The sequence below is a fragment of the Martes martes genome, assembly GCF_963455335.1.
Source record: "Martes martes genome assembly, chromosome: 14".
Lineage (NCBI taxonomy): Eukaryota > Metazoa > Chordata > Mammalia > Carnivora > Mustelidae > Martes > Martes martes.
Window position 1 is genome coordinate 38,425,685 of NC_137902.1, and position 144,179 is coordinate 38,569,863.

The following is a 144,179-nucleotide window of genomic DNA, read 5'->3' on the forward strand; positions in this document are numbered from 1 at the left end:
ATCCCAGAACCCTGGGATCATGACCTGAGCTGAAAGCAGGCACTTAACCAACTAAGCCACCCAGGTGCCCCAAGTGTGTTCTTTAAAAGAGAGACATTTTCCCCACAATAGGATTCATTTTTTAAATTAATTAATTCATTAACATCTATAATAAAAAATTTGATTACTTAAATAAAAACTTTAGAAAGTGAAATTCATGCCATCACAAAGGTGAGGAAAATATCTTATCAACAAACTTACATTAAAGAAAGGACAGAGATTTTACCAAAATTACATTTTCAACTTCAAGATAATTTGTCTTTTGATTAGTCACTAAATGTCATCAATATTTGAAAGGATATTTAGTTGGGTATAGTGATATATTTTGGAGAACAGATTTGGGGGATGACAAATACTCTCTTCCCCTAAACTTGAGTGAGGTTCTTATGAGTTCTCCCTCTCAGTAGGCCTTGACCTTGGGTCAAGCCCTTGATCAAGGGCTCTGTCCTTGGCCTGCTTATTCCAGTTTTAGCAAGAATCCTGCTGAATCAGTTTAGCAAAAATTCTCTACCCTTGATATCCTATCACCCTAGTCTGCCTAAAATCCCAGTAGGTCAGTTTAATAAGAATTACACTACCTCTTAGTAATTTTCCATTCACCGACCTCCCACCCTGCTACTTGGCTATAAATTCCCACTTTTCTTTTCCTTATTGTTTTCGGAATTGAGCCCAATCTCCTTCCCCTATTACAAAACCCCCTTGTAGACTTAAATAAAGTCTTCCTTTCCATCTTTAACAAATGTCATGAATAATTTTTTCTTTAACAGGAACAGTCTAAAAAATTATGTACATCAGGTGATAGCTGTCCATGACCGCTTTATAGCAGTCTCTGAAAGTGAAATTTGTTCTTTCTCCTGGCCACCTCTTATCCTGCCAATGCTTCATAAAATGTGGATGAAAAACATAAATATTCCCAGCCATGATGTGGTGATTCAGCAGTTAAACTGCACTTTGCATCTCTCCCTTGACTCCAACAATGGTTCATGTTTCAGGGACACATCTGCCTGGCATCACAAGCCATTTGCCCTTCCTAAATCCATCAGAGACAACTAACAGCAAGGAAAATGTGAAGTGCAAAAGGTATTTTTCAAGACAAATTGACTTCAAATTAGGCATTGGTGCCTGTAGGTAGTATGAAAATGAAATGATCTAGAAAGCAATTTATACCTTTAGTGAACTCCAGAATGTCCTGTGCATTGGCAAATTTAGTACAAGGTTTTTGGAAAGTGAATATTCAGGGACATCAAAACTAGTGGCAGATGCCTTAGAGCTCTTGAGGACTGCTTTGAATGACACTAGGTACCCCCTTTCCAACTTACTGCAGGCTGTTTGACATGCAACTCCAATTCTATGGCTGAAAACCCTTCTCTCTCCTCCTCCAGCCAAACTCACTTGAAGAAATATGGAAGTAGCCCAGACTATCTCCTCAGGGGCAAAAGGAAAGCATTTGTAAATATTTTTCCATCACCCAAGTCATCTGAGATTCCCACTGAGGCTGCTTGTGTGGAGAAAGAGAACAATTATTCTCTCCAAGGAGAAAAGGATCACGTCTACAAGGGTGCCTTCTCTCCAATTCGTTCCTAAAAAGATTAACTTTATGAAATTTGCTGCCAGACATCTATTTCATTAAGAAAATCTAGATGAGGCTGTATGGCTAGTAATCACCCACCAATCTTCTTCCTTAATACACACCTCCACACACGCGCACACACGTGCACACGCAGGTGCACACACACAAATTAAACATGACAAGCAGAGTGGTTAGTTTTTCCCAAAACTGTGATGTGATGTGGGGATTGGGAAACTGGGCTGAGTAGTTCTTACTAAATATTAAAGTATAAGAAAGAAGTTGTGGCATGTCCTTGGACAAGAAAATAAAGGATCCTTCTTTATTTATTAAACACGTATTGAGGCTCTACCATGTTTCTGGTAAACCGAAATTACAAAGGTGCGTGCCAGCCCTCTCAGGAGCTTGTTATTTTGGTGGGGATAGAAGAATATGGAAGGAAGATAGTTCTGTTAAACATCCAATTAACTGTAACACCAAGGCCAACAATTTCAGGGCCATAAGAAAAGTATATGGAATATAACATGAAGAGATTTGTTATGTTCTTTGTTCTTCCTCTTGCCATAATCCACGTTGAGCCTGGCACCTAGCAGCCTCATGCTGACTACCATCCCTGACGACAGAGCAGACTCCACTCCTTCCCAAGTGTGGCTCTACCAGTAGAGCAAGCCTTCTCATCCCCTTGCTTCATTTCTGGGTATCTGGCCAGAGAAGCAAGAATTTTCTATTTATAAATCTGATTGCATGAGGATCAGTCAATTTAGTGAGCCTTGATCAAGACAGTAAGACCCACCTTGGCAATTCTAAAACAGTGAGAAGGAGCTGTTGGGGTTCAACAACAGGGACAAGAATTGCTCTGAGTTTATTTATGGCCCCCCAAGACTGCATAAGAAATTTCCTCTGTCTACTTTGGATAAAGTCAACTCAAGGGCCATCTACTCCAGAGGCTCTCCTTACACTCACAAAGAGAATTAACAATCACTTCCTCTGAGACTCCTTTGCAAGCATGATGGGATTCTCTTATAACACTCTATTGCATGCATTGCTTTATGTAATTTGTGTCCACTAAGTTATAAGCTCCTCAGGAGTAGGAATGTATGTTTTATAAAGATCAGCATAATAATAAAAACAATAATAATAACTTTTATTGAGTTATATTATTATATATTATTGAGTTATATTATTTTATTGAGTTATATTATTATAATACTTTTATTGAGTTCTTACTATGTACCTGCAGTGTTAAGTGAATTATATGCATTTTCTGTGGCATATTGTTCTTTCCAAACACGGTCACAATATTGTCACCCATCCTACATGCACTTTTGCCATGTGGTATTTCCCTATCCCATTAAGAAGTGGGATCTAATTAACCTCCGTCTTCACTATGAACTGGTCTTAGCGACTTAATTGTAACAGACCAACTGTGGCAGAGTATATGTCTTCTGAGGCTGGCTCTGAAGATTTACAACTTCTGTCTTGCTCTCTTTGAGTACTCCCTAGGATCACCCCCTCTTGAAACCAGCTCCCATTAAGTGGGAAGCCCGAGCTACATAGAGAGGCCACAACCAGCACTTCAATAGACAGGTGTGTCCGAGCCCACCCTTCAGTGATCCAAGTGTGGGTGCCAGTCCCATGAGCAAAGACACCTTCTGACTTTTCTCAGTACCTAGCTGAGACCTTGCCTCCTGCGTTTTATCTGAATTCCAGACCTACATGTCCTGACAGCATAGTAAGTAGTATTCATGTTATGCTACTAAGTTTAGAGCGTGTTTGTTACACAGCAGTAGATGACATAGGTCTTATTAATCTCCCTAATTTAGAGGTAAGTACATTGGGTTGATGAAAAGAGTAAAGACCAGAACCATCTATTCAGCCCTTTTCTATGTCAGAAATGTTGTGTAGATCATCTCATTTAATCCACAAAAAGCTGAAGTAGGTTAGTTTTAAGAATCATATTTTAAATATGAGGATATTGATGCTGCAAGGAATTAAGTAACTGGCCCTAAAATAAACAATGAACCATGAGAAGATGTAGCTTTAACCCCAGGAGTCCTTTCTGGAGGCTGAGGTCTGTAATCTGTATACTGCAAATCCAGGCTGCCGCTCATTAGACAAAGAAAACAGTGGGAGAGCTGGAGCACTTGGGTGGCAACTAGGGTTTCTCTGCCTCTACCAGCCTATATGGCATGGTGATTAGAGCTGCAGAAAAAGGCATGAATAAATCTGGGCCAAGCATTGTAAGAAGACAGAGAAATGGATTTTTGGTTTTTGTTTGTTTTCTCTTTCCAATTCTATCGGGTTTTGCCTCATATATTTTGACATTGTGTTGATAGAGGCATACACAGTAAGGATTGTTAGGTCTCCCTAGAGAATTGGCCCCTCTGTTATTATGTAATGCCTCTCTTTATTTTTTATCATTTGCCTTGTTCTGCTTTATCAGAAATTAATATGGATATTCCATATTCCCTTGGCTTAGTGTTACCATGGTATAATTTTCTCCATCCCTTGGTTCTTAACCTGTCTTTTCATACTTAAAGTGGGTTTCTCGTAGACATATATATCTGGGTCTTCTTTTTCATCTATTTTGACAATCTCTGGGTTTTTTTGTTTGTTTGTTTGTTTTTTAATTTGTGCTTATGGACTCTATACGTTGTTAAAAAGAAAACCACTGGCCCAAAATGGCCTCAATTAGGCTGAGGTCCCAAACTAGGGCTTAATACCAAATCCAATTGTAGTTTCAACCTCCCCTAGAAATGTCCTCTTAACCAGTAGGACCTGAATTCTCTGACTTTACTGAAGTAATCTGCTACCCAGGCCTTCCCCATCCCCCGAAGGAAGATGAGGTAATCTGCATGATAAGACCCCCGCCCCCTGCTCTTCTCTGCTCCGCGGGGAGCCTGCTTCCCCCTCTCTCTCTGTCTGCCTCTCTGCCTACTTGTGATCTCTGTCCCTCAAATAAATAAATTAAAAAAAAAAAAAAAAGACCCCTGCTCTTCCCCTTAAGGGAAACACTTTGCCTGGAACAATCTTTTTCTTTTGTTAATAGCTTTCTTACCCCCCTCCCTTCTATAAAATCCTTCCATTTTACCCAAGTCCTCAGAGCTCCCCTCTACTTGCTAGAAAGGATGTTGCTGGACTCATAAATCATTTAATAAAGTCAATTACATCTTCAAATTTAATTGGCTGAATTTTGTTCTTTAATATTTAATGTACTATTAAAATATTTGGACTAACAGCAACAAATTGCATAATTGTTTTCTATTGATTGTATTTGTTTTTGGTTCTCCCCATTTGTCCTACCTTCTCTGGTTTTTAACTGAGCATTTTAAGATTCCATTTTATCTTTGTTCTTTTTTTTTTTAAGATTTTTATTTATTTATTTGACAGAGGGAGATCACAAGTAGGCAGAGAGGCAGGCAGAGAGAAGTGGGGGGAGAAGCAGGCTCCCCGCTGAGCAGAGAGCCCGATGCGGGACTTGATCCCAGGATCCTGAGATCATGACCTGAGCCGAAGGCAGCGGCTTAACCCACTGAGCCACGCAGGCGCCCATTTTATCTTTGCTCTTGATATATAAATTATACATCTATTCTTTACTTTCATAATTATAATAGAGTTTCTAAGATTGTTTCAACTAATCAAAGTTTACCTTCAAATCACACAATGCTGCCTAATGTGTAGTGCAGTTAACTTAGAACATTACAAATTTCTCTCTCCTACTTATGACATTGTTACAATTTATTAGTCATTCAGTAGGACTAGGGAAAGTGGGAGTGACACATGACTGCTAATGGATAGGGGGTATTTAAATATTTGTAGTTAGTGGTGATGGTTGCACAACCTGGTAAATATACTAAAAACCACTGAACTGTACATTCTAGAAGGTTAAATTTTGTGATTTGTAAATTATATTTCAGTTAAGCTGTTGTTAAATATCTAACATACTATGTGATTCCATTTATGTAATATTCTGAAATGGAGAATAAATTAATGGTTGCAAGGTGCTGTGGATGAGGGTAGAGAGAAGGGGAAGTCAGGTGGGGGTGGATATAAAGGTCAAAGAGGGGACTTCGAAACACATGCACAAATGAGTGCAAGGAAAGCTAAAGAAAATTGAATAAGGTCAGTGTATTGTATCAACGTCTATAACCTGGTCGTTACATTGTACTATAATTTTGCAAATAGTTGTCATTAGGGAAAATTCCTTAAAAGGTACATGGGATCTCCCTGTATTATTTCTAACGACTGCACGTGAATCTACCATTATCTTAAAATGAAGTCTTAAATAAGAAATGTACAAAGTGGGGCACTTCAGTTGTTTAAGGGGCCGGCTCTTGATTTGGCTCAGGCTATAATCTCAGGTTCATGAGATCAAGCTCCATCTCTCTATCGATCTTCTGTACCTCCCTCACCCTGCACCCACTCATTCTCTCTCTCTCTCAAAAAAAAAAAAAAAAAAGGTGTAAAGCAACCAAGATATCCTTTTAGATGACTAGACAAATAACCTGCAGTACATCCAGAATATAGAATATTACTCAACACTAAAAAGAATGGAGCTTTGAAGCCGCAAAAAGAGACAGGAGACTTAAAGGCATATTCCTAAGTGAGAGAAGCCAATCTGTCCGAAAAGGCTACATAGTGTCTGATCCCAACTATAGGACATCTGGAAAAGCTAAAACCATGGAGTTAGTGAAAAGGTCGGTGGTTGTACGGGGCTTGGTGGGGAGACAGAGATGAACATGCAAGGCACAGAGGATTTTAGGGTAGTATGACTCTTCTGTACGGTGTTGGAAGGGTGGAAACTTGTCTTTATACATTTGTCCAAACCCCCACAACAGCAGGGTGTGTTTTTAATGGGTTGATAGAAAACATCACATCGAATATATAACACCAAGAGTAAACCCCAATTTAAATGACGGACTTCGGTTGACAATGATGCTTCAAAACTGATTCATTGATTATAATAAATATACCACCCAGTGGTGCTGGGACGCTGACAGACAGGGAGGCTCTTTGGTGTGTGTGGAGGGGGGAGGGGCATCTGTGGTAGAACTCTTCTGTACTTCCGGCTTGATTTTGCTGTGAGCCTAAAACTGCTCTAAAATACAGTCTATTATTTTTTTAAGTGGATAAAGGGAAGACCAGCCTATCCATCATCTTTTTTTAACGAGAAATATCACAACATAGGCTACCTTATTCCTCCTTAACTTGCTGAGTTAACCAATTAAGCACACTGACAGAAATACGTGGCAGCGTAGAAAGCTTCGGACTAGCAAGCTATTCTTAAGCCTAAACACAAATTTTACACTTTCTAAAACAGTTTATATCATTTATATCTAGTACACTACAATCAAGTATTATGAAACTCATGTATCAGTATGAAAAGACAGCTGCTGAGTATGAAAAATTAAGCTGGGTGTTTTGGAAGACCCCCATAAAACATTAAAGTACTGCTCTCAAATTGGGAATGGAAGAAACGGTTGTAAAGTATTGGCATTTTTTTTCATTTTAGAAAAAATCTGGCAATATTCTGAGCTCACATTGCTTTGCGAAAGTTCTACTTTAAATAACTGCAAAGAACTACAGCTATGCCTTCTGTAAGAAAGGCGGTAAGATGCAACTTGGCCCCATTCACGTTTTTGAAATTGAAATCAAATAGTTACGACTAATGTCTGGAAAGTTTGTAATTCCTGCTTTACCAGTGTGTCCCGATTAACCAGCCCTAGACACGCTATGAGGGTTTGTCCTCTATACTCCACACGATCCAGATACACAGGAAGTGTAACTGTGCTGAAAGGGGGCTATGCCACACCCACAGAGGGTAGATTTCAAAATCGGTCAAACTTGTATAGAACTGCTGCTGATACAATCTGGAAAGTGTCATACGAACTCCAGGTAACTTGCAGTCTATAAATTACAGACCATATAGTGTAGTGTAGGGGCTCCTGGAAAAAAGGGGGCATCAGGCAGGCCTCAAAGTCCTCCGTGGGACAGGTCCTGTGGGGCTGAAGCCCACCCCCAGCACACAGCTTGCGGAAGAGATGGCGTGCACTGTGTGTGAGGGGAAAGAATGGTGTGTTTCATGGCTTTCGAAAACCATTTAAGTCTTTTTAACAAAATCCACAGGTCTCAGACCATGGAAAAATGATGCATTGTTCTTTTCACTGTGTTTTCCAAAACGATTGGCACTCTATCCATAACAGCAGGGTATGTTTTTAGTGGGCTGATAGAAAACATCACTCATATCCAAAGATAGGACCGATGGTATATTTGTCACGCAGCTTGGCTTTGCAGCTCGAGTAGAAAACTGTTGCTGTCCAAGGAAATGTTTAGATGACTCAGCCAAGGAGCTGGTTTATTGGTTTTGGCAGCAGACAACAGGTGACTATATTTCATGGAGGAGAGAGGTTTTAGTAGTTGTTTACACAATCTGCCCAGCCGTGGCCATGGTTATTTAGGTTGGTGGACTGGACAATATTTCATGTCTCGCGAGCCTGATGACTTCTGTGGATGGGCTGATGTTGCCGCTATTTGCTTAACATGATTGGAGTCAAGTTCTCATTTCAGCAATACACTCTCCAGCTACCCCGAGGAGCAGCATCTAGGCTTCGGGGCATCTGTGTTAGACAAGCTCCTCCAGCCCAACCCAGCAGGATCCTGCAGGAAGTTCTTGCTGCACCTTTTTGAATGAGCCTGGACGTCGAAACGGCTGTACCGACTCTGGCTATAGAGCACGTTTTATTACAAGAGCTTGCCTATGATTGGGGGGATATCCTGCACGGCAAATACCAGTCTCGCAAGGAAGCCCTTATCCACCCGGAAGGCGGAGACAGGTGGAGCCCTGCAATGGGTTTACACTTGCAGCGTGCAAAACACACTCTTACACACAAACACAGAAACAAATCAATGGGGCCGTCTGAGAAGCCACATGGCACATTAAAAAGACATTTCCATAAGATGTAGACCATCTGGATTCTGCTATCAATATTTACTAGCTTTGGGACTTGGAGTGTCTCCGCTTCTTGAGAAAACCCGCTCCCAGCCTGATATGTTTAGGGGTTTGAAGGGTCGGTCTCCAAGTTATTACCCAGGCCTGATGTTCTAGGATAAATTTTTTTTTTTTAAATTTGAAGCAAATTCTTTCATCATAGAACTAAGGAAAGCAATTTTCGGGGGAGGGATTTAGTGAAATATCAGAAGGCAGTATGTATTCATGGGTTGCCTAATGGACATAAGACAGAGACACAGAATCTCCCGTTTCTTTACTGGTCACAGGCCAAGGGCACATCATAGAAACCCTGCGAGGCTGTCTGCATCAGGGAAATTGGAGCTGTAACACCTGCCTCACACTGATATGAGAGACTACGGGAGATCCTGAGGGAGGACTCCCTCCAGCGAAGAAAAAATAGTGCACAGGTATTACTCGTAGCATCAGAACAGTTTGCTCCGTCCAGCCCATGGTGATTTCCTGCTACCCAGTTTCCATTTTTACCAGAGCCAACATACATAAAAATAGTAACTCTCACAATAAAAGCACTTGCCATAGCTCCTTTTATTATTTGCCAAGTGCTAAGTACCTTGCCAAGCATTTAAAAACGTTATCTCATTTCATTCTCACAACTCCGCAAAGACTGTGTCATCAGCCATGTTTCACGTCTGAGGAAATTAAGACGTAAGGAGGGAAAACACAAGTGTAAGGTCCACAGCTGACGAGGGTCAGAGCCTGGCTTCCTTTGAGCACAGCTCTTTATGAAGTGATAACACCAACCGTAATCTCTGTACTGAAAAGAATTACTCAAGGGTAAGCGAAGCTTCCAAACCCTTGAGTCAGACTCCTTTCGATGGCTCTCCCTATCACTGGAAGAGCACACGCTATTTTCTCAGTACTCTGTAATCCATCGAGTGCTCTTATAAGACCTGTCTGGTAATCGGGACCCTCAGCCCCGTTCCCACTCGGACACAGGGGGTGACCTGTGTCCGGGATGCGGCAGTTACTCAGGGCAAGGCAACATCGAAGCCTCTTGCTTGCTCATTTGTTCTCTGCCATCACCTGTGACGTAAGCAGGGTACACATTTTAATCCTTGTTCTACAGATGGGAACCCTCCGGCTCAGAGTTTTCTTTTCATATTCCCTCACCCCTTCCTGCGAAACAGAGGCAACTGCCAATTTCTTTCTCCATGAAGTAGTTTTATCCTGAGGGTTTGAAATAATACTAAGTCATCTAATGGTCCCCTGCGGAGTCTGGCCCCACCAATCTCACTCTTACCATTTTCAATGACCCTTTTGAACAAGAAAGTGAAGTTTTTCAATGAACCACATTAGCTCACTCATTTCCATTATTCATTTTCAGATTAGTTTAGCCATTTCCATTATTCATTTTCAAACCATTCTAACGCCTTTACTTTTCCTGAACTTTCTCTGTAAGTTTCAGCTACCAGGACAATGTCCTGGTTGGGCAAGATGTGCAGATGGAGCTGTTCCTCCTTCAAACACTGGTCAACCCTGGTCCCTCTTCCTGTCCACGGAGGGTCATGTCACCCTGATTCTGCGTGCCTGGGAGACCTCGCCTGGAGGTGAATCCCTCCATCGCTATGTACTCTGAACTAGGACGCCATATACTGTGTTCTATACATGAAACCACTGTATACTGTATGCATTCACATGTACATGTGGAAGAAAACTTGACCGTAAGCATGAACTGAACAAGACGTACACACATATATACATGTATGTAGGCATGTGCATCCTGGTCATGGCAATCGTGTGTGTATCCACATAGGCCACACACAAAGTAAGTCTCGAACCACTGACCTAAGTCTGCTGCAAGGCCATCCCCTCTAGCCTCCCTGCCTCCCCTGGGGAGGCTGTCAGATGGCTTTCTCCTCTCCTGCCAGGTTCCAATGCAGGAGGGAGCCTTCAGTATCCGCACACGGGTTACAGTCGCAGGCTGGAACTGGGTCTCCAGGCAGAGGGTGTCCCCCCTGCTCATGCTGCAGTCATCTGGCCACTTGGGTTTGGCTGTCTCCCTGGGTAAGAGCTACAGGGACCTGGCACTTTTGGCCACTCTTCCTTCTACTGCTTACATAAGCAATAAACTGTTTTTATCTAAAGAGGATTCATTGTTCCTTTGCCAGTTCAATCTGTCAGGCCTTAGCCCTTGCCTTTGCCTTGTGCTTGACTGTGTGTGTGTGTGTGTATTTTTTAAATAAAGAAGAGACCGTGTGACACCTCATCCCTCTCTATACCTAGTCCTTGTTCTTAAAGCTATTCTCCTTCAGCTTCTCTGGTTTTCGTTCTTCTCTTCCTAGAATTAAAAACATGAAAATATGTCCATTCCTTATTTTCAGTGCTAGGCTAGTGTTCACAATGAATGTGATGACTTCATACACCACTCCTGACTTCTACTCTCTGAGCCTTTCCCAAAATGTCATGGTTTATTTATCAAATACTTGCATAGTAAACCTGTTATGACCAGGCACTAAGTACCTTAGAAATAATCACTCATTCCATCTTTGTAACAACCTTGAGGCAGACCCTATTGCCAAGGATATTTTACAGATGAGGGGAAAAATGTACAAAGGTTTGAATTAACTTGTTCAAGGTAATGGAACAACTCAAGTCAGAGTTGGGATTGGAACCCAACCGTAGCTGGCACCAGAATGTGGTTTAAAATGACTCACCAGGGGTGCCTAAGTGGCTCAGTGGGTTTAAAGCCTCTGCCTTCAGCTCAGGTCATGATCTCAGGGTCCTGGGATTGAGCCCCGCATCGGGCTTTCTGCTTGGCGGGGAGCCTGCTTCCCTCTCTCTCTCTCTCTGCCTGCCTCTCTGCCTACATGTGATCTCTGTCTGTCAAATAAATAAATAAATAATCTTTAAAAAAATAAATAAAATGACTCACCCATATTGCCTCTTTTCATTGGTCTTTCATTGGTTTGTTAAATTAAATGATAGATGTGTATTTCCATTACTGGTTCTGGGTTTTGCTAATGAAAGATGAAAGTATTAGTCTCCCTCTCTCTGTCTATCTCTCACTTCCCTCCCTCCCCCCCATTCTCTCATGCCTACTTTCTACCTTACACCAGTTTTATTTTCAAATTGTCAAACTTTTAGCAGTCTCAGTGTGTTGTAACCATAACTATGTCTTCCATACTTTGTCTATGGTTGAATTCAAAAGTTTAAAAGTTAAGTAATGATATTAACATTGTTATTACTAAAAATATTGTCCATTTCATGGTGAAGTGGTCTGCAAGAATTATATCTCTGTGTGGTCTCATGGTATGATCCCTGGGCTGTGAATTTCTATAGCATTGAGATAAAATATATTCGGTTTCCTTACTCTGCATCAGTTGCTTAAAATACGGCACATTTGACTTGATCACATTGGGGCCCCAGGCTTCAGAGTTTTCTGTTTTCCTTGGAGTTTCTCATTTCTTTCTTGTTCCTTTTGTTAAGAATAATGATGTGTCTTCTCCATATCTTCAAGTTTATCCAAGTGCGCAATTCTACATCTAGAGCATGAAACACTGTATTTTCCTCCCCGGGCTCTCTTTTCCTGGAGTTTTCTGGTTTGCTGCTCTCATCCCTAGGGTTGCTCTCTTGGAAAGCTGCAGAGTCTCATCCCAAGACACTCTTTCATTTACTGCACCTCTGGGCCTCCAGCCCCCATTTTCAGGATCCCGTTTTTTCTTCGTGATTGTTTGTTTACCTAACAATTTATTTTGCTGGATTACATCCTCAAGTAACATCAGCCACCAAGCATTTTCTCAGCCCCCTCTGGATGTGACTATGGCTCAGACAGTTTCTCAGACTCATCCATCTCATGTTACCTTTTACTCTTTTGCTGTATGTCTTGAATTTTAGTTACCTTCTATAATTTTTTGCATTTTTAGAAACTTTCTATTTTGAGATAGTTGTAGATTCACACGCAGTTGTCAGAAACAATACAAAGAGATTCTGTGCCCACTTTCCCTTGCTTCTCCAAATGATAATTTACTGTATATTATAGTATAAGATCCTAATCAGGAAACCGACATTGATAGAATCTATCAAACTTATACAGACTTCACCAGTTTTTTTTTGTTTTTTTTTTTTTTAAAGATTATTTATTTTTTTATTTGACAGAGAGAAATCACAAGTAGGCAGAGAGGCAGGCAGATAGAAAGGGAGAAGCAGGCTCCCTGCTGAGCAGAGAGCCCGATGCGGGGCTCGATCCCAGGACCCTGGGATCATGACCTGAGCCGAAGGCAGAGGCTTAACCCACTGAGCCACCCAGGTGCCCCCAGACTTCACCAGTTTTATAGGTATTCGTGTGTGTGTGTGTGTGTGTGTGTGTGTGTGTGTGTGTATGCATGCGTGCGCATGTGTACTAGTTTCATGCAATTTTATTGCATGTGTTGATTATGTGACCACAACAAGAACAGCTCCGTCACAAAGATCTTTGGTACTTACTATCCTTAGACGCAGACACCTTCTTCCCCCTTCCCACTCAGCACCTGACAGCCACTAATCTGTTCTCCTCACTATAATTTTTTTAAAGATTTTATTTATTTATTTGAGAGAGAGGGCAGAGTGAGAGAGAGAGAACACAAGCAGGGGTGAGGGGCAAAGGGAAGGGTCAAGCAGACTCTCCACTGAGCAGGGAGCCTGATATGGGGTTCAACCCCTGGACCCCAAGATCATGACCCAAGCCAAAGGCAGACACTTACCCAAATGAGCCACCCAGGGACCCCATCACTATAATTTTTAATATGGTATTTCAAGAAACAATGCAGTATTTTAAAAATGCCATATAAATAAGAACACCTAGTATGTAACCTATGATAGCCTTTTTTCACTTTATACTCATCCAGGTCATGTGTATCAATAGTTCATTCTTTTTTACTTTTTATTTCATAGTATGGATGTACCATGGTTTGTTTAACTATTCATCCATTGAAGGATACTTGGATTATTTCCAGATTGGGCTATTACTAACAACGTTCTCAGAATACTCATGGACAAGTTTTTGTATGTTTCTATTTTTTTGGGATAAATGCCTAAAAGGAAATTGCTAGGTCATGCAGTAAGAGCATTTTTTACTTTTGTTATAAACTTCCATATTCTTCTCTAGGGTGACTAGATCATTTTATATTCCCACCAGCAGTGTATGAGTGATCCAGTTTCTCTACATTCTTGCCAGCATTTGGCGTTGTCACTTTCTATTTTAGCCATTCTGGTAGGTGTGTAGCGATATCTGATTGTGATTTCAATATACATTTCCCTAGTGGCTAATGATGTTAAACATCATTTCATGGGCTTATTTGCCATCTGTATATTCTTTGCAGTAAAATGTCAGTCTATGTCTTTTGCCCATTTTCTAATTTGATCTTTTTTTAATTGTTACCATGAGCTTCAGCGTTCTTTTTGTTTTGTTTCCTTTTCTTTCCAAGTTTTTTTTTTAAGTTCCAGCTAGTTTACATGCAGCACAATATTAGTTTCATGTATAGAATTTAGTGATTCATCACTTACGTACAACACCCAGTGCTCGTCACCACCGTGCACTCCTTAATCCCCGTTACTCATTTAACCCCTTCCCCCATCTACCTCCTCTCCAGTAACCTTTAGTTTGTTCTCTATGGTTAAGAGTCTCTTTCTTGGTCTGCTTCTCTTTTCTTCCCCCCATGTTCATTTGTTTAGTTTATTAAATTCCACGTATCAGTGAAATCATATGGTATTTGTCTTTCTCAGACTGACCTATTTTGCTTAGCATTATACCCTCTAACTCCACCCATGTCACTGCAAATGGCAAGATTTCATTCTTTGTTATGGCCAAATAATATTCTATTATATGGCATATATATGGCATATATATATATATACACATATATGTATATATATATATATATCTTTTCATGTGTCTGTTGGCCATTTGTATATCTTCTCTGGAGAAATATCTGTTCATGTCTTCTTTCCATTTTTTAACTGGATATTTGGGTTTTTGGGTGTTGAGTTCGGTAAGTTCCTTATATATTTTGGATACTAGCCCTTTATCAGATACATTATTTGCAAATATGTTCTCTCACTCCGTAGGCTGTCTTTTAGTTCTATTGATTGTTTCTTTCACTGTGATGAAGTTTTTATTTTGATGAAGTCCCAGTAGTTTATTTTGCTTTTGTTTCCTGTCTCAGGAGACCTATCTAGGAAGATGATGTTATGGCTGATGTCAAAAAGCTTACTGCCTGAGTTTTTCTCTAGGATTTTAATGGTTTCCTGTCTCACATTTAGGTCTCTCATTCATTTTGAATTTATTTTTAGGTATGGTGTAAGAAAGTGTTCCAGTTTCATTCTTTTGCATGTTACCGTCCGGTTTTTCCAACACCATTTGTTGAAGAGACTGTCTTTTTTCCCTTGGATATTCTTTCTTCTTTTGTTGAAGATTTGAGTTCTTTATAAATTCTAGATTAAGTCTCTATTGGATGTGGGGTTTGCAAATACTTTCTCCCAATTTGAAGCTCAGCTTTTCATCCTCTTAACAGAGTCAAAGAGCAAAAGATTTCGGTTGTGATGAGGTCTAGGTTATCAAATTTTCCTTTTATAGATCATGCTTTTGTTACCAAGTCTAGGAATTCTTCACCTATTCCTTTGTCCAGTCAACCAATGAGGGGCATTTGGATTGTTCCCAGTTTAGGACTATCAATAAAACTTTCTTAAATCACTTTACATATAAACCCGTGATGCATTTTGAGTTAATTTTGCATAACATATGAGGTGTCAGTCAAAGTAACTTTTATTTTATATTTTTGCCTATAGATTTTCAATTGCTTTGCACCATTTGTTCATTTATTGAGAGGCTGTTCTTCCTCCACTGAAATGCCTTTTCACCTCAATCAGAAATCAGTTGGGCATATGGGTGTGGGTCTATTTCTGCTTTCTCTATTCTGTTCCATTGATCTACTTCACTGAGTGTGTCCTCATTGATCATCTCCATTAGTCTCTCATATCAAAGTAAGGTGTCATGGTTCCAGTTTCACTGATATAGCTGCCGAGGCTCAAAGGGTTTCAGTGACATGCCACTGGCCGAATGACCAGTAAATAAGGGATATTCTGTTCTCATGCTTATCCCATGCTCATTCTGCAGCCTGTAAGTGCCTACTGTCCTCTGAAATCTCACTAAATCCTTCCTTTAATAACAAGACAATACTTGCAAACTCAATTTACAATTTGATACCAAAACCAGGCAAGGACACTACAAGGAGAGAAAATTATAGACCAATAGTCCAATATCCCTGATGTACATAGATGCCAAAATTTTCAGCAAATACTAGCAAACCGAAATCAACAGCACATTAAAGGATCATATACCACAATCAAGTGGAATCTACCCTAGGGGTGCAAGGATGGCTCCCCATAATGCAAATCAATAAATGGGATACACCACATTAATGAAATAAAGGATTAAAATCATATGATTATCTCAACAGCTGCAGAAAAAACATTTGATAAAATTCAACATCTTTTCAAGAGAAAAAAAAATCTCAAACTCACAGAACCAGAGAGTAGAGCGGTGGTGGCCAGGGATTCAGGGAGGTGGTGGGAATGAGAAGAGGTTCATTCAAAGGATACAAATTTCCAGTAATAAGATGAGCAAGTACTGGAGAGCTAATGTACAGCATGGTAACTACACTGCATTGTATACTTAGCATTAGTTAAGAGAGTAGTTCTCAAGTCTTCTTACCACAAAAGAGGTAACTATGTGAATGGATAGACATGTGAGTTAACTTGATAGTGATAATCACTTCACAATGTATATGAAGATTACCTCCTCCTGCTTTAAAAATCCCAGTGTGTAGCCTAAATATATACAATTTTCTTTGCCAATCATACCTCAATAAAGCTGGGGGGAAAAAAAAAACACTCAAATTTCAGAAAAGACAATATCCTGCCGTCAGCTGTGAACACCGAAGCGTGCACGATTCCATGTTGGCTAATGTCTGAGAAGAGTCACCAAACAATCCTCACTCTAGCTCTAGCTGTTTGCTCGTTGTTCCAAACACATTCAGGTATTTTTACAGAATCAGAGACCTTAGCATCCCCCATTTTAATGAGTCTGGTATACAGACGGCTGTGGTAAGCAGTCTCCAGTCAGTAAGCACAGTGCAGGGGACAAAGCATAGTATGTTCAGCATAAGCCCCTTTCCCAAGTTCCCATGGAAAAGCTCTGGGAATCCAGGGAGCTGCCCCTGTTCATGGGGTGTTACATGGATAAATCAGCATAAACCACAGCTATTTCAGCGGCGATCAATACTGACTATGCAGACAGCTGGAAGGAAGAGATCCACGGGCTGTGATTTATTTTCTGCTGCATCTCCCTTGGTAAAGTCTGAAAACAAAGCATGGGCTATTTTCACCCTAAGGAGGAACAGGGAACACATGAGAACATTTTCTTTTTCATCGCTCAATTCCAGTGGCAGTTGGTTTAAATAATACTTTGCCTTTGATTAATGCTATTTTCCATTTGGAAATATTGGCTTAACTTTGTTCTTTTGATTAAGTAAGAAGACACGAGATCTGAATAATTCCTAAAGTAGCTCTGAAATTATTCTATGCGTAGATAACACAATCCAAAACCAAGAAACTTACTGTGAAAAAAAAGAAACCCTGTGTTTTACCTGAATTATAAATGGAAAAACAATTAGTGACTTACAGATTGTCTTCGTCTAGACATTAGCCAGGCTTCTCTGGCTTATCTACACTTTTAAGTTTCCTGAAGCAGGACATGCAAAATAAATGCTGGTCATGTATTGTGCATTCTAACCTTGGAATGTTTGTAAACCTGTGCAAAATGAGGGCTTCACATGTTTACTTTTGCAATCTGAAAACAGTCAATGTATGAAGTGTTTAAAGCGAATTTGGTTGGAGTGATGTAGGTGTTACAATTCAGAAATTCCTGCAAGATTCCTTCTTGAATTACCTCGCAGTCCCTAATTTGTACCCTGAAGCCAGATGATTTCAAGCTGGCCAGGGTGGTGAAGCCATCTTACTGTAATGAACAGCCAACCACGAAGTGTGGCTCAGTATGAGCCCTGGACCTCCATTTCTCATGCCACTTTGAAATTTTCTGCGAGTCTGATTTTATGATCTGAGATATATTCCAGATTTTTGGTTTTGAAGTAAATGTCCTTGTAGCTTTACAGAGAACACTGCCAAGAAACTGGGCTCTAATGAAATGTCATCCTTAGGGGCCAGTCTTGCTTTGGGAAATGTCCACTGAAAGGATGCGCTCGGAGGAATTCAGACATCTTTCCATCTCTGGATCCTCTCCAACTTGCAGACAGGCCCTTTTGGCACTGGTCATACTCCAGCTTTCCCACAAGGCCCTGGAAGTGTTCCAGGAGCTCATTTAGGCTCTACCTCTGCATATGGATCTGAGCATCAGAAAGGAGTCATAGAGGAAACCAGCCTCAGGCACCAGTCACAGAAGAGACCTCGGGGAGGTATAAAGGGACGAGTGTGTTCACCATAGTGGTTTACCCAGTGACCCGGGAAGTCAGACCCAGGCCGAGACCTCTGCTCTGGAGCCCAGGGAGAGAGGATCCAGATGTTAAGCAGTGCCCTTTCAGGTGCTGGTATTCAGGGACCTCTAGCTGCCCGTGTTCTACACCAAATGAACGCGATTCCCAAAGAAAAAGGAGAAATACACTATGTGTGTCTGTGTGCATGTAACACAAAAGAAATTCATACAGAGAGAGAGGGTAGGATTGTTTTTCACGAGCCAAGGAGTCAACCGATGAAGGGAAACCTGAGTTCTAATTCTCTGACACCGATCTCTGTTTATGACCTTTAGCAAATCTTTGATGTGATCTGTGCTTCAGTTTCCCTGTCTTTACAATGATGACCCTGGATGAGGCAGTCCCCTAAGTCACTTCTACTTCTTTGATTTATACAGGCTTAAGAACAATGTAGAGGGTCACAATTCTAATTATCATTCCAGGTACAAATCATCTGCAATCAACAGATCACCACAAATAGAAATGATGTTAGTGATACAGATGTGAATCCAAAACATATGTGTACTTTCCTTTCAAGGAAGGTGAATTGTAGCTCTCGAGCCTTCTCTGTCTATGGGGCATGAGCCTTCTTTCACAGAACAAGAGCAGTTGCAAATATAGGTGAAAAGATGAGGACACAGGGCACCTGGGTGGCTCAGTGGGTTAAAGCCTCTGCCTTCAGCTCAGGTCATGATCCCAGGGTCCTGGAATCGAGCCCTGCATTGGGCTCTCTGCTCAGCAGGGAGCCTGCTTCCCTTCCTCTCTCTCTGCCTGCCTCTCTGCCTGCTTGTGATCTCTCTCTCTGTCAATAAATAAATAAAATCTTTAAAAAAAAAAAGATGAGGACACAATAAAGATGCGGTTCATAATTTGAAAATATGAAGGTACTACCAAATCAATGGAGAGACTTGAATACCCCCAAAAATGAGCAGAAGATGTGAACAGGGTAGTTACCAAAGATGCAAAGGGCCAATGAACACATAAACTTTTAATATTAATTGCTATCATGTAATGTTAATTGATAAAATAGTATACACTTATGTTGTCAATGGAATTAATCAGTCAAATGCTGGTAGAACTGTAAATGAGTTCTGTTTTCAATTCTCCGAAAAAAATTAAGCAGCAGAAAGCAAGAGCTTTAGTTCTTGTAGTAAGTCCTTTGATTCAGAAATTGTTTCTCAAAATATATTCAGGGACAAGAATCAGAAATGTGCATAAAATTCATGAAGTAATATTCATGGAAGCACTGTTTACAATAATAAAATACTTTTTAAATTTAAGTAATTAAATTTATTTTGACATATCCAGATGCTGTCATTAAAACTTTCGCTTTTGGAAAACATTTAATTATATTGAAAATGCTACAAATGTAAAATGAAAACATAAGGGTATATAGCGTGATCCCAATTCTGTAATTGCAAAAATAAAAACTAATACACAGTTTCATTTTGTTTTATTTTACTTTGTTTTCCAAATTCCCAGCAATAATATGTGCTACTTTTATTATCTTAAAAACAAATGTTATTTTTAAGTGAATCAATATTGAAAAACCTTGTAGTAAGATCTACACCATCTCAACACGCACCTATTGTATGAGCAATTCCTCTCTTAGGCGTAGGTTCAACAAAAATACATACATGTGTTCACCAAACTTCATATCCTACAACATTCATAGCAGCGCTATTTATAATATTCCAATGCTGGAAACTGTTCAGTGCCCACTTCTAATAGAATACATTTATAAATTGTGGTGTGTTCCCACAGCGGAGCACCATAAGCAATGAGAACGAATGGTGTACAACTAACGCATTGATACAGATGAATCTGACAAGTATCACGTTAAAGTACAAGAAGGAAGTGAAAAAGAAAAGGGCCATGTTCTACGAGTCCATTTATCTAAAGCACAGAATTGGGTCAAATTAATGATGTTAATTTGTTACATGGGGAGGCGTTAGAGCAGAGGACCCCAGGGTTTCTGGGGCGCGGTCTTGAGGGTATCTCCACCTGGCCATGTGCAGGCCACGAAAATCCATCCAGCTCTACAGCTCTGTGCTCTTTTCCATATGTTTATTATACTTCAATGAAATGTTTAAGAATATGTTAATTAAATATTTAGCTACTGTGATGGGGGTAGTGAGAAAGACGGGAGGAAGAAGAAAGCAGCAAGACGAGACCAGGCATGTCTTCTGGGTGCCTGAGGGAATAGTACCTTTTCCAAGGGAAGGAAGGAGAGGTTAGGCTAGGGGTGCAGGAGGGGGTGGAGCGATCCAATATTATCCTGCAGTTTGCACAAGAGCCTTGGCTAATGGCCCTACCGAGCCCTCTGCCACACTCCTCTCCCCTAGCTCACACCGCTTCACTGACACTCATTTTACCCTCACCAGTCCCTTCCTCTGGAAGACTTGTTTTTCCGAATCTGTACTTGGCTCACTCCATTTGAATCCTTGTCCACGCATCACTTTCTCCGAAGGACCATTCATGGACCGCTTATTTAAAATAAATAGCCTCACTTCAGCCGTACACTCATGCATGGGTCCTGCTTTATCTGACCTCAGAAGACACATTGCTATGCGTAGTTAGATTACACTCACGCGTGCAGTAGAAGATACAAAGATAGACAGAGATACACAGGTGTAGGTGTAAGCAGAGACAGAGATAGAGACATTTGGTTGCTCCACTAGAATGTAAGCTTCACAAAGCCAGAACTTTGTCTTGCTGCATCTCTCTTTCTCCAATGCCTTGAATAGCACTTGAACATCTAAGTGCTCAATAAATACACGTGGAAGGAATATGGTTCCCTTTGGTCCCATTTCTCATACATGTGGCCACACGTACGAAGGTGCCGATGGCCCACCAGCGAAAGGGCCCTTTCTTGGTGACCATTCTCTGCACATCTTTCTCTTCATGGCAGCCCAACACTGTCTTGAGCAAAGGGTGAGGCCATGGTCGCAGCTTCCCAGGATAATTGGAAACAGACTCAGCAACTGCACACATTGAAGTTCGGAAAGCCGTTGTTTGGAGAACGGTTGAATCCTAAGTGCCTTTGTTTTTTGTTGAGCAATCTGAGCTGCCGGGCACATTTCATGTGAAGGGTCAGCACCGTGCTTTTCGAGAACTCTGCTTGAGAAAGAGTAGATGGACAAAGGTCAAGACAATGTGAGTCCATATGGACCTCTTTAGCACAGGGAACTGATGTAAAATGTTGTGAAGTGTTCTCATGGGTTTGCGTGCCGTCAGGATTCAAAAATTCCCAGGGTGTTTGGTTCACATGTGATTTCCTCACTTTCATATTGAATTGCAGCAGGTCAAAGGCAGCAGCCGGAGGCCCTTGTTGCAGCTGACCCGGCTCCACTGGTCTGTCCCAGTCTGTCCCAACCTATAGGTTGACTTTGTGGCTCAAGGAAGATTTTATAAGCATTCTCTTTTGTAGAGGTGGGATCTGAAGATCACAAGTGGTGGACGTCACTTGCTGATGTCATCTCTATTTAGGACAGTTGTCCCATGTGGCCAGGTGCAATTTTTTTTGATTATTGCCTATTGAGAACAGATGGCTGGTAAATGGTACAGTTGAAACTCAAGCCTTTCCATTTTAGGATAATAGTAAAGTTCTGAATATTTTGTCTTTATAAATGTTTTTCCTTTTCTTAGTTACTCTCTCCTTCTACTTCACAGACAGTTCTTAGACTTTGTGTGTTTATATTTTGAGAGTAATCAATCAAAATGAGGTCATTTAGGATGGGCCCTATCAGTTATAACTGATGTCTTTATTAAAAAAGAAAATTTGGGGGAGCGCCTGGGTGGCTCAGTGGGTTAAGGCCACTGCCTTTGGCTCAGGTCATGATCCCAGGGTACTGGGATCGAGCCCCACATCGGGCTCTCTGCTCAGCAGGGAGCCTGCTTCCCCCTCTCTCTCTCTACCTGCCTCTCTGCCTACTTGTGATCTTTGTCAATTAAATAAATAAAATCTTTAAAAAAAAAAAAAAGAAAATTTGGGGGCGTCTGAGTGGCACAGTCGACTGAGCGTCCAGCTCTTGGTTTTGGCTCAGGTTGTGATCTCAGAGCTGTGAGAGGGAGCCCTGTGTCAGGCTCTGTGCTCGGTGTGGAGTCTGCTTGAGATTCTCTCTCCAGCTCCCTCTGCCCCTCCTGCTCATGCTCTCTCTCTCTCTCTGTCTCTTAGATAAATAAATAAATCTGAAATAAAGAGAAAGAAAGAAAGAAGGAAGGAAGGAAAGGAAGAAAGAAAGAAAGGAAGGAAGGAAGGAAGGAAGGAAGGAAGGAAAGAAGGAAGGAAGGAAATTTGAACAGAGACACTTAGGGAAAATGCCATGCGAACATGAAAATGGCCATCCTTTAGCCAAGGACAGCAGCCTGAAACAGAACTCTAGCTACAGCCTCCAGAAGAAGCCAAGCCTGCCGATGTTTTATTTTTAGAGTCCTGGCCTCTGAAACTGAAAGGCAGTACATTTCTGTTGTTTCAGCCACTCAGTTTGCAGGACCTACTAAACTAATGGATAGTGTGAGCAATTTGGGATGACTACCAGACGCCAGGCCCTTGATCCTAGAGCCCACCAGGTTGGCTGGATCCCATTTGCCTATCTCATGCAGGTCAGCTTGCTCCCTGGACAGGCCCTGCTGCTCACCAGCCCCATCTGGCTTGTCTGAGTCTCCTTCTCCCTGTGTTGCACTCCTGAAGCTGTGTGCCGTCTGTCTTGCTCCTGATGGCCTGTGCCTCACTCCCACCACCTGCCTGACCTGGCCTGATTTGGGCACATTCCCGCTTGGACTCTAGCTTGCCTCGAGCAACTCCCTGGCTTCTGCTGTTCATGGTCCCCAATTTTCCACTGTGGCCTCATCTCTCCCATATTTCTGAGCACAGTGCAGATAGTTGGGCAGACTGGGGACGCGGGGAGAAGTCGCTGAGCTGAGCTGAGGAACTGGTGGACATCATCACTTATCACACGAAGCACCCAGTCATTCCGGATGAGTTCTCTGCTCATTACCGTGTTTTGTTCTGTACTCACCTATAGAGCTGCGGTGCCGTGATAACTGCTTAGCACCTTGGGCAGAATATTCTGATGAAGAATATTCAGCTTCTAAGCTTATTCCCTGAGGCCAGATCCTATTCTTGAGAAAAATGATGAATTCAGGATGTTGTTATCTATGAGTTTTACCCCACTAAATCGGATCTTTTTATTATGTTGAGGAAGCTGGAAATGAATAAACAAGGACATGTCTGTTCCTACTTAGAACTGGATGGTTGGTCTCTATAAAACAGCCCATTGGCAATCCTTCTTTTACTCTGCAGTGCTTGGGAAGCAGTGAGGCATTTCTCCATCATTAAATCAAACTGCCTGATTCCCCGGCTAGGTCTGCAGACACCACAAGAGGGGCTCTGAAGGGGAACTTCTCTTCTGCTCCAATTCTATGCTTAATCCATCCGCATCGAGCACATCAACAAGCCGTTAACAGGGGACATGGTCTGTTGGTGAAAAGGATGAGCCAAATGGATGCTACTTGTTTAAATATGTACAATAGCGGGAATGTCCATTGTGACTCTGCGTGCCTCAACCGGCACACACCGACTCAAAGGGAGACATTCCTAGGCATCTGAGACAAGAGGATGCTATTGGTACAGCTACCCAGTGACTCCCACAGGCAAGCCCAGTTGTTTCAGGCTCCTGCACCCGTCTAACTCTTTTTGCTCTTCTGTTTCAATCTTATCTCCACTCTTCTGCTTGTCTGCTGATGTAGGTCTTTCCAGTTCAGCCTTGAGTTCCCGATGGCATTGCCCTTCCACTCTACCCACCCAGGTTGGGGCCCCAGCCCAGCCAGCAGAACACCAGCCTTCTTTGGCCATGCCTTTCTCAAGGTGAAGGTTGACCAGTTGGCCACTCCCACATGTTTTTAGGGACATCCTATTACCAAGAAAGTATGATTTGGCCAGTAACTACTCTTTTATTTTTTTTTTTGACAGATTTTGTACATCTTTGAGGAAGTTATTTCTTATATTTTCCTCTTTAAATGTTACTTGTCCAGTGACACAAGTCATACAGGAATATACTTATGTGGAACATCTCCACACCTGAATACAGTCCTCTGGGGATGATTTATCATGCATTTGTGAATCTTCAGCTACGTGGTCCATTAGGGAGCCACTAGCCAAGTGCAGCTTTTTAAACTTAGAGGGTTTTAAATTAAATAAAATTTGACATTCAGCTTCTGGGTCACAATTGCCACATTTTGCACACTCAAAGCCACATGTGGCTAACCATGTTATGCAACAAAGATTATAGGACATTTTCATCAGAGAAAGTCCTGCTGGGCAGCACTAATCTAGAGAAATTCATGGCTCTGTGCTCATGGGATTGATATGTGTGCCTGTTTCTGTTTTACATCAGTTTACCACATTACACATACTGTGTTGTAACCTTTTTGTCACTATATCATGTGTCTCACAGATCTAATGTCACTGCGTGTTTATCTCCGCTGTCTTTTGAGTGCCTGCTGTTTCTGCACTGGTAGAGTATAGGTTGTTTTCATTTTTATTTTATTTTTTTAAATGTTTACTTGTTTACTTGGGAGAGAGAGTGCATGCAAGTGGGGGAAAGACAGAGGGAGAGAGAGACAGAGAAGTAGACTCCTGGCTGAGCATGGAGCCCCATGTGGATCTCTATCCCGTGACCCTGAGGTCATGACCTGAGTCGACACCACAAGTTGGCCGCTCAACTGACTGAGCCACCCAGGTGCCCCTCATTTTGATTTTATTTTATATTTGTTCTTATAAATAATGTTCCAATTAACAACCCCATACGTCTCCACACCTGCCCCTTCATGAACTTGTGCAATTACTTTTCTAGGAGGATCAAGAAGTGGAATTTCCAAATCAAAGTGTATGGCCATTTTTAGTTATTACAGTTACTGTGGCACTGCCCTTCGGAGCAGCTGTATCAATGTACTAAACCTATCATCCTGTTATCACCAATTGTATCAACCTCTGAAAATTTCACCATGCCTATGGCTTAAACTAGTTTCATTACCATTTTTAAATGGACTTTTCCAGACATGAAAGTGGCTATCAATCAATACAAAGTAGTGTCGATTTGTATTTCCTTGACTGCAAGCAGCCTCTTTCAATATTTTGACTCTTTTCCTATTAGTGTTTGTCTTTTATTGAACAAAGGAGTTCTTCATATATTCAGGATTTGGGTCTTGCATCGATTATGTATGTTAGTAATACGGACTTGTTTCTATTTTTTAACTTTTTAAAATAGATCTGTTACTTTTTTTAAGCTTTTAAAATGTTTTTGATTTTACAGTTTTGGATGTTGATGTCATCATATTTGTCAATCTTTATACGTTTAGAACGTATTTCTTATTTTAGGCCTTACCTACTTCCCAGTCATAAACATTCTCCCTTCTAATTTTTTTTAGTTTTTTTTTTTTTAATTGTTTGATTCTGTTACCCATCTGGAACTTATTCTTACGAATGACATGTAAGGTAGAGATCTAACTTTTAGTTTTTTCCAAGTTTATAGCTTAAAGTTCCCACATGGTCATTTTAGATAGTTCATTTCTTTCCATTGAACTTAAATATCATTAGCATGTATTAACTGCCCTCATTTATGTGAAAATGCCTATACTTCCTATTCTCTGATATACTTGTCTTACTCTTGTACATTGTTTTACATTCCTTGCCTTGCCAACAAATAATGATAGGCAAGAAGGAAAGTAGTTACTTATTTCCCTTTTTCAGAGGAAGTCTCTCTGTGCTCATCTGTTGTATTCTGCACTTGGGGACATGGTACCATAATGTGGTCATTGATTTGCGGCCAGTATTACATTTTAGAGGAACACATCCCCCCTCATGACACGTTGTGTCCAGACGATGTTTCAGCTATGTTTGTAAGCAGTTCCTTCCCTGCCGGCCATACGGGGGGCTTCCAGGGTGTGTGGTAGGTGAAGGGCTCCATGCGCCATGAAGCGGCTTGCTTGTCTGAGGTAAGGTCGGGGAGGCTATGAGACTCTAAGTCCTCAGACAGTGATGATGACCCAGACCCTGCAGGCAGAAGAGGCAAACCAACACCCAGAACACATGTCAGTCATGGTCAGGATGATGCTTTGCCCCTCCCAGGGTAGAGGGATTGATGTCATTAACATGTGTCCTTGATTTCTCTTGACTGACAACTGTGGACCTTGGTGAGCATGGAGAGGGTTCCACAGGGGCTGCAGGGCTCTCAGGGTCCTCAGCAGTGCCTCCAGGCCCAGTGGCTGGGGACAAGGGCAGCCACTGGTGATGCTTGGGGCCAGTGCCATGCACACACTTAGCTGTTGGGGCTGGCGGCAGGTACCCATGTAGTGACAGGGGCCAGTGACAGACATACACACAGCGGGGTCGGCCAGGGCAGGTGACAAGGTCCAGAGCCAACTCCAGGCTCGCCGACCACTGTGGGACCCCAATGTCAGTGTATGCTCCTGGGGCTGCACCCTTCTCCTCTAGGGCATGCACTACAAGGCAGGTGGGTGCTCAGTGTCAGGCGGGCAGTAGGCAAGTGCACAGATGAGAAGGCTAGCTCCAAGTGCACACATGGTACGGGGGATGTGTCGGATGGCTTTTGCATTCATGGAGCCATGGAATTCTGAGCTTGCTGCCGTGTGGTCCCTTGGCTCGGTGTGTATGGGGAGATTTGAGTGCTCGGGCACCTGCTGTCAGCAAATACAAATACCAACGGGGTGACAGCTGGTTCGTGGATATTTTCCTGGTCATTGGTTTCATCGGTAATGAAATCTACCAACTTTGTCTACAAAGCAGGTTCCTGTGAACTGCAAATAGGCAGGAGATATTCAAATAAGAGTCCTGTCAGATAGCACAAATCACATCTAGCAACCAGAGATCTTCCTAACACCCATGTCCTCTGGAAGGCTGATTTACTTCCATGCATGGAATGCAGCTTTCCCTTCTGGAGAGGCTCTGCAGGGAATCTGTGCACACGAAATTTCTATTTTTCTGTCCACCCATTACAAATAATGCCTTAGGAAAACAATCAGATTTTCTCCTATGAGGGGCAATATGTGAGGCAGTGTCTAAATGGCAAGTTAGGTGGTATACTTGACTTTCACTCTGAGGGACTCTGGGTGCTTTTCTAGAAGCCTGGTCAGCCTTCAGGGCAGCAAAAAACTAAGGTCCCAGGAGAAAATGGTGCACAAGGTTGAGAGCAGTGTGAATTTTTTCAATATTTGCTAATATATCTCTGGAACAATGCTAACTTAACCAGCTCCTTGGCTTATGATTCTGGATTTATATTCCTTTCTTGTTCTGTTTCTTCAAAATAAAAAGAGCTTTCAAGTCCTGGAGAGACTTTATTAAGAAGCAATTTTAATATAACCCATATTATTTTGCTGTTGCCTAACTGGCTGAGAAAAGCAAGAAAGGGTGTCTCTTCATTGGAGATAAGCCCCATTTCAAAAAAGCCATCAAGCTGTCTTGGGGAGAAGGAAAACTGAAACATAACTTCGTGCCATGAATGTTGAAACTCAAAAAGGAAATAGATCAGAGGCTTGACTCTGCAGCAAGCAGACAGACAGTTTGTACTAAACCCTTAGTAAACAGAGCACATGAGACACCAGCCTGAACCTACAGGATGATACCTGGTTTCATCTCACCCATGTGAGGTTTCCATGCCCGCTGTCACCAATCACCAGCCTCAGTGGCTTCAAACACCACAAATTTATTATCTTCTATTCTGCAGATTGGAAGCCTGAAATGGGTCTCCCTGGGCTAAAATCAAAGTGTCAACAGGGCTGCATTCCTTCTGGAGGCTCTAGGGAAAGATCTCCTTCCTTTCTTGGATCCAGTTTCCAGTTTCTACAGGATGTCCTTGGCTGATGGTCCCTTCCTCCATCTTCAAAGCTTGTAACATTTCACCTTTGACCCTGTTCCCCTGACCTTGCTCCCATCATCGCATCTCTTTCTGTTACCACAGCCAGGAGGTTCTCCATTTTATAACCCATGTGATGACATTGGGCCCACCTGGGTAATCCAAATAATCTCCCCATCTCACAACCCTTAATCATATTCGCAAAGTCCTTTTTTTGCCATGAAGCTAACATGGTTTCAGTTTCCAAGGATTAGGACATGGGCATCTGTGTGGGCATTATTCTGTCTACCACATCACCCAATGATGTATCATAAGGAATGTATGAGAATGGAAAGTGGGATAATTATATTCTCAAACAAATAACTGCAGTGCCTTTGTTTTAGTTACACCTGAACACACAGAGATAGCTTCTGCATGGTTGGGGTTCACTCATATCCCTACAGCCTTATGTTATCTAGACCTATCTGTTTACGGAGATGGCCCTAGACCTCGATGTTCCTAGGTGGACCTCCAAACAGGCCACTCTTGATGGACAGTGGGCAAAGTGAGGGCCACAAGAAGAAGGAGGGAAGATAGGGTGTCCTGAGGAGAATCTTGAGCACATTGGGTAACTTTAGAAAGAACCAGATAGTATAAGGTTCTGCATGGGATGTGTACTGAAAAGACCCACAAGGCAAAGGAAACTTTGGACAGGATTGAGGCAGAGAAACGGGGGCGGGGGGGGGGTGAAAAACAGGAAGATTGGATTTCAGCACAAGTTTGTTCCAGGGTCCAAGTCTCTGAGGGATCTGAAGTAACAACTTTCTCTAAGGTCTTCTGAGATGAGGATACTTTGACATGCCCAATGCAAACAGAGCAAAGTGTGCCTGTGCTGTTTTCTGCTAAACAAAAGCTACTCTACTAGTTACTCCTCCAGTGAAAGAAGAATTTGGGGCTTAACTGAGGAGCTATTTCACCAGAGATAAGATTTCTGGGTAGAAGTCAAGGTCACTGAGAACATTCTAACTTTTGCTGCTTAGTCAAGTGATTTCTTACGTATGGTGCCCAACCGGGCTGCTGAGAAAAAAACAAGGAGCTCTTTTGCCCAGAGGCAAAGCTGGACAATCCTTGAAAAGGCACTACTCAACTGAGCTGGACCACAAAAAAAGGTGATTTCGTGACTGACATCTTCCACCAAAACTGTTTCCAAAGAGCAGATTATATGAAGGGTCTGCAAGCCTGTCTGGGACTGGTGTTCCTGGGCCTTTGGGTAGTCTTTCCATGCCAAGATCTCATTAATCTACCACAATGGGGAGCATGGTGGGAGGCTTACTGCAAGGAGACAAAGAAAACCAGATCCTGAACATAGGCAGGTAAGCTCAGCATTGGGGAAGAGAGCTTGCCTACCCAGAACACCTATGCATAGTAACTTCTATGCTCTGGTGGGCTCCTCGCAGGTGAGAGAGGCAGGGGAATTATGACCAGACGGGCTGTGGTCCAACAGTTTCACTGATCCAGGGGCACAAATCATAGGGAGGCACCAGAATAGGATATGGGAAAGGGCCAGACCCACATTTCCTGGTGTGTACTTCCAAATTCCTTAGTGTCTCAGGTATGGAACATGGGAGGAAGAGGAATTGGGACCAGTGAAAGGCAAGGTAGCATCTTGGAAGGGCGAGAACAGGGGCCGGGAGTCAGAAGATGGGGCAATTCCGGTCCCTCCCACCTCCAGCTGAGGGCTCTGGGTGCAGGTCCCTGACTCTCCCAAGCTCTAACTTTAGAAGAATAACATCTCCCAACCCCCAAGGGAATGCTATAAGCATCAATCAGCTCCCCAGGGCTACGAAAGGCACCTTGCAAATCTAAGCCCCCACAATGGGATGCCATCGCAGAGGGTTTGGTAAACATCCCAGATTTCCTGTTCAGTCTTGTCCTTCCCTGTGTCTCCACCCCAAGTATACACACAGACACATACACACCACTGGGGCACAAGTTATCTATCTATCCCTTTGGCATCCACTACGTTTGACTTTCTTAGCGCATTTCTGTCAAAGGAAAAAACCCCAAACTATTTCTAGTTGTAATTGCAAAATCAACATGTATGTGTAGATACAAAGATAAGAGAGATGTTTACAAAGTAAGTCTGTAGTCAGAAGTAAATACTTGGGGCGTGCATAATGAAAAGACAAAAATAGTGCCAAAAATTTATTCTAATTGAATATTTGTAGCTCATTTCCAACTGGCAAAAAGAAAAAAAAAAGTGCCATAAATAAGGAGATGAGAGATAAAGCATGAGTCTCCACTGGAATTGGATGACACCAGAAAATCTGTTTCTTATCTACTCTCAAGCTAAGGTATTTCGGCAATCTACTTTTTGTTGTTGACATTTGGAAGTGAATCGTGTACACACATGAAAGCTTGAAATGCTTATCATTTGAATTAATAACATTTTCCCTTTTCAGAAGAGCCTCCACAGCTCCTTCATGCCTGGCTTTGGACTGGAAGTTTCGTGTGAGTGCCAATTAAGACCAGAGAGACAATATTTTCAAAGGTTAAATTAACAAAAATGTGAACGAAGGCATATTGAGACAACCCTAAACCCCGATTAGTATAGTTAGTATATATACTAACTATAGTTAGTATAATCTTTCTGGAAAGTAACCTAAAAAATCCATTAAAAGGCTTTAAAATCTCCACTTCTTTTAACATATTATTCTACTTCTAAGAAACTAGAAGCTTGGGCAAATGCATGTGAAGAAAGCATCACATGGGAAGTAATGATAACCAGCTCATTACAACAATGAATACAACCGACACTTATTAAGAGAATGATATCTGTGATTCTTCAACAAATGAGATAAAAGCAATTGAAAACTCCTCATATATAGGGTATCTGTATGAGTTTGCATTTATAAGTACGTCTCATTCATATACATAAAAGGACGATGAAAGCAAACCGGGAAGATAACAAAATCCTACTAACATATGTCCTGAAATTGCAAGTGATTTCACTTTGAGAGTTTCAACTATTTGAGACCTCAGAGTATTTATTACATGTATAATTAGAAAAATAAGTTATTTTCATTTTGAATGCATTCATTGTTGAAAATTTGGAAAATAAATGAGAAATACAAAAAAAAAATCACCACTCTAGTGCCAATATAGAGATAACATTGGTGTGTATTTTCTGGGTTTTGTTCTAGATTTAGATGGATTCGAAATAAATATAAATGAACACGTAAGTAGAAGTGAGGATATAGATACACATATGGGTATATGTACCTGAATTTCTTCTTTTAATTGATACACAATAGTTCATCAAAATGATGTGATGGCCATTATTCATGCAAAGTTTCTTATTGTTAAATGTGTGACTTGTTTGTAGATATTTTGCTACCGTGATATCACAGTGACAAAACCTTTGGCCCACGGCTCCTCGGCTAGTCTCTGGTGAATACTTCTGGATAAAACAATAGAAAAAATGATGAGCTGAAACACATGCACATTTAAATGTGTATATACACACAAATAGCCAGAGCAAATGCAGAAGAGAAACCATAAGGGAACCATCTCTTGTTTAAAATCTGAATTCTGTGCCCCTAACGGTCAGGGAAGATGAGCTCCAGAATAAAGAGAGGTCTTACTGAAGACCCTTACCAGGAATTGCCTGCCTGCATCTCCTTGGAACCTGCCTGCACCCCATCATTTCTGTCCACTGAATATGGGATACCTCTTTCTTTTTTCTTTTTTGTGCTTTTGATAGCAGAGCCTTTCTCTTTTTGCTTCGTCCCACAGACAGGACTAGCATTTCCACCGCGTATTTATTAAACCCAGAAAAGAAAACATGGTCCGCATAAAATAGCATGCTTCCCGAGAGATGCTCCTGTTCATTTCCGACACCCTGGCAAGTGGCTCTCTGGCCTGGGGAGGTAGCCCCCAAGTGCCGTCCAAGCCATCATTTCACCTTTGGCCACATAACCTGGTCCCTGAGGCTGCTTTCCTGTCCCCTTCGTGTTGTCCCTCACTGTAGATATTCAAAAGATCGAGAGATAGCTTGTCACCTTAGCAGAGCCTCGAGCCCTGCGTGGGCTCTGCAGGAAGCAGCTGCTGAGCTTCCCAGAGATGGGAGCCAACTGCTGGAGTCCATGGTGAGTGCCCAGCCTTCCCCTCGGCGGCACTACATTCTGCCTTTCTTTCCAAGCTGACCTCTCCATTTCCCACATTCTTTGCTCATTTGTTTCATATCATTTTCCTCTCACTAACTTATTTCAACTAAACAATACACAGCTCATTTTGTCTTATACCAGCATCTCTAGCATGTGTAGACTTTTTATTGTAGTTCCTGAGTGCCCAGGAGAGCCCTCAAAGTGATCTAGAATGCACAGGTGTGTTTAGACCCAAGCCTCAGTGTTCTAGAAAAACAGATTCTCTTGAAAAAGGAATGAGACAGCCACAGGCTCTTCTTAGTCAGATATCCTTTAGATCCCAGGTATTTTACATACTATTTCATTTAATGATCACATACTGAGTTCAGAGAGGTTACGTAACTTGTCCAAGGTCACTCAGCTTGTCGGTGCTGGAGCAGGAATGCAACCGGATATGACTTTCTCTAAAGCAAATATTCTTTCCACTATTCCCTGTTGCCTCCCTGAGTCTCAGCTATGGGAACTTGTTCTAGATTTCATTTGTGATGAAAAAGGATAGGGTCCCGATGAACATTATCAGTTATTATAAAGTAGCATGAAGTCCCATCTCCTCTCCCTTAATGAACAGAATTTTCTTCTTTTGGTTCATTAGGCAATTTATGGTTGTTTCTTTCATGTGTTGGGCATTTCAGCAAGAAACTTTAATCATTTCACCTTGAATTCTAAACAGAGGACCATGTTAGAGTCATTTAAGAGGGGTAACAGGGAGGGAAGACTGATCCCTGCCCCGAGTCATGCCCCTCCCTTGATGTGGACAGTTCAGAATGGACTAAATTGAACATCAGGAGACTGGCTCCAGTGTAGACGCTGCTGCAAGAAGCCTGTGGAAATCCCAGCTTCCTTCGGCCGCGGTATCCCTTTTAGTAAAATGGTGAGGGTTTGACCATCTGGGGGTTAGCAAGTAGGTTTTCATCTCCATGCCAATTCTGTGCACATGGCCCTCACTCCCCAGAATGCTGTGCCCATTCAGAGATGGAAGGCTGGAAGGGTGGGTCTGTGACAGTGACAGAGCTCATCTGCTTCAGGCACAGGAGATCCAACGTTCATGTGTCTTCCATTCCTGAGGTTAGGAAACGACTAAGATCCCTTCGAGTCATGACGTTTGTGGCCGCATAGCTCTGCCACTTCGGCCCTGTCTAGGTGCAACAGCCCCATAAACATCAGCCTACTTGGCATGTCCTAGGCAGGAGGCATCACAGAAGATGAAGATAGGGGACCAAGGAGCCATCCTCTCTGCAGGGCACAGGGGATTTAAGCTGCCTCCTCTCATGGTGAAGCCAGGGCTGGAGCCACGCTGTCATGTTTGAAGCCACAGAACACACATGACTCAGGAATGTCCATGTTCTTAGTTGTTAAAAAACAAAACAAAACAAAACAAAACAAAAAACTAAAGTCTTGGCCTTTTACATTAAAACAAATATTTTACAGAGTAGAATATAAAACTTATTCACATGATTTTTTAAAATAGGGCTGAAACTTCAAAGAAATTTAGTGCGTGCTCAACCTGCTCTCTCCCCTAAAAGCCTACGTGAGCTTTCTCTTTTCTGGCATTGGTGGAAACCCATGAAAAATTCGGCAAACAGCAGCAGGGAGAGTAGCAGGAAAGTGGTGACCAAAGAGTTCAGCAGGGGAAGGAGAAAGAATGGAGACCGCAGGACCTCGTTAACCACAGAGGAACTACAACAGTGGAGTCTAAAAGCCAAGCCATGACCCAAGGAGCTCTCAAGAGGAGTCCAGGGCTTCCAAAGGGGATTGTAGGAGACCTTAGCATGAACTCTGTTGAACAAGTTGCCTGAGAGAGAGACATTTGTGTAGGTGGGGATGGCAGAGAGGAAACCTCTTTTGTCTCTCTCCTGAATAAGCCCCTGGCTATTCATTAGCTATAGTCCCCATCTTCGCTACGGCCTCCGGGTCAATATATTTATTTGGCAAGTATTTACTGAGCATCTATGATGTGGCAAGTGTGCTGAAATTCCACCATCTTATTATCCCACAAGTATCTCATGTCTATTTTGCCCACAACTACCTTGATTCTGGTCTCGTTCTGTCCATCTCAGCGAGTGCTACCAGCGTCACTCCATGATCCAAGCTGGAAGCTGGGCATCATTCTCCTTCCCCCTCAGGCTCACTCTTCATCACCTAGTCAATCTCTAGATTAACTCAGAATCTGGCCTGAGTTGTCTCTTCTCCATGATTTTGGAGCTATGATTCAGTCAGTCTTGCAGCATCCGCTTCCTATTCTGAAAGTAGAAACTTCTGATGCCTTCCTGTGGGCTTGGCAAGCAAGCCCATGCTGACTTGACCCGGTGCCAAAAGCCTGAGGCCTGGGGGGCATCAGCAGAGAGTTCAGCCGCTGGAAGCATGGTCAGCGCTGCTGAAACCGCAGGGCACGGGGGGCCTCTGGGTGGGGCAGGGGTGGCCCCAGGGGTCACCCTAGACCAGCTCTGGTTATGATTTGGGCAGGCATCCTGCCTATGGCTCAGCTTCTCTTGTGCCTGACCATTATCTAAATACTGTTCCATGGCCTTTCTGGGGTCCTCTGAATTGCTCAACAGCCTTCCAACAAATCTCTTTCCTTGATAAGATCAGCCAAAGTCAGTTTCTGTTGCATGCAAACAAGGTCCTTGCCTAAATGAGTATAAGGCTTTTGGGTATCATTTCCCGGTGAGGAGAAGGAAGGGGACAGAATCACAGGAGATGCTGGCGTGTGCTCTTAGCCGCAAGGACTGGGACAGACAAGGCACAGGCTGAGAATAGGCAGTGGCAGGTGCAGCCAGGGAGGGAAATGTGGACAAGTACTCAGAGCTGAGCCAGAGGGGAGGGATCCGACATGAGTCTCCAGGAGTGCTATGAAACGGGGTGGGACCCTGTGACTAGAGCGGTGGGTGGGTGGGCAGAATAGGATTAAGAAGCTAAGAACAGAAGCAGGGCAGCTCCAAGCATCCTGCAGGTGCCCCTGGGTCAAAGTCATGGGATCAGAAATTAGTGGAGCTCCTATCCCATCCTTATTTCCCTGTGACCTCACCCCCATCCTCTGTGTCTGCATTCGCCATGAGTCCGAGCCTCCGAATGTTCCACACACAGCCTCACTCTCTCTGGCCATGCCTGCTTGTGGAGTCACTCCAATAACATCAGTCCTTCCCACTGGACTTGGCCAAGTTTTGGAGGGAAGAAACGGCGTCTGCATTCACTCACCAACACATTCTCAGGGCAGGCCACGCAGTAGACACTCAATAACCATTTGTGAAAGTCATGTCTGAGAGCAAAAATCGATTGTTAGAATCACAATTCGTGCCATCTTCATAGTCCGTCCTCATAAGTCAGCGAAGTGGTGCCTACTGCCCCTTCTTACTTGAGAAATCTCACACAAATAAGGTGATGTCATTGGTCCGAGGCCATGTGCCTTGACCCAGGTCTATCCTCTCCCGTGTTCTGCAGGCTCCTACCAGTCTGTTCACTCAGATGAAACATGAGGCAAGGGACCCAGGAGTTGTACGAGTTACAAGCACTTTCCACCTGTTGCCTTTTGGGAAGTTGCTCTCCCTGTCTTGCTCTAATCTACAGCCAAGGAAGTGAGTCCAAAGCAGGTAGGAGGCTGGCGGCGGCCACTGCCCACAGACCTGCTGTCTCTTGCCAGCATGTTGTTTTGGTTGAACATGAATGCCTGGTGAACAAGAGCTCTATAGTCTTCAAGCTGCTCGCCCCATGCAACCCTCCATTTTTAATTCTCAAGATTGAATTCAAGGCTTCATGTCACCTGCTTGGAGTCTGTAAGCTTCTGAGCCTTGAACCCCTAAATTAGCTGCCTCTGCACCCTCACTGCTCACTTCTCCACAGACATTCCTGTCCCTTCTCCTCACCCCATTTCTTGATGAGCCCAGGGTCTGCTAGGTCCTGGGCCCCGGGCCCCAGGCCCAAACAAAGACAATGTTACAGTTCAGCCATCTATTTGGCTATGTCAGTCTCACTGAGGGTTATTTTGAGGATTTCTGGGATAAGCACTCAAAGATGTGTTGAAACCCTCAGGAAAAAGAAAAGACGCCTACAAAAATACCTCGTATTATTGAGAGGAATTTAAACCATGTGGTTTTGCTTTTCTTTTACTGATTCTTTTACAAGTAAACCATTAAAATGCACTCCTCCAAGAGCTGTTTGATGTCCCCAGAGCTCCCAAACATTTTACAGGCTGCTTTCCTTAGAACCAAAGGATATGTTCAACTTATTTAAAAGACATGGAAGGCACCCAAATCTGAAAGATTCTTTCACAACCTTTGAATTGGGCACAATAAGTTGCCTGCCTCTAACTCTCCTTGATGGGTGAAATTTGTAACTGTCCTTGTGAAACCAGCCTGATGTGGTGCCTGGGAGCGTTAGAAAGAATGCGCGCACAGGAGCCAGGACCTTAGGAAAATTAGGAAGTTGATAAATGTGACGTTTCTGATGCCGGGTCTCACTCCCTAGGTGGGACTTGCTATGGAGTCCGCAGCCAGTAATTGAAGGCCAACGTAACTGCTTATCTTTTTTTTTTTTTTAAAGATTTTATTTATTTATTTGACGGACAGAGATCGCAAGTAGGCAGAGAGGCAGGCAGAGAGAGAGGAGGAAGCAGGCCCCCCGCCGAGCAGAGAGCCCAATGTGGGGCCTGATCCCAGAACTCTGAGACCATGACCTGAGCCGAAGGCAGAGGCTTTAACCCACTGAGCCACCCAGGTGCCCCCGTAACTGCTTATCTTAAGGGTTCCCCCTCAGATTTCTTTCACGAGTTGGTTTTTACAAATAAATGCTGTTTCTTTTTCCATTCAAATTATCAGAGAACAATCATTTCCCCTCATGGAGCAGATTTAAGTTCAGTAGAAAGTAAAGACATGTCACGATTTCAGCAGCCTGCCCTACCTGGTCCAGACTCAATGCGTAACTTCAACCTGGTTCATGCAAAAGAGCTCATCATTGTCCCATCTCCACTTTCTGGGGCTCTTAACGGACATGTTTCTTTCCATGGTATTTTTTTTTTTAATCCTGAAAAATATATTTGCAGTAGTAGCTTAAACCTCTATTTGTACAGTTGATTTCATCTTTGTAAATTCCCCATGAATTTTCTTATGTCTTACTTCTTTTTCTTTTTCTTTTTGAAGATTTTATTTATTTGTCAGAAGAGAGAGAGACAGAGAGACAGAGAGTACAAGTAGGAGGACCAGCAGGCAGAGGGAGAAGCAGGCTCTCCACTGAGCAAGGAGCCTGATGCGGGACTCAATCCCAGGACCCTGGGATCACGACCTGAGCCAAAGGCAGATGCTTAACTGACTGAGCCACCCAGGCGTCCTCTTACTTATTTTTCTTATGATAGCCCTGAACAAGCTTCTCACCATTCCATCATTCAGAGAAGATAAATGATGCCTCACATAAGAAGTTAGTTAGCACAAAGCAGAGACTCAGTTTCCTTGATTAAAAAAGGAACTGCATCTTCTACTGTAGGGTTTTCAAGCACAAAATACTGGAGCACCAGAGCACAGTGAATCCCCCCATGACCATTTGTGATTGAATCAGTGAATGAATGAGTGAACCTCTAGCACTACAGAAGCTGGGGTGGGGGTGGGGTGGGGTGGGGAGTAATTGAGAGGGGAGCATCCAACCAGTCTACTGTAAAGTCAGCCAATGGAAGGCTTGGTCTCCCCGAGGAGCTGATGAGAAACCCACAAGGTTGAAGAGAGAATTCAGGTAAGGCTGAACAGGTCCACTATACTTCCAGAAAAAATCAATTAGTCAAATTAAGGGACTTTTAGAAATGCCTAATTGTGTGCAGTACAAAAGAGCTTTGGGCACCTGGTTCTTTTCACAGTGAAAGAGCTGTTTAGAGAAAAGCCAGCACTTTGTGGTAATCACTTGTTATCCAGTACTTTGTGAAAGGCCTCCATGTCCCCAGTGCCCCATGATCCAGCGTGGAATGTAGCTTGGGGGTGTCTGGGACAGGGTGACAGAGAACACTGCCTTCCTCCACATCCAGAGAGTAGGAACATGGTGACCATGGACTCCAAGTCCCCAGGACCCCTCGGCCCAGTGATGAACTTTCGAGTAGGACAGAACTAGGTCCCCAAACAAAAGTTCCACCAGCATGAACTTCAGCTTAATCCCTCCAGTTCTTTCTGGTCTAATGTCTCCTGACAAAAAGGAAGGGCACTACAGGAGGTGCGGAGTTCTGCTTTCTGTCCTTCATCCAGCAAATCACCCTCTTAATCTCCAACAACAGTCCTATACTTTCCTTGAAATTCTTATGCAACACGTCAACAACAACAACAAAAATGGAAAGGATGTTTTGACATCCTTAACGTGGATTACAGCCTCCGATTACAAAAGGCTCAATACTGCCCACCCCATTCTGGAGGGTCACCCACCTCACAGCCTCTCCTGGTAGGAAGTCTCCGAAGTCTTCTCTGAAGACAGAGAGCTGGTCCTTGGTTCTGCAGGACATGACTCTGGAAGAGGAAACACTTCCAAGTATCTGGAAGGATCTGGACCTCTGCGATTGCACCGTCTCCATGCCTCTCAACCAGCTGCCATTCTCGTCTTTCTCTTAGCATCCAGCCTTACAGCCATCCAGTTTTCTTGTGTAGGATCCTGCTTCTACCTTCCTACTTGACACCTCCCCCCAAAACACACACACACACACACACACACACACACACAAGTATGCAGGCACACGCACGGGCTTCTCTGGACCCATCCTTTGTGTATAATAACGATGATTCTCGTTGTTCAGAGAAGCCCTCACTCTTGCCTCCTGGCCTCAAATGCAAACCTTAGTTAGCCAGAGCGTCTTCCTCTCAGTGGTTCTCCCACGCGTGATTCCCTTCACCAATGACAGGGTCCATCTGACCTACGAACGCAGGTTTGGAGACAGAGAAGCTTGTGTTCCAAACATGTCTGCACTGTGTTGTGTCTGTGAGACCTCAAACAATTCCTTGGCCCTCTGGCCCAACTTTTAATACAAAGACAACTTACTTAACTCAAAGGGCCATTGACAAGTATTAAGTGAGATGATCCATATGCCAGAACCTGACCTTTGGCCCATATTGAGCAGAGCTGTCTGCTCTCGCTGTCATAGGTTCATCGTGACCATCCATTCACCTTCCATCTCAACAGAAGGCATTTTAAACACCAGGACTGGCACTACTCTGGTCTCTCACAGACAAGATAATTCCTTATAATGTCGAACCTTCCAGATCCTTGGAGGTGTTTCCTCTTCCAGAGTCCTATCTTGCAGAACCAAGGACCAGCTCTCTGACTTCAAAGCAGACTTCCTTTCTCACCACAGCACCTTGACCAACGTGGTCAGTTCAGCCCCAACCTACCCTCCACTCTCAGCCCACCATTGCCAGTTTGAACTCTTGCATTTGGGGGTCAGAAAGGTTCATTTCCAAAGTAACGAAAGAAGAGAGTCCAGGACATTAGTATTAGTATTGTCCAGGACAAAGCACAATATTGGAATCCTGCTAATATGATTCAACTCTGTCAAGGTATTCCACAAGAAAAGAGAAGGAGTCAGCACTTTTGTTAGTGTTCACCTAATCCCTGATGACCCTCTCTGCAGCCCTATTTGCTAGGATCATGGTAATGAAGTACCACAGACTGGGGCTTAAGCAACAGCAGTTTCTTGTCTTACACTTCAGGAAGATAAGAATCTAGAATCAAGATGTGGGCAGGGTGGGTTTCTCCTGAGGCTGTGAAGAAAAGGTCTGTTGTAGAGGGTGGTCTCTTCCCATGTCTTCACACAGTCTTGAGCTTACCTACTTACCTACTTACTTACAGGTCTCCTCTTCTTATAAAGATACCCGTCCTATCGGATTAGGACTCACCCTCATGACCTTATTTTAATGGATTACTTCTGTAAAAATTCTATTTCCACATAAGATCACATTCTAAGGTGGGTTAGGCCTCTAATACATCTTTTCGGGGGGACACAATCCTACTCAAGATATCATCCTTCGCACTGGTAAGGCCTCTACTGTTCCTGATCCTCACTTCATCACTGCACACAAGATCCCCAATCCTTATTTCCTCCCCAGCTTCCAGCTCCCTTATGTTTCTTCAAAATATCTCATCAAAATTCTTAATTTTCAAAATAAAACTTTCATGGATGGAAGTAACTCCCTACCAGGCCAGCCGGGGGCAAAGCAGGCCTGGGGAGTCTGGTCACTGTCCAGGGGCTCACACTCCATGTGACTAGGAGGGAGGGGTAGGGGCAAAACATTTGGGAGCACCGTCGGTCGAAGCCGAAGACACATAAAGCAAGAGGAAGGAAATTGGAAGGAGCCATGAGCACCATGAGCTTGGCAGAGGCAGGGCTTGTCCAGAGAGGACCCTGCTGGGTCAGAAGGCATGTGACTGGTAGCCAGGAAGCGCCGGACGGGAGAGAGATGACACGGCTGTGTGCTGTGAGGTATCATGGTATATCATGCATGACCCACGTGTACTACAGTCCTCTGAACATCTTTCTGTCATGTGAAGACCAGGCCCCAAAGCCACTGCCTCTTTATCTTCTGCAAAATCCTGAGTCTTCAGTGCCTATGGACAGGCCACTTCTGTGAAAAGCCTGAGCTCACAGGGCCCTGCCCCAGCAGGCAGTGACTTTCCTCTCAGTGACGGTGCAGACCAGATGCCTCAGCCCTCTGAACATCCCCTCACCCCTTGGTCTGGAAAGCAGCCCTCTTCCCCTGCTCGGCAAGAACACAGAAGCCCCTGGAAGGAAACACTACCTTCCTTTTCTATACCATGGGCTTTCCAGCCTCTGTGTCCATCTGTGGATCCCCCCTCTGCCTCCACAGGCCTCCCCTCCAGTCAAGCCCCCTCCCCTACATCTTCTCAGAAACAATATCTTTTTTTTTTTTTAAGATTTTTTATTTATTTGACAGATAGAGATCGCAAGTAGGCAGAGAGGCAGGCAGAGAGAGAGAGAGGAGGAAGCAGGCTCCCTGCTAAGCAGAGAGCCCGATGCGGGGCTCGATCCCAGGACCCTGAGATCATGACCTGAGCCGAAGGCAGAGGCTTTAACCCGCTGAGCCACCCAGGTGCCCCTCAGAAACAATATCTTGACAATTACTGTTTCTCTCTCCTAACTCAGACTTCCTCTCAACTGAATCCTTCCAGTTCACTGACTCTGGGATAATCTCACATCTAGCCCTAAACAAATTGCAACCAGAAACCCTCCTTCAAGCACTCCCAAGCCCTCCATTTACCTCTCTCGGTTTTCCTGTTCTCACAGTCGAACCTCTCACAGGGCATCTATCCTTTCCCTGTCTCGGTCTCTGTCTCCTCATTCCCTACTCACCGCGAGACCCATTCCAGTTTGGCTGTGGCCTCATCCACACTCCCCTTCTTTCCTTCACCTGGCACCTGCTGTACCCCAGCGCTTCTAGAATGTATGGATTTAAAAAGACGAAGTCCTCCAACCTCATGGAATTTGCATCCTAGCGATGACAGAGTGGTACCAAAGCAAGGCACAGTGTAGCCGGCGTAGCAGGAGGGAGAAGGTGCGGAGCAGGGTCAGGGGGCCAGGAGCACAGACGGCGCATGTGGCTTGTGATGGTCAGCATCAGGGCAGGTACCTTGGAAAGGATGATATTGAAACCATAGTCACTCTCAAAGACTGCCAAGTGGCCTTGGCCTTCCTTCTTCCCCTCTGTCCTCTGTCTTCTTCCTGCTGTCCCTGCTTGGCCTCCTCTGCCCCGAGTCAATGTGGGCCCTGCTCAAAGGCAGCTCCTTGTGCTTTCTCTTTTCACTCCACAGTCTTATCATAAGGGATGCCATCTAGCCACACGGTGTCATGTGTCACCCACAGTCATATGACACACAGATGTGTACCTCCATCCAGGTTCCTACCCTCAGCTCTGGATTTGGAGCTCTGACCACTATCCTGATGCTGCCCCTAGGAGCTCCCAAAACAGCATTTCCAAGATTGAAGGCAACACCCCCCTCCCCGTCAGCTTTGTTCACCTTTCAGCACTCTCTCTCAGGGAATGGCAGCCTGGCCCACCTGCTTCAGCAGGCCATAGCCCTCCACACGCCACCTGCTTTCTTTGCTGCCTCTCCAGGTTCAGCTGTCACCAACACCTGTCACCCACCTGCAGCATTTGGGGGGAACCTCATGCCATGATGTGGCATCCAGCTTCTCACACGTCTATTGACTTAGTCACTTCATCCTCTCATTCTGTTTGTAAATATTTATTGACTGCTTCTGAGTACAGAGTCCTTCCAAAAGAAATGAAATGTTTTTTTGTCAGCTTGATTCTAAATGGTTTTAAACACTTACTTTAAACATAAAAATCATATCTAGATAATATTGTACAGTCTCCAAAGGCTTTTCTCATTTCTCATCACAACATGCAGTAGGAAAGCAACAGTTGGTAGCGCCATTTTCATGAGCCAGCAGCATCAACTCACTCAAGGTTACACCGTGGATTCCCATCAGAACTAGCATGGAACGTGGAGGGCAGGTCTCCGCATTCCCTGTTCTGTCATTTCCAATGTGCTCCCTCCACCAGCTCACCACGTTCCAAGTTCTCAAACTTAGCCGGCTCCAGAATCATGGAGGCCTTGGTAAAACAGAGTGTTGGGCTCCCTTGCAGGATTTCTGACTCTGAATCTTCATTTCTAACAAGTTCCCAGTGATCCTGATGCTGCTGGCCTGGGAACCACTCATGGACAAGCTAATGCTTTCACCGAAGTCCTTATCCCCTACTGTTCTCACTTCCTTTGAGGAGAACCTTGATGCTACCCATGCTTTCTCCCTTGATTCACCTTTGAGCAGAGACAGCCACCTTTCTTCACAACCAGGACCATTATGCGTGCAGTGGATGTCGACAAGAAGAGACACAATGTGCCCACACAAAGGCTGCTTGGTTTTCAAGCATTTACCAACCAACCAGAGGGACTTACTCCAATATGGGCTTATGCAATACCCCTGTCATAACCTTACTACCTCTTGGACTCGATCAAAACATGGCTGGGAAAAGCAAAGTTTATGGAGAATTTAGAGACTCATGTTTATCCATTTCTCCAAATATTCAAAAAGATTCCTAGATTGAGCCAAACCAGCTAAGAGCCTCCACCTGGTTCTGTCCTCATTATATGTCCTCCTCTGTAAAAGATCCTGAAAGGCACTGGGTTAGTGACCTGAGCATTGGGCTGGGCCATTAGGGCATAGAGTGGGGCCTCACAGGAAGCAATCTCCATGCTCTGCATGGGCTGATGGTTCTGGCCTAGCATGGAACATGGCTGCCTCATCACTGCCACCACAGAGAAAGCCTCTCCTGATTTGTACCGAGCATCACTGTACTTTCCCTAAGCAGACAGCTTCACTTTGCCTCATGGACACTGCACCTGCTGTATCCAGCTGTGGTTGTCTCTTCTCTTTGGCCACTAGGAACTTGGCACCAGCTCTGCACTCATCTCCAGAGGTCTGCAGACCATGAAAGCTCTAACTCCTCATGACCCTCCCATCTTTATTTTCCCATTTCATCAGCATGCTTATGTGTAATGTGCATTGTTTTGTTATGCTATATATATGTGTGTGTGTGTGTGTGTGTATATATACATGTAGATATATATATATATATAGACATAGACAGACATATATATGTGTGTGTGTGTGTGTGTGTGTGTGTGTGTATATATATATATATATATATATGTTATGCTGTATATATTTGTTATGCAAAGCATGACAGGGAATGGGGACAGACAGCTGAATAGGCACAGAGGGGAACACGTGGTTGGTCAATGGCAGGTACTCCCCCCACCATGAGAGAAGCAGCTTAGCACAGCCACGATATTAATGAACAGTCTACTGTCTGATTCCTCTTCAGACTTTCCAGATGTCATGCTGGGAGTGGCTTTCAAATGTTACAGACACTGGATGCACCATTTTTCCTTCCCTAAACTCACTTAGTGAATAAATTAATTCATAAACAAACTCAGAACTGGCTATGAACTTTGTATATTTATATTTCCTGATAGCGTTGTAATTGGTATAATCTTCTTGCAAAGCAATTTGCCAATATTTGCTAAAGTGGATACAAATATTTGTACCACTCTTAATATTTAACCCTAATAAGAAAAAAACTTAACTGCACATATGCTGTTCATCACAGCCGTATCTCTCATTATTCACTAGAAAGGCTAAGTAAATAATGACAGAGTTCTACGGAATATTATGAAGTAATTAAAAGTGGTGGCCAACACAACTATAGAGCAACAAAGAAAACATAATCTAATATTAAATAAAATCAAGGGCATAAAAATAATTCTTTCATGTAAGGACAATTACAAGCAAAATTCCTAGAATAAGTGATGATGATGTTTATATGTGGCACTGAGATTTGGAGTGATTAGGTCAATCCTGCCTCTATTTTCCAAAACATTGTATGATGTGGTCACATTATTTTACATAGAAAAGCACATAAAATAGGGCACCTTGGTGGCCTGGTCCTTTAAGCATATGACTCTTGATTTCAGATCAGGTCATGATCTCAGGGTCCGGAGATGGAGCCCCGTGTTGGGCTCCACGCTGGGCATGGAACCTGCTTAGGATTCTCTCTCTCTCTCTGCAATTGCCCCCTCTCTCTGAAAAATTTTAAAAGGTACATTAAATAGATTTTTTAATGTTACCGCTGAGAACACGACGTTTAATGATCCCAGAGGACACACAGGCAGCCCGCAGGCCCAGGGTCTGGGCATATATGAGGAGCCAGAGGCCGACAGCAGTAACTAGGAGAGCAAACACACCCGGCCATCTGCTGCTGGGGCCACAGGCAGGTCAGGGACCTGGATGCCCAGTGGGCCAGAATCCCCAAGTGTCTGTGGGCCAACTTTGAGACACCTGCTATTGGCTTGAAGTTCTTATCGTCACAGACTGTAACCTCACAGAACACTTGCCCTGCCCTCAACGTTGCTGCGGGCCGGACATCTGCTGACTGGACACGTCCACCAAACACAGAAACAGGCCTGCAAATGCCATCGAATTACATATTAGAAAGTGGGGTGCTACTTGTCTCAATCCAGGTGACTTTGATTTCCAGAATCTTGGGAAGAGACATACAACCGAATAAGAAGCAGTGTGAAGGTCACAGAAACCTGGAGGAGCTGTCCCACCCTTCAGAACCACATCCGGGGAGATCACCCACAGGGGCGGCAGAGAACAGAGGTTCTGCTTCCCCTTCAACTCTCTTTCTGAAAAGGAGGCATTTGTTACCAAATGATCCTGAGAAGACTATACACTGCATGGAACACAGATGGTTTTAGGTTCTCGGTGACGTTCATGGACTCCCGTCTTTGAATATTATCTCCTACTTCTCACCAGCGGGGAGGACTCTGGTATGTTTTGTTTTAAAGAGAAGCTCTCTGCTGGGTGGGGAAAGTTGTGAATGAGCTCTCCTGGACAGTCTTGAGTGGGCTAGATGCTGCAGAACCCCCTGAGCTCAGCAAAATGAATCAATGGAAGGCCAATCAGAGAGCCCAAATTCCTAATCAGGACCCCCGTTGGAGGGCATCAGAAGCTTGCGAGCTCTGGGAAGCCCACGCCAAAGACGAGCCCTTAGCTGTGGCTTCATTTTCCGAGGGAAACCTCTTCCTCTGAAATGAGAGAAGCCTTGGAAGCTCATTCAGCGGACACGCGTCTGATGCTGCCTGACCTTAAGAAGGAACGGAGACCATATATTCACCATGACTTTCTTACCCAGTCCAGCTCCAGGAGCCTATTTCATTCAGTGCTAACTCAAGGCTTTGCAAACAGAGATTTATGCTCCAAGTTACAGTTCCTGGAAGCAACGTGTCAAAGCATATGCTAGTTCCTTCTCATCCCTCCTGTGCTCCTCAAAGGCTTGTCTCCAGAAGTCAGGTATCAGTTTACCTACATTGCCTCTAAAATGGTCAATACTTAAGCCAGGTCAAAGGGTGGATTATGAGACCTGGCTTAATGCCCTGCAAGAGTCATCCTTCCATCCTGCCTGCGTGACCCAGGGCTCCTACCTCCCAACCAACCTGGAAACTCCTAACAAAATCTCTGGACAGGGGGAACACTATTTGTGTTTTAACTCTGAGTTTTCTTGAGGACTTTCCCCACTGTCCACAGTGAAGTCCCTTGAGCCCTCTTGTTTTTTTTCTAGGCTTGATCTTTCCAGCCTCTTAATCATTTCTGGGACCATTCCCAGTACTTTCTCTGGCTTCCCTAAATCTCTCCTAAAAGCTTTCCTTTTGTACTAAATAAAAGCAAGCTGAAACATTCCTTGGACCCAGAAGTCTCTAGCTTTGCATGGCCTGCAATTTTTCAAGAATGAAAAAAAAATAATAATAAGACTAAAAAACTTCTTGGAGGAATGAGTCAGAGGCATTAAAGTAACTGCCCGTGCAGTGGATTGTCTCCGTAGACTTGATACCTTGGCCCTGCTCTAGATATTTCACATGTTGGGAAAAGGTCTGAAATGTTACTGTCTTGGGACCCTGCCACAGTTTACAGAAAGCACCTTCACCTTCAAAAGCTTCTGTGTTAATCAAAGGTGATTAAAACCAGGTCTCCGCCCAGGGCGTTCTTTCACAGTTCTGAACACGTAAGGAAAAGCAGAGATGATTATCTGGCCGGCTCAGCAGAGATTTGTTCCTTTCTATAAAAATATACATGCTGACAAAACAACAGCTGTAGATTTATGATTTGTCTGATTTGATCACCTTTCAGCACAGGAAAACCTGGCTTGTATACTCCATTAGAAGGGCTGCTGTGGGAATTGTGGGGGAAGAGGAGGCCCAGCCTGGGATGCAGACCAGAGATCAAGCTCGGATGTCACCTTGAGCATCACCTTTAAGATCCTGTTTGAATGTTCTAGCCCCCCGAGAAGAACTGGTCCCCTCCTCTGTGCTCCTGCAACCCTTTGGTTGGTTCTCTTCTGGCACATCATAGGTTCTGTTGTGAAATATGCATCTGTCCACCCCACCCAAGAGACCGAGAGTTCCTTGTGTTTTCAGTGGGGGTCCATTATGCCTTTCCTGAATCACCAAGAAACCCAAGAGAGCTACTCTTTCTTCCAAAAAGATGTAAAATGGGAAGAATGGGTATCTTTATTTCCATCTAGACACAGCAAGGCTCATCCAGGCTACTGACAAGGCAATTAAATTGTAAGACAGATTCAAAGGCCTTTATTCATAGGTGGAGTTCAACCAAAGAAATCCCAATTCATAGAGATGGAAGATGCTGGAAACTGGAGAAACGAGGAGATGCTCGTGCCTGACGCCTTCAACCATCCAGGAGAACCCATCCTCCTTCCCAGAGAGGTCTTAGGAAAGGATGTTTTCGAACTTATCATAAATGTGAACATTAAAACAATGAGATGCAATTTTAAATCTGTAAAACTCACAGTTTTTTTAAGTAATAAACAATTTTGATAAGGCCAAGTTCTGATGGTTATTCTCATGCACAACTTTGCATGTTTGTTTGTATTGGGGGCGTATATCGGTACACATTTTCCAAACATCAGAATATATTCAACAATGGTAGTCAGAGATAGAAACAAAAATTATGCTTTAATATCATCATTGAAGATTCATTTTTTAAATAAGAAATTGAAAATAAGCTCAACTATGCCATAAATGTGGCGATGCATTCGTGTATGTTAAACTACGTGGCAGTAACAAGTAAATGTTGAAATTTCAACACAATGAAGTCTTGCTTCTCACTGAAAGTCTGGTGTAGGTTGGGCATTTCCAGGCAGTGTTCCCCCAAGCAGTGACTCTCAGATCCAGGATCTTTCCATCTGCCACTTCCCTCTGCCATCACTAGAGCGCTATGCCAGGCATAGAAGTGGTGTCCTCACTTCTGCCCACATCCTATTGTTCAGAACTCAATTTGTTGGTCCAATCACACTGCAAAGGAGATCTGGAAACACACACTGCCCACATGCCCGGGGGGAGGAAATGGCATGGAGAACCCATGGCACGACTGCCACAAATCACTAAGTAAAACACGGCACCTTCGGAAGAGGGAGCATCATGCAGCCGTTAAAAGCATGTTCTCAAAGAATGTGTAATGAGAGGTGAACATTCACCCAACATCATGGTAAAGTAAAGGGAAGTCATGACATAAATATAGACAGTGCATTATACCATAGCATGCGTACACGGACACGGACATGCGAGTCCACACTTACCATTGCCAGGTTAACGCAGTTATTTCTATGTTGAAGTAGTTGTTTTCTTCATTATTTTTCAACTTTTCCCTAATTTCTTTTTAAGAAGCACACATCATTCTGAAAAATAAAATAAAAAACAAGTAGAAGTTATTGACTCAAGTGTAATTAATACGCTACATATAACACATGTAACAAGTAATAATAGTAAAGTGACTGAGGCGGGTAGACCGGTAAATATAGTTTTGCCAATTCTTAGATGAGGATTGAGGGACTTTTCAAAGTATTCCTCCAGCCCCCTGAGAACCACTGCTGAATTGAGTTGTTATTGATGGGAATATATATGTTAAGGGAGCAGAAACTTTTCAGAATGAACTGATAATATGATATCCTGGCAAAAGAACCAGATTTGGAACTAGAAGATGGGGAATATTTTTCACACTTTCACACATATTCTGGCTCCTGGGAGAGAAAGAACTTCACCTCTCAAAGCCTAAGTCTTTTCTCCAGGGTTGTCCTGAATATACAAAACATTGTTTCCAAAATGTGTTCTCAAGGTATGCAGTGATAAAAGCAGTCCCTAATTCAGGGACAAGCTGGATGAAGTCAGGATAACTGACATCTTTACTGCAGGGCTCATTGAACTCCACATACACTGATGTGCTTCCTAGGTCTCCAAGTAGCAGGTAATAATTACTTGGTGAAGGAGCACTTTTTCCAGGAATATCATGGAACTAGACTCCTGATAAGCACTGTGGGAAAATGTTCATTTACTGAGATACTGAGGTTAAAAGTGTATGACTATAATCTATTAGCTCTTGTAAGGACTTGTTATTTTCCATTGTTAGTTTCCATTGTTTCCATTTGCAGAACAAAAGGTCCTACAGCAGGGTCTCAGTTCCAGACTGTGCTGTGTTTGTTCCATGTTTCAGCCTTGGCACTTCTGGAGGACTACATTCTAGAGAGACAGGAAAAGGCAGACACTGCACGGTAATCCAGAAAATGCATGGGTATCCCAGAACCATGGGGAAAGAGATGAAGGGGACTGGAGCTCCTGCAAAGTGGGAGGGGCAGAACCTTTACATCACCCCTGCTGGTGCAGCCCTAGAAACACAAGTGAGAGTCAGAGTTCAATAAGCATATGCATAAGTTCATGGAAAAGTGTCTAATACAGCACCTGGAACACACAATCTACAAAATTAAACAACAAGGATCAGGCAGGCAATTTAGAAATCTAATGAGTGAAGTAGGTGGATATAAAAATAAGGGGTAGGGGGGAACTGGCAATTTAGAAAGCACTTGCCCCATTCATGAAGAGAACATCAATCACCTTCAGCAAATTATGCCATGCAAAAATCTGGATCCATTGATGTCAGTCTTCAAGTTGTTCTAGAAAAGCCATAAATCCAGGTTTTTAAAATAAGATGTATCAGTGGCCAGTTGTACCCTGAATTTTACTACTTGCTAACAGAAGTTTCCACTTGCTCAGACAGCTCTCAGAATCATCTTTTACTCCTCTGTTTCCCCCTCCACATAATCCATCAGCACAGCCTCTCATTTCTATTTCCAAAATATATCCAGCACCTGACCACTTGTCATCACCTCCTCCTGGTCCAGACACCACCACCTTTTCCTGGATTTCTGCTAGCCTCTTAACTGGTACCCACACAGCAGCCAGAGTAAACTTGTTAAAACAAAACCCCACAGGGCACTCCTCATTCAATGGCTCCTCATTAGACACAGGACAAAAGTTGAAATCCTTACAATTTCTTGTAAGGTCTACATGACCAGTCAGCCCTTGCCACTCGGTCCCCAAACCCCATCTCATCACCTCTCTCCCTTCTATCCTATCACTCTGCTCATTGCTCACTTGGCTCCACTCACAATTGTCTCCTTGCTGACATCCTAAGAATGCTCCCAGCTCAAGGGTTCGGGGCTGGCTGTTTCTCCTGTATATTCTTCCCCCAACTATCCAACAGACTTTCTCTCTTACCTTCTGTTCTTTTCTCAAACACCACCTTCTCATTGAGTACCTTCCCCAGTTCCCCAGTTCTCTTTATCTCTTCTCCCTGATAGCTTTTCTCTCCAACACTCACTACCACCCAACACACATTACATTTTCCTCATTTATGTCTTTATACTATGTCTTCCAAAATTAGAAAGCAAGTCTTCATGAGGAAAGGAGTTTGGTCTATGTTGTTCATTGTTTCATTTCTAGCCCATGGGAGCTTTAAAAAAATGTGGAAGGAAGGTAATGAGAGAGAAGAATGAGCAAATATTCAACAAGTCACTGAATGAGGACCCATAAAATCGTCCCAAGGATAAAGTTCTGGTCATGGACAAAGCACAGTGTGAGACTGAGCGCAGAGGGGAAGGACTAGGCAGAGGGAAAATGGCATTTTTCTTGGTGTGAAACTGCCTTGTTCTCATCCCTCCAATGTAAGCATCTCCCGTCAAAGCTCTGTGAGCATCAGCTAACACCAAAAGGCCAGCAATCTGCTGGGTTTGGAGGAACTTGTTCTGGAAAGGGGGCCAGAAGACCCTGGGCCAGTCATGACCACACAGGGTCTGAGATTTTCCTACTGTGGAATAGGAAGGCTGGTCTCTCTCAAGTTTCTTAGAACTCTGCTACCATAGACATTAGGAGTCTAAAATTCTTCAGGAACTTAATTTTGTATGTATAAGTGAGATATTTCTATTTGAAAGGAGGACTCCAGGGAGATGAAGCAGATTCACTGCATTTAAGACACACTTTGGTAGTAGTCTCTTGTTGTTAGCATCCAACAGGAAAATGATCACTGTGTCAGACCAACAGGACAGATTCATGGATCCTTTGTCAAAGGTGGGATACATTTCCTACATGTCCATGTGATTTCTTAGTTAATCAGGGATTAATCACTGACAACAAATCCTCCAGGGAGACACCGAGGCATAGAAAGAATCAGCAAGTGCTCAGTCGGATGAGGTATGCACACAGCTAATTCAATCTCTCGCATCTGGGCCTAACTCAAGTGAACTCCTGGATTTGTGAGGCACAGCCTTCCAAGATGTGGTGCCGTTTCAGGAAAAAGAGAGAGTAAGAGAGAGAGAGAGAGAGAGAAATTGCCACAACTCGAAAATTTAAAGAATAATAATAAAGAATAAATACATAAATAAATTGCCACAACTCTTTGTTTTTCTTCACCAACTATGGTCTAAATATAAGGAGCCTTTGCAAGACAGCAGGAATGACAGATAAGTACCAGGTGGAGACAATTAACTCAATGTCCTATCAGCCCAGGTGGCTCTAGGCCCAGGCACTCCATCTCCATCCACCAAACCATTATGATGGATAAGGGAGACCTATCCTCAAAGGACAGACACTTGAGATTCTTTGAGATTCTAGGTCACGCCCTTGTGTCACCTTTTAAGAAGTACCAGCTTGAGGCCAAAGGGTCTTCTTTGAAATTATGTTACCTACCCAAATGGGACTCTCCAGGATCCCTCTGGGCTGTGACCAGAGGGTTCATTTAATAGGGAACAGAATTAGATGACCATGGTGTGAGATTTGAGTGCTGTCATTGCTCTAAGTTACAGAGATTGACGTCATGCCCATAGAAGACAGCTCGTTGCCTTCGGACATCCTCACAGTGAACATGATTCACCCACGTTGTTGGCCTCCACAACTTAGCTTTATGATGTTCCTTCAGAGAGGCATAGCATGTGGACCCCCTCCAAAACCTTACTGAGAAGCCACAATTTCTGTGTCCCAAGATGAAACTGCCCCAGGATCCCAGAAGATTCACAGAAGAGCAGTAGAACTCTGCATTTATTAGCTGTGGACCACTTAAGATAAGAAGGCATTCTAAGTTCAGCGGAGATGCATAATAGAATAGTCAAGTAAGAGGGACTACAGCGCAGGAAAGAGAACCAAAATTTTACCTAATTTAATCAACAAACTAAAGAAAAAAAATCACTGCAGAGTACAAAATAGTAAACAAAATGGAAGAAATTAATTGCTCTGTATCAGTATTTGAAATCAATGTAAGTGAGCTGAATTTCCTTATCTCAATGTAAAGACATGGGATGAGATAAAAATTGAGTAGTAAACTGCCTAGGAGAATTACATGAAAAGTAAAATGACCAAAAAAACAAAAACAAAAACAAAAACAAATAAATAAATAAAATGACAGAGAGCTATTTCCACAATGATGGAGTAGATACATTTATACCTATTCTTCCTGCTGAGTATAGCCCGAAAACCCAGATATCATTAAACAAACATAGACTGAAAAGTAAAGAGAAAAAGGAAGGCTGGCTAGGGACCCTAGAACCCAAAGAAAGATATGGTGGTGAGCTCTTTGGGTTTTCTTTTGGCCTCGTATATCCCAGCCTGGGTGCTAGAGAAGGTAGCAACCTGGAAATGTCAGTAAGTACAGACAAAAATAGCCTGTTTTCTGTAGCCTGAAGACCAGAATTGGGGCAGCCTAATAAGACAGAGAAGTGTGACAATAGCCATTCTACTCCAGCCAAACACCACAGAAACCCCTCCTCATCCCCACCAGCAATGGTTGAGTGGAGAGCCTACACTTCCACTCTCCCTGGGGTAGAATAAGATTCCCCCCAAGCCTCTCCAGGATGGTGGCAAAGTAGAACAGCCTGGAATTTCATCTTCACTGAGCAGTTTGAGCCCCTCCCCACTCCCAATGTCAGTGGACACCCCTCAGGAGCCTGAACTTCAACGCCCACCCAGTAGTATTGAGGTACCCTTCCCACTCATGGCTGGGATGGTATCAGAGGATACTTGCAAAAACACAAGTTTAACAAGTATCTAGAGTCTCATAACATAGTAGCTAAAGTGCTAAGAATTCAAATATACCAATATCTGAGAAGACCTCAACTTGAGTGAAAAAAGACAATAAATATTGACATCAAAATGACACAGAAGTTGGAATAGTCTGACAAGAATTTCAGAAAAGCCATCATAGAAATCCTTCAAATAGGAATCATAAAGAACTTTGAAACAAATAAAAGAAAAAAAACCCCAAAGATGTAAAAAACAAATTGGAAATTTTACAACTGGAAAATACAAAAACAGAAGTAAAAATGTAGTAGATGGTCGCTAACAGCAAAATGTAAAAGATAGAGGAGAAAAATCAGTGAATATGAAAATGAAATAGAAATTATCCACTGTGAACAACAGAAAGAAAATACATTAAAAATATGGAAAGGGATTCAGGGACATGTGGGATTATATCTAGGGAACTAATATTTTTGTCATTAGGGTCCCAGAAAGAGGAGAAAAGGGGTGGGGCTGAAAAATTATTCCCCTCAAAATAGCAGGAAATTTCCTAGATTTGGAGAAAAGCATATAAAGTTACATATTCAAGAAGCTGAGAAAACCTCAAACAGAATAAAACCAAAGAAATCCACAGCAGGATATATCATAGTGAAATTTTGAAAACCAAAAACAAGGGAAAAGTAAGAGCAGCCAAAGAGAAGGGATCAGTTAGTGGTAGAAGAAAAAGCAATGCAAATGAGTAGTGGGTTTCTTATCAGAAACCATCAAGGCCAGAAGGAAGTGGCACATTTTCCAAGTACTGAAAGGAAAGAACTATGAATTCTGAGTTGTGAAATGTGAAAATATCTTTCAGGAAAAAGGGGAAATCAAGACATTCTCAGATAAAGGAAAACAATGAGTATATGTCACCAGCAGACCTTTCATAAAAGAATGACAATAAATTTCACTAAACACAAAAGAAATGATAAAAGAAGGAATATGGGAACATCAGGAAGAAAAAAACAGAAAAAGCAAAAATATTAATAACCAAAATAGACTTTCCTTCTCCTCTTTAATTTACTAAATTATGATTGACAAAGCAAAATTTGTAATGATGTCTATCTGATGCAGTTCTCAGTGTATATAAAGGCCATAAAGAGAAGAAAAGTCTCTATATGTCACTCAAACTACTAAAATTTCAACACCTAGACTGAAAAGGTATGTGTGTATAACACTCAGGTGATTTGTAAATACAAAGAAAAACAAAAAGTAGAACTTTCAGAAAAGAAAAAACAAAATGGCAGACCTAATCCCTCATATATTAACAATGATTATAAATGCAAATGGTCTAAACACACTATCAACCAATCAATCAATCAATCCTAGAATAAGTGAATTCAGCAAGGTCAAAAGAAAAAAAATTAACACAGGAAAATCAACCTTATTTCTATATGCTGTCAATGAACATGTGGAAACCAAAATCCTAAACACAATACACTTTATAATAGCCCCTCCTTAAAATGATACCCTTTGATATGAATCTGACAAAACACGTGCAGGACTTGTATTCTGAAAACTGTTAGACATAAATGAAAAAAATAAAAGCTGATCTAAATAAATGGAGAGACACATTGTGTTCGTGGATTGAGAGATTCATAGTAAAGACATCAATTCTCCCCAAATTGCCAAACAAGGTTAATGAAATTCCTATCAAAACTCCAGCAAGAATTTTTTGTAGCTACAAACATATTTGAAAATGTGTAGGAAATGGAAAGGAGCTAAAATAACTAAAACAATTTTTAAAACAAAGAAGAGAGGGGGAGAATTTACATATGATAGAGCTTTACTGGTCAAGACTATGTTGTATTTTCACAAGATCAGTGGAACAGGATAAAAAGCCAAAAGACAGGCTCACAGGTAACAGGTTTTTGACAAAAATTGAAAAGCAGTTCAGTGGAGGGAGGAAAGTCTACTACAAATGCTTCTGGAGTAATTAGACAGCCACAGGCAAAAATATGAACCTCAACTTAACCTCACTCCTTACACAAATTTAGCTGAAAATGCATCATAGATGTAAATGGAAATCTGAAACCATAAAATGTTTAGAAGGTAACCTAGGAAAAAGATCACTGTCTAGATCTTGGTGAAGACTTCTCAGACCTGACATTGAAAACATGATCCATAAAAACAAACAAACAATAAACTCGACTTCATCAAAATTAAATATTTTTGCTCTGTGAAAGAAAGACTCTATAAAGAGGATGAAAAGACAAGCAACAAACTTGGAGAAAGTATTTCCAAATCACGTATCTGGCAAAGGTTACATATCCAGAATTTATAAAGAACTCTGAAAACTCAACATTAATAATAATTTTTAGAGTTCCAGATAAGATATTTAAAAAACTAAACATACTCTTACCATATAACACAGTCATTTTATTACTCCCAGGCATTTATCCCAATGAAATGAAAACTGATGTCCACACAAAGACTATACATGACAGTTCACAGCAGCTTTATTTGAAATAGTTAAAAACTGGAAACAACCCAAATGTCTTTCAGCCAGTCAGGGTCAAACAAACTGTGGAACACCCATTCCATGGAACACTACCCAAGGGGAAAAAAAAATGAACTAATGATACATAGACAATGCAGATGGATCTCAAGGGCATTGTGAAACAAAATGAACCCCCCAAATGCTAATGCTGTATGATTCCATTTACATAGTTATTGAAATAACAAAATTATAGAAATGGAAAATAGTGGCTGCCAGAGGTTAGAAAGAGTGGGGCAGCGGGGAGTAGATGACAAGAGAAATTTAGCGTGAGGATGATATTGTCGTGATGAACTAGGTCTGTCTCTTGAATGATGTGGTGGTTCCATGAATCTACACATGTGGCAAAATGGTATAGAACCACACACATGTGTTGTACCAAGGTCAGTATCCTGATCTTGGTTATGTTAAGATGTGACCATTAGGGGATACTGGATGAAGGGTTCAGAGAACCTAACTGTATTATCTTTGCAACTTCCAGTGAATTTATAATTAATTTCAAAATAAAAAGTTTAAAAATGCACGAAATAAAAAACACAATAGAGATGGGATGAAAATAAGGGATGGGTAATAGTAAGTGGACTTTAACACAAAAGAAGTAAGGTTGTTCTATATTGAAACTAGATAAAGTGAAATTCAAGGGCAAATCTTTAAGTTGAGACAGTTAATGATAAATCACCAATAATAAAAGATATGCTCCATAGGCGCCTGGGTGGCTCAGTCGTTGGGCGTCTGCCTTTGGTTCAGGTCATGATCCCAGGATCCTGGGATCGAGCCCCACATCAGGCTCCTTGCTCGGCGGATAGCCTACTTTCCCTCTCCTAGTCCCCCTGCTTGTGTACCCTCTCTCACTGTGTCTCTCTCTATCAAATAAATACATAAAATCTTAAAAAAAAGAAAAAAGATATGCTCCATAATGTCTAACCATCATTAACCTTTTCATACTAAACAACCCAGGAGTAAAATAAATAAATAAAATAAAACTTTGTGGAAATACTTTTTTAAAAAATATTTTATTTATTTATTTGACAGAGAGATCACAAGTAGGCAGAGAGACAGGCAGAGAGAGAGGGGGGAAGCAGGCTCCCCGCTGAGCAAAGAGCCAGATGAGGGGCTCCATCCCCGGACCCTGAGATCATGACCTGAGCTGAAGGCAGAGGCCCAACCCACTGAGCCACCCAGGCGCCCCGATGGAAATACTTTTAAAGCCTTTAAAAAGCAGCTCAATCAGGGCGCCTGGGAGGCTCAGTGGGTTGGGGCCGCTGCCTTCGGGTCGTGGTCCCGGGGTCCTGGGATCGAGTCCCACGTCGGGCTCTGCTCGGCAGCGAGCCTGCTTCCCTTCCTCTCTCTCTGCCTGCCTCTCTGCCTACCTGTGATCTCTGTCTGTCAAATTAAATAAAAAATCTTTAAAAAAAAAAAAAAGCAGCTCAATCAGAGCAGAAGATTTTTAATCTATTTCTTTCAGTCCAGATACAGAAGATTTTTTTAAAAAAGATTTTATTTATTTATTTATTTGACAGGAAGAGATTACAAGTAGGCAGAGAGGCAGGCAGAGAGAGAGGAGGAAGCGGGCTCCCTGCTGAGCAGAGAGCCCAATGCGGGGCTCGATCCCAGGACCCTGGAATCATGACCTGAGCAGAAGGCAGAGGCTTTAACCCACTGAGCCACCCAGGTGCCCCAGATACAGAAGATTTTAATAACATAATCAGAGAGCTTGATTTTGTAAATATATAGAAATGTATTTGGTACACCCCTAAGGGAATTATTTTCTCTTATCCTGTATTTTCATATTTATAAAAGCAAACCATATAATGAAATACAAATACTCAATGAATTTCCAGAAGCAGAGGGTGCACAAGTATTTTAAAAATCATTATTCAGTAAAACCAAATACTACCAAAAGATGATAAAAATATCCATTTGAAAACTTAAAGAGGAATTATATATAGGATAGATCACCTATAATGCAATGAAAAGGAAACTCTTTCGTATCAGTACCTGTATTCTACATCTAAAATCATATTCAAAGACACTGCTTGGCTTTGGATTTTCTATAGTGTTAAAACGCTAAGTAACAATAACTGAACCAACCAGAGAATAAAATTCTGTATTGATGTAAACAAAATCTGGAAAGGAACCCACTAAACTCTCAAACTGTCTCTGAGGAGGCAGCTGAGGTTAAAACCGATAGTTGATGATAACTTTAGCTAATCTATAATGTTTGAAGTTCAACCCTGGCTGCACCCATTATTTATGTGACAAATCCATAGTTTTTTAAAAATAAGAAAAAAGTAATTCATAAATACATCACACACATAATTTGGGAATTTAAAAATAAAAGACTAAACAAAAACTTAGAAAGACTATATAACAAAGCCATGGGTGATAATAACAAGATCTTACAAATAACAAGTACAGGTGAAATCAGTCACGGTCACGTTGAGTGCTGTAGCGGTGGAGCCTAGTGTGTGTCCTTAGTCTCCGTCCATGTTCACAGTTTTCCTTGACTCCAGTAACTTGATGATCCATGTAGACAAACAAGGGAGCTGTGTGCGGTGCTAAAGGAAGAAGGATTGCATTTGGAAAGCTCTACCTGGCTTCAGAGTCCAGCTCCGACACTTAGCAGTTTTGTGGCAGGTACAAGTCACTTAAGCTCTCTTAGCTTGATTTGTTTTGTTTGCTTCCATTAGGATAAGAACACTTTGCAGAGTGGCTATGAGGATGAACTGTAACCATTTATATAAAATCATAGGGTATATATTTGCACACACACGTATACGCAAACACATCTGTACATACACGTATGGAGAGCTAGATGGATGGATGATAGACAGATAGACCTATATCTGTATCTCTTTCTTCTCTAAAGCAATATACATATTCTTAAAAATATGCACCAAATGTGGGTTCTAGAATATTAATCATGACTATCCTAGGTAGGGTGAATTCTGGTGGTGTTTACTTTCTTTATAGAAGAAAACAGAACCACAGTTGTCTGGCTATCCCCATGTCCTCTGGACAAGACTTCCTGATGCCCCTCAGGCTCCCAGGAAGTTGTCAGTTGTCCTAAAGGTACTAAAGGGTGGGAGATGCTCTAGGGACAGACGAGTATACTTTTTATTGAGGCCACTTGAGTGACACTCAGAACTGTCCCTGAGAAATGAGGCATTTTATCTTCCCACATGGGGTGCCATGTCAGAGACATTCATACTGTACTTTCTAAATACCTCGAAGGCAATCTGGGACTGTAGCCAAGTCAGTCCCAGCTGGCTGGGTGCCAGTTTTTCCAGGGTATTCTTAGAACCTCTGACTGAGTCCTCAGGGCCTGGTATCCCTTATGGCCCAGAACAAGAAAGGCTGGACTGCCTTCCCAGTCCCTATACCAGTATAGTCCAGAGGTTATGCTCAGGGGCAAGAGAAAGAGATCAGGCACCTAGCAGCTAAGATCAGGTCCCTTTTGAACTGAAAAGAAAATCCAACTGTCTTTCTGCCGGTCCCTAAGATGTCGGGAAACCCCAGCAGCCTCTACTGACACAATCAATATAGGACTTAAAAGTCAGTTGTCAATCAAAAGCTTTCGTATCAAAACGTGTTCAAAGGAGGACAAATATCTCACAAAGAATATACGGCTTGTTTGAGGAGACTATAGTCAATCTAGCAAGCAGATGGACTGTGGAGCAGAAATGGAACCTCTCTGGAAGGAAAATGGGGGAACAGATCGCATGGCAGGAGACTGGGGGTGGGTTTTCTGGAACACAGACCACCAGGCAATTAGAACCAGCCAGCCCCTCAGTAACCAGGAACTGGACTGTCACATGGAATGAGGAATAAGATAATACCTGTAAGAAAATATCCACTTAAAAGTCTAAACCCTGTATGAGAGTGAGGGTGATCATTCCTCAAAGAAAGAGAGAAAGAGAGTGTATGTGTGAGTGTATGCACATGCGCATGCACCCACTATATACATATAATTTTTGACTCGTTTTTTTCCACTTACTAGTAGATTTTAACCATCTTTCCCATTGCAAAGATACAGACATAGCTCATCCTGCCTCAGCCTCTAGGAAAATTACGAGTTTACTGCATGGCTGAGTCATTGGGTTGATATTTCCTGGTTTATGGTACAGACCAGAGTCAGCAGAGGTTCCTGTGCCCTGATCACTCAGACTCAGAGCCTGGGGGCACATCTTCCTTCTCCTCTGCCCCTGGGGCTGGGCAAAGGAAGCTCAGCAGGGCATTAGCGGGGTCCCAAGGTCCTCCATTCCAACTCGGCTTTCTGCATGGCCCCCAACACTCCCAGCCCTGCCACTCTAAACTGGACAGACCTTCCCTCCCAATGTGGAATCCTGGAAATTTGGAAATTACTTGTTCCAATGCCATTGGCTTCCTATCACCCAAAACTGCCTTTGTATCTCAGGATGATTTATGGCACCATTTCCAGTGCTCCAATCCCTTTGCAGACTTTTCTCAATTTCTTCACTGCGAAGGTCAACATATGGACCTAGCTCACCCTTGTGAAACTAGAAAACATGCATTCTAAAGCAAGATGGGAAGACCAAGTGCTTAGTCAAAGATTCATGCCCTCAGGGTGCCTGGGGGGCTCACTGGGTTAACCGACTGACTCAGGTCATAATGCCAGGGCTCAGCGTGGGGTCTGCTTGAGATTCTCTCTCTTTCTCTCTCTCAAAATAAATACATAAAATATATAAAAAAGAAAAAAGACTCATACCCATGCCAGACCATGATATAACTTGCGAATTTTAAGGACTGGGGTAGCAGAAAGAGTAGAGGGTAGAGGTGGGAACATTCACTCAACAGTATTTGCAGAGCACCTTCTTGGTACCACAGTTCTGCCCAGTGACAGGGGATGAAGTGAAAAGAACAGCCAGGTGTCAGGAGGTGCCAGACTTTGCACGTCCCATTTCTTCTGTCAGTGTCCTTGACAGTCAGTGTCCTTGACAGTCCTTGACCTGACCTCGCTGTGCCATGGACAGCGGGAACCGCCCTGGTCTGCCCTTATGGAGCAGGAAGAATAGCCACAGAGGTGAAGCACCTGGCCAGAAGAAAAAGCTCTGACAAGCACAAAATTCCAGTAAAACCCAATTTTTAAATAAAGTTATCAGATCAGAAATCCAAACAGTGAGCACTTAAGAGCAGGGAGGTGCATAAAATAAGAAAATGCTGTACTCGGCACTTTTTCGGATGGGTGAGAGTTATGGCCATGCTGCTTTTAGTGCCTGGGAAGGGTTATAAATAGCCAAGGAAAGGGATTTTCCCATATGCTCTTTCAAATATGCACAAACACACACACACACACTCACACACGCATTCACATTTTAACACCGTACTGTATTTTTCAGACGGTTTCAAATTTAAAACAAATGAGTGACTCAGATGGAGATATTGAATGTGCCAAGTTTTAACCCGCAATGAGTTACACCAAAGGAGCTAAAAGCATGAATGTGTGAAGCAGCCTCAGGACACAAACCAGGACTCTGACCCTTGGAGGAGAGAGGGTTCCCATGGAGAAGCCTTGTCTCACTAATTGCACAGAGCACCTGGCTGCAGAATTATGAATCCTGACCTTTCCTGGTATGCCCAGATGGCTCCTTCCATGGGCAACGCGGGGTGCCCAGCGGTGGAGAGGAGGGGCTCTGGAAATTCAGCAGATCATTCTTTTGTTTCGGTCTAAACCACAGACAAGGAAAATCAGAACTTTCTCTCCAGATTCAGGGTCCCCCATCTTCTTTCCAGTAAAAAAAAAAAAAAAAAAAAATCAAACTGATAGATATTTCAGGATTCCATAGTCATGATATCTTGACTACCTACAAATGATTAATCCTTGTCCTGGCAGTGATCAAAGGAGATCTGTTTCTAAACAATGCTGCCACATGAACAGAATCAAGAAGAAAGAGCTGAAAAAGGTGTTCTCCTACCCGGGGGGGTGCATCACATGCTCAGAGGGCATTTGTAGCAAGATGAACAATAGAAATATGCATTTCTCCATCCATTTGTTTATTTATTCTTCATTCAATAGCTATTTACTGAGTGTGCTGGGCACTAAGGGCTAGGGTAGGGGCAAAAACGAATGCATTTCACAAATATATATGGAACACCTATGATGTGCCAGGCTCTGTGTCAGGGGCTAGAGATCAGTGATGAGTAAGATCAGCCAGTTCCCTTCCCTTACGGAGCCTGCATTTTTCTGGGGAAAGACAGTGAACAAACACATAACTAAGAAAGATAATGACCAGGAAGGAACTAATGACCATGAAGGGGAAGGAGGTAGACATTATCTGGGGGAGGCCAATCTGAAATGGACTGTATTTCCACTAATACTTGAAGGTTCACGAGGCAGGAGTCGCATAAAGAGCCAGAATGAGCATTTCAGCCTAGGGAAAGACAGAAAAGGGGAAAGGCCACGGTGTGTTCAGAGCACGGAAGGGACCCACATACTGATCTTTTCCATGTTAGCCAGATACTAGACTCAGCAGCCGTGGAATGATTTATGACACGAAAGGGCATCGAAGAATGAATATAACTTTTCCAGGAGAAGATAGAAGTATCTATGCCCTTCTTGACAGATGAGGGTACAGATCAGTGGTGATGTTCCAAGGCCCCAGGGTAAGTCCCTCTGGGGCTGATAAGGTTAGGATACTGAGGAAGGGAAAGCAAGGCTGTGTTGCAATAATTAGAACGGATTCCACAAGCAAGGAACTTCCTACTACGGACAACAACTGTTACATTACCTTGCCTCAGATGAAGAAAGTGCTAGAATTGACTCAATTACCAAAACATAACCCCGTTTATGGTGAAATTTAGAATTCTAATTCTACTGAGTTTTATGCTATTTATGGTTCTATGCCTGCCAAAGGAATGATTTTCAACTTGAAATGTGATCCTGTGTTTGACCGCGGAGCTGATGCTCTAATGTCTAACTTATTTAGTCCTCATGGCCATATATTAAAGGATAGCTGGGTTGAAAAACCTGGCGAACAAATGCAATCATGGAATGTTAAAAAATACAAACCTATTTCTAAGCCAGCAGCCTCTGATCCTACACATTTTGCTTGGTGCCCAGATGGGAAGCACATTTTAACAGCTACACACGCTCCCAGGTCGGGTGCTTATAATGGGTACAAGCTTTGGCATTAGGCCAGCCCTATCCTGGCAGCCATTTTTTTGGCTAGGCTATTGCCAGCAAAAACAATAGCTTACTAAGCCGTTAAAAGTGAAGTACCCGACAAAGAATCTAAATTTGTAGCGATTGATGGACTCTCGGCTTTAAGAAATAAACCAATCACCATTTCCAAGCTCTCAGAGGAGACACCACTGCTGAATTAGAAATCCCAACCAGGAAATGATAAGCCATTGTCAAAAGCAGCTCTTAAAAATCAAAGGCAATATGAAGCTAAGAAAACTCCAAAGCAGGAAGCAAGAAATGACAAGAACCAAGATTTGGCACCTCCCCTGCCCCACAGAGCACACCCCGAAATAATGCACGTCTCCGTTCACATCTGGAGACCTTGAGAAAGATGAAAAATTCAAGAACCAAAGACCTGAAAGCAACTGAACCTTGAAAGAACAATCAGCAGCAGAAGCACAGCTAGAAAAACTCTAAGTTGGAGAAATTTTAAGAGATGTCATTCTTCTCCAGGAACAGGAAGATTTGAAACTGGTTACTTTAAAGACTGACAGAAAGCAGACTGTTAGCAAAAATCAGTGGAAACGTGTCTTGTGTCTTAAACCAAGCGCCTGAATTTCACCTGCCCATCACGTACCCATGTTATCTACTGCTCATTGGTAACTCAACCATATTCTAAGCTTTGGAATATATGTGAAATTAGTTAATAATGCACATGAAATTGGCTTTTCCTACATTCCAATACGTAGAGAAAAGAGATGCAAATTTCATAGTTAAGCTCAACAGACTGATGTTATTCAGTGTCATTTACCATACAAATGGATAAAGGCATTTTAAATTAAAAAAAAAATGTAACGCATCAGATTAGATAAAAGAAGTCAGTGCAAAACAAGCAAGATATACAAAAGTTCATTTCTGGGGGTGCCTGGGTGCACTGGTAAAGTGTCCAATCCTTGATTTCAGCTCGGAGTTCTTAGCAGAAGAAATCTCCAGTCTCCTGTGTGGGTGACAGAGGTGGCTCCAAGTGAAAAAATGAAAAAGTGAGTGCCCTCTTTCAAAAAGCTGGGGTAAACACTGTTGCTGCTGAAAGTTCTAACATACTAAACTTTTTTCTTCCATGATGTGAACTATTCTGAGATCATATAGGGAGAATGGATTTGCATTTTTATTGTCATTAATTACTTCAAAAATCAAGACTAGTGTAATATTAATATTTAATACTCCTGTATTTCTTTGGCTAAGCATTACTTCCATATCCCAAGTCTTCCTCAATCTAATTATCAATATTTTTATTTTACTGAAATAGATTTTCCAGAAATTTATTTTAATTTTTTTTATTTCTTTTCAGTGTTCCAGAATTCATTGTTTATCACCACACCCAGTGCTCCATGCAATACATGCCCTCCGTAATACCCACCACCAGGCTCCCCCAACCTCCCACCCTTATCCCCTCCAAAACCCTCAGTTTGTTTCTCAGAGTTCACAGTCTCTCATGGTTCGTCTGCTCCTCCAATCTCCCCCAACTCACTTCTCCTTTCCATCTCCCCATGTCCTCCGTGTTATTCCTTATGCTCCACAAATAAGCGAAACCATATAATTGACTCTCTCTGCTTGACTTATTTCACTCAACATAATCTCTTCCAGTCCCGTTCATGTTGATACAAAAGTTGGGTATTCATCCTTTCTGATGGAGACATAATACTCCATTGTATATATGGACCATATCTTCCTTATCCATTCGTCCGTTGAAGGGCATCTTGGTTCTTTCCACAATATGGTGGCTGTGGCCATTGCTGCTATGAACATTGGGGTACAGATAGCCCTTCTTTTCACTACACCTGTATCTTTGGGGTAAATACCCAGTAGTGCAATTGCAGGGTCATAGGGAGTCTCTTTTTTTAATTTCTGAAGGAATCTCCACACTGTTTTCCAAAGTGGCTGCACCAACTTGCATTCCCACCAAGAGTGTAAGAAGGTTCCCCTTTCTCCACATCCTCTCCAACACTTGTTTACTGTCTTGTTAATTTTGGCCATTCTAACTGGTGTAAGGTGGTATCTCAATGTGGTTTTGATTTGACTCTCCCTGATGGCTAGTGATGATGAACATTTTTTCATGTGTCTGATAGCCATTTGTATGTCTTCCTTGGAGAAGTGTCTGTTCATGTCTTCTGCTCATTTTTTGATGTAATTATCTGTTTTGTGTGTATTGGGTTTGAGGAGCTTTTTATAGATCTTGGATATCAACTCTTTGTACTGTCATTTGCGAATATCTTTTCCCATTCTGTGAGTTGCCTCTTTGTTTTGTTGACTGTTTCCTTTGCTGTGCAGAAGGTTTTGATTTTGATGGAGTCCCAAAAGTTCATTTTCACTTTTGTTTCCTTTGCCTTTGGAGACATATCTTGAAAGAAGTTGCTGTGGCCGTGTTTCCAGAAATTTGATAGAGCTTCTGTTTGATAAACTTTCTAGTCCCTAAAGAGCTTTAGAGAAAACTATTTTCAAATTTGTATTTAATTTTTTTTTCTTGGAGTAGAATTCTAATTCAAAAATCACATACCAACAACTTTGAAAATACTGCTCTTGCTTTCAGAAATCCTCTCCTGCTTTTGAGAAATCGATTCCCACCCGATGTTCATTTCTTTACAGAGAAACTATCTTCTCTTTCACTTAGCTTGTTGGCCTTTAGAACACTTTTGTCATTGTTGGTTTTCTGAAATGTCACCACAGTGCAGGCATATATATCATGCCTGTTACATTTGTACTACTCAACACTCAGTGGGTTATTTCAATTTGAGGACTCATGTCTCCCTTTCTGAAAATGTTGTCTTCTGTTATTTATTTCCTCCCTTCAAGCCTCTGTTTTGTTTTTCTTTCCCTTTGCAACCTCAGTTAGATAGGATTTGGAACTCTTTGATAAACCTATTGTGTCTTAATGCTCCATTAACACATTCTGTTTCTTTGTCTTTTTGGGCTACATTTTGGAAGAATGCTTTGTGGCCATCCTCCAGTTTACAAATTCAGATTTTAGCTATGGTGATTCCGCTCTTTAATATCCATTTTTAATTTCATTGTTCTTATTTTTTTTCTCCAGATCACTAAGATTTTTGTTTTAATTTATAAATACTCTTACCCATTTCTGCAACATTATTTCATACGTTAACATTGATTATACTTATTCTAAATTTCCTGATGCTCTAGACTTTGCCTCCATCATCTTCATGTAATCTGTAATTTCAATGTAGTTTTCATGTAATTACAAATGTGGACACTAATGCCTGAATCATAGAAAATAATAATATAAATGTTAACTGCTGTTTGAGTTGGTTCATACCAGAACCCAGGGGTAGAGAAATTAACACCTGGAGGAAATTGACACTTATGATAAAATTGGTAATATGATGGATGATATATTTTGATCTAGGAAATTTCTGAGTGCCTTGTTCAATGTCCCCTCAGAGAAATCTGCCCCTGTCCCTATGTCCTCTATCCTGAAAGGTAGGATGGGAGGAGTTCTGAGGAACACCAGGCATCCCTGCAGTATGGAGTTGGCGCATGAGGCCAAGCCTGGGCAGGAGGAGAACCCTGAGACTGTTGGGTATTTGTAGCTTTCTACTGTGGAAGGGAACCTGCAGCACCCTTCAGGGTTTCTATTCTCTAGGCCCATCTGTTTTGTGTTTTTTATTTTGATTTCCACTGATAGCTCTTGAGGACAGCTGAGCATCTTCTTTCCGCCCAAGAACTGAGCAAAGCAAACTGTAGCCAAAACCGGCAGCTGTTGGTTTGCTTAATAGGGAAAATATCTCCCAGAGCTGCCAAGGATGCATGATAGAAGGGGATCGAAGAAACTTTAGGTTCTTTTCCCAAGATATAAAGCAAATTTTAGCACACACACAAAAATATTCACATTGCTCACTTCCACCCCCAGATTCTGCATGGGAGACCCCTGACACATTTTTAGAGGTGCTTCCTAGCCATTTATGGTGAACTAAGTTGGTCCATAAATACATTTCAAGTTGTATCTGTTTGTCTGTGCTCTTTCTACATGGCCTAAAAACTCCCTGGAGGTAGAGTTCCAGGATTTTGTGATAGCTGGAGAAACCCTGCGCCCAGCCAGGACAATGTCCCTTTCCAGGCTAGCCAACATCCCTGCCTCTCAGGTCTGCAATCAGATGAGCACAGACTTGGTGTCAGTCTGTGGGCTGGGGTTTTCCCAGGCATGGAGAAGGGATGCAGGGACCTTGGATGTCAGCTAATGCCACCTGATAGCAGCCAACTCTCCCATTACAATCTGGGCAGTTGAGAAACTGTGACAGGCAAGTCATTCCCTGTCCATTCCTCATAGTCCAGTCCTGCTTTCTGCCTTGTTTGTAGTGTACTCCCCCACACACAGGATTTAGTTAAGCCAAACTGTGCCCCCTCATACCCCCCCCCATATACTTCCCCCTCCAGCTGAGCTGCCAAGAGGCCAACTGACTGCTGGGGATAGCAGACTTCCCTCTCTTCCAGCACTGGAAAGAGAGGAAGAGTCCAGCTGAGACTTCTTCTTCTTAAGTGCTTCCAGCCTTGCCTGTCGCGACGGAGCAGGTCTGAAAACGAGGGTGAATACAGGTCAGAAGGGAAAAGACAGTTTCCATAAACATCAACAAAACTGCCTGGAGCTGGGGCCAGAGCTGGTGCATTGCTGTTTCTAGATCAGCTTTTACCCAAGGCTAGCCTTGCAGTGAGTCAAGAATAGATCCCGAATCAAGGATGAGGAGGGAGCATCAGGACTGAGTCTCACACCAGACTGGGCCAGCCTGACTTACGACTGCCTCTGCTGGATTCTCTTGCCAGAGGCCCAATGCTGTGTGACCACCCTTTCTCCTGGGTCCTCAACCACATTCCCAGGAATTGGTCCTTCTCCACTCCTTCCCCTATTCAGGAAGGACCTTCCTGATGATGTCCAGGGTTTTGCATGGTGCCAGTGATGACTTCGGAATGGCAACTGTAGATTTTCTCTTTGTTCTTTCTGTTCAGGCATCCCCCACCTGCCCACACCTAGACAGTTCTGACAATCACTTAGACTGGACCTGAGTTTCCTTGATAACAGGAGGCATAGAGCAGAGGAAAGAGTTATACTTAGGGTTTTGTCAAAGCTTGGTTCTACACTTACTATCTCTGTGACCTTGGGCAGGTCATTGACCTCACTGAGCTCTACCTGCCTCAGCAGTGAATGGCAGAACAGAAACTCCCACGGTGGCTTCTCTGTAGGAATAGCTCTATGCTGACTAGTTCTGTCGGCCCTCCCAGCCCTTCTCTGACAGGCTGGAGGAAAGGATTCCCCTCCACCTCTCCCTGTCGTCTTCCTGAGTCCTGATATCCCAACCAGTTGCCTGTTCTGGCCTGGCCTTCCACTCCTCTGCTCTCAGCAAGCCACCCTGCAGTGTTGGGACAACTGCCTTTATCTACAGTGCCCTCCTAACCCCATCTCAGTAGGATTGAATATGTCTAGTCTCTCCTGCTCTCCCAGCTGAATAGGATCACAGTAGGAATCATTGCCCAGTCTTGGGTCTCCTTGTACCACTTTTACTGCACTGTCTTCTCAATGCTGGGGCAGTGCTGGCTGTTGGCTCCCCAGGGAGAGAGGCCAGGGCATGCAACCTGCTTCTCAGGAGCACTTGTATGTATGTTTCATACCCAGTGGTTTGCTGGATTGAATATAGTTAGGAGGCACGCAATGAAGTCAACAGTCCTGGACTGGGGGTCAGGAGAGCCTCAGCTTCACACTCTAGCTTCACACAAGTTACCCAAACACCAGTATAAAAACACCCTTGAAACTGTTCCTCCAATTGTGTCTTCTACTTTAGAGAAGGTAGAAGGCACCAACTTCTATTCATTGTCAGAGCTGGAAACCTGGGCTTCACCTTTGACCACTTTCTCTCCCTTAACTTCTGCATCCAACCAATCTCTCCATCCCACCAATCTCTACCCCTTATTAGACCTGCTTCCTCTAAATCTTGGGTTTGTTCATCTGTCTCTACACCCACTGTTCCATCTTGGTTCAGGCCAACATCATCTCTGGTAGTCTTTTTAAAAACAAATATGATCACTACACTCCTATACATAACATCTTGCAATGTCTCACCTTAGCTCTGTGGTCAAAAATAAGCCCTTGATACAATTTCTAAGCCTTTGCACATTCAGCCACTTGTTACCTCTCCAGCCCCACACACACCTCTCCCCACTTCAGTGTTGTGTCCAGACTCCAGAATGCACTTCAGCTCGGTGCTCAGAGAAGATGTCTTGTGCTATCAGGATTTCACCAATGCCATCACCACTGCCTGTATGATCTCCCACCACGACATCCTTCATCCAGCCTGAGTAACTCCTATTCATTCCATGGGCCTCAGCTCCAACATCATCCCTTCCAGAAACCCTTTCCCACATCAACCCAATTTGGTTTAGGTGTCTGCCATCCCAACCTGCATACTCCCTTCATTCCTTCTTAAAGAAATTGGCATCCTGCATGGAAACTGCTAGTTTTCTTGTCTGTGTTCAACACTAGCCTGAGAGCCTTCAGATGGCAGAGATGTCATCTCTCCTTTTCTGTGTGGTGTCCCTTCATCCCTTGCACAGAGCTAGAAGACACTCAGTATTTCTCTGGTACATTCTCCTCCTCTAGAATTAAATTTGACAAAGGGGTAGTAAGACCATTCCAGAATTAAGGAGAGTGAGAAGACATGACATCTGAATCCAATGTATAAAGCTGGGTTGGAACCAGCAGCAGAAAAGTGGTATTTGTGGGACAACTGGTGAAATCTGTGTAAGGCCTGTAGATTAGATCAGTGTCACAACAAATTAATCTCCTGATTGTGATCATTATACCCAGGTTACATAAGATATGTCTGAGAAATTTAGGTATACAGAATTCCTGGTAGGTTTTTTGTGTCATTCTTTGTTAAGTATAAAATTATATTAAAATAGAAGTTTTAAAATGTAAGCAAAATAAAGGTGTGGGTTAACTGGAAAGAAGGAGAACCAAACTTCAGGATTCTCTTAGAACTTGATTTTCTTAGTAACTTCAACATGAGTTTTCCTTTCCTTCAGCTTTTCTCTATCCTATAGCAGGTAGAATCTGCAGGTTAAGGCATGGGGAAGGAGTTTTATTTCTTCATGTCTGCATGGAAAGGCTGTGGGTACTTCAGCTATTGTGGTGTGAATGTCATCCTCCAAAGCCCTGCTCAGTGTCATCAAACTGGTCTGCCAGCTGATGGATGAGCTTCCCATCAGTGAAAGTGGGCAAATGCCAACTCAAACCCACTGGACAGGGGCAGGGCAAATGGCTCCCTGGACTTGGCTAAACATTGGAGCTGCTTCCCATGGTGTCAGCTTAGCTTTCAACCTACTGAGAAGGACGGCGCCTGAAACATTCATGGGAATGGATTTCACAAACAGGGAAGAACACCAGGAAAGAGAGAGACTCACACAGCATGTCTACAGCCCAACCCCGACCCAGAGCTCCAGCCCCTGCCTTTTATCCCCTGGCCAACGTGGGTCACCCTCGGCCTTATCTTTAAGGCACAGATGGGATTGTCTGAGTCGGGGTTGGAGCCTTCCTTTCAGATGTTAGGAGTGCAGGAGGATTGGCAGGTGAAACTCCAGGCCCGGTTCATCAGCTCGAGACTTAAAGCTGAGAAAACATCCCCTGCAGCCCTCGGTCAGGCCCGGCACCCTCCGTGAGCCCAGCTAGGTCCTGCTGCTCTCCTCCGTGCCTCGTGAGCCACAGGAAAGATGCTATTGCCTTTGCTCCAACAGCCATAGGAGCACTTGGGCTCAGAGGCAAGAGACCCAGAGCCCATCCACCCAGGCACCAGAGAAGGGATGCCAGTCTTAGCCTGGGCATGCCAGGTGACATGGTGACCACTTGCCCCTGCAGGTGCCCTGAGGTTGTTAAAATAGAATGAAATGCAATCTGTCCCCTGCAACTTCCACCTCCAGATCAAAGTTCTACCCTATGGTGATTACACAGAATCCGTTTGTTTTCTCTACTACATTGTACTTCTTTAAACATCTGGAGACTGATCTTTTTCCACCCAAGTCTTCTTTTTTTTTTTCTTTCCATAAGCAGCTTGTTTGGATTAGACAGTTCTTCCACGCACCTCCATACAGCACAGTTTCTAGGTTCCCCAAGATGTTCATCACTATCTCCTATGTTCACTTTCAAGGTTCTTTCTATAATGTAATGACAGTTAAAATAGGAAGTTCCAGACAAAGTAGCCAGCACAGAGGACAGCAGAACTACCTCCTCCGATCCACACTCCGTTCCACTATTAATGTAGGCCAAGATGGCCTTCTTAGCAATGGATGGTGATGCTGGCTCCCACCGAAGTTACCAGCCCCCCAAACTCCAAAACATTCACTGATATTTACACCACTCACTTCTGGATGAAAAATATTAAATGTTAGTCACTGTTCATTTCATTCCGGCAGTTAACATCAATTTCGCTCCTGCTGCTGGGCCTCCCAAGGCCCTTGGAAGACCCTCCTAAATAAAAGTGCCAGGGTGGGTCCAGGCACGTTGCCTGAGATGGGAGAACACACAAGAAGACAAAGCATCAGCATGGCCCAGCTCAGCGGATGAGGCTTCACTTACTCCGAGTGAAGTGGAGCAGAGAAGAGCCTGACGCATTGGAATGTGGAGATGAGGCAACAGGAAGCCAGTGTGTTCCAGAGACATGTGAATATCTGTGCTGTGCTGGCCATGTGGCCCCTTAGAAGCCAAATGGGAGCCCGCAGACTTGTGGGCGCAGAGGAGAGGTCTTGGTGACTCAGACAACCTTCCTCACCTTCATCCAAGTAGCGAAGACAAAAGCATCACTAGGGCTTGGCCACTTCTCAAAGAAAGAAAGAGAGAGAGATTGAATGCACACCTCACAAAGGATCTGATTTACTGATCCTGAAAGAAACACTGAAGCTTTTTCATCTTGATAGTACCCAGACTCCCAGAGGGGCATCAATTCACGTTCACAGAAAATAATAACATCTTCTCTGCTCTGGAACAGCAAGCCGCAGTCTGAAGGAAGAAACTCCACCTAGCAATGCGGCACCAAGAAAACCCCTCCTGCAAAGACAAAGAATGCATTAAATTGATCCCTTACAAACACATCTCAGCCGGGGAGAATTCAGCGGCAGTGAGCTTTCAAAAAGAAAGCCAATGTGTTGGATTTTCTTTCATCACATAAAAGAAGTCAGTGAAATGGAGCACTAGATTTTACTAGCAAATGAACCAGCAGCAACACACACAAGTAACCTTGACCTCTCGCAGGATTCTGCATACTTCAAAGTTCCTGTGCAGATGAGTCAGGTCAGCTGTGGCCAAGTGATTCCATAGTTAAACCACCCACAGGTTAGACCACGGCTAGTTTAAGGTCCACAGAAGGCAGCTTCTGGGTGGTAACAACAATTGGGAGGTTTTGTGTACAGCCTGAGGTCCCTGGAGGTGTGCATAGCCTTTTGGCATGCACAGTCTCATCTCGTGGTGGCCCAGAGGCAGGGTCTCTGGTCGATGGTCCCCATCACTTCTGGTTTGAAGTTGTGACAATCTGTTGTTTCATGTAAGTTGCCCATTTTCTCTCCTCTCCCTCTTAGGTTTTGTTGCTTTCAGAAATATTCAAATCATCTTGAAATCATACATCTCAATGCTTTGAGACTAATTATTCTTTAACAGGAAAATTTGCAGGATACTTCATATAAAAAAGATACATTTAAAATGGGCAGCATAGAGCACCTGGGTGGCTCAGTTGGTTAAGGGTTTGACTCTTGGTTTCAGGCCAGGTCATGATCTCAAGGTCATGAGATTGAGCCCCAGGTGGGCTCTGTGCTCAGCAAGGAATCTGCTTGAGTTTCTCTCTCTCCTGCCCCTGCCTTCCAATACCCCTCCTACCACATTCATGTGTTTGCTCACTCTCTCTCTCTCTCTCTCAAATAAATAAATAAATCTTTAAAAATGGGTAGCCTGAATAAAAAGTAGAACTTTCAGGGGCTTTGGTGTGGCTCAGTCAGTTAAGCATCCAACTCTCAGTTTTGACTCAGGTCATGATCTCAGGGTCACAGGAATGAGCCCCGCACTGGGCTACACTCAGCATGGAGTCTTCTTGGGATTCTCTGCCTTGCCCTCTGCCCCTCATCCCCACTCTCTCACTCTCTCCCTCTCTTAAAAAAAAAAAAAAAAAAGGTAAGTAGAACTTTCAAACCAAACCATTCTGAAAGAAAGAACTAGCTGAAATTTAAGAACTGTTACACAATTTCAACACAGAGTAAAACAACAATGGTAGCTGATAGAGCATTTACTCTGTGTCACTTACTATCTAAACACTTTATAATATTAATTTTTTATAGTTCTGTGGCAGCCCTGCACCAAGCAAGTTCATTGGCACCATCTTCCCCACAGCCTTTGCTTACTTTCTGTCTCTGTGTCACATCTTGGTAACGCTCACAATACTTCAAACTTTTTCATAATTATTATTATATTTCAAATTAATTATTATATTTGTCATGGTGATCTGTGGTCAATGATCTTTGATGTTCCTACTGTAGTTGTTTTGGGGTACCATGAACCACATCAACATAAGATGGTGGACACAACTGATAAATGTTGTTTGTGTTCTGTGAGTTATGAATTTTTGAAAAGACAAACTACACCCAAAAAGAGAAAGTTGTTTTCTCATGGTTACTCTTCCAGTAACTGTAAGAGATAGGATTTGAACTCAGAGCCCATACCCTTAATTTCTTAACTACTTCTCCCTCGATGTACAAACATACCTTGGAGATATTGCAGGTTTGGTTCCAGACCGCCACAATAAAGCCAGTCAAAGGAATTTTTTGCTAGCCCAGTGCATATGAAAGTTATGTTTATACCATACTGTACTCTATTAAGTGTGCAATAGCATTATGTCTAAAAAAATAATGTACATACTTTAATTAAAAATATTTTATTGCTAAGAAATGCTATCATCTGAGCTTTCAGGGAATCATAAGCTTTTTGCTGGTGGAGGGTCTAGCCTTGATGTTGATGGCTGCTGACTGACCAAGGTAGTATTTGCTGACAGTTGGGTGGCTGTGACAATTTCTTAAAATAAGACAATAAAGTTTGCCACATCAATTCATTCTTCTTTTTACTTGAATGCTTAGGGCCGTTGTGAAGTTATTAATTGATCTAATTGCAGTATTGTTGTGTCTCAGGGAAGAGGGAGGCCTTAGGAGAGAGAGAGAACAGTCAGAACACAAACAACATGATCAGTTGTGTCCACCATCTTATGTTGATGTGGTTCATGGTACCCCAAAACAATTACAGTAGGAACATCAAAGATCATTGATCATGGATCACCATGACAAATATAATAATTAATTTGTAATATAATAATTATGAAAAAGTTTGAAGTATTGTGAGCATTACCAAGATGTGACACAGAGACAGAAAGTGAGCAAATGCTGTGGGGAAGATGGTGCCAATGAACTTGCTTGGTGCAGGGCTGCCACAGACCTTAAATTTGTAAAACACGAGGTGTGCTTACAATCTATTAAATCGTCCTTTTGAAAGACAAAAACTCTCAAATTATGTCAAATCAAATATACTGTTTACTTATTACAAAATCTTCCTCTCTCTCTCTCTCTCTCTCACACACACACACACACAATAAAAATTAAATAGAAGATAGACAAAGCTATTATCAAGGCATAAGATCAAGTTTGCTCAGTTCAAGGAATTTCCAGGAAAAGGGAATTCCCTCCACCCTCAGACATGAGACTAGTTCTCCATAACAAAGCTATCACTGTTCCTGGCACCATCCAGCTCTGCTCTCAGTTGATTAGGAACCCAGGGAAGATATACAAGCATCTACCTTGCTCTTATTGTCAAAAATGGGGTGGCACTTGGACAAACTTATTTAAGAAATTGAAAGAATAGGTGCCTGGTTGGCTCAGTCAGTAGAACATGCAACTCTTGATCTCTGAGTTATATGTTCAAGCCCCACGTTGATGTAGACATTACATACAAATAAAAATCTTTTAAAAAGGGAGGAGGCATATGTCACAATCTCAGGGGCACCTGGGTGATTAAGTATCCAACTCTTGATTTAGGCACCAGTCATGATCTCAAGGTTGAGAGATCAGTCCAGCCTCAGGCTCTGCACTGGGCATGTAGCCTAATTGGGATCCTCTTTATCTGTCTCCCTCTGCCCCTCTCTCCCACTCTCTCTCAAAAGAAAAAGAAAAGGAAAGAAAGAAAGGAAGGAGGAGAGAAAGAAAGAAAGAATTAAAAGAATAAAACACAAAAGACCAATTATTTGATTAATAAAATTAACAATTGTAGAGCTAGAGATGTAAAATATAAAGTTATGAAGGTACTGTTTCAATCAAAAACAATACAAATTTTCAGAAAGTTGTGGAAATTTTATAAAACATCTACTGTATTCTTTGCTCCTAATAAAAATCTTAATTTAAAGAGTAAAAATCATTACAAGTTCATATATAGACTAAATCCAAATACTAAGAATAAAAGGGTAGCTCCTTTCCCCCAAAATAAAGTTAAAATTTTAAAATAGAAAACAATATTAAAATAATGTTTGTACTAAAAAAGAAATTAAAGATAAAATTAAAAACTAATAGAAGTGAATATAATTGAGGTTTTATCCCAAAACCTATAAGGTATAACCAAAGAAGCACTCTGATGAGCATTTATAGCTTTAAATGAATTTCCCTTTTTAAAAAATCTGAAAATGATGAAACATTCAATTTCAGTAGATCTTCAAAGTCAAAAGCTGGAGAAGGAGTTTATGATGATAACATGGAAGTTAATGAAGTGAGAATGACATATAAGAAGATAATAAAATAATGAGTCCACTCTGAGCTGGAGGTCTTGCCTACCTGATGCCTCAGACAATCTCTGAGTGGAGTTCACAGACCTCTGTCCTATATCACAATGCCTGGGTGGCATTCCATGACCCAGTGTCAGTGATCTCATGACCTCAGAAGGAGCTCTTTGCCCAGCTCTCCTTTTTTTTTTTTTAAAGATTTTATTTATTTATTTGACAGACAGAGGTCACAAGTAGGCAGAGATGCAGGCAGAGAGAGAGGAGGAAGCAAGCTCCCTGCTGAGCAGAGAGCCCGATGCGGGGCTCGATCCCAGGACCCTGGGATCATGACCTGAGCTGAAGGCAGAAGCTTTAACCCACTGAGCCACCCAGGCGCCCCTGCCCAGCACTCCTTTAAAAGTTCGTTCTCTAAATGAGCCAAACTTGAGCAGGCTCTCAGCTTGGTGTTGCCATGAACCATGGTTCCTGGCACAGTCAGACCACTGGTCTTTGAGCAGGGACCCCACAAGTGGTAGATCGGGAGAGACCCCCACCTTCCTCCTCTGGGAGAAGCAGCCAGAGCACGCCGCAGGAATCAGCTGGGTTTGGAGACTCCAAACTGGGCTGTGTGCCAGAGATAGAAACACTCAGTCACAGGCCAGGTGAGCTCAGAGAGCAGCCAGAGACCAGGAAGACGGGAGTGACTGAGCACTTTTCTCCATGGTCACACTGAGGAGTTGGACCCCGAGCTCTCTGCTCCTCCAGGCAGGAGATTGGGAGGATGCCATTTTCATTACTGTCCTCCAGAGCTCTACGGAAAGCATTCAGGGAACAAAAGCTCCCCAGAGCGAACCCGAGCAGGTTACTTAGCCTGGCCCCTGGCAAGGGTGGTGCAATTCCGCCTTGGGCAAAGACATTTGAGAATCACTGCAATTGGCCCCTCCCCCAAAAGATCAGCAAGAACATCCAGCCAAGACCAAGTTCACCAATCACTGAGAACTTCAAAACTTCAGAACGACAGGAAAATAGCACATAGAATTCATGGCTTTTTCCCCATGATTCTTTAGTCTTTCAAAATTAATTTTTTTAAAATTTTATTTTTTTCTTATTCTATTTTTAAAAATTTTTCCTCTTTCCTTTTTTAACCTGTTTAAACTATTTTATCTTATTAATACCTTTTTAAAGAATCTTTTAAAATTTAGATCGCTATAGTCATATTCTATCCCTTCATTGTATTTAACCTTATTTTTTGTATACATATAAGCTTTCCTTACTTTAAAAATTTGGGATACAGTTTCTTGTACAGATCAAAATATACCCTAAATCTAGCATATGGCTTTCTTCAAGTCCCCTGCCTGATCATATTCTCTCCTTTTTTTTTCTTTCTTTTTTCAACAAACTTCTTACCAATTCCCTTTTTTAGAATCTTTTAAAATTTTCACCTTTATCGTCATAGTCCATCCCTTCATCATGTTTACCCATATTTATATACGTATATAAGTTTTTCTTTCTTTAAAATTTGGGGAGGCAGTTTCTTCTAACAGACAAAAATACACCCAAAATCAAGTCTGTGGCTCTGTTCAAATCATATTTTTTTTTTCTTTTTCCTTTATCCTATCTTCTCCCCCCAGTTTCAGGTCTCTTCTGACTGGGTTAGTGTATATTTTTCTGGGGTCGTTGCTACCCTCTTAGTATTTAGTTCTCTCATTCACCTATTCTTATCTGGATAAAATGACTCACCTCAAAAAAAAAAAAAAAAAAAAAGACCAAGGTGCAGTACCAACAGTTAGGGACCTAATCCATATGGACATTAGTAAGATGTCAGAACCAGAGTTCAGAATGATAATTATCAAGATGTTAGTTGGACTTGAAAAAAGCATAGAAGATACTAGAGAATTCTTCTCTGGAGAAATAAAAACCTTTTCTGGAGAAATAAAATAAAATAAAAGAACTAAAATCTAACCAACTTGAAATAAAAAAAGCTATTAATGAGATGCAATAAAAAAAAATAGAGGCTTTTACTGCCAGGATAAATGAGGCAAAGAGAGAATTAGTGATACAAAAGACCAAATGATGGAGAATAAGAAGCTGGAAAAAGAGATAAACAACTAGTGGACCACAAGGGGAGAATTCAAGAGATAAGCGATACCATAAGACAAAACAGTATTAGAATAATTGGGATCAGAAGGTATATTGGGGCAAATTATAGAAGAGAATTTCCCTAATTTGGCGAAGAGAATTTCCCTAATTTGGCAAAGAGAACAAGCATCAAAACCCAGGAGACACAAAGAATCCCCCTCAAAATCAATAAAAATGAGTCAACACTCCACCAACTAATAGTAAAAATTACAAATCTCAGTGACAAAGAGAAAATCCTGAAAGTAGCTCAGGACAAGAGGTCTGTAACCTTCAATGGTAGAAATATTATATTGGCAGCAGACTTATCCACAGAGACCTGGCTGGCCAGAAAGAACTGGCATGATATATTCAGAGCACTAAACAAGAAAAATATGCAGCCAAGAATACCATATCCAGCTAGGCTGTAATTGAAAATAGAAGGAGAGATTAAAAGCTTCCAAGACAAACAAAAACCAAAAGAATTTGCAAACACCAAACCAACCCTACAGGAAATATTGAAAGGGGTCCTCTAAGCAAAGAGAGAGCCTAAAAGTAACACCAGGAAGGAACAGAGACAATATACAATAACAGTCACTTTATAGACAACACAATGGCACTAAATTCATATCTTTCAATAGTTACCATGAATATAAATGAGCTAAATGGCCCAATCAAAAGACACAGGGTATCAGAATGGATGAAAAAACAAGACTCATCAATATGCTGTGTGCAAGAAACTCATTTTAGATCCAAAGACACCTCCAGATATAGAGTGAGGGGGATGGAAAAAAATTTACCATGTTAATGGACATCAAAAGAAAGCTGGGGTGGCAATCCTTATATCAGATAAATTAGATTTTAAGCCAAAGACTATAATAAGAGATGAGAAAGGACTCTATATCATACTTAAAGGGTCGATCCAACAAGAAGATCTAACAGTTTTAAATATCTATGCCCCTAACATGGGAACCGCCAATTATATAAACCAATTAATAACAAAATCAAAGAAACACATTGACAATAATACAATAATAGTAGGGGACTTTAAGACCCCCCTCACTGAAATGGACAGATCATCCAAGCAAAAAATCAACAAGGAAATAAAGGCATTAAATGACACACTGGGCCAGATGGACATCACAGATCTATCCAGAACATTCCATCCCCAAGCAACAGAATACACATTCTTCTCTAGTGCACATGGAGCATTCTCCAGAATAGATCACATCCTTGGTCACAAACCAGGTTTCAACTGGTACCAAAAGATTGGGATCATTCCCTCCATATTTTCAGACCATGACGCTTTGAAACTAGAACTCAACCACAAGAGGATAGTTGGAAAGAATTCAAATACATGGAGGCTAAAAAGCATCCTACTAAAGAATGAATGCGTCAACTGGGAAATTAAAGAAGAATTAAATTCATGGTAAACAAATGAGAATGAAAATACGCTGTTCAAAATCTTTGGGATACCAGCAATACAAGAGAGTACCATGCAGCCATCAAAAAGAAACTGAAATCTTGCCATTTGCAATGACGTGGATGGAACTGTAGGGTAATACTAACTGAAATAAGTCAATCAGAGAAAGACAATGATATGATCTCTGTGATATGAGGAATTTGAGAGTTCAAGGTGGGGGGGGTTATTGAGGGAAGGGAGGGAAAAATGAATTAAGATGGGACTGGGAAGGGAGACAAACCATAAGAGACTTTCAATCTCAGGAAAGAAACTGAGGGTTGCTGGTAGGTGGGAGGGAGGAATAGGTGGCTGGGTGATGGACAGTGGGGAGCGTATGTGTTATGGTGAGTGCTGTGAATTGTGTAAGACTGATGATTCACAGACCTGTACCCCTGGGGCAAATAATACATTAAAAGTTAATAAAAAAGAAATTTAAAAAATAAATAAATGAGCCAAACTCTACAGCTGTTATGCTTAGGCATGTGGGGAGAGGAGATGTAAGGGTGAGGCAGAAGTTCTCTCTCTCTCTTTGCCTTGGCAAGACGTGCCATGGGGGGTCAGTCTCTGCACCCCCCGCAGTATGATCAGAGGGCAGGAGGCAGGTCCTGAGACTTCCCCAGGAATTTCTACACACCTGATCTCCTCCCCTGGCACAAGTCTGTGACAGCCATTCCCAGAGCAAGCTCCTAACACACCCTGCCCCCTGCCAACCCCTTCTGGAGGGAGCACCTGTGCAGAGCACTAAGTTCCGGGAAAAGATCCAGTCCCATCCACTGAGATGAGGAGAAAAGAGATGTGCAGGAATGGACAAAGACACAAGCCTGCATCTCCAGGAGGCCAGGTCCTAGGGGAAAGAGGAAACTGTCCAGACTTGGATCATTAAGAGGAAGGGCAACAAACACACAAACAAAACCTTCCTTTATTGGAATATCCAGTTTTTCTTATGTGAATTAAAAAAAGAAAGAAAGAAAGAAAGAAAAGAAAAAGAACAAGCTCAATAAATCTATCCCCTTCCAAAGGCAGCAAAACCATAAATGTAAATGTTGACTATTTTAACTCCTTTATAGCTCACTTAAAACTGTATAAATCACAGTATTCCAGAGGCAAAAAGAATGGTTCATCATTGTGTGTACCCTTTCGTTGATATCTGAAGCCTGAGTGGGAGAGGAGAAGGTCTGACCCAAGATGATGCCACAGCAGGCACCAAACAGCTATTTCAAGCTGTTTGGGCAAACTGAACACACTCTCCTTTCCAGGCAGACTCACGTCCTCCCATCCGTGTGCAGGGGCAGAACCCACTGAGTTCACGTGGAAGACCTCTCCAGGGGCTGTGCTTTGTAAGAGCAACAGTGTCTGGCTTCTCCCTCATTTTCCCTTAGGTACACCAGCCCTACAGGATGTGGGTCTCTGCCTGGGAGGCAACAGGGTCGGGGAATTGCCCATCAGCACAACCAGGAAAGTCAGCACAAGAAAGGCAAGTAGAAAACCAGAGGGACCCCCATCAGAATGAGACTGTGTCAGCTCCAACTTGGGGGATCCTCCAGGCATGGAGAGCAAAGGAGCACGGTGCCATCCCCCACCAGTGCTCATACTCTCTCCCTGCTGCCCAGGCCTGGTGCCAGCCTCTTTGTTGCCAAATGATTCTTTTACAACGAAGCAAGTAGAACCATCTAGGTGTGGTCAAATGAATCTGCAGTTCTATCACTGACCAACCTGGGCAGTCCCTTCATCTGTTGAACTTCCATTTCTCATCTCATTTAGCAAATGAGATTATTACTAATCTCATAAGTGAACCTCTTATTTGATGGCAAGTGTTGCTGAAGGTACTGATGATAAAGCATGAAACTGTGTCCCTTTGCAATCATGGTACATCTTACATGCATGTAAAAAACATCTCAGCAAAATGGGTGAGTGTTAACATTGAAAAGTCTGCAAAAACATTCTAAATTATTGACAGTGGTTATGAGAGGCAAGTCAGATGAAGAGGTTGGATGGAAATTGACTTGCCCCCCAGGCCCAGGGACCCCTTGCCATTGGGCTTACTCACCATCTCCATCTTCCAGCGCACACACTGAGTCACGCTCCCCTTCAAGAGAAGCAGCTTTGGAGAATGGCCAGCAACAGTAGAAGCACGTGGGGAAATGTGTATTCTGTAGGTGTCTATGCAAGCGCGTGCACCTGTGGAGTGTTCCGGGAGTAAATGGTAGCATTGGGGTCATAGGTTAATTTTGTACCTCCCTCTGTGAGATGTGGTAGAAAACTGTGAGAAAAGGTAGCTGTTAACACAGTTGTACGCAAGTTAAGATTGGATTCCATATAAATCACTCACTGCTCAAAAGTTTTGAAATCTAAAATTCTAAACGACAAGGTCTCGGCCCATTTTTATATTTTTAATGAAATTCTTAACTCCACACCTGTTTACAGATACTTCTGTTAACTATGCTTTCGGGTAACTTTTTAAACTGATTCCAATTTGTCTCTATCTCCATGAATTCTTAGAATGGAGATCATAGCATTTTATTTATTTATTTATTTATTTTAGATTTATTTATCTGACAGACAGAGATCACAAGTAGGCAGAGAGGCAGGCAGAGAGAGAGGGGGAAGCAGGGTCCCTACCGAGCAGAGAGCCTGATGCGGGGCTTGATCCCAGGACTCTGGGACTGGACCTGAGCGGAAGGCAGAGGCTTTAACCCATGAGCCACCCAGGCGCCCCTGGAGATCATAGCATTTTAAAATCGGGACAAGACATTTCCTAAAGGATATGAAAAAATATTCTTCACCATTGGTTTGGTTGACCCAGTATCTCTGAGTGCCAAAGATGTATGAATTCAGATATTGCCTGCATAGATATAAATTTTAGTTTTGTGTGCCTGTGTTTACATACACATTTACTGTGGTTTATAATGTTGTTTCTTTTCCTTAGCTTCCAGCTGGTTCATACTTCTTCATAGTGCTTTCCAGCACATAAACTACTTGCAAATCATTAGAATAGGGGAATAGCTGTGATAATAGTGTTTCGTGCCTTCTGCAAAATGATTTGATCAGCCACCTTCAAAACCCAGCATTTTCACAAGTTCCATCATTAAAAGCAGTGTAATTCTAGTTGACACGATTTGAGAGTTTCAGGAGAAAGGTTTACAAGTTCTGAGACTTGTATGGTTGTGACTCAGTGCGGCATTTCAGTCTTATTAGTCACAAGATCAAAGTTTCTAAAGCTTTATTACCAAATAAATGTTGACCAGCATACACTGAGAATAGCTAATATAAAGGGAACTCTCTCAACGTGTCTTGTGTTCATTTCGCTTAGAGTATAGTGTTTGGATCATTTTACATCTGGGTTAAAGTTGGCAAAGCTTCAAAAAATCTCCAAGAAAGCATGAAAAGACAGAGATTAGTAAATTTATATTTGCAAAATTAATAGGGAATTAAGGGTTTTCTATAAATTTTTTTTTTTTTTTTTTTTTTTTTTTTGCTGTAAATATGAGAGTTCAGAAAACAGTGCATCTTCAGCTAAGGTCTAAATTCTCAAAGCTATGTGTTTGGTACTTCTGATCATTTCCATCACTGTTCTTCTTTTGAAATGCAAATTAATTCTTTTTAACAACAAAAAAAGAAAGAAAAACAAAAAAACCACACACAAGCTCCTGGAATATGGGACGGTTCCTCCGTGTAAAGTGATTGGGATTTTGTTATAACCATGTTTCAGCTCCGGAACCCTGCTCCCCCTCAGACAGCCCCACATCACACCTGGTTAAACTGTATGAAGGGAATCTAGGGAGTCTGTTGCTGATACAGGTCGGAACCAACTCATTTTTGTCCTCGTAATTCAGAACATTAAATAGCTAATGGATTTAATACCACTGATTGATTGTTCAGGGCTTTGACCACAGTTTTAAATAAAATCCAAAATAATCAAAATAGAGTAAACAACTTTGTCCAAACTTTGCCCCCCCCCCCCCCCCCCGTAGATTTTAGGGCAGGAATGGGAAACACTTTTGGGGGATTTCACACAGAATCATTTTTGGAAAAGCTTCACTGGAGTATGCAAATTCTTCTTCAGCATGCATTTTAAGTGAGGGAGGGAGGACTCGATTTCATTTCAGTTTTAAATATTTTGGGGTCAAGGGGGTTTCAACATGTGAATTGTCTCTGGAATTGTTTTCATTTTCAAGTGTCAAGATTCACATCAGGACGGCCAACTTGCTATGAGTTTCTCCCTTGACTGATGCTGTTCCTCCCCTGAACTCAGAACTGTTGCCATATCGAAGGGACAACCCTCAGGGTGAACGAAGTCAATGTGACTTTAAAAGTGATCAACGTGTTTTCCACGGTGAGGCCTTCACTATTTGAATGCAGAGTCTCCCGAAGCCCTAAGTCAGTGATAAGTTTTTGGTCACTAGCCTTATTCACACTTTTGTACACCGTCGCTTGTACTAGCATATTAGTGTGAATCTTAACAATAGTTTCACAGTGTATACCAACGGTTAAACGTAATTGATATAAAGATGTTTCTGGGGTGCCTGGGTGGCTCAGTGGTTTAAGCCTCTGCCTTCGGCTCAGGTCATGGTCTCAGGATCCTGGGATTGGATCCTGCATTGGGCTCTCTGCTCAGCGGGGATCCTGCTTCCCCCACTCTCTCTGCCTGCCTCTGCCTACTTGTGATCTCTCTCTCTGTCAAATAAATAAATAAAATCTTTAAAAGAGATGTATAACTTTATGTGCTCTACAAAGAACAGCTACGATAGATGGTTGAATGTTCTTGAGTTGTGTTTGTATTTTGTTTTGATTATGTTTTATTATCATTCAGCCTCCTATGAATTTGAGTGTCAGGACAGTCTTTGGGGGGAAAAAAAAAGAGGATGGACGGAAATCAGAGCTCAGGTTCCATAATCAGACCAACAAAGGCCACAGTCCCTCTGGAAGAAGAGAGGGCTGGCTGCCGTGACCCTGGGGGCCTCTGTGCTATGATCCTGTGGTCTCTGACTATGCACAGCCTTGCAGACAACACCAAGGGGAGTTCGAGCCTCGGTGAATATCTGTTCTTTCTCCACTTGCTCTCTCCACAGGAGGGACAGACTCACGTCAGCTGCAGAATTCTCTTCCCCCGTGAGCTGCATATTAAGAAATGGAGTCCAGCTAGATAAATAAAACAAGTCCCTGTGGCAGAGACCCTTGCCGCCTTCCACAGCCAGGAGAGGCCTCCCACCAATAGATGGCTGCCCTGAGCAGCTGAGGGGCTGCCTCATGTTTCAGAGTTTGGGGGAGGAGGGCCGTGGGGGACAAAGGATGCTCAACCTTGTAACGTATCCCAAATCACCATTCCTCAGTGTGCAAAAATCTCAGAAGGCCTGGGGAGTCTCTTAGGCAGACGAGAAGCTTTGCTCATGGATCCTGGAGAACAGTGGAGGGGGAGGCAGGGGACCCATGTTGGAGAACCTACGAGATTCCCAGGAGGGGCTGCAGGGAGGCCAGAGCCTGGCTCTGTTATTAATGGGCACACAGAGCCCCGGGGGCCAGACAGGCCTGTCTCAGAGGAAAGCAATCGCTCAGCAGAGGAGGCAACACAGGTCTCTCTCGGCTCCCGGATGTCTGCTGAGGGAGAGGAGCTGTGAAGGAAAGGTCAAGGTGATCTTTGGAAATAGAGAGATGGCCAAATAGCTTTGCCAAGATGCTATGTCTCCTAAGACTTTTGTGTTATGGGGACAGATGGTAAGACAGACTTGTCCTGGTCTGCAAAGGGGATATGCTCCCTGTCCGGGGGACCCAACATGATGGTGTTAAGCCACAGACCTGCGGGAAAGGAGGACATCTCCAGGCTTTGTGAGGAACAAGAGAAACCAAAAACCTCAGTCTGTCCCACTGCCCCCAGAACCCGATGTTACTACTCACCTGAAAATATTATTAAAAAGAGGATGCTGAAGTAAAAAGGGAGCCTGGAGGGCATCAAAACAGTAAGGCTATGACCAGAGAAAGGAGAGAAGCTTACAGACCTCTCTCCCATTTGTCATCACAGGGACACTCCTGGCCCGGCCCACCGGGCTTCGGCTGATATGGCCAATGTTCAAATTTTCTTGTGAGTCACACTCCATCCTTGACTGGGTGGTCAGACCCGGCTAGGCCCGTGCTCACGAGCTTCAGCACAGTCTGCACTTTGCACGCAGCCGTAGTCCACAGATGTCACTCCCACTGGGCAGCTTCTGCCAGACAGGGGCTTCCCATGGTCCTCACCAGCACAGTGCCTGGGACACAGTCCCCGGGACACCAGCTGACCAGACTCATCTACATAAGCATCATACAAGACAAAATAGCATTCCCATTTTTGGACAAATACACTGAGGCTCCAATTTTTTTTTTTTTCCTAATCTTAAGCATAAGCTTCTGCTTCTAAGTCCCTTTCACCTGCCACATTCACAGTCAGGTCATGTCCTAAGTTGAGAAGAACTGACTTGGCTCACAGCGAGAGTTCCCAGGAAGGTGTCTGCTGGGGCTACAGGGGAAGGAAGAGAACAAAAGAAATCAACTCCAGGCTGTGAGGTCTTTGGAGGGGGTATCTGCAGCCCCAGCTCCCCTGGTCTGTCCTAGAGCAGCCGCTGCCAGTCCTGGGAGATGTAAGCTGAGAGCCATGAGGTTTTGCTGCACTTGGGAAGCATCAGGTAAGAACTGCTAATATCCACATTTACTATGGGTCGTGCACCTTTCTGAGTACTTTACAAATCACAGCAGCTGCACCCACAATGCCCCCACCTTCCAATCCTCAGGCTGTGTGACAGTGTGTGGCTTCTGAGGCCATATTACAAAAGGTATTACAACCTCCCCCCCCCCGTTCTTTTGGGTTGCCCCCCTATGGGAAGCAGCTGCTCTGCTGGACACTTAAGTAGTATACGGAGAGGCCCCTGAACCACTTGCTGGCCATGCGAACGAGCCACCGTGGAAGACGACCCCTGGATCAAGCCTTCGGATGATTTGCAGGTTAATGATCACGACTTCATGAGACACACCAGGAAGAACGGCACACCCAAGTCTTGCCCAAGCTTCTGGCCAATAGAAACGAAAAAGATCGTGAACTATTGTTGATATTTTTCAGCCTTTAAATTTAGGGTGACTTGTTTTACAGTCATAAATAACCAGCACACATTAATACTGACCTAATTACTGCAAAAAAAGTAAGGAGTAAGTATATTAGTATCTTTACATAATAAATGTGGAATAGCGGCAGACAGCCAGTATACATTTGGCAGAGCCAAATGGTTTGAAGTCCATATGGTTTGTGTCTCACGGCCCTATCCAACACAGTAGCCAAATTTAATTAAAAATTTTTTAATGAAAAGTTTTGTTTTTCAGTTGCATTAGTTGTATTTCAAGTGGTCAGTGTGGCCAGTGGCTACCATACTGGAAAGAATGAATAGAGAGCATTTGTGCCATTGCAGAAAGTTTGTTTGAACAGTGCTAGTCTAACGCATGTGCTAATAATCACGTAATATTTGCCAGTGACAGATGAATTGGAAGATCCCTGCCTGTGTTCGCTAAGGGCTTTACTATCTTATTATCAGGTTACAGAGTATAAGTGATTGAATGATACAGACCGAGGGTTCTGGGCTCTGAAGATTCATTCTGTACTCTGGATACACTACGTTGGGAGAGATGCACCCCTCATTGAGCCCTTCCACCTCCTTCCCTCCCTTTCTTGAGACCCCTTGACTTGCTCCTTGTCACTCAGCATACTGACAGTCAGTTTGCCAACGCATCTTTCTTTGTTGGCCTGGGGTTCTCTTCTCTCCAGCCCATCACAGCTTGGTGTTCTGTTCATTGAGCTCCAAAGTACTACATGGAACAGTGACTTAGCCCACGCCCCATGCTGGCTCATGGACACACCAAGGGAAATAAGATTCAGCTGCTTTCTTCATGGACCTCACCGCACATTGGGAGGTTCGCGGCAAGGTGGTGCTATGTGGTGTAATAGAAGAACCTCTGAGAAGCTATGGAAAGACAGAGACTACAAGGGAAAACGTGTATTTGCCTGGAAGGGTTTGAAGAGGACACACAGAAAGATGACATCTAAACTGGTCTAGGCAGACAAAGAAGCTCAGCAAACAGTGAGGAAAGGCAGACGCCTTCCAGACACAGGCAATGACTTCAAGGAGCACAGTTTGCTCCAGGAACGGCAAAGTCTGAGGAAGCCAAAATAATAAGGTGGACAAGGAGACTCATGCCAGGCTCTGCGGGACCTCCAATGTATACAAAGAAATTCCGACTTTGTGTGGGAAATAGGACATGTTGCTTTGGCATTTACATTTATAATTTGGGGGTGTGATCCAGATGTAAAGCCACTGGTAGTTGATATACATGGGAGGGTGACTGGGGAGGCTGATGCCATTTTGGATGCGATTCCTCCACCTCCCCACTGACTCCCAGCTGGGCTCAGGTGGAAAAAATATGGAGGAATATAGCAGAGACTGATGGCCCAGATGTGGAGAGAGTCTAGCCTACTGAAGGACGACAGGTCAAATCACAGAAAATCAACCTGCCGAGAGCCAGTTCACAATGCCCGTCAGATGAATACTTTTAACTTGGCAGCTTCTTGCAGCTGCTTTGCCAACAGAAGCAGAAGCAGGGGCAGAATCCTAGGCCAAGGCAGTTCAAATACATGGTCAGGATATAGATCCACAAAGGGGATATAGTAGTAACCCGCATTTAAGGGAAGGCCCACCCCTTCACATAGTCAGGTCATTCTGTGATTTAGAATTTGGTCACTTAGGGGCGCCTGGGTGGCTCAGTGGGTTAAAGCCTCTGCCTTCGGCTCAGGTCATGATCCCAGGGTCCTGGGATCGAGCCCCGCATCGGGCTCTCTGCTCAGCGGAGAGTCTGCTTCCTCCTCTCTCTCTGCGTGCTTCTCTGCCTCCTATGATCTCTGTCTGTCAAATAAATAAATAAAAACTTTAAAAAAAAATGAATTTGGTCACTTGATTCCCAGTGAACTAGCCACTGGCAAATTTCTCAGTGAATTGTTCTGCTTCCCAGGAAAAGACCCAGCAGAGGTCTACTAGACCTTCGGCTTCCCGAACATTCGCTCTGGTCACCTACCCAAGTATAAGTAAAAAGTTTAATGAAAACTGAACTTGCTCAACTCTCGGCAGTCCCTCTCTTTCCTCGCCTCCCAGCTCAAATTCTCAGAACAGAAGGCTGACATCATTTTCCATAGGTTGTTTCAATCTCTTTCCGGTTCTTTTCCATCTTCACTAAAACGTCCTTTCTTTCCTTCTCTATCTCTCGTTCTCTGGCTCTTGCCCTCACTCTCCTGCTCACTCTTTGCTCTTTCTTCCTATAAACAATGATATAAATTACCACTTAGCTTGTGCTGTTCAGCGTATTCTTGGTCTTTATGGAGACAACAAGCTCTATAATGGATCACCTTTGTGGAAAAGCGCAATCCCTGTAATTAGGGGCACTTTGATGGAGAGCCCAAGCTCCATAACTCAGGAGATCATAAGCATTTCTACTCTGGTGAAGTCCAGTTTAAAGCAAAAGAAACATGTGTTTCCTGTCCCTTATTCTAAATCGATTGGGCCATTTGTCTAATTTAAACACTCTATAAATTACTTATATCCTCCAAAGATAGGGACGAGGTAGAGATATTTGATATATGCTTTTTCATATGGCTTGAATCCATCACTGTCTTCCACAAGGCCCCTTAGCTTTCTCCCGAGTGGATGGAGGCCCCATAACTCTCTGATCTACTTCATTTTCTCTGACACCCCTTAGGATCCCTGTTCAGATAGTTTGGCCAAAGAATTATGGCTGACTTTTGAAAGGCAAGGATTGAAGGTAAAAGGAGTGCTACATCCCTGGCAATCTCATGCTTTGTTAGCACAACCATCAAATTCTCTCCAGTTTCTCTTCCCACTTTGTCCATTAATGCAATATGAGACTCCAACAAGGGGAAATTCAGGGAAGGTAGACTAGGTATGGACATTTGCAGCATGCAATTATGCACCATTTTTGGCTGAGTTAGCTCAGCTGAATTTTAGAAAAAAACTTGATCCAATCATTCAATTTCTCTAGTACATGAGCCTTCAAGAAGCACAAAAATCAGGGTGCCTAAGTGGTGCAGTCAGTTAAGCATCTGACTCTTGGTTTCAGCTCAGGTCGTGATCTCAGAGTCATAGGATTGAGACCCACATTGTGCTGCATGGTCAGCGGGGAGTCTGCTTGAGACTCCCTCTCACTCTGACCCTCCTTCCACTCACACTCACGCACTCTCTCTCTCTCTCAAATAAATAAATAAATTTTTAAAAAATTTTCTTAAAAAAAGAACAAAGATCTCTCCCTGGGATTTAGCATCTCCAACTGCAAATACCTTGACTTCTCAAATCTTGTTAGGGAAATTATAACCTAGCTACCAATTAAACTTTCTTACATTATAAATCAATGAGATTTCATTTTGTTTTTAAAAGCTGGTCTTTGTTCTCATGCCCATCTGTTAAATCACATGTTGAAAGAATATATGAACTGGAAGTGAAATAATAGCTCAGTGAATTCAAGGCCCTCACTTTATAAATAGGCTGAAATCAGGCAAGGGATAGCAACTAGATAAGATTTTCATAGAAAAAGATTCCAATGGCTAATAAACATATGAAAGCTCCATTAGTTGAGTAAATTTTAATACAAATTATGGTGCGGAGGAAGAAACCAAAAGAAGAATTGATTACCATTGAGACAAAGAAGCATGTACGGATGTGAAGAAAATTGGTGTCTTCAGTATTAAGCCTTCCCATTCAGAGACATGATTTGTTTCTCTGTGTATTCAGGTCTTGTTGTATCCTTCAGTGCATGCAAATGTTTCATTTCTATAGAAGCATAGTTTTTGTTTAATTTTTTTTTTCATCCCCTTTCAGGGTTTTCTCGTTTCCAGGTCATTCCCCTCTTCCTGAGTCTTTTGTTGTCCTCATAATAACATGTTCTCTTATTATGTTACATTAAATAAGAAATAAACAAGAACTCTAGCAAAGGTTCAAACAATATTCTCTGAGGACAACGGGGGAACATAAAAATCTTACAGAAGGGAGTGTTGAAATTGGTCTTTGAAGAGTGGGACAGTTTCTGACACATGGCACATAAAAAAGTGGATATGAGAAAGGAGATCATGGAGATTGATGCATGAAGTGATTAGGATGGGTCCTAGTGTGGAAGTCACTGAGACTGGGGCAGCAAAACACAGATGTGTCCTCACCCCAGGGATGGAACACTCCAGGATGGGCCAAAGTTTGGGTACTTTCAGCACACATTATCTCTCTCTTTCTTTTCAGTTCTCTGCACCCTAAGCCCAGTGCTCTTGAGTTTCTCCCTTTTCCACACCCTCCTTCTTCTCCCAGGCTGACGACTCAGAACTCCAGGCCTTTTGACTGGAATAAAAACCTTGAACCAAATAGCCCAATGCAGAAAGACCCACGGCTGTCTCATTTCTCAATTCGGGTCCCACTGGCTTTACCTAGATGAGTGTGGGGTGTCCCAGTAAACTTTGCTCTCCTGGACTGGGACAGATGTTTTCACTGCACTTTGGTAACTAAAGTCTAACTCTGTTCCTTCCAGTTCATTCTGACTACTTGACATGGCTTTGGACTCTACCAACTAACTCTCCAGCCTCTCCAAGGTTTTCCTGGCTGTACCATCTCGTGCTGATTGAGGGATCTTGTCCAGGTCTTCCCACCTGTGAAGACAGATGATGCTCCTACATATGCATAGTCAACTCTGCTGTCTTCCAGAAGCAGAGATAAGACCTTCACATCCATGTACATCAATTCCTTTTAAACCTGTCATTAGCACAAACTTTCTCAGAACTTTGCTGTATTAAATGTGACCTGATGGGTGCTTCCTGTGCTTCTTTTCCTTTGTCTCAGGGAGAACTGTCCTGAACAAATTGAGAACTTGAAGAAGGTCCACCAATTCATGTCTATGGACACTTAATGGAATAACTCCAATGGTTCAACCAGAAGCAAAGTCCATTAAGAGACCCCAATAAGGAAAACTATCTTTAAGTAAGGAGGCTCATCTTGAATTCACCCCTATCTGGCAGATTCTCAAGAGGTAGGTTGTGATTAGCACAAGAGAATGAGAACAGCAGTTCCAACAACTGTGCAATCCAGAGTTCCCTCAGCAGAAGGTAGACCATCTCTGAGAAATAAGGAGATATATCCCTCAGCTTCTATTTTGATTTCTCATATGTCTATCTGGAAAACAGAGTTTGGAATGTTGAAAGCAGCTTTCCTAAACTCCACAGCAGTTAAAATTTTGGGTGATTTAGTTTCTGCCAACTGGATGAACTTTCTCAACACTTTAATTCAGAGTAGAATTAAGTGAATTCTTTAAACGGACTAAATACACCAAATAAAAGACAAGGATGGGAACATTCAAAAATATGACATAGAGCATCTGGCTGGCTCAGTCCAAAGAGCATGTCACTCTCGATCTCAGGCTTGTGAGTTCGAGCTCCACGCTGGGTGTAGAGATTCTTAAAAAGAAATAAAAATAAGTAAAAACATGGCCCAAATATATGTTGTCTCCAAGAAATTCACTTCAAGTGTAATAAGATAGGCAGATTGAAAGTAAAAGAAGATATGTCATGAAAACATTAACTGAAGAAAGTAGGGAAAACTATATTAATATCAAAGTAAATTTCAAAGCAAAAAGTATTACAGAGATGGAGCTATTATTAATAACAAAGGTCAGTCTACTGTGAAGACGTAGTAATGCTAAATGTGTATGCATCAAACTACAGTGCTGCAAAGTATGTAAAGCAAAAAGTGATAGAACTGAAATGAGAAGTAAATCAGCAATTATCATTAGAAATGTCAAAATCTCTCTTAATGATTGATAAAATAACTAAGCAGAAAATGGGTAAGAATGCCTTCAGTCAACAAGAACTTACCGTCAACAAGAACTTATCAACATTCACAGAGCACTCCACTCCACATCATACACACTCTTTTCAAGTGCCCACAAAATATATGCCAAGGTAGCCAATATCTTGGGCTCCAAGACTAGCCTCAACAAATTTAAAAGAATTGAAATCACAGAAAGTGTATTCTCTGACCACAATAAAATCAAACTAGAAATCAATAACAGATGGATAACATGAAAATCTCCAAACATTTGGCAACTAAACAGCATATTTCTAAATAATGCATGAGTCAAAGAGGACATCTCAGTGGAAATCAAAACTACATTGAATTAAATTAAAATGAAAATATAACATCAAAATTTGTGTGACACAGAGAAAAGCAGTGTGGGGAGGGAAACTTAGAGCATTAAATGCACACATTAGAAGAGGGAAAGTCTCAATAAGTTAAGCACCCTCCACAAAAGAATCTGGAAAAAGGAGAGAAAAATAAATCCGATGCAAGTTCCTGGAAATAATAAAGAGCAGAAATCGGTGAAGCTGAGAAAAATAAATAAATGGGGAAATCAATGAGACAAAGAGCTTTGGAAAGGTGATGAAACTGACAAACCTCTAGCAAGATGGACAAATTAAAAAGAGAAAAGACACAAATTACCAAAATCAGAAATCTGAGAGGAGATATAACGACAAACCTTTCACATCAAAAGGATAAATAAGGGAATAGTACAAACAGCTCAGCACATGAAAATTCAAAAACTTAAGTTAAATGAACCTATCCCTTGAAAAGGACAAATAGCCACAGTTTATCCAATATAAATAAATAGTTTGAATAGCCTATACCTATTAAGAAAATTGAATTTGTAAATTAAAAATCCCCAGATAGAAATCTTCAGGCTCAGAGCGTTTCACTGCCAAATTCTACCAAATGTTTAAAGTAACACAATTCTATACATCTTTTTTTTTTAATTTTTTATTTATTTTCAGCGTAACAGTATTCATTGTTTTTTCACCACACCCAGTGCTCCATGCAATCTGTGCCCTCCCTAATACCCACCCTCCCACCCCGCCCCTTCAAAACCCTCAGGTTGTTTTTCAGAGTCCATAGTCTCTCATGGTTCACCTCCCCTTCCAATTTCCCTCAACTCCCTTCTCCTCTCCATCTACCCTTGTCCTCTATATTATTTGTTATGCTCCACCAATAAGTGAAACCATATGATACTTGACTTTCTCTGTTTGACTTATTTCACTCAGCATAATCTCTTCCAGTCCTGTCCATGTTGCTACAAAAGTTGGGTATTCGTCCTTTCTGATGGAGGCATAATACTCCATAGTGTATATGGACCACATCTTCCTTATCCATTCATCCGTTGAAGGGCATCTTGGTTCTTTCCACAGTTTGGCGACCGTGGCCATTGCTGCTATAAACATTGGCATCTTTACCAGAAAGTAGAAGAGAAGGAATCTTTTCATCAGAATTAAAAACTTCTATTAATAGAGTGATAAGACAAGCTACATAAATGTGAGAAAATATTTGCAAACTATATATCCAGCACAGGACTAATACCTAGAATATATAAAGAAGACTCAAAACTCAACAGTCAGAACAAAAATAATGACTGAATTAAGAAGTGCCCAAAAGGCACAAAGAGGAGGTTATAACTATGGCAAATAAGCACCTAAAATGATACTCAGGGGGCACCTGGGTGGCTCAGCGGGTTAAAGCCTCTGCCTTCGGCTTGGGTCACAATCCTGGAGTTCTGGGATCGAGCCCCGCATCGGGCTCTCTGCTTGGCAGGGAGCCTGCTTCCTCCTCTCTCTCTGCCTACTTCTCTGCCTACTTGTGATGTCTGTCAAATAAATAAAATCTTTCAAAAAAAAAAAAAATAACAGCCTTGCACTTAACAAGTACTCAAGAAACAAAACTTGTTATATGAAGATTCTAAGCATTCACCGTAAATTAAAAAAAAAAAAAAAGTAAAATGATACTCAGCATCATTAGCCTATAAGCAAATGCCAACTAAAACTACAATGAGATATCACTATACACCCATCAGAATGCATAAAACAAAAAATGGTAGCACCCTCAAATGCTGGCATGATCTGCTGATGGAAATGTAAAACAACAGAGCCATTCTGGAAAACAATTTGGCAATTTCTTAAAAAACTAAACATGAGACCACCATGGGACCCAGTAACTACGGGCATGAAACCCAGAGTTGAATTAATTAATTAAGCACTGACACGTGAAACCAGGAAGCCTTATGGCCACATAAAAACTTGTTCATGAATATTTACAGCAGCTTCATTTGTAACAATTACAAACCAGAAACAACCCAGGTTCTTCAACAGCCTGGGTAAGGGAAGTGTATCCATACCTTGGAATACTACTCATCAATAACAAGCAACTACTGATACAGGCAACATCCTGAATGAAGCTCCAGAGCATTATTCTGCGTGAAAATGCCTATCGCAAAAGACAACACAGTTTATGACTCCATTTATATAATATTCTTAAAATGAAAAAATTACAGACATGGAGAACAGAATAGTGGTTTCTAGAAATTATGGAGGGGTGGGTGCAAATGGGGAGTGGGCACGACTACTGAAGGATGACATGAGGGATCCTGGTGGGGATGGAAATGGTCAGTGTCCTAACTGTATCACTCTCAATATCTTGATTGTGATATCGTACTGGAGTTTCATGGTATGGATGTACCACAACTTGTTTGGCTATTGGAGGAAACTAAGCAAAGTGTACACAGTATATTATTCCTTACATCTTCATGTGAACCTATAATTATCTCAAAATAAAGTTTATTTTTAAAAAAAGGAAAAAATAATCTTATAGGCAAATGGAAACAGGAAAAAAAAGAATAAATGAATACATGAAAACTGCATCAATTCTTTCAACTGCAAATTATCTTTCATAAACTTCTCAGAGTCTATCCTGAATAGAAATTTCTAACTTGGACGAATCTACTCTTTATCCTAAAGATGGAATCAATGTTGGGTTATCATCATCTATCTCAATAAACTGCACATTTCATCCAATTACCCTCTTCTTTACCAAGGTTCACACAATTTGTTCCTTAAAAAAATTCTTTGCCTGCTTAAGGCCTGAAGCAAAGAGGCTTCAGACATAATTATTTCATTATTGATCACTGAAGTAATCCAATTGAACTCCAAAAAGCTCAATTAGAAAGATGATTGATTGGGGCGCCTGGGTAGCTCAGTGGGTTAAGCCTCTGCCTTCAGCTTGGGTCATGATCTCAGGGTCCTGGGATCAAGCCCCACATTGGGCTCTCTGCTCAGCAGGGATCCTTCTCCCCTGCCCCCCCCCCCCGCTTGCCTCTCTACCTACTTGTGATCGCTCTCTATCTCTCTGTCAAATAAATAAATAAAATCTTAAAAAAAAAAAAGAAAGATGATTGATTATTCAGAAAATGTTTGCTAAAAACCTCTACCGCAATACATTTGCCAAAATGAAACAGGGAAGGAAAGGTCTCTCAATACCTTGGTTTCCAAACCTAAATTTAATAATAGCCCCTTTGCTTTCACTTATGTCTAAATACCTTGATTCAGGTCTTAAACAAACTCTACGTGTGCCCACGTGGCCCAACAAACAGGAAAACGAGCCCCTTCCATCTCTCTCTGCTAATGACGAGATTTACTACTGTGAGCCAGGAGTGACCTTCAGAAACAGCTGACCCTGTGGGCTAATTATGCTTAGAAAGAAAAGTAAAACATTAACTTGGTTGAAGGGTCACTGTTGCTCTTGGCATGCATTCCACACCACTGTATTCAATGAATCAGTGGACTCCGTTACATCTATTAAGGTACATTTTGTCGTCCATATATCCTGTCAATCTCAGGCAGAGACAAAATTAGAAATACTTCTAAGGTCAGCCAGCTGATGAAACCAATATTTGAAATTCTGGGTTGATATCATACCTTCTGTGCTTTGTGGATCTAAAGCCTTAATCCCCTACCAAGTGTTTTCCTAGCCATTTGAGTTAAATTCAAAGTTCTTGGGGGACCTGGGTGGCTCAGTGGGTTAAGCCTCTGCCTTCGGCTCAGGTCATGATCTCAGGGTCCTGGGATTGAGCCCCTCATCGGGCTCTCTGCTCAGCAGGGAACCTGCTTCCCCCCTTCTCTCTGCCTGCCTCTTGCCTACTTGTGATCTCCTCTCTCTCTCTGTCAAATAAATAAATAAAATCTTAAAAAAATAAAAATAAAAATCAATAAATTCAAAGTTCTTTCCCCAAGAACCATCTTGAATCCACCTGTGCCCTTCTGCTGGCCTGCTTTCAGGCAGAGGTGGGACAGCTCTCCATTTGGAGCTGAACCATTAAGTTTCATAATTTCCATAACTGAAAATGAGACCAGCTTGATCCCAGCCTGAGCCCACTGTGTTTGAGTCAGTAAAAACTAGGCATAGCAGGTACTAGAATACCATCCCCACCAGGGGATAAGATGTTGCCCTAAGTCTCAGCATTGTATACTTTCCCTGGTACCCCACCCAGCCACTGCCTTGTCCCCAGTCACTACTGAATATGTCCAACCCCTAAGGCTGGGTTTCTGCTCTGTCTCTAATTTTTTATTCTAGTTCCTATTTGGCTGTGACCCAAGTTTTTCTGGCCATCCAGGCCTCCCTTTCTTCAAGGGCTGAAACCCGACTCCTTTACCACCCAGCTACTGACAACTCAAGATGTTATCACTCACCTGACTTTGAGTTTTGCCAGCTCTCGGAGATTCAAGCTCATGTTTCCAGAATGCTATGAAACAGAAATTCTTGTTGATTTTTCTGACTCACATAACCAGATCCACCCCCAAAAGAAAGAATAATCCTGATTCAGATGCATCTTGGACAACCCTGGGTAGTCCAAGTATCATCGCTGGGATATTCAATTCAATTTAATTCAATAAAAATGTCTTGAGTTCTCAGAAGTGTCTGGCATTTTCCAGCCGTTGGAATTGTGAAGATTAATAGGACACAGCTCCTGCCCTCCCAAAGCTTGTTGTTAATTGGGAAAACATACATACAAACACAGATCTTCAATCTAATATGGTAAATGACTTAATAAGCCATGATTTTGTGGCTCATTGAAAATAATGTATGCTTCCTCCCAGAGGAGGAGGAGAGGGAGGGAAGGTGAGCACAGAGAAGGGATGTAGCAAGGGCAGAAAAGAGAGAAAGAGATTCCCCAACACTAGAAAGGGCACATCAGGTGGAATTTTATAGGGAACAAACACCGGCATGAGCCCACCTGGAGCACTCTAGGGAGAAGGGAGACTCTTACAGGACAGAGCCTGTATGGTAGCTTTGGGAAGACTGGCCACAAACCCCATAATTCTCAGCCTCAGCATAAAGCCGCACACCCAGCCCTGGGATGGAAACCTAGTACCATCTGCCCACAGAGAGTCAGGCAAGAGCTCACAGGGACTTGGGACAAGGAATGAATGGATCAAAGGTGGCCTGTACAGATGATGAATAAGAGTTCTCTCAGATGTCCTGTTGGAAGTAAGATCCCCAGGCCTTCACAGAATTTCAGGGTGGGTGGAACAAATCTCAGTTGTGGAGATAATGGATTTTCCCCCCAGCCCTAGCACAAGTGTGGGTCAAAGCTGATTATAATCGATTCTATAAAAATTAAACACTGTGACCATCGTACGTGTGTGTGTGTGTGCATGCAACAAAACGTGTGCATTCTCACAGTGATAAGCGCAAAGCCCAGAGTAAATATAGAAGAGGGAACCTGACACAGACATGGACTCCAGTAAAATCTTCATGGAGGAGCTGATGGATAAACTGAGTCTTGAAGAGTAAGTTGATGGTTATCAGGTAAAAGGGAGCATAAAAGGGATTCAAGAGAAGTGAACACCATGGGAAGTGGGGGTTGGAGTGCTAGAGGGCCACAGAAGATTTTCCTCTAGGTTCAGGCCCACAGTCTTCTTAGGTCTTGCCTGCTACTATTTTCTAGTTTCTATTTGTAAACAGCCCTGATACCTTACACAGGTTGATGGGACCCACCTGTCCCTCTGTCTCCTCTGTAGGAACTACTCCAGAAGCACAACCAAAAGAGTGTCTCATTCACTTTGTTTTTAATTGGGCATTCTTCATCTTTCATCATAGCCAAGATGATAGAACGCTCAAGCTGAAAGTGGTTTAGCAATGACTTAGTCCAAAATTATCCTCGTGCAGATGGGGGAATTGAAGGCCAGAGAAGAGAAATGATCTGTCATCTGTCACACATCTTGACGGGGTAGAGTGAAATCTGCATCCAGGACTCCTAATATCTAATCCTGTATTCACACTTTAGAAGCTCTTCCATGTAACTTGTTTACGTTGTTCCATGTGGTTGGGTCCCTAGATGTCCCTCAGAGTTGAGTGGCACTAGATCACACAAAGGGCTACAGACACTGGCCATGGGCAGACAGTGGCTTCTGTCAGGTGTCCATGCCGGCCATATTGGGAGTTTATGATGATGTGAAGAAATGGCTGAAAATAGCACTAGAGCTCTCCCATCTCAGGGGATGACAGAGCCCAGGGTCAAGGGAAGAAGAGAGTGTCTTCCTTAGCAACAGAAATGAGCTCAGCAGGGACAGGAATCCAAGTTGACTCTGTTGTTTCCCTTCTTGTTCTACCAACCACCTCCCATTTCCACTTCCCTGCCCTCCAGCCTCCGGTTCTCTGCTACTGCCATCTGGAGGCCATGGGGCAGGAAAAGCATAGGAATGAGACTTCCCAAGATAGAAGCCAAGGACAGAAAATGTGGTTCTTGTCACCCAAGTGGCATGGGCTTATTAGACACTTTAACTGACCCTGTCCAGGCATGGCAGACAGCCACCAATCTCCAGACACCAGAACCCTTCCCCAGGTGGCATCCATCACAATTGTGCAATGGTTGACTAAAACCCATCTTTAGAAATGCACTTTTCCTAAGAAGGGGGAATTTGAGAGGCTGAGGCCATTGGAAAGTAATGAAACTTTCCCGATGGAGAAACTGATAAAAAGGAGAAGAGAGACACATGAACAATATAGAGAGTCCAGTCTCAGGGCCCAGGCCAGGCAAGAGCTCTCAGCCAAGGATGACTGCTGGCTGAGCTGGAGACACCAGCTGGGGTACAACTTAGGGGGAGATACCTTGTATTTGGGCCACAGCCACTTGGGGGAGTCTTCAAAGAAAAGTAATAAGTGGGCTAGTCGGCACTTAGCCAACTGGAGATTTTCAGAAATGGACCTTTCAGATACTCCCTAGTTCAGATCTTTATGCACTGAACTAGTTTCATGCAAAAATTACCCAAAAAAGGAGATACTAGACTATGCTGCCATCTCTAGACAGTTTGGATCTCCTGTTACATCTACTGTGCAGATTCAGTTGGGAGGAGGAGTGAAATTTGGGATGGAGGACTGGCAGAGTAGAGTGGTACAGGGAAGCCCTGACCTCACAGAGCTGTCACACACTGTGTCAAACCATGGCCTCTTTAGAGGTGGAAAGTGGGGTGGTATGTCCAGAAATACACAAAATCTTTGGCACTCCTCCTGCCAAAAAGTAGAATTGGGGGCTTGGGTGTCTCAGTTGGTTGAGCATATAACTCTTGGTATCAGCTCAGGTCATGATCTCAGGATAGTGGGATCTAGCCCTGTGTGGGGATCTACACTGGTGTGAAGTCTGTTTGAGTCCCCACTTGGCCTACCTCTCTCTCTCAAAAAAAAAAAAAAAAAAAAGTTCTTATCTATTCTCCCTTCCTGGAATATGGTCCAATCTTAGTAACTTGCTCCTAACAAATAGAATACACCAGAAGCACCTTGCAAGGCTAGATGGTAAAATGTCACAATGAGTCTTCCATTCTCTTCCTCTTCCTCTCTGTCTCTGTTTCTCTCCCTCTCTACCTCCCTCTCCCTCTCTCTCGAGCGCCATCAGGATGCTGGCACTGGATACCCAGCCACCACGAGGCAGCCACATGGCAAAGCCACATGTGGGTGTGAGGGAGTGAACCCTCTGACAATTGCTGCCCCAGGCTGTTGAGCCCCCCCCCCCAGATGATGCTAAGTGGAGCAGAGATGAGCTGAACTCACTAAGTCAGGCCCAAACTGCAGATTCATGAGCAAATTAAATGCTGTTGGTTTAAACTACTAAATGTTGAAGTGCTTTATCACACATCAGCAGATCTGCCGACCAGAAAGCTTCTCATTCAGGCTTCTCCTTTTTGTAGTATTTGGAAACTGAGGCCCCCGTGAGGCAATGCTTGGCCATTAGGGTAGAGCTGCTGCTCAGACTCTGGCCTTTGGCCTCCTGAGCCACTGCCACGTCCTCTGCCCCATGTGAGGATGCATAGTCTGTGTTGACTGGCCGAGCCCTCGCAGGAAGAGGGGGAGATGGAGAAGAGGAAGCATCTCATTCCCACCAAGTGGCCTTACCTGAGCAATCTATATCTTGTGTACGGATACCAGACAATGGGCTGAGCTCCCAGGTTCCTAGGAATGGATCTCCTTGCATGCCACCTAGCCCTGTTTGTATAAAGAGCACGGGGAGCCTAGTAGAGGCTGGGGAGACAATGGTGGTTCAGGTTTCTGAAATCTGGGAGGCAAACCCAGGTATGGGAAAGGGAAAGCCATTCTCAGCCCTGGAGTGGCTGCCTGGATGCTCAGAGGGTCTCCTTGAAGGTGGAGGGAAACAAGGGGCAGGAGTTTTGTCCAGTTGGAGCCCAGGGCCAGAAATGAATAGGGAAGAAAGAGCAGCAAACCTCATGCCTGTGCCCTCTGGCCAGGCATGAGGGTAATGTCTGGCTCCCCACAAAGAAAGAATAAGCCATCTTACAACTAATCATTGGGGGAAAAAAAATAGTACCATGTCCCTTGGTAGATGCAGATGGAATTCACTGGCTTTGAGGGACTGGATGAGGTCAAAGGGGTAGCAGCATCACAAAGCAAAGACGTGGGACTCCTGAGAATCAGAGAAGGACCCCAGACCAGGGCACAGCTCTCACATTCGATGCATGTACTTTAATATGCTTCTGGCAGTCCTGAAATCAGCCAGTCCATCAGTAAAAAAATGAGGAATGATGACTGTGAGCCCAGGATACCCCAGGGTACTCTAGAGCAGCCAAGCAATGGGCAGGGCCCTATTTTAAGGGTCTGCAACCCTGCCCTTGCAGGATTCCCAAAAGGAAGCCTAAAGGCACAGGCAGTGTAAGGACAGCATGGTACCCGCCCAGGGCAGGGATATGGGGTCAGAGTTCACAGAAGGACCTGAGCTTTGCAGAGGTGGAGAGGAGCACAGGGGCCTGTGGCTGAAGACCCAGAGGAGCCCAGAGAGAAGTTATCAATCACCCTTTCAGTGTGTCACCGAAACCTTGCTAGACCCACTATTCCCCACCGATCCGGCACTACTCACCTGAGGAGACTCCTAGACTGCATTCCCACCTCTCCAGCCCACGTGCTCTCTGTCCATCCCACCACCCCACCAGCTCTCACTTGCTTTTCCCTCAGCCTTGCTTGTTGCTGAAACTCTGGGTCTGCTCTCCCACTCTGCCCTGGGCTTCATCCCATCCTTTTGCAGCTTTGGGGCTTTTTCAGGACTGGCATTAAAAGGCTCAGAGACCCAGAGGGGGATCCCAGCCTGATGAAGGAAGACACACCTACAATCCACTGCAATACAGGTCTCAACAGTGTCAGTCCAGAAACTAAGACCTCTGGGGAATACTGTCTGAGCCCAACAAAGAAAGACATCCATTCTTAGGAGGTTTCTAGAAGACTTCCTGCGGGAAGAAACATGGGACACATCCCCTGAAGGAACTGTATGATCTCAGAGCTGAAACACGAGAGGAGGGTAGAAATCTTGGCCAAGAGAACAATCCTAAATAAGGCTCAATGATGAGAAACTCTGTAAAAATCAGGGAAGACCCTGTTTCCTCAGTGGGCAGGAAGAGAGGACCCATGCTACCATGACGTCCCACACCATGGGCTGAGATGGATCACTGAGGCCTGGAGAAGGGTCCATAGATAGCAGAGAGAATGTAGCTGGGCCCAGCCTGGTACGCATGCAGAGCAAGGGTGGGAAAGTCCATCAGTGTCCCTCAGGCGCCTACCTTGAGCACCGGGCACATGGGGCAGGGACTGATATGGCAGAGGAAGCTCTGGGAGAGTATTTCCCTGAGCCTGGCCCTGCCTCCCATCCATGCCATGATGGCCACAGCTTACAGAGCAGACTCCCTGCTTCTGTGTGTCTACGCATGGTTATTAAGTACATGTTCCATCCCATTGCCCCAGCCCTGCACCCTGTGTCAGCACCTCCCCGAGAGCCAGGGGCTGCGACAGGTCTGGGACCCTCCAGCAATGAGGGGGCTGCGACAGGTCTGGGACCCTCCAGCATGAGGACCCCCCATGGCTCCTCATGACTGCTCATGAACGTGGGGCATGTGGGCCTCAGGCACCCAGCCCCTTTGCTGGAGCTCATGAAGAGTGTGGACACGGGGGCAGGAGGGCCTATTGAGAGATTCCCCTTTGGCAGCACAAAAATCTGAAGGACTCCTGTCAGAAGAGGAACCGGGATGAGGTAGTGTCTCTTTCTCCAGTGCCTTCCTCAGCTCGGGCTTCCAATTCATAGGCTTGAGCAGGCTCCCTGGCTCTGCGTGACTCAGTAGGACCCCAAAACCAAGAATACCAAGGGTCAGTGTGGTCTCTGAGAATTAGGTTTTCTTCACAGGGAGCAGAAACTATCCCAACCACAGGGAATGGGGGTCCCCCTGGTTCTCCAGGGAGCAAGCATCCCTAAACACCTCCAGGTAATAATTAAGTCAAGATGGTGTCTTCCGAGGGAGTTGTATCCTCATAAGAAAGTGCTCAGTAACCAAATGGTGGGGGAGGGGGGTTCATGGAAGGGTGCAGGGCAAGAGCGGGTCTTGGCCAACACAAGCTCCCACTCTAGACCTCTCCAAGGGCTCATCCCCATGTCCAACAGGAGAAGGCATGGGGGACTCTATTCTTCCTCAGGTGCACGCTGGGGCTGGGGCTCCAGTCTCCCCAGCGTGGCCCCCCCAGCCCTCCTCTACAGGTCACTGGCTCCAGGAGTTCGCTGGCAGCTTAGAGCAGGGGACTGGGAGCAAAGCTTCTTTCCAGCATGTTAAGATTTGCACTGGGTTGGCCTATCTGGATGACCAGCCGGTTAGCTTTACATGGCTGCCGTGACTGGAGGCAACCTCCCACATTCAGCTCAAATGCCCAGTTCTTCATGAATCTTCATGGTTGTTTGTCGTTGTTGTTTTTAATCCTCTTTATCCCTTATCACATGATCTTAAACTTCATGGCACTATAATGAAAGGTAGGGAGTGTGGGGTGGAGAGGTCTGAACTGAGTATCTCCTGTGTGGCCCTGGGTCATTCATTCAGACATTTGCTCCCCAGGCTCCAGGGAAATGTTAGAGGTCTGAGATCCTGTTAACAGAGAAGGAAATCAAGGCCCAAAGAGAGAAGACATTTCAGTCCCATGCCAAAGTGAATGGCTTATCCATCAAACTATATGACTCCAAAGTTATATTTTGTCAGGATTCGTGGAGCCCACCTAGAGGAGGAAAGAATAAAGGTGGTATCTTTTAAAAAATTCTCTTTCTCTCACTCTCTCTCTGTCTTTGATTCCAAAAGCTGTAACCGAACGCACAGCCCTCTTCTTCAGGATCGATCATCTTCCTTCCAATGTGGATCCTACAAAAAGGATCTGTACAGGCACGAAGCCTCTGTGGAAGGGAGAAGGTGGATCCTGGTGGCTGAGCGTGTCCACCTGCTGGAGGGCGGGGGGCGTTTTCCTGCCTTGCTCCTAGCATCCCCTCAGGAAAGTAAGGAGAAGGAAGAGGCTGCAGATAGCCTCCAGCCCAGAATGGAGAAGCGAAGCCAGAAACCACACCATCAGAGCCCAGAAAGAAGCTCCCCAGCTCTCCACTCATGGGCTGGCCTCCCCCAGGGGCCTGTAGGAAGGGACGGAGAGGGAGCGGGAGCAAGTCAGAGGCTCCATGGCTGCAGCCGAGGCCACAATGGGGGCATTGAAGCCGGTGTGGGCAGTAGCAGGCAGGGGCAAGGAAGAAGAGCATGGAGGGACAGGGCTTCCAGGAGAGCCCCCATGAGAGGGTCTAACGTCCTCGGAGCCACAAGGAAGGAACTGGGCTTTGAGGGAAGGGGCCTCCTGACCTTTAAGTCTGCCCTCAGTGCCACAAGGGGGGCAGGCCAGACCTCAAACAGCCCCCCTGGGCTCATGCCTGCATCTCATTATCTGTCCTGCCCCCAGAACATCAAATGGCCCTTGTTCTCAGATCCCCCACCCTGCCCCTTCTCAAGCCCTTGGCTGAAGCGTGTGTTGTGGGCACAGCAACAGTGGAAAAAAGACTGAATGCAGACCCCTCCCCTCTGTCCCCTCCTCTACTGTTCCTCACCAGCCCAGATGCCCTCAGACTCAGGGCCCCGGGTCTTCAGTACCCTGGAGGCCAGAGATCGGGCTCCTCTCCTCCCCCGTCCCCGGAGCCCATCCTGTGGCCCCGAGGAGGTGCGTGGTCCATGGATGAGCATCGTCTCCAGCCCTGGTGTGGTTCCCATGAGTGGGCATTGGCCTCGGCACCCGATCTGCTGCGTGCCTCACACCAGCCCCCTTGCCCTCAGGCCTGTGGGTGTCTCCTTGGCCTGAGGACTGGCATGTGTTCCTTCTTGATTGCCAACAGGTGAACAGATCCTCCAGCAGAGGCAGATTTGTGTTTGTAACCTCCTAACATCCCTCTCTCAAATCTGTCCCCTCCTTTCCTCTCCACCACCACCTTACTCCCAGCCGCCCTCCTCCCTGCCGGGATCTCTGCAATGTCCTCCAGGCCTCCCATTCTGGCGCTCCAATTCATTCACTTGGGGAAAAAAAAAAAAAAAAAAGGAAACCTGATTGTATCACTCACACCCTAAAATCCCTTCAAAATTTCCCCATTGCTTTTGACCTAGAGACCCAACTCCTTCCTGTGGCCCAGAAGGCCTGACATGATCTAGCACAGCCTCCCAGCTTCTAGTACCTTCTTCACTTCCCTGCTCTCCCATCAGATAATAAAGCTCCCTGAGGACAGGGGCCATGTCTGGTTTGCTCCTTAGGCTATGTCTAGTTTGTGACTTCATCTGGGTTCAAGCACTAGTAAGAAGGGAACAAATGAATGAATGAACGAACGAATGAATGAATGAATGAACGAAGGAGCAAACAAATTAGCACATGATTTAAGGAGGAAGTTGTCTCTCTGGAAGGTAAAGAGGCAAACTCCCTTTGCCCAAAGCATGCCTTTAGTCTGATGCCCGAAATTCCTAGAAGCTGGATTAGATCCCTCCCAGGTGTCTTCCAATTCCGCAGGGGACAGTTTGCCCTTTTTCAAACAGAGCCCTTGGACTCAATGCTTCACCCAGGGCCCTTTTATTCTGCTGCTTCCCATGTCTGTGAGAAAGACCCTGGGCCCGGCCAGGACCACGTGGGAAGAGGGAGCCTGATGCTGGGCTGCAGGGACACAGAAGAGCCTTTATTCTGGGGGACTCTTGATCCCTCGCTCTGACTAAGCCCATGGGTGCACTGCGGGGGGAGGGGGATAACAAGAGAGGTCTTGAGGAATGCTGGGGAAGGAAGAGAAGCCGAGTGTCTGGGCTGTGTGACCCCAGGCTACAACGCTACAATGCCTCTCAAAACATTCTCCTTTATCAGGAAGTTGGAATGTGAGTCACACTCCACGCTCCCCGAGGGTTTCCTTGCTGAGCTGGACTACAAATTGTTCAACTAATTGGGCCGCATGCTGAACTCAGCCTTAGTCCTGATCAGGCCTCTGTGGTCAGGAGAGCGAGCGCGGGAGCAGGTGCCAAGGTGAGGGAGGGAAGCTCCCAGTGCTCCCAGTCATTTAGCAGGGGCCAGAAGATGATGAATGAAAGGACAAGTGGTCCAGCATTGTTCAGTTCACAAAGAATTGACCACCTACAATGGTTAAATCCTCAAAATTATCCCACGAATCCAGCAGAGCAAGATGGGACTATCGCTCTTCTGCAAATAAAGACAACGAAACTCAAAGAGTGCCTGCAATGTTTGTGGTTGCAGAGTTGGGGGCAAAGGGGGGGGATGCTGAGTCAGGCCGGCAGCCTCCCAGGAGGGTGTTAATCCATCACATGACACTGCCCTCTGGGGACTTAGGATCTCCGGAGTAGAGGTGATGGGTAGATTGTGGGAATTCTTCATGAGGTTTTTAAAAAGCTATCATTGGTCGGTGTTGGTTTTATAAACCTCCCTGGAAACAATAGGGAGAGTTAGATAAGCCGTGGGTTAATGGTGATTGCACGGAGCTCACACCAAAGGCTAAAGAGTGGCCAGAGAGATTAAGACAGAAGACATGATCCCGGGACCTCTGAACCAGCTGTCTGGGCCTCCGTGGGCATCTGGGGAACAGCTGCAAACCCACCTCCTTCAAGGCGTAGACCAGCCCAGCTAACAAATATAAGCATCTTTACCCGAAAAGGAGGAGCAAGGTAATAGATAGAAATATTATTTTTGTTATTTATTTCTCACCCATGGTTGTACACCACCATGCCGCCAGTCTGTCCTGCTGGGAGGAGAATTAAGAACAATGTAGCAGGAACATAAGGGAATAAAATATTCACTCTTCAGGTTTTGAACCCCTAAACTAGGTCTTGGAACTCACAAATTAGACAATAGTGAGAAAAGTCTATACTTCTGATTTTCAGTAGCCAAGTTGTGCTAACAGCTGTCCTAGGAGAGTAACACACACACCGTCGGGCACTGGGAGGCAGAAGTGAGGATGGTAACGTTAGCTGACACTTGTGGTCCGCCAGGGACTTGCAACGCCTGACTGATGTAACCCACGCATGCTCTTTTGCTAAACCCTCAGATGCCCTGAGAAGAAGCAGGCTTCCGGATGAGGAAAAGAAAGGCTTGGAGCCAGGAGCCAAACCTGATGAGTGGACAACCCAGGGAGGCTCATCTGAGTCCCTTGAGAGGAAAGGTTGTTCAGGTCCTTTGCAGACTTGAGATGCCATGATTCTATTTGTCTGTTGTCATGAGGACAAGAGAGAGCACATGTGTGTCTGAGGACGTAGATGCGAACAGTAGTCTCCTGGTGACTTAATGCTAGTAAAATCACAAAACACGGAGGCTTACTTTATAAACTTACTCCTTCAGAGGCAACATTGTCTCTATTAAAATGATAAAGAGCGTGTGAATAAACAGAAAGAACTAGTTTTGTCAGAAGGGATTCAGTATGTTTGCATTTCTAGCTTCTAGGGTTGGACATAATTGGAGCCTACCTTTTCTGAGCTCACACATACATGTGTGCATACACACATGGGCACACATACACGTGCACGCATGCACACACTACTCCGGGGACTGGACTGAGCTATTTCTGGTCCTGCCTTAGTCACGGTCTTTCCTACAGAGCAGTGCCCCCCCAACACCTCTGGGCTGACTGTCTTTTATGATTAATGAATGGTTTAAATACCCATAATTTCTGCAGACCAGATTGAAGACCACTAAACAGTCTCCCAGCTGCCCCCAGGATGGGCTGTAGAGCCTGCGACGGGAAGGTGCACAGACACATCTGTGGAGAGACAGGATGCCAGACACACTGTCCAGAGCCAGGCTACTGAGGTGCTAGCCATCTGACTCACTGGCTGTGTGACCTGAGGCAAGTGCCTTACCCTCTCTGAATCTCAGTTTCTTCATCTGTAGCTGGAGATAGGATAGCATCTGTTCCGAGATTTGGTGTGGAGATTAAATAGTTGGAACAGAACAGTGTTTGAAACAGCACCTTTGGCATAGTAAGGTAGGAACTCCAGACCCTCCCCCTACAGGCTCAGACCCCCAGGATCTGTAAACCCTCAGGAGGTTTGGAGCTTTGTTCCCACCCGCAACCATAGAACATATTGAGTCTGGAGCCTTTACTGGTCTGGGCCTTTAAGTTTCTGTGTAGTTGGGCCCCTGGGTACTGGTTCCTTTTTCATTTTTCTGAGTGAAAGTTCCCTGTTGGTCCTGTGAACCTTGCCCTTGGATTCCAGCTCGTGTGGCTCAGCATGGACTCCACATCAGCCCAGTTCAGGGGTCTCTCTCATTCCCATCCTTATTTGGGAGCTGTTAGTACAATACAGAGCCTTCCAGAATCGCATTGCTACAGTCCCCCAGACTAAGAGTACAAACCCTGTTCAGGGGCTCCCATGGCCCCAAGCCACCTTCAGATGGAGAAAAAATCCAGAGCAACCTCCTGAAATGGTTCAGACTAAGCAAGCTATGCCATTTGAACAATACTGGACAGAGTTTTAAAAACGGTGGCCCCTTGGGGGCGTCTGTCTTCAGCTGAGGTTGGGATCCCAGGGTCCTGCAATCAAGGCCCGCATCAGGCTCCCTGCACAGTGGGAAGCCTGCCTCTCCTTCTCCCTCTCCCCCATGCTTGTGTTCCCTCTCTCGCTGTCTCTCTCTCTCTCTCTGTCAAATAAATAAATAAATAAATCTTTAAAACAAAACAAAACAACAGTGACCCCTGGAGTATGTCAAGTTCTCATTGGGCCAAAAGTGGGGAAATAATCCGACCACCCTACATGCGTCACTCATGTGGCCCATTTGAATGTGTTGAGATTCACAGTGACTTGACAAAGATGTGGGAGCTGAATGGCCCAGCAGGTGCCCTAGGAGCCTCACCCTGGTGAGTGCACGTGTGGTTGTCATTCCCACTGACTCCCCGAAGCCACTGCAACTTTTCTCAAAGATGAGCATCTTTCTGTTCTGCTTTCTAAATTTTTTTAATGGCTTTCAACACTTGATAACAAAAACATCACTAACAATAATAATGGTTATACTGTCAATAATTTGAAATTATTGTTACCTTCACACCCAGGACGATGCTAAGAACTTGACTTCTGCAGCGGTGGCTAATGTTTTATGATAAACATTAAGCAAGTAGTACTGTCGTTCTGCTTTACAGAAAAAGAAACTGAGGCCTGGGCATACAAGCACATGGCCAGTAAGTGAGAGAGGCAAGACACACACCCAATTCCTTCTCCAAAACTGATTTTTCTGCATTGTCTGTGGTCATCAGCATCTCCTTGTCCCTGCTGCACTGTTCTCTGCTTCTCGAGGATATGCCTGGAGCCCCAGAATCACTGCCCCCTGGATCGAGGTTAGGTCAGTCTGGGAGCACGTACACCGGGATGTGGAGTTCAGCAGGAGAGCGATTGTGATTCTCTGTCCCACGGTCTCTGGCCTCTGGGTGTCACAGGGAGATGATATCTGTGGACAGGCAGCTCTCAGGTCTCTAGGCGGCCTCCTGGCTACCCTTACTTTGGTAACACAGGCCCTGGAGGCACTGGTGATGACTTCCCTTTGATTTCTACTCTGGAAGTCCCAAGGGAGTCTTCCTGACCTCTACTCCCCAGATTCTCCCACAGTGGAAAAAGCCGCCAGTTCCCCAGGTTAAATCTCTCTCTACTCAGACGACCTGGCACGTTTCTGCTTCCCTACAAATCACTGGGCAAAACCCCTCAGGTACAGCTCCCAGGGTCCCAGACACTGCCAGCTGGAGAGACCATCCTCTCTCCGCCCCCCATGACCCTCTGCGGGAGATATCTTGCTCATACCCCACCTGTTTCTCCCTGATGCCCAGTGCTTTCCACCTGCAGGCCAGCTGGGACCTCGTTTCTCCAGGAAGTCTTTCTCGACTCAAGGACCCAGTTAGTTCTCCTGGCTTCATCCTCATGGCTCCCTGTGCACTGAACATCCTGTTGATGGCAAGCTCTACAAATAAGCAATTGTGGCTCTTTTGCCCACTACTTACCAGCCCAGGGCCTATACGTATATTAAGCATTAATGGATAAATAGATGAAAAATGTCAAAAAGGCTTTGAGATCATGATGCTTGGTCTAGGGAAAGAATATATGCAGCTCAAATCCCTAAAGTCGGCTCAAGAATGCATATTGGCACGGACTCTGAGCTGGGTAGGCTCCGTGGGGGTAAAAAGGTGAACCCACCAGGAGCCCACATCCAGGAGGTGTGAACATATAGAGGGTTCTCGTGGTCTCCGTGCAGCTGCATTCTGTTAAGGTTTCTGGTAACTCCTGCCTCCTTTGGCCCTCTAGGATTGCATTTGTGCTGGAAGAAAAAGCAATGCCAGGAAGGAGACCACTCCAGATGTCAAGACTCAGAGGATGGCTTATTTTAGTTCCAAGACTTTCAACAAGAGTAACCAATTGATATCAGTTTCTTGAACAGCACACTTAAAGACTGAGCTGACAGCATTTAAATATCTTTATATATTTCATCAAGGTCATGGAAAGCAACTTTTTTTTTTTTAAATAAGTGGAGGAACCGTCCCACAGTCCCACGTGGGTGGGGAGTGGGGGGTAGGTGGGGTTCCACTGGATGGCCAAGCCCCCTTGAAGCTGTGACCAGGTTTTAGCTTGTGAAAACCTGCAAACATACTTTAAAACCCTACACGATTTTGTATAAATGATACTGGAGGGCAGCAGGAAATCAACTTTTCCACACCAGCTGCCATCAGTGGTTGGCCCCCTTGCCCTGGGCTCCTAACTTGCCCTCCACCATCCCCCCACCCTCTCGACACTGTGTTCCCAGGGTAGGTGTTTCTCAGGCTGCATCTCAGCCCACCATGCAAGAAGCAAAGCTGAAGGAGCAGAGCTTAGAGCTGAGAAATCACTAGGAGTGGACACGAAAGCGGCAACAGGATAGGAGCCAAGAACAAGGATCAAGTGAAAGAAGCCGCGGCGGGGGGGGGGGGGGGGGGGGGGGGGGGGGCGGATAAAAGCCGCCAGATTTATCAGAACAATCCTGGACCTCTGCCGCCCTCTAGCAGGCACTGATGGCACTGTCTCCCCGCCGTAGGAGAGCAGGCACCCAGAGCAGGCTCCAATGCTGGGCTCTTTAACAGACACTGCCACTTTTGAGCCGGTGACCTTGGGAAGTTATTGAAAACAGCCCTGCAGAAGTTCTTATTTGTAAAGTGAGGGGTAATACTAGTCCCTACCTCCTGCGAGATGTTTATGAGGTTTAAATGGCCAAGATGGAGTAACAGGGACCAGACTTACCCTCCTCCTCCCCGACTCCCCCTGCAAGAACCCCTGGGGGTGGGGATGGGGGTTAGGCAGGACTGACCAAATATCCCAAAGAGCAGTTTTCAGCACAGGGCGCATCAGACACGAAGTACAGGGATCCCTAGGAGAGAGGAAACAAATGATCCCCATGATTGCCCAGCTCACTGACCAGAGTTTCCAGGGTACAGGGAGGGCACCCTGGCACAGCTTGCAGACTCCATGAATGGAGGAGACAAAGCCAGAGTCCAAAGATACCGAGACAATTCCTGAGGACCTGGAGCAAGACAGAGCTGAGCAAAGAGAGAACTCCAGAGAAGTCCGGCGCTCGCTCCCGCAGCACATGCACTAAACCTGGAATGATACAGAGAAAATTAGCATGGCCCTGGGTAAGGATGGCGCACAAGTTCGTGAAACTGCAGAGAACTCCAGAGAAAGGGTCCTCTTTAAGTATGTAGCAGAGTACCGATCAGCACATGTGTATGGAGAAACTACCAGAGCCCAGGAAAGAACCACCTGTCCACAGTGGAGGGAGGGGTACCCAGCATTCACATAGGATCAGAACAGGGTCTCTTCCCACAAGCCAGAATGAAAACTTTGCAAACCATGAGGCATTAGGTGGAATCTTGCTTCAGGAGTAGGGAATGATTACCCCTAGAGTAAACACAGCTCCAACCCACAACGCTCCCCACCCCCCCACACCTGCCCTAAGAAATTTAAAGACATGACCTGAAAGGGTCAAACTGTTTCTAAGTAAACTTAACCATATCCCAGGAGGAAGCTAAAAAAAAAAAAAAAAAAAAAAAAAAAAAAAGGCAAGAAAACAAAAATAGCCAGTACACAAGGATTAAAAAGTAACAGTGCCCAACAATCAATAAAAAATGGCCACACGTGCAAAGTGGCAGGGAAATTATCCATAATGAGAGGAAAACCCAAGCAATGGACTGAGTGCCAAAATATAACTCATCAAAACCGGTAGGACAGGGATCAAGCAATACTTGGAGGGACGTTACAGCGCTAACTCAGTTTGAAAGCAAAGAAAATCTCAAATCTATGATTATCAGCTTCCATCTTAAAACAATAAAAAAGAACAAATTACACCCAGAGTAAGCAGGAGAAAGAAAGAAAAAAGATTAGGGCATAAATCGAAAATACAAAGTAGAAGAACAAGAGGGGAAAATCAGTGAAATTAAAAAGCTGGAGGGTTTTTTTTTTTTTTTTAAAGATCAGAAGTGCCTGGGTGACTCAGTCATAAAGCATCTGCCTTCAGCTCAGGTCAGGATCCCAGGGTCCTGGGATGGAGCCCAACATCAGGCTCCCTGCTCAGCCAGCAGCCTGCCTCTCCCTCTCCCACTCCCCCTGCTTGTATTCCTCCTCCCGTTATGTCAAATAAATAAAGACTTAAAAATAAATAAATAAATAAGATCAATAAAATTGATAAGCCCTTGGTCAGACTGCTCACAAAATAGGAAAGAAGAACTCAAACTACTAATGTCAGGAGTGGTAGATTTGATATAATTATAGATTCTACAGCTATGGCCAATAGACACATGAAAAAGTGCTCCACATCACTCGGCATCAGGGAAATACAAACCAAAACCACAATGAGATACCACTTCACACCAGTCAGAATGGCTAAAATTAACAAGTCAGGAAATAACAGATGCTGGCGAGGATGTGGAGAAAGGCGAACCCTCCTACACTGTTGGTGGGAATGCAAGCTGGTACAACCACTCTGGAGAACAGCACGGAGGTTCCTCAAAAAGTTGAAAATAGAACTACCCTATGACCCAGCAATTGCACTACTACTGGGTATTTACCCTAAAGATACAAACATACTGATCCGAAGGGGCACGTGTACACGAATGTTTATAGCAGCAATGTCCACAGTAGCCAAACTATGGAAAGAACCTAGATGTCCATCAGCAGATGAATGGATAAAGACGTTGTGGTATATATATATGATGGAATACTATGCAGCCACCAAAAGAAATGAAATCTTGCCATTTGTGATGACATGAATGGAACTAGAGGGTATTATGCTAGTGAAATAAGTCAATCGGAGAAAGACAACTATCATATGATCTCCCTGATATGAGGAAGTAGAGATGCAATGTGGGGAGTTTGGGGGGTAGGAAAAGAATAAATGAAACAAGATGGGATCGGGAGGGAGACAAACCATAAGAGACTCTTAATCTCACAAAACAAACTGAGGATTGCTGGGGGTAGGGGTGTCGGGAGAGGGTGTTAGGGTTACGGACATTGGGGAGGGTATGTGCTATGGTGAGTGCTGTGAAGTGTGTAAACCTGGCGATTCATAGACCTGTACCCCTGGGGCTAATGATACATTATATGTTAATAAAAATAATAATTAAAAAGAAATTATAGATTCTACAGCTGTTAAAAAGAAAAAAGAGCATATTGTAGAAAACTTGAGACCAGCATAGTCAACAAGTAAAATAAAATGGACAAATTCCACCATAAAAGCCATTATCAGTGTTCACTAAAAAGTGAACAAATGATCTGAAAGATCTTTATATCTATTTTTAAAGTAAATTTATACTTTAAAATATCCCCACAAAAAAAATTTCAGGCCCATATGGTTTCATTAGCTAACATTTAAGAAAGAAATAATACCAATTTTATATAACTCTTCCAGAAAATTGTAAAGGAGGAAATACTTCTTAACCCAACCTAAGAGGTTGGTTAGTATTGCCCTGACACCAAAACCAGACAGAATTTATAAGAAAACTGTAGACCTATATCCCTAAGAAAACCGATACAAAAAATAAAAACAGCCAAACAAAATTTTAGCACCTTAAAGCCAATGATATAAAAAGATTATACATCATGACCAAGTAAGATATTCCAGGAAGGCAAGGGCAGTTGGTGATTTGAAAATCAATCTGTGTAATTCACCACCTTTATCAATTAAAAAAGAAAAAAATATCATATAGGCATCTCAGTAGACACAGTAGAAATATTTTCATAAAATCCACCTTCATTCCACACAAAAACTGTCAGAAAACTAGAAATAGAAGAAACTTCCTCAACCTGATAAAGGACCTCTATAAAGAATCTTCTGTGAGTTCATCTAATTTCATAGCTTCCAAAATTACTTGTACACCAACAAGTCTCAAATTTATTTCTCTATCTCAGACCTCCTCCCTGAACCTTAGACAACTCTCCACCACTTGAATATCGAATAGCAATCTCCAATAATAATATATTATTTCATTCACTTAGCTAAGATTTGAGTTTTTCCTTCTACAGTAATAAGTAGTAAAATTGGAGTACTGTTTTCTTTACATGCATTGTTCTTATCTGAATTTTGAATTAAAAATTACATTAGACTTATAAAACAGGCCAGAAAACTTTCTCTTTTTCTATTGATGGAATCCTTTATAAAAATCAGGAATTAACTATTCCTTGCAAGTTTTATAAAACTCACCTATAACCCATCTGGACTTGAGGTTTTAAAGGTAGGAGGTCTTTAAATACCACTTTAATTTCCTTAATAATTATTGGTGTCTATAACTTTTCTCATTTCCTCCTGAACTAATATGGGTCATTATTTTTCTAAAACTTCATTCATTGCATTAGATTTTTTAAAATTATTAGCACAATTAAACATAACGTAGAGTGAGTGTTTCAAGGAATGAGAGGGTTTAGCCTTTTCAGGCTTTGCTAAGTTCACTTACCAAGCTATGCTTATTTGCATAGGTCAGCCTTCTTCCCAGATGGAAACAACATCATTTTCTTTGATGATGTTCATATGTATCTCTAGAATTGTCTACAGTGAATAATGTCTCCTACAGCTATGTCCTCCCTTGAAAGTCTATGTTGTAGTGTATTGCCCAAATAACCACGTTGATGCACTGATTACACTTGGAAGTGTTATCTCTGCTACGTTACAATAAACCCAGGATTAATCAGAGAACAGCTGCCTAGAACTCCCAGTTGATGGTGGTAACTTTCTAGTATAGCTCCACTTCTAGAAGTAACTAGCTGAATAATAATAGCTATCATTCTCCGAATGCCTACTATAAGCCTGACATAAAATGGTGTTCTGGATGTGCCAGAAGCTTTATTAGAGCCATCGAAGGAATAAATGTTAGTTACTTTGTTTCACTGATTAGGAAAACATGGCTCTCCTATGACTTGCCTGAGGTCATCTAGTGAGTAACAGTGGGGACTCAAATTCAGATCCATCTGGTTTTAAACTGCTCACTGAAAGCTGGAATTTTTTTCAATAAAGTAGCTTCCAGGGGCACCTGGGTGGCTCAGTGGGTTAAGCCTCTGCCTTCGGCTTGGGTCATGATCTCAGGGTCCTGGGATCGAACCCCACATCGGGCTCTCTGCTCAGCCCTTATCCTGCTTCCCACCCCCCACCCACACCCACCTACCTCTCTGCCTACTTGTAATCTCTGTCTGTCAAATAAATAAATAAAATCTTAAAAAAAAAAAAAAAGAGTTTCCAAGGAATGACCCAAACCAAATGGTTTCTGCCAAATCAGGTATACCTTCAAAATTTTAAGCTCCTAGTTAATATTCTAATTCGTGGATAGTTATTAAGTTTCATGACTATCCTAACTTCTGCCTATTAAATTTCATGACTATCCTAACTTCTGCCTAACTTCCTATGCTTGGAGTAGCTGTCTGCAGTCTTGTACTGAGAAAAACTGTGCAGCTGGTTTCAGGCTAAGAGAGAAAGATTGCAGAGAATAGATTCTAATGCTGTTTGTATTAGTCAAGATTCTCCAGAGGAACAGAGCCAATGGGATGGATAGATCAAGAGAAAGAAGAAGGAGGAGAGGGGGAGAAAGGGCTGGCTGGCAGACTGGAAATTTCAGCAGAAGTTGTTGTTGAGGGTCTTGAGTTCCAGGGCTTTTTAGAAGTAGAATTTCTTCCTTCCCAATGGAGCTGTCTTTTCTTGTATACCCTTCAACTGATTGGATGAGGCCCACCCACATTATGAGGGGTAATCTCTTTACCCAACGTCTACTGATTTAAATTTTAAAATTTCTTCACGGAGGAGTCAAGATGGCGGAGAAGTAGCAGGCTGAGACGACATCGGGTAGCAGGAGATCAGCTAGATAGCTTATCTAACCATTGTGAACACCTATAAATCCAACGGGAAATCGAAGAGAAGAAGAGCAACAATCCCAGAAACAGAAAATCGATCACTTTCTGAAAGGTAGGACCTGCGGAGAAGTGAATCCAAAGCGACGGGAAGATAGACCCCGGGGGGAGGGGCCGGCACCCGGCAAGCGGCGGAGCGACGGAGCACAAAACTGGGACTTTTAAAAGTCGGCTCCACTGGGAGACATCGCTCCAGAGGCTAAACTGGGGGGAAACCCAGGTGGGGTCAGCATAACCCCAGGACCCGCGGGGTCACAGAAGGACTGGGGGTGTCTGAGTGCCGCAGAGCTCGCAGGTATTAGAGCGGGGAAGCCGGCTATAGCGACAAAGCCGAGGAGTGAGCTCTAAGCCCGGGGTTACCTTGTGCCGGTCGCAGGCTGGGTGGGCTCGGAGCGCGGCCGGAGGCCACGGAGACAAAAGCGACCCGGCGCTTTTCTCCAGCTCCAACAATTGACTGCTTTCCTCGAGGCGCGACCGCAAGCCAGGGAGGCGGGGCTATTGGGCACTTTGCTCTGAGAGCGCACTGAGGAGCGGAACCCCAAGCTCTCGGCTCCTCCAGGCCGGAGACTGGGAGGCCGCCATCTTCATTCCCGTCCTCTGGAACTCTACGGAAAGCGCTCAGGGAACAAAAGCTCCCGAAAGCGAACCCGAGCGGATTACTTAGCCCGGCCCCTGGCAAGGGCGGTGCAATTCCGCCTGCGGCAAAGACACTTGAGAATCACTACAACAGGCCCCTCCCCCAGAAGATCAACAAGGAACCATCCAAAACCAACTTCAGTCACCAAGAACAGCGGAATTCCACAGCAGGAGAAAGCAAATCCTACCTGGACAAAATGACAAGGCGGAAAAACTCACCTCAAAAAAAAGAACAAGAGGCCGTACCGAAGGCTGGAGACCTAATCAATACAGACATAGGTAGCATGACAGATCTAGAGTTCAGAATGACAATTCTCAAGGTTCTAGCCGGGCTCGAAAAAGGCATAGAAGATATTAGAGAAACCCTCTCCGGAGAGATAAAATTTCTTCACAACATCTAAACAGATATTTGACCAATCAAATGCCTAGCCAGGTTGACACATAAAATTAACCATCACACAGTCATAGACCAGGAAGACAATATTCTGTACAACCGTGGATCTCAAGCTTCAATATGTATGGGAATCCCTTGGAGGACTTGTAAAAACACAGGTCACGGAGTACCATCCTCTGAGCTTCTGATTCAGTAGAGTGAGGCTGTCTTTATAGCAAGTCCCCTTGATGTTGATGATGCTGGCCCAGGGACCACACTGAGAAACCCTGTTGCATCATGTTTCTACTTTGCTCTAACTGATGACATTAAAGCATCATAAACCATCATTACAGAAATGTATTTTTCTGATCTGTATTCTCTGTATAATAACGATTATTTGAAGATTTCCCAACATGTAAGTTTTCAACAAGAAGGACTTTCTTAACCCTCAGAAAAATGTCCACCCAGCCCTGACCACCCCCAGATACAATTATATAAAAAAAAGTTGGGTGACTACTCACATACATCTAACCAGCTAATTAATAAATAAATTAACTTAAATTTATTTAATTTATTCCAAAACAGTAGAGACACATGCCTGCTGGTCAGCCTCAATATGGTCAAAGTGCAGGGGAAGGGCGTCAAGGTCAAGACTTCTGGCTGGGCAAGGTCATGGGGCTCACAGTTTGGAAAACTCATCAAAGCCAGAGATCCTGGTTCCTCCAGGTCTCTCCAGACCTAATTACTCTTCTACCAAGGTCTTACACATCTTGATTCTGTTCAATACAGACACTCAGAGACAGTTAGTGCTGTCGGACGGGAAATGGACTGCTCTGTAAGGTAGGAGGTTGCCTGTGAATGGGAGAGACCAAGTGGAGGATGCTTGGAGGTAATTTCATAGAGAGAATTCAGAGAGCAGACCGGACACATCCTCCACTCTCACAGTGTAAAACTTCTATGAATCCCTGAATTCTAGCCCAAATTCCTGGGATGGAGCTTAAAAGAAAGGAACACACCTTAAAGAAATATAAGAAGGTGGCATTGTTACTAGAACGGTTATGGATGCCCATTATAAAAATATTAACCCTGCTCATGCATCTTAGGTACAGAAACCCAAAGTCATGATGTTAAAGCTGTTTTGGGGTTTCAAAAAATAATAAATAAATAAATAATAAATAAATAATCTCTACACCTTCTACACCTGCAGGAAAACTGTTTCGACTTGGATTAATCTGGAACTGAATGTCACATTTGATCCTGCCAAGGCTTGGCAGGGCCCCAGGCAGGGAATGGTTTGCATTCCATCTAGAAAAGCGGCTTGGGTGCTGAGGAACCCATCGTGTCAGTGGGGCCCCATCAGGGTGGCCAGGCCACAGTGCTCCTTGGGGTGGGCTCGGGCAGCACGAATGAGATGAGGGTCAGTCCAGCAGCATCCTGAAGGCGATTCCCCACCCCCAGTCTCAGCCTGACCCTGCTCGTCCCTCTACCAGTGTCACTGCTGGAAATGCCACCAGCTCGGGCAGCAAAACAAAATGAAATTTATTCCCTCCGGAAGCTGTGATTCCCACTGTACCACACCAGTGCTAAGACTCAGGGCCTGCGTTCTAAGAATTAGTGGCCATAGCCTCAAACTTGGAGCCAGAAAACCCAGGTTGAAGACCAGGCTCCACCCTTTAAGGACCCTGTGCGTCAGGCGAGTCCTACCCGCCCCTGCACCTTCGCTTCCTCACCCGTAACCCCGGGTTATTAAGATGCAACCTCTCATATGGTTCAAGACCTATAGGACGTGGAGTCCAAAGGAAGCTTTAGACCCAGCTTGAATGGGTTTTACAGCATATGTCACAAAGATGAGAATACAGCATAAATTATTCTTAACTTTTCCTCTCTGTGACCTTCAGCAGAAGCATGAACAGAAGCAGGATCCTAAATCTTTCGTGGCTGTCAGCCAGGGGACCAAGAGGACAGCGGTGAGAGGGGGGAGGTGGTCTTGAAAAGGGGGCTGGCTGGAGCTTGGAGACCAGAAGGCGTGGCTGTGGCCCACGACAGGGGTGAGGAAGCAGGCACTGGTGACAAAGACTGCAATGAAGCCTTATTGCTAAAGATAGCTGTGAGAACTTCTGCTGTGTTGTGTGTTCCCTCAAGTCTCCAAAAGACTAAATTCAAGTCTTACGCTACTGGTCAATGCTTCTGGAATTAAAACTGCATTTCTTTGGATTCATCGCAGTGCTAAGACTGGACCTTATGGCCAGGCAAGCAGACCCAGACAGTCTTTGGTTGTGTACACTTCAATGAAGAGTCAGGGCCAGAGTCATTTTAGGGCAAAGCTGATGGTTCCCGGATCCCCACAGAGGAGCGCCATGATCATAACAATGGCTGACATTCCTGTATGTTCTAGCATGTCCAAAACATTTTCAAGTATTCAGTACTTTCTCATTCCACCTATTAGGCAAAGTGGAGACTTTGTTCCCTCCTCGGCGTTGAATGTTGAACACACAGGTCACTTTTCCTAAGCAGAGTAAGTCTAAGAACCTCATGTCTGATTAGAGCAGGGCGCAGGGGACCACAGGAGCAGAGTCCCTGTCAAGCAGTGGGAGTGACGATGCTCTGGGTCACCAGTTGTTTCCTTTTTACCTTCAAAGGCATAGAGAAAGTTGGCATTTCCCAGGATCCTCCCAAAAGGAAGGAAAAGCTGGAGATGATCTTGTTAACCACAGCGACAGGCCAATCAGAGAAGTCACTAAAACGGCACTGAGGCCTGAGACACCAGTATTCCATCCAACCACGGCAAACCAAGTAACTGAGTAATTTTCTGGTGCTTATTTGCAGGGCGGGACTAAGATCTAGAAAATATCTAAATGAAAACAAATCCATCTGAACTTGGCATTTTCCACAGACCTAATGGCTCGCTTGCATTCAGTCCACGGACTCCTACTTAGGAGACAAGCAGAGAATTCCAAGTAACAAGGTCTCTTGTCTTTCAGAGTGGTTATGGGATTTCCAGATGGCGCGTTGGAAGGTATGACAAATGGAGGCCGGCCTGGAAATGAGATAAAACAAGGGTGCTCGAAGGCCAAAATTAGATGTCGCACAGCAAGGTTTGACTTAATAGCAGTGCCGAAAACAAAACAACCCCTTGTGACTGTGCAGGGCTGAGAAAACAGCCAGGTCACAGGACCCATTCCGCAGGCCCTGGAGCAATCAACAGCTGGGAATGTATTAGAAACCTGGGAGGGAGCAGCCTGGTTTGACATTGAAAGGCCCGCTCAGAGAAGGCAGGGAAGCACCCCCCGCCCACCCCCCCACCCAGGCTGCCTACCCAGCTGCAGACATGGGATGCCGAGGTGGGGCCCAGGCCTCCTTGGGCTGGGGGGGAAAGTCACCTTGATGCAGCAACATCTCTGTTCAGTGCAGACGTCCCCTTGTCCCACCAGCCCAAGTCCTCGGCCTCCCCCAGCCTCCCTGAGTCTCAGGTCCTGAATCCAGATGCAAAGAGCCTGTGTGCACCGTGTGGAGGAGAGCAGAGAGCTCTGCGCTCAGATGCCAGGGCCCCACTTTTTAGCTATGATGTGGACAAAGGCTCCATCCTGCCGAGTCTGACGTCCTCATCTGTGAGGGGGGCAGTGACATCCACCTTACATAGGACCCAAAACAACTTAGTGCTCAAGAGGCTTAACTACTTGTGTCCTCTCCTGGCCAGTTGCCTCCCAATATTCTGGCCTGTCTCAGGGCCCCTGCCAACCTGGGGGCACTGAGGACCAGTCTGGGGCTCATTCCTCTGACTCCCCTTGTGCCCAGCGTGGCTGAGGTAAGTGTCCTCAGACAACTTCTTCGTGCCTACACGGAGGCCTCAAATCCCCCTCATAAAGCTCCAGAGGCCTTTCCCTACAAGTTAAAAATGTTCGCCAGGACCCACCTCCCACTCTCTGCTTCAAACCTCTGATGTCAGTCTGGGATTCCTAGGTTCTAGCCTCATGTCAAATCTCACGTGGATTCTTTCCTCTCCCCACGTGCCTTCCTTTCTCTCCTATTTGTGCATTTATCTTCCTTTCTTCCTCCTTCTTTTCTTCTCCCTCTGCCCCCATCCCTCTTCCTTCCACCCTCCCCATCTTGCTTTGCTTTGCTTCTCTATTGATGACTGTTTGCATGGCCTTCCAAACTTTGACTTCATTTGACTCCCAAAGACACTGCCCATTATCTCATTCCCTTATTTCCAAACTCTTCACTCAAGGCCCCAGGAGGTCATGCCCTCAGCAGGTTCTGCTCCCTCACCTCCTAGACACGATCACACAGTTGTCAAGTAGAGTGGACATTTGCTTTACAAAAGTAGAGTGGGGGAAGGCGGGATTATTCTCACCAGTGAGAGCCTCAACGTCAGCCTGCTCCAAGCCTGGCTTGCCAGCCCTCTGTTCAGTCCTGTGAGCAAATGCAGTCCCTTCTGTTTAAGTTATTCGTATAAGTCTCTGTTGCTTCCAGCCAAAGAACTCTCCTTCCCTGAGCGAGAGGGGGCAAGGCACCCAGGACACCAGCTACGAGGGAATCTTGTCCGAGTCTATTCCAGTTGTAGTCGTGAGAATGATTATTGCCCAACCCGAGGTGGGAGCAGTGTGTGTGCAGAGAAGGGGACTGGATTAAAAGCTATGAAGAAGGCGAGGACACTGGACTCAGGCGTGGAGGCTGAGCCCACCACCAGGCTCTTGTTCAGGGTGTTGGATGGAAGGTGGGGCTCTTACAAAAGTAGCCAGTAAGGGACGGGGAGGTCATATGATCTGTTTCAGGCACAGAAGGACAGATATGCGGGCAGAGCACCCAAGGGAGAACCCCCAGGAGCAATGGAGTGTATGGTTCTGAAAATCACCCCAAGAACAGATTATTTGCCAAGGATGTTGGGGAGATATTCCTGCCCAGGCTCCCAGTGCAGAGTGTACCTGGTGGGGAACTTGGTGCTGAGGTTGGACAAGGAGCCAGCGTGAGGTGGCAGAAACTCTGGAGGAGAAGGCTGAAGACCTGGCCTCAAGTCAGGATCCCCACCACCCTGTGGCCTCAAAGGCAAGCCACTTACTGCTTTGGGGCATCAGTCTTCCCATCTGTAGAATGGGGAGAAAACACCCTCCCAGCATGGGGAATGATGAGTGTGGGAGGGCCTATGGGCTATGGGAATAGAGATGGTCTTACAGGCAAGTCTGGTAATGGGAAAGGAAGGACCAACAACTTTAGATCAGGGCTGGGGCTAAAGGGAGGAAGAGGAGGAAGCTGAGGGCCCTTAACACACAGTGCGATCATACCATTTTCCAGAGTCTGGCCCACCCTGAGTGACGTAGCTCAGACTACTTCTTTCTCTTCTCAATTAAATGCAAAAGCTCATCAAATACTTGCTCTGGCCTCCAAGTCTTTATGGATCTACTGTTTTTCTCTCTAGGTTTTCAGATTTAAATCCAAGCTGAGGAAAGTCTGGTTAAAGACAGGTTTGCTCTGGTCTCTGGAAGTGGGAATGGGAAGGACTCTGGGTAATACAGCAAAGTCTCACTGACAGTCAGAGACGTTCCCTTCTGAGGCCGGCTGCCCAAGGCTGAAAGACTGCTCCGTGGCTGGGGGGCCATGCGGTTCCCAGGCCCACGTGTGGCCCAGGAGACTCTGTGGAGGACACCGAACATGCCATGAAACAGAAGGCACCTGTTCTTCCGTCACTGGAAAATGGAGCCATTGGGCAGACCAGAGTGAAGCCGCAGATGCTCTGGGTGAACGGACAATGTGACTGACCGCTGTCACCCTAGAGCAGCACTGTTCCACGTGTGGTGTCCTCTTATCAGAGCGACAGGAAAGCCCGATGAAATGGACGCACATAATTCAGGACCCGCCTGAGCATCCCCCACACGGACAAGAGGGAACAGTCCTTGGGTGATCGGGGACCAGTCTTAGAAAGAGCAGCCAATGCGTTCTAGAATTCTGAGGCTGGAAAGGCCCCAAATCATGTCATCGCTGACTAGCTATCAGTGAGACTGTCCAAAGCGGAGGGAGGGCAACATCTTCGACACTGTCCACAGGGCAAAGACCCACGTGCTTGATCTTTGACCTTAGAGAGCTCACCTCACCTTTCTCGGGCTCAGCTTCCTTCTCTCCTTAGGGCATTTGGAAAGTACGGACAGAGGGTGGAGACACAGTCAGTGCTCAGTAGACTGTAGCTTTCATTTTCCTAAGACATTACTACTCTCTCTTTATCTTTATCAGATAAATAGCACTTGGCAGATCCACGGAAATGTCTGCTTTTACCGCAAGACAGGTTGTAAAGCAAGCACGGGCGTTTCTCACAGGGCTCCACAGAGCTCTCTCTTCAGTTTCTTCTCTTCAGTTTTCAGTCCTAACACTGGCAGGTCCCACCCTTTTAGGAGCACCTTAATATTATGTGCCCATGGAAAACGGAGGAACAGTCAGAGGAATAGCTACAGGTCAACCTGTAGGGGTTTTCCTCAAGTAACATAACGATGTTTCATCTCAGATTCTCCTCCAACATCAGCTGAGGATCTGACAATTCAATTCAGTTCTGACACTAAGCACCAGATCTAGGGCAGACCCCACAAGCTAAGGGATCAGTCCCACCACACTGTCCTTGCTTCAGATGCCGGAGTCCCCAGGCAACCTGCACTTCTGCCAGGTCACCTGTCAATTCAGGGTTTCCACAACGCCCTTTCAGCCTTGATAATTGGCTAGAATGATTCTCAAAACCCAGGAAAGCAACTCTGTTTACAGATACGGTTTTATTATAAAAGGTATGAAGGAACAGCCAAACGGAAGAGAGACTCATAGGGCAAAGTGTGTAGATGGGGTGGACAGAGCTTCCACGCCTTCTTCAGATGTGCTCCCTTCCCTGCAGCTGTTGTATTTACAAACACAGAAGCTCTGTTAGCCTCATTGTTCCAGAGTTTCTAATTCAGGTATTTTTTTAATCCAAGTATTTATTTTTTTAATTTACAATAGATTAAATCATGGCCATTGGTGATTAAAGTCGATCTCCAGCCCCTCTCCCCTCTCGAGGTCAGGGGGTGAGGCTGAAAATTCTAATACTCTAATCCTCCACTCCCCCACCCTGGGGTTGGTTTCTCCAGCAACCAACCCCCATCCTGAGGCTTTCTAGAGAGCTGCCAAGATTCACCTCCTTTAGGTAAACTCAGGTAAGTTCAAAAGCAGGGACTCAGGAGTAATAAAAGACACTCCTACCTTTCAGGAAATCTCAAGGATTTTAGGAGCTCTGTGCCAGGAACCAGGGACAAAGATCAAGTGTCTAGTTTTTATTGTACCACACAGCACGAGCTGGTGCTGCCTTGAATCACCTGGCTGACTGGGCAAGGATCCACTTCCTGGGCTGCAAACATCCCAAGATATCCTCAAACCTACCTAACAGGTAGGCTGTGTGCATCCAGGAGTTCTGTGTGAAAGGAGCCAAACCAGTGCAGTAAACCAGTTAAAACTCTCTACGATGAGATGCTATTTCACAAGCACCAGTGATGCTCCAATCAGAACCAGCCAGAGCTCGCCATCACATGGGAGTGTAGGTTGGCACACCCACAAAGGAGATGTGTTTGTTAGTTTCCATAAAGTTAAACGCACGACTACGCCATGATTCAGCAATTCCACTCATAGGTATCCACCAAGAGAAATAAAAGCCTATGTCTACAAAGAGAACTGTACTGGATGGTCATTGTCACCTTTTTCATAACAATTGAAAAAACTTAGAGACAGAAGGTGAATGGATAAATGAATTGTCATATAATACAAAGGAATGCACCACTGATAGAAGAACCAGAACGAATGAATCTTAAAATTTTAAGAAGCTAGATACGAGAAGGTACATACTTTATGATCCAGTGTATATTGATCTAGAATAATGAAAACTAATCTAGAGGAATCAAGGTAGGGACATGATTGTTGGTAGTTGATTGGAAAGGGGTATGAGCGAGCTCTCTTGGAGATTGAAAGTGTCCTATATTTTATTTTTTGAGTGGTAGCTACACAGGTGTACATGATTACCAGAATTTCCCAAACTGAAAGCTTAAAATCTTCCATTTTACTATCCATTGGCTTGTACCTCAGTTTAAAAAAAAAAAAATTAAAGTCTTCTCAGTGAAGATCATGTGCCTAAGAACTGTATTAAGGTCTCTTTCTACATGGGAAGAGGAGACCCTCGGCCATGCAAGAAAAATCCTGTCTAATCCTATAATCCCAACCCTGAATTCCAGAATTGCATTAGTTGCTGGGGACTTGCTAAGGAAAGTTTTCAGTGTCTGCATGAACACTGGTCTACCTTGCCTTTCCCTGAATTTTCCAGAGGCAGTGTCTGTGAAATGTGTTTCCTGAGTCACAATCCTTGCCTGCCTCTCCCAGTCCTCGTCCTTAAACCAGAAACTCCGGGGACACGGTGAGGCTTGTCACCCATCTCCGTACACCTCACGCCCAGTGGGGGATAACAGACCCTGGGTACGCTATAAATACCGAATTGCACTAAATCCCTAACTATCAGGGATGGCTATGGATGACTCAGAAAACCCAATCCTAGACACCGAAGTACCCAGTCTGTCAACATGCATTGACTATAGTAACCATATAAGCATACAATTTTCTGGTAGGAGCAGGATAGCTTTCTCCTCATGCCACACACCATAGAGACAGCAAAAGAAACCACTCACTCAAAAATTGTGCTCTAAGGGGTGCAGACAAATGAGGCAGTGCCTCTCTCTGCAAGAAATCCCAGCATGTTGCCATGCTGATGGGAACAATTACATATGTACTTTGTGAAGTGATTTATTAGAGCAAAAAATGAGGTCCTGGGGCGCCTGGGTGGCTCAGTGGGTTAAAGCCTCTGTCTTCGGCTCAGGTCATGATCCCAGGGTCCTGGGATCGAGCCCCGCATAGGGCTCTCTGCTCAGCAGGCAGCCTGCTTTCTCCTCTCTACCTGCCTCTCTGCCTACTTGTAATCTCTGTCTGTCAGATAAATAAAATCTTTTTTAAAAAAATGAGGTCCTTCTCCTTCATCCACCTCACTTCCGTTTTCTCCAGCTTTCTTTCGCACTGAAGTGCAAGGAGGCAAAAAGGGATTTATAACTCCTGCGTTAGACCCAATGGCCCCAAGGTGGACCTCCCAGATAAGTCCCTTCGGTAAGTCAGGTGGAAGTTACCAGCATCACCATGGAAACATCTCCATTGCTAGGAAATACTGAAAATTGCTGGTGTCGAGAGAACTAAATTTCAAAAATAAGGTAGAATTACATAGAGTCAGAAGAGGAGTGATAAAGGGATGATTTTAGTTAACAAGTAAGTGGTCATACCATCCACTCAGGTGATGGGGGTGTACAGAACCAAGCTACTTATAAATCCAAAATTGAAGTCTGAGCTCATCAATTAGGAGTACTTAGTAATGACACTCCCATGACATGTATGTACATGGGGTACATACACTGTATTTTGATTATCCAAACTGAATCCCTCAACTCCATGAGGGAGACCCTAAAGGAAGCACAGGGACAGCCAGTGATGGGACATGCGTCGCAGCAGCGGGAACAGGTCAGTGTGACTGCACTGTGGACATTCGCAGGTAATAGCTTCTGATCCTAGCAATGGAGTTCTCTAGTCTAAGCCCCAGAAGGAAGGAAGGAGAAACTGGGCTGAGCTTGTAGGGATGAGGAAATACCCTGGGGACCTACCTTTAAGAAGGGAGAAGAGACCTTGAGAGAAGGGAAAGACCTTCTCACAAAAGACAAAGGACTAAAGCCACTTTGTTAGAATATTAAATAGAAACGAGGTTGATTTTGTAAAAGGCACGGCTACAAATCAATTCATGTAAGTTTCTTTACCAAATATTTATAGGATATCTACCATAAACCCAATATTATATTAGTCACCAAACTAAGGGGACTGAGATATATTAAACATGCCCCCTCCCTCCCAGGAGCTCAGAGAACAAGGCACAGGGGGACACAGACATAAAAGCAACTCAGACTGCCCAGCTCCACACTTTGCACCTTGTAAGTACTCACAAACACGAGTGACCATGATGATGATGACAATGGTGGTATTACAGTGTGGTAAGGTCCCCCACAGAGGTCCAGATGAGCCTTTCTGGCAGCAGAGAAAATGAATGACCAAGTCTATCAGGATGGTCAGGGAAAGGGTACGCAGGGGAGCAGAGGAACAGACAAGATACAGTGGACCAGAAGAATGTCCAAGCCAACAGCAAAGGGCCTGTGAAGACTCCTGGGAGCTCAGAGTCCCTTATGGCGAATGCAAGGCACGGTCAAAGAACCCAGCATCCTCGTCCAAGGATCAGGCCAGTTCACAGGTGAGATTGCACCAAACCACTGCTATGAACAGCCTTCAGGGAAAACTACAGTATTGTTGTTGTTCCCTCCTTGAACGGGGCTCCTTCCCATTTCAACTCCCCATCTTTGAAATGGCTATCAGAGATGAAGGCTGACTGACACAAGGAAAACTTCTGCTACAGCAATCTGGGCAATGCCAACCATGAATCTCTACAGTCCCTTGGACTTCACATAATGCAAAACCACAGAATGATGGTGAATGGCGTTCTATCAGATTCCAGGGCCTTTCCAATACCATCTGCACTTTGTTTTCCATAAATGAAAAGAATGCATGGATTAAAGGTTGAATATTGAGTATGTGAAGCTTTGTATCTCAATTCCACAGATAACTTTCTCCATCCTGACGTTTTGGGGTAATCTGTCCTTCAGGTTCTTAGGCTCTGGAATATGCCTCTAGCACTCCCTTCTGTCTGGCTCCATGTCAGAGTACAGCTTTCCCAAGTGTGCACATGCCTAGAGGAGGACAGGACCAACCAGGTAGGACTCAGTCATCAGAAACCAGGGAAGAATCCACGAGCAGGCTGATGAGGTTCAACTCCCAAGCCAAGAGCCCCACATTACAGCCCCAGGCAAGACAGAGACCACCTTGGTCCCAGGCAGTTCTGTGCTGGCATTGACTCGTGTTGTCTTGTGAGAGCTAATGGTCACATTTCCAGGTATTTAAAGAGCTGTTAAAGTCACTATTTAAAATTAAATCATATTCAAGTAAATATATAATGAAATGCAACAAATATTCAAAACTCATCACAGTCTAATTAATTTATTGTATTTTACTCTCATCTCTGTTCTTGAAGTCATTAGCAGCCCCTGGAACTGCACCCAGGAAACACTGGATGACCGTGTCCTCTGGGTGTCCCTTCCCAGCTCTGCATACGAGAGTGTCCTGTTGGTAGCTTGAAGGCAGCCGCAGTGGGAGAATTTACACGACTGAAGTTGAGCCAAAGCTACACATAAGGGGGCTTTTTTCCCCGGATGACTGCGGTTGAACATTCACCAGCCAGCCCATCATCGTCCCGGAGCCGGGTGAGGGCCGCGAACGTGTGGTGTAGGAGTTGTTGAGATTTTACTCTGGGGAGTGCCCTGGTTCATTCTGTGTTTCTGAACAACCCCGCAGGCTGTGGTGTGGCATCTGGAGTGGCGAGGGGAGGCGCCGGAGGAACGGAGCAGCGAGCACCTCGTGGCCCACACCACAGGATGGACGGGCTGACCCTGGAGCAGGAACGGCTTCGGCGGCGATGAGCAGGAAACTGGAAACCGCGGGGCTTACGCTGCACTGGGAAGCACTGAAGGAGAGCTAGAAGCTCAAGTCGGCTCTGGGTTTTTTGGGTTTTCGTTTTTTTTTTTTTTAAACTGAAGTGGGACAGAACTCATACCCCTCAAAACCCCTCACTCAGAAGAGGTATGCGTATAGTCCAAGACCCTGGCTTTGGAGTCAATAGGTCAGAGTTCAAATGGACTTTGGCTTTTTTTTTTTTTTTAATTGGGGTGGGGAGGGCAGAGGGAGAGGGAGAGAAACCTAAGCCAACTTTACACCCAGGGCAGAGCTGGACTTGGGGCTAAATCCCAGGACCCTGAGATCATGACTTGAACCAAAATCCAGAATTTGACACTTAACCGGGCCAGCCAGACGGGCCTGGCTCGGAGGTTTGAAGCCTGAGTGATCTATAGATTTTGATGTCATCAGCCAAGTCAGAAGTCTCAGGAGGAGGCTTCAAGGGAGGACCAGGACTGGGAAAAGATGAGTCCCTTCGAGCTGTTTTGAAGCGGAAGTAATGGGTGGTGCCCTATGATCATGAACTTAGGGTGTTGGCCAGGCAGACACTGGAGGAAAGAGGTCTGCGTCCTTGGCGAGAGATCCTCCCCCCACTGCTCAGCAAGTTTTCGGTTCATTTTACAATCTCAGGGTGTCAGAGCTGGAAGGATGTTTGCAACCCTCAGACCCTGTCACCTCATCATCCACATGAGATCATCACAGCCAGGGGTTTAAGGGAGGTAAGCACGCCCCAAACCTGTCACTCCCACGTAATCCCTGCAACCCCAACTTGCCCAAAACCCAGGGGTGGGACCTGGGTCTGTTAGGGGCCCCACCTGCCATTCAGCAGGGGAAACCCGATCTGCAGTCAGCCTTGACAGGATGGGCTCGCTGGGGACGGGGTGAGAAGTGAAGTATCAGTGGCTGCCCCAGGGGGCTCTGGGTGGGGAGAAATCACTAGAACGAACAGGGACAAGGCTGCTGAAGGTGTGCTGAGGGCACTCTGCAGAAGGAGGTGAAGGCTGACCCCACTGGGAGTATGCTGGGGCGGCTAAAGTAGTCTAGGGCAAGAGACTAGGAAGAACTGCAGCCCAGAAAATGGGGTGACTCTGGGGGGAGCCCCGCAGCCATCAAGAAAGTGCGCCTGCTCAAAGTGCAGCTCTGCGGAGGCCACTGACCCTGGTTTGGAGCATAAGAGGTCTTCACATTTATGGGGTCCCCACTCGCCCATCCAGGTAGTCTGAGATGATGGAAAACACGGAGTGGGAGCCAGAAAACGAGGCCCATGTTCTGTGTGTGCTCCCTGCCAGCTCCAGGACCAGCCCCAGGCAAATAGCATCACTGGCTCCTCATTCAGTATAAATGTCTTCCACATGCCAAGCACTGAGGGGCCCCACATCGCCCCTGCCCGGAGAAATGCGTATCCCAGCAGAGGGGGGACGAGCAGTAAGCAGGCACGCAAATGAGAACACGTATGCATGTGCTGTGAAGAAACTCAAGGAGAATAAGGGACCCTGGGCCAGTTCCCTGAGCCCTGGGCCCTTGTCTACTCATCTACAAAATGGGACTGTTGTGGCCACTGACTTCCCCCTTCTGGTGAAATCCAGGTGGGAACCGCTGCTGTCTGCTGCAGGGCACGGAAAATGAGCCGAATTCAACCACAGACGTTTTTGCCCTCTTTTCCTTTTTCTTTTTTTCTTTTTTTTTTTAACTGTGGAAAAATATACATAAATGTACTGTTTTAACCATTTCTAAGAGGCATTAAGTACGTTCACAATGTTACGCACCCATCACCCCCATCCGCCTCCAGGTCTTTTCCTCCCAACTCCGCCCCCATGAAACCTCCAGTCCCCATCCCCCTGACCCCCAGCCCCTGTCACCCCTATTTTACTTTCTGTGTCTATAAATTTGCCTTTTCCAGGTACCTCACATAAATGGAATCACAGTGTGTGTCCTTTCATGTTGGACTCATTTCCCTGAGCTTCACCTCGAAGCGGAATTGCAGGATATGATAATTCCACGTTTAGCTTTTTGAGGGACTACCCAACTGTTCTCCGTCGTGTACCATTTTCCATGACCACTAGCAACGCACGAGGGCTCTCATTGCCCCACGTCCTCACCAACACCAGCTATTGCTTGTTTCTCTAGTAACAGCCATGCTAACGGATGGGATCTCTTGCTCTCTTTTATGTAATCACAGCGCAATATCGCCGGATTGCACCCAGCAGTCGTGCCCATTCTATGCCTCCGATGCTCTCCACATCGTTTATTTATAGGAAACATTTCTGTGTAGGGTTGTGTATACCGGTCTATGCACTCTGTGCCATATGGACAATTTAAGCCATTGTCAAAGGTAATCTCAACAGGGACGCTTGGATGGCTCAGTCGGTTAAGCATGCCTCGGCTCAGGTCATGATCCCAGGGTCCTGGGATTGAGTCCCGCATTGGGCTCCATGCTCAGCAGGGAGCCTACTTCTCTGTCTGCCTCTGCCTGCCGCTCTGCCTGCTTGTGATCTCTGTCCGTCAAATAAATAAATAAAATCTTTTAAAAAAAAATAATCTCAACAAATTTATAACTGTGTCTATGTTTCTTTCCATAGCAAGAGTGGTGATGGAGACTAGCAGCCTGTCTAGAAAGCTTGGTGATGTGTTCCTATCAGACCTAGGGAGTCTAGGAGTCTGTTCCAGTACTTTCTTCTCTCTTCCTGCCAACCCCTGCCAGCCTTGTGCACGTCACAAACCAGTGCCTGGGAGGAAGACACGACTGAGGGGAACTCACACAGTCTTCACACTCATATTTACGGGCCACTGCTCAGTTCCAAAATGACTGGAACCAATGAGTAGATAAACAGGGGAAATGATGCAAGGTCTGCAGACTGTCCCCAGCTGGCCTGACCTGGCTGCCCGTATCTGATCCTCCATATATCTTAACCTCCAGCAATAAATAACATGTGTCCTGGAGCAGAAGACACAGGAGTAATTTGTATCTCAAAATTCAAACAAGGGCCAAACTGCAGGCAATTCTATGAATAGAAATCCCACGTTATTCAGATGCTGACTCTCCATGGCCTGAAAAAGAACAGCGAGCAAGAAGGTGCTTTCCCAAGAGCTCCAAATGGCCAGGTCTTGAACTTGAGCACTTTTAGGGTCTTTAGCAAGGGCTCAGCAGAGACTGGAGGAAAGATGTCTGCGTCCTTGGCTGGAGATCATACTCCCTCCTCAGCAAGTTTTCACCTTGTTTTACAATCTCAAGGTGTCAGAGCTGGAAGGATGTCAGACCCTGTCCCCTCATCATCCACATGAGATCATCACAGCCAGGGTTTATGCGAGGTCAGCTGGCCCCAAGCCCGTCACTCCCAGCCAGCCCTTAGACTGGACATGCCCACCAAGACCTATGAAGAGCTGTACCTGCCGTTCAGGCCTAGGCCGGGAGGGAACTGGTGAGCCCAAGAGAATGTATGGGGGCAAACATCTCCTGAGTCCGGGCATGAGTCAGATTTCTTCCAACAAGTAGCATCAGCAGTATCTCACTCTGCAGTCCAGAGTGGGGAAGGCCACTTGGTCAGTTTTGACTCACCAACACCCCACAACTTAAAACACAACCAGTGATTATCTTACAGCTCTGTGGGTTGGCAGCTTGAGCTGGGCTCAGCGACATGATTTCCTCCCCTGTTGCTGGATCAGGTGGGGGCCAGCTGGTTGGAGATGGCCTCAGCGAGAACAGCTCCTCTCAGCGCCTGTCCTCCAGAACACTGGCCTAGGCACCTTCCCACAGCAGCAGATGAGTGTTCCAATTCTGGATGAGCTCCAAAAAAAGAGAAAGAGAAACCACGGATGTGTGTGGGACCCCGAAATTCAGAGCTGGACACCGACATTTCCACTGTATTCCATTGGCCAAAGAAAGGCATAAGCCAGCCCAGACTTAGGAGGAAGAGAAGGAGCTGCAAAGGCACATTGCAAAGACCATGGGTCCAGGAAGGAGCATGGGTTTGTGGCCATTCTTGAACTCTGCCACCACCCCCGTGACATGGTCTGGGTGGTTCACAACCACTTGCCTTTGAGAAACCTGAGGGTTTGAACAAAGAGAATTTCAATGGGGATTAGTGTGGAATGAAAACCAGGGGCCTCTTCTGAGGGTTTGGGCCATTTAAATCCCCAACACTGTTACTCAGTCCTATGGAGACGGTGGTCCTCCAACCAGACAGAATGCATTGTCCACGGGCTTAGTCACTAGAAGCCGCCACGGGTTATCTACCTCAGAGAAATGTGACAGTTCTACTTGAGTGTTAGGGACCAACATCTATACTCACCAAAAATAGCTGAAGTGCAAAGAGAGACCAAGTCACTTGTCCAGGGTCACACAGCTAGTAAGTAGCCCATCAGCCTTGCTTTTCTCAGCACCCTACATGCTACCCTGAGTGCCGGCAGCTGAAGGCAAATGGTCCACGACTAGGGAGGCTCTAGAATGAACCGTGGGCACTGAGAGCTCCAGAGCTCACACCGGGAGACCCCAGGAAGAAAGTCACGCTGGGAACTGGGCATCTGGCCCCTGCTGCTTCACCTCCTCCCCACACAGGGACCTGGAAGGCACACGTGGCTTCTGTGTGGTCACACTTGCAATCCCTGAGGAGGAGCCAGCTTTTCTGTTCTTTTGTCGGGTTTCTCCGTACATTATACGAAACTGCCAGAACAGAAAAGCAGAGAAGGGAAACCATTTTGTAACCCATTAAAATAAGAGGACTAGATCTTCCCTTTAAAAAAAAAAAAGAGCTTTGACTAAAACCAATCTCGGATTATATAGATAATAATGACCGTGGGACACTTCTCAGGTCTCATGGTGGGGCCCAAGCCTTTCTTGTGATCCAGGTTTCCTTGCTGGACACAAAGAAGAGCTGGTCTAATAGAGGACAGAGGGACCTCCACTGAGCCCTGCCATGTGCCAAGGCCAGGCCAGGCACTGCATGCCTTGAAATTAAAAGGGGAGGATCCCACCCCACGGATGGGAGTTGGCAGGGGACACTGAGCTGAACCTCAAGACCACACACAACCTGCAAGAGATAGCACTGCTGTCATTAAACCAGGGCTTTCGTTCTGGTTGCTCCCTCCTGGAGTCTCCCGGGGCGTTCTAACACAAACAGTGCCCGAGCCGGCCCCCCAGAGACAGGTTTATGGTACTGGCTGTCCTGCTTTTTGTTTATTCGTTTCCCAGTTGATTTCAATGTGTGGTCAGGATCAAGGGCTGCTGGGTGAGACGTGTTCTCAACATTACCTGCACTTTAAAGTTAGGGAGCTTTAAAAAAGGTATGGAGCCCGGGTCCCACCACGGACATTCTGATTTAATTAGTCGGAGGTGTGACCTGGGCCTCAGCACTTTTTAAACCTCCCAAGTTAAGACCTTCAAGTTAAGACCCATTGTCTGAGGTGACCTTAAAGAAAGAGTGAGTCTGGGTTTCTCAGAAAGGTCAAAAGGCTCATCACCTGGGTGCTTGACCCCACAGGGACGCACACACACCACCATTCTCTGGGGTCTGAATCTCTGGTTTCACTCACTCCTCAAATGTTCTCCCCCAGAGAACACCTCCAGCAGCACTCCAGAGCTCAGGCCGTCCTGTGTCCCGCCGGGGAGCTCTCTCCTTCCCTGCAGGCCTGACTTCCGGCGTCTCTGTCTGAGGTGGGAGCCCAGCTCTTTACCCAGAAGACCCTGTTAGAGGCTTTTTAGAGGCTTTTTAATTCTTCCTGGTCGATTTTCTGGGTCATGTTACCTTTGAGGGGCATTAGCAGCCTGATTTCTGAGGACATCGAGTTCCCATTTCTCTGAGGAGGCCCCAGAAGGGCTGGGGGGCATTGGAAGCGTAAGAAGACATCCCCCCAGCCAAGCACAGGGCAGAGGAAGACTCTGCCTTAGGCCACCCCGATGGGCCAGCTCAGCCACCACAATGAGGGCGGGGAAAGATGACTATTCCGGAATTGGGTTCTAAACCCCGGATTGATGGGCCCCACCCCAAGCGTTTCTGATTTGGTAAGTCTGGGTGGGACCCCTTGAACGTACATTTCTAACATATTCCCTGGTGACCAATGCTGCTGGTCCAGAGAGCCTCTTCTGCAAACCGCTGGTCCAAGGCTGGCACTGATGGTTCAGTGGTAGAATTCTCACCTGTCAAAGGCTGGCATTTTCCACTTTCCCGCTGTTGCAACTTTTCTTCTCACAGGATTCTCTGCAAGCCTAAATAAAATACCACAACTTCTTGTGCTTAGGCTCCCTGCCCCAGTCTTCTGTGGAAAACAGGGTCTGCAGAGGGAAGACAGACAGTGTAGCAGACAGAATAGTGGCCCCCGACAATGTCCGTGACCTAATCCATGGGCCCCATGAAGGGAAAAGGGAAGTAAGGTTGCAGGAAGAATTAAACTTTGAAGGGGCTGGCCCTAAGATAGGGAAACTATCAGTCATCCAGCTGGCCCAGGGCCCAGTGGAGCCACTTCCCCATCTGGGATAGAGATGAGATGAAGAAAGACATTTGAAGGTGAGAGGGATGCGGCCCCATTTGATGGCTTTGAAGATGGAGAAAAGCGACCACAAACGAAGGAATGGAAGTGTCCTCTAGAAAGTGTGAACAGCCCTCGGCTGACACCCAGCAAGGAGACGGGGCCTTCATTCCTACAGCTGCAAGGAAATGAACTCTGCCAGTAAGCGGAATGAGTAAGGAAACAGGTCCTCCCACAGAGGCTGCAGAAAGAGGCCACCCCTTGATTTGAGCCCAGACACCAATCTGAGCCCCACTGCAGCTCAGAGCACTATGGGGCTCCCTCCCTTTGTACTGCCTTTGCCTCTGACCTATGTGAGTGCCCTGTGTGGCACCCTCCCTCCCAGAGCTTCCAGAACTCTGTTCCAAGGTAGTCTTTGGATAAGGCAACACAGGTAGGAATTATACAGGCAGAAACCCGTAGGCAGAAGGAGCAGAGGGGTGAGGTGTCACCGGAAAAGAAAACAAGAAAGGGGAGACTGGCTTTTAAAGCTGAGAGCAGACACAGAAGGAGTTGATGAAGGAAGCCCTCAGAGTGCAAGGCTTCATCCCAAGTGGAAGATTCTGCAGGCGTCCTCTCTGCCCTCACATGGCTTCTCCCCGGAAACCTCCCATGCTGGGACCTCACTGAGCTCAGCTCAGCTCGTCACTGGAGATCTCACAGTGGGAGACTTGCTGCATGTGGCGAGTATCATCACAGAGATGTGGAAGGTGCCTGCCCCGCTCCCCCTCCTTCCCGGCAGGGGACAGAGCTCCCTATAACCAAGCTGGGGGTTCCCTGTCCCTTAGCCTTTACCTGGACCCCAGCCATGACTGATGTGGGCCCAGCCCTCCAGCCAGGACCAGGCATGGGCTTCACTGGCTGTGGATGGCTTGGAGCTGCCACGGTCCTGACACGCTATGTCTTCTCCAACACTGAGGCTTCTACATTTGTGACTCGCAGTGTTTCTAAACCATTCCTTCTCAGAAGCCTCCCTATTACTTCTCTCCCCTGGCACTAAATTCATGCAGCTTTTATACTTTCTAGCTGTATACATCTTCATTCTCTTTTGCAGTACCAAGTAATAGGCTTTCCTTATATAAGCATCCTACATGTTTTTGTTGGCAGGTGCATAATTCCAGTATAGTTTTAAGTTTAAAAAATGAATTATTTAACAACACACATGTTATCCTGTTGTGGTACAAAAATCTGTTTTTTTCACATAGGCAGAATAGTATACCTAGAAGAATATACTGTAATATATTAACATCAGGAGAGGGGGTACTTTCTTAACTCTTATCCCTGTTTCCTTTTTCAAAATGTATTTTATTTTTTTTCCAAGTAATAAAAAAGGAACCAAGCTTAATGTTTCAAGAGATGATAAGAAGCAGCAAATCAACAAAAACAACAATAACAAAAAGCCCCTATTTCTCCAATTCCTCTCCCGAGTTCTACTCCCCAAAGATAAACATTGTCAATTCTTCTGATATTCACTGTCCTGTTTTTTATAATATATTCATGTTGCAGTTTTTGACTGATCAGCTGTTGGCATTAGCTTCTGATGTCCCCATCACTACCTCTCCTTCCATCTTCCTAAAACATAATTATTGTCGATGTTCCTTTTCTTTGGTTCTTGGAAATTTTCTTGTGTTACATCTTCCCTATTTTTTCCCCCTCTGTCGTACTTTCCAGAACTCCTGTAGACATAAGCTTAGCCTTTCTCCTCTATTTCCCTTTCTTTGTCTTTCTGTTGTACTGGATTTTGGCTTCTAATTGTTCTTTTCTTATATATATATATATTTTTGCTTAGATTCTGTTTGTTTTTTGTTTTGAGATTCTTTTGCTTCCCCCCCCCCAGTGTTTTCTGTCCTTGTTTTGTAGGTGTCATACCTTCTCATAGATCTCTCAGGATAGCAATTATAGGGTTTATTGTTTTTGAGTTCCCCATGTGTCCTATATGGTCTGTACCTACTCTCTGGGTCCTCTTTTTCTGTTCATCTTGGACTCTCTCTGTTATGTTGGAGCCTCTCCTCAAATACTACCTTCTGCCTACAATAAGTTACTGAAAATCTGATTGGAAATGTCATGTGGAGACTTGAGGACTTGGGGGTTTCACCAGAAGGTCATGAGACTTTTTGATCCCTTTCAAGTTAATATTTAGGTCTTCTCTGGGGCTATTCACTCTCTACAGGAAAAGTTCTCCATCTGCCTCCCTGGGGCCCAGGGCTGCCTGCTGCTGTTCTAGAGTCAAGTCGGGGAAAGTGCTGAAGTGCCCACAGTTCAACCCATGTCTGACTTCAAGGCCTTGCCTCACCTCCCAGAGCCTGACACGCCTCCAGTCAGTTCATCTGGACAATAAACCTCTGGCCTCCATTGCAGGGAGGAACAGGAGACAAGCAGGGCAGAAAGAAGGGATGGGAGCCTCCACGTGGTGTAGGGGTAGGGAAAGGACCTCAGAGTTTCCAGACTTTTAACTCTTGCCTCATTTTTAGCCCCCAACCTGACCCTGGGTCCTCGGTCTGTGCTGTCTCTGGGTGCTGAGCCTCTCAGGGATGTGCAGGAGGAAACCCTCACTGCTCACAAGAAACACCCACCGGGGGAAGGCGGCTTGAACCTTGCCATGTTCCGTAAAACCGGTTGCCACTCCTTCATCCCCCTTCAGTTCAATTTCCCCCATGTCTGCTCTTGTCTTCTGTCCTTGGAGTAAACGGTTTTTAAATTCTCACATTCCATCTTAATGGGGAGGAGCCAAATGTTTAACCATTAAAACAAACAAACAAAAAACCCCTGCATTCATCTGGAAGCTCTTGTGTTTTCAAAACTATACCTGGGTTTTTGTTTTGTTTTATTTTTTTTTTAACTATCAGAAAAAAATTTTTTTTCTTAGTATGGGGACAAGCAATTGGTTGCTGATGGATGAATGAAAGGACTCAAACGAGTAAAACATGCCTTTTAGCACTTAGAGACGTTAAAATGACCTTGCTTGACTTCTGAACAAAATTCACCGACAGGAGTCACCTGACAGAGCCTTAGACATCATTTGCGAATTGATTTAAACCAAAAAGTCAAAACGTTCAAAGACACTCCTATGAAAAGCACTGACATGGAGGGGGGAACTGTAGCTTCCCCTCCTCACTTCACTCCTGCCCTCACATTTCATGGTGGGTGTGGTATTCTGGGAGAGCACAGCCAGGACTCTCACGAAGAAGCCTGTGTTCTTTCTTCTGAGCCCCCCTCTTGGGGCTCTGATTGATGAGGAAACTCCTTCCTCACAGCAACAACAGAGGGGGACGTTGTCTGAGTTAACTCGGCGCCTCTGACTAACATATTATTTCCTCCACATGTTGGAGTTCACTCCTGGGAGCCCTGGGGATTTCACCTCCTAAATGCTACAAACCTGGACACGTATTTAGTCTCGCTGTGTCCCCTGGGAGGACTGATGTCAGAGACCAATTTCTCGAAATCCATAGTCATCAAGAGGGCCAAGCCCGTGAAATGTTTAAAACCCCCTCTGGCCTCACACCGTAAATCTGTGTCTCGACAGGTGGTCCCGGGAGAGCCGGCTGCACTGGCGGGGCCGCCCCACCACGTCCAATGCAGCTCGCTCAACAGAGCAGGTGGTCCCTGTGTCGGGTCCGGCAGGCACGGCAATCCCTCGCCCTGTCAGTCTACCCTTTCGAGACAACTTAATTGAAATGGAATCAGGGTAATAAAGGCCACAGCCTCAGTAACCTGGAAAAATCTGAGGGGTCCAACTGCTTCATTTAAAAGCCCGGGAAAACCAGTCCCCAAGAAGTGTGACCTGTCCTGGTTCACACGGACCTTTAGAGGCAAATTGGAGTTCACCCCTAGGTAACCTGGCCTGAAGACTGCTGCACCATCCCCTCTGCTAGAACCAGGGTGTGAAAATGGCAGTCGCAAAGCCCTTCCCTGGGCTGCAGTAGGACAGACTCACGGGGCTCCGTAGCCTCCCCCCTACCCCACCCAGCCCACTCCAGAACAGTTGTCTCTCCCTGCCCTGTACAAACCAACACCTGGTGGGCCCTGGGCAGCTCTGCCCCCTTGAGAGTAGCCTTGTGCCATGACACGGGCCTTGCACAGATCAGTCAGTGCACCCTGCACTGCGAGGGAGCAAACACAGATGGCACCAAACTTAGAGTCAAGGGCAAAAAGGAGTTTACCTGAAAATGTGTGCGTTCTGTACCCTTTACACTATTTGGTATACTTCCTGTATACCTACTTCCTGTGCTTTGACTACGTTGATCCTAAAGAGCTAAAATGTAAATAAAGGGTACCCTCGGAAAAGGCTTCTTCATTCACTCAAGCACCCACCGTCCCTCAGTTGATCAATTTCACCAGCCCGTGGAAGAGGCCAACAGTAACTCAGCAAGTGGAAATACAGTGTGGCCCGAAGCTGGGGACCTACAGGTCTGAGGATATCTCTTTTCTTCTGCAGACACGGAGATGACGGTCTGAGGAGGGCAAAGGTTTAGACGGGTCCCAGGGATCTGTCTACAGGACCAGGCACCGGCTTTGAGTTATGCCCATGAGCTTCCTTCTCTTTTGTGCAAGCTTCCTCACGCCCCAACAGATGAAGATTAACATACACCCACATTTCATCTCTTCCTGACTTCTTACGCTCCCCAGAGCCATCCTGGGCATCTAGGAGTTTAATGCTGTTCTTAAGGGTGCACAATTTATGACCATCGCATACAGCAGGGCGGATCTGTGAAGCATCCATATATAGCAACACACAGATGCTCTAGACAAGGCCAGGGGCAGCCGCAGCCCAGCCTCTGGGGCCATTCATTCCCATGAACCAACATGTGAAGACAGAGGGGAGCTCTACCCGGTCCACAGTCGCCTCCTCCAATCTGAGAGCAGTGAGGGAATCAACACCCAGCTTCTGGCAGAAGCCCTCCAGAACGGTCTGCGGGGCTGCTGAGATGGGTTCCTCTCACTGGGCAGCTTTATGATGGAAGCACTGGAAAAATCAGAGGGCACAGCAGAGGGAGCTCTGCTGAGACCCCTGGGTTCATTGTCGCCTCATTTCTGCTTTGTGTGATCTCAAGGGGATGCCCTTAATCCAACATGACTGCTTTCTCGTCTGTAAAATGTGAATAGGAGGAAGAATGGGGATGTATACATAGCACTCAGCACAGCACCTGGAATGCAGTTAATGTGAGCAAACACTAGCTATTCTCATTGTCACCGTCATTATCACCAGTTTTCACGGCCCTGGAGGCAGGACATTCATTACCAAGCCACTTGAATTTTTGTAAGTGGATTGAGTTGAACTGTCTTCCTATGGCTACAACGCACAGGAACTCTGGTCAGTGTGCAGTGACATGAAACAATATAGTAAATAAAGCTCCGGGTGAGCCCTGTCATCCCAAGGAACAATTACTTCCTCTAGTCTGGTTTTCCATGAGGTCAGGGCTGGGCTGTGCCCCGAATCTGGAGTGTTGTTGGTTTGCTGGGTGGAATCCTGTTTGTAAAAAAATCTACAAAAGTTTGGCCACAATTCAGACAGCTTTCTTTGTTCACTTATAACATTAGACCCCGTTTCCTGGTATCTGTTTTAGACAGGAACTTTTGACGCCTTACTTCCAACCCAGTGAGATGCCTTGTAGACCCATTGGACAGATAAGGAAGTGAAGACTGACAGAGGATAAATAATGTCGCAGGCCCCACAGCTGTTAACCGCAGAGCTGAGCTTGGCGTCCCTCCTCTCCATCGCTACACTGCTTCTCGGCCTTGGCCTGGCACCCAGGGACTGTGGACAGACTTGCAGAAGGGGAACCAGGCAAGGTAGGAGAGCCCGGCTCTCTTCTTTTGCATTCTCAGAGCTTCCCTGGAACTTCTCAGAGCACCTGTCTGGATTCTTTTAGGAATCATAGCCATCTGGAATCAGACTCTCGGGTCCAAATCATCCAATCAGTGCTTGAGAATGACCCACAGTGTTCCCCACCCATGCACACATGTGTGTGCACACACACACACACACACACACACACACACAAACACACACTCTCACAGACATTCCGCTTGGGGGTTCCAGGGAGTTCATGACCTCCTGTACCAGCCCATCCTATCAGTGGGGGAATGATGGATAGAACACCTTCCCCTGCTATGAGCTTTTCCCCATAACTCCCACCCATGAAGGCAAGTTGAGACTCCTTCCAGTGCACCAGGAGTGGGAAGTCCACTTTCTCGGCGTGATACCCATGTCACGCCATTGAAGAGAGCAGCGGGGTCCCTAGCGCTCTGCTTCCTAACCTGCTGGAGTCTGAGACTCCCTTCTTGTTGCTCAGGGTACTTTTCTGTACTCTTCAAGCAGGTCCCTCACAGCCGTCCACAGTCTGGGTCCTTCCCTCCACCCTTCCTCCAGCCTGTTGGAAGCAGAGTTCCCGGGGCAGGATCTCTCAGGAACACGCCCCTTTCTTTTCCCTGTGGGCCCCTTAGTGACTACATGTCTGAGAGTTCTACCACCTTCCGTCAGCTTTGATTTCAGGGCCTCTGGCCCTTGGTTCCTGGAAGTCTTTTCTCCGAATTCTGAGATGTCTGAGAACCTTATCTGCCAGCCAGATCTCTCCTTTCTCCACGGGGCTCCACAAATGGCTTTATGGTAGTAAGAGCGGCCAGAAACTGTGCCAGAGTCCTCCAGGCAGTTTCTTCGAGACGACACACCCTGGGGTTCCTCCACATTGTGCGTTTGCCACAGGCTGAACCTTCTTTCCCCCACTGGCCCAACACCCCACTTCCATCCATCTTAGCCACAGCCCCCGTGAAATGGGGATGCCCTCAGGAGGGGTGGAGCTCCCTGGTTCTGAGTCCCCCCAGCCGGAGCCCAGTGTGCAGGAAGGAGCCTCCTGAGGAGAGGTCTTGGCAAGAACTCTGTTCAGGCATGACCCACCATGTCAGGCGAGATGCTTTGGGCTGTAACCCAAACCTGGTCAACTGCCTTAGCAACAAGGAACAGGTAAGTTTAGCAGCTCCCAAAGGATAGCCGGTGCCCCGTGTGGCTGCTGCATCCCGGGCCAGACTCCACCTGTTGATTGCGCCCTTTGCCTTGACCCTCCCATCACGACCGAGCTGCCCATCCCGACACAGGTGCACCCAAAGAGGGGGAGCCCGGCCCCTCCTTGGACTCCTTGTTAAAAGTGAGGGATGTTGGGGGAGGAGTCAAGATGGCGGAGAAGTAGCAGGCTGAGACGACATCGGGTAGCAGGAGATCAGCTAGATAGCTTATCTAACCATTGTGAACACCTATAAATCCAACGGGAAATCGAAGAGAAGAAGAGCAACAATCCCAGAAACAGAAAATCGATCACTTTCTGAAAGGTAGGACCTGCGGAGAAGTGAATCCAAAGCGACGGGAAGATAGACCCCAGGGGGAGGGGCCGGCACCCGGCAAGCGGCAGAGCGACGGAGCACAAAATCGGGACTTTTAAAAGTCGGCTCCACTGGGAGACATTGCTCCAGAGGCTAAACTGGGGGGAAACCCAGGCGGGGTCAGCATAACCCCAGGTCCCGCGGGGTCACAGAAGGACTGGGGGTGTCTGAGTGCCGCAGAGCTCGCAGGTATTAGAGCGGGGAAGCCGGCTATAGCGACAAAGCCGAGGAGTGAGCTCTAAGCCCGGGGTTACCTTGTGCCGGTCGCAGGCTGGGTGGGCTCGGAGCGCGGCCGGAGGCCACGGAGACAAAAGCGACCCGGCGCTTTTCTCCAGCTCCAACAATTGACTGCTTTCCTCGAGGCGCGACCGCAAGCCAGGGAGGCGGGGCTATTGGGCGCTTTGCTCTGAGAGCGCACTGAGGAGCGGAACCCCAAGCTCTCGGCTCCTCCGGGCCGAGAGATTGGGAGGCCGCCATCTTCATTCCCGTCCTCCGGAACTCTACGGAAAGCGCTCAGGGAACAAAAGCTCCCGAAAGCGAACCCGAGCGGATTACTTAGCCCGGCCCCTGGCAAGGGCGGTGCAATTCCGCCTGCGGCAAAGACACTTGAGAATCACTACAACAGGCCCCTCCCCCAGAAGATCAACAAGAAACCATCCAAAACCAACTTCAGTCACCAAGAACAGCGGAATTCCACAGCAGGAGAAAGCAAATCCTACCTGGACAAAATGACAAGGCGGAAAAACTCACCTCAAAAAAAAGAACAAGAGGCCGTACCGAAGGCTGGAGACCTAATCAATACAGACATAGGTAGCATGACAGATCTAGAGTTCAGAATGACAATTCTCAAGGTTCTAGCCGGGCTCGAAAAAGGCATAGAAGATATTAGAGAAACCCTCTCCGGAGAGATAAAAGCCCTTTCTGGAGAAATAAAAGAACTAAAATCTAACCAAGTTGAAATCAAAAAAGCTATTCATGAGGTGCAATCAAAAATGGAAGCTCTCACTGCCAGGATAAATGAGGCAGAAGAAAGAATTAGTGACATAGAAGACCAAATGACAGAGAATAAAGAAGCTGAGCAAAAGAGAGACAAACAACTACTGGAACACGAGGAGAGGATTCGAGAGATAAGTGACACCATAAGACGACACAACATTAGAATAATTGGGATTCCAGAAGAAGAAGAAAGAGAGAGGGGAGCAGAAGGTATATTGGAGACAATTATTGGAGAGAATTTCCCTAATATGGCAAAGGGAACAAACATCAAAATCCAGGAGATGCTAAGAACGCCCCTCAAA